Source organism: Mustela putorius, unplaced genomic scaffold (assembly GCF_011764305.1).
Source record: "Mustela putorius furo isolate JIRA1106 unplaced genomic scaffold, ASM1176430v1.1 tig00003836_pilon_pilon_pilon, whole genome shotgun sequence".
Classification (NCBI taxonomy): Eukaryota; Metazoa; Chordata; class Mammalia; order Carnivora; family Mustelidae; genus Mustela; species Mustela putorius.
In genome coordinates this window covers 854,862-988,201 of record NW_025421989.1, presented here as the reverse complement: position 1 = coordinate 988,201, position 133,340 = coordinate 854,862, and the positions used below count along the sequence as shown (strand labels likewise).

The window sequence follows — 133,340 nt, the reverse complement described above, 5'->3', positions numbered from 1 at the left end:
CAAGGTCCACTGTACCTTCAGTCACCTGTAAAACCGGCTCTTTGGTTCTAAAAACGGTGCTTTCGCAAACTTGCTAAAACTGAGCTCAAACAAACGGAAGTCTTCGCAGGACCCAGGACTCTCCTCTTTCACGGGGTTATTTTACAGGGACAACCGTGCTGTGAAGGGCCGCGTTGCCTGTCAGCGGTTCTCAATTAAGCCCGTGTTTCTATCAGTTCCCAATCTGCCAAATGAGGCTCCGTTCTGTAACAGCCCAAAGAGCTCAAACACACAAAAAAGTACGCAAAATATCAGTTCATTGGAAAAAGATTTTATTCCACAAAAAATGCAAACTGGAGTAAACACCGTCTTTCCTAACGCAAACATTACAGCTATTTTTAAGTATTTCTTGAGCTTCACTTGGAGAAGCGAATGATTATAAAATTTAACAAGTTTTTAAGCCTTAAATCTGTTTGAAATGTTCCAAGTAAAAATAATTTAGCAAAACGGCTTCTTAAAAAAACCACACACGCTAACCTCGACTAGAAACCAAAGCCCCGCACCGACCTTCCTTGATGCGTAACGACCAGTTTGCAGCGCGGATGCTTCCGGAGCGAAGGGGCGGGACACCGAGTCGGACCGCGGCTGGAGGCGGCACGGGTGAGCGCCGAGCTCCAGGACTCACCTGGCGCCACGCGGGACCGCACGCGCCAGACCGCCGGCTTCTCCCGCCGTCCGCCAACTGCGCTTCCCAATCACTTAAAATTACAAAAGGAAAAGGAAACAAAAGCGCCAGGGTGCGGCTTTTTCAAATTCTCGGGGCCCTGTGGAACCCCGGCTGTCCGTCCTTGCCAGTCTGACCCCAGACGACGGGCCTGCGCGCACGTGTCCCCGCTGCCGGCCAGGGCGCCTCTCCGGCTGGAGACAGACCGGTGACGTTAAAGCTATCGGATCAACAGTTCTGAGGGAAAACTAAAGGTAGCGACTGCGGACGGCGCGCTCGAAGAGGGCCAGCGGGTGTTGACGAAGGAGACGCGGGACGCGTGGCCCTCCTGCGTGGCTGGCTCCTGGGCGCCGTGCTGCGCGGAGGCCGGGCAGAAGGGGAGCCGGGAAGCGCCACGGTCCGGATCTTGGCCCGGCGGCCGCACGGGACACCACCACGCATTACCTGTTCCAGGTGCTGCGGTGCCGGCTGGGGGACCCTGAGCGCGACCTTTCCCGGTCGCTGCGGCGATGGCGGCTGCGCTTCCGGCCCGAGCCGGCCCTGCGGTCTCGGCTCCTCTCCCGGCGGCTGGAGCGCTCTCTGCTGTGCGACCTGCGGGACCGGCTGTGCGCGGGGCTCGCGCTCCGCCGCGGAGGGCTGTCGTCCTGGCGCGAGCGCTTCTTGTGCTGCCGCCGCTCCTTCCGCGCCTGCCTCGCGTCCTCCCGACTGCCCGCCCGCCGCGGCCGGCTCCGCTCGCGCTTGTGCCGCTCGTCCTCCGCGCGGCCCCCGCTGGCCCGGCCTCGGCTCCCGCTGGGCTCCCGGTTGCACTTGTCTTGCTCGGAACGGATGTCCTTTTTGGGCACGTTCTGGTCCCAGGCGGCGGGCAGGCCCTTGGGCTGCTGGTTGTTGTCGGGAATGCAGGCGAGGACGCCGGGGCACCTCTTGTCCGGGGACGCGTCCCCCGCGGCGGCGAGGCGAGAATCGGGGCCTTCCTTGCACGGGGCCTCCTCGGGGACGCTCCCGGTCCCGTTCCTGGGCGCGCCGTCGCTCTCCGGGCGCGGCGGGGTGTCCTTCGGCGTGTCGGGGGGCGGCTGGCCCCCCAGCGGGTGCAGGGCGGCGGCGCCCACGCAGCCGGCCGACACGGTCTGCAGGATGTCCAGCACGGGCTGCAGCAGCTGCGCGTGGGAGAGCGCGAGCTCGTCGCGCGCGCGCGGGTCGTCCGCCTTCTTGCTCAGCAGGATGCTCAGCAGCCGCTCCCGCAGCTCGCGCTCCTTGCGCTGCAGCCCGAGCGCGCGCTCCTTCTCCTCCTCCACGCGCCGCAGCTCCGCCTCCTGCCGCCGCCGCCGCTCCTCCAGCTGCTGCAGCCGCAGCGACGCATCCTTCCGCTCCTGCTCCTGCAGCTTCGCGGCCTGCGGCACAAAGGGGAAGGCGGCACGTGGACCTCTGGACGCCCCCCGCGCTCCGAGGAGGCGCTGGGTTTGCGGGGGGCCCGAGGCCTGGGGGATGCGGGTGGACGCTCCGGCCGGAGTGCGGCCCGCCCAGTCCCGACAGCGCCCGGGCCGCCGTGCGCCCGAGCGAGAAGGAACCCCGTGGCGAAGCAACGCGGCACAGCCCCCGGGGCGGGCATTTTGGGTGGGGCCCGACCTCTCCGAGGCGCGCATGGGGCCTGCTGGGAGGTCGCACGTGGTCACCAGCTACAGGGAGCTGAGATGAGGCGGACACACGCTGCCGCGGCCTCCGCGGGAGGTGCGGGGCCTGGCCTGGGTGCGCGTCTTCAATATTCACCATGAAACAGGAGCTGAGCTGCCGCGTCTCAGCGCGCCTGCCAGTCTCCTTCCCAGGGACTGATCACAACTGTAATTAGACAACAGGTTAGGGGGTCGCCCCCGCGCCCCACTCTGCGGGGGCACGCGGCCTGCCGGAGCACAAGCAGCGCCGGGCGAGGTCCCCGCGTGGGCCCGGCCCCCGGCTCGCCGGAGTCACCGGCCGGGCCTCCGGAAGGAGCGGAGCGGGCAGGAGGAACGAGGAGATGCTCAGCTCTGAGACCCTCATCCATCGGGCACCCGCCGAGACCTGCGCGGTCCACGGCTGCGGAGGAGGGACGTGGCCCACCCAGGCTCCGTCTGCGCCCTCAGCTCCCCACGGTGCCAACGGGCCCCTCTATCGCCAGGCTCAGCCCACAGCCTCCCGCCGCTCCGGGCCACTGGCTTGCGGGGTCGCAGGAAAACCCGCCCTCCCGCCAGACCCAGGCAGAGCACCTGCAGGGGGAGGAGAGCCACAGGGGCCGGGGGACCCTCGCTGAACTCGGCTGCTCCCTGGGTCCGCGGGGAAACGGGGACCTTACACCCCTGCTCCCCAAGGGCTCTCGGGACCGTGCCACAGACGGGCACACACATCACACGGATTCAAAGCTGTGCGAGCTCTGCCAGACGGGAACATTCTAGAACCTGGACCGAGGCAGGAAGGCCCCCGACACCAGGAGACCGTGTCCCCGACTGTACTGACGCTCATCGTCACCCCGTAGCGGCAGCCGGCGGTGGGAACAGGTCGGTGACGCCAGCCCCCGGTCAGAAACAGCGGACGGCGGCCCGGAGCGAGGCGGCGGCTCCCCGGCTGCCCGACAAGCCCGCCCAGCGCCCCCACCCCACCCCCCGCGCGCCCCGCACCTTGGCCCTGCTGAGCAGCTCGGCGATGAGGCGGATGGACTGCAGGTTGCGCTGGGCCAGCAGCAGCTTGCGCTCCTCCAGCCGGATCTTCTCCTGCAGCTGCTTCTGCTCCTGCGCCTGCAGCTTCTCCAGCTTCTTCTGGCTGCGGCGCAGCTCGCGGTCCCGCTGCTTCTGCTCCCGCCGGCGCAGCTTCTCCTCGCGCTTCCGCTCCCGCTCCAGCTCCTCCAGCTGCTTCTGTTTCCTGCGGGAACACGCCGACCGCTCCCGTGACCGCTCCCGTGAGCAGGGAGCGGCCGCGGCGGTGCGCGGTACCCGGCCACGCGGGGGCTGCACGCCGGGGGATGGCGCGGGTGTCCGAGCGCGAGCACGCGCGCACGTTTTAACCCCGTTCCCACACTCGGGCTCCGCTCAACCCGGGGAACTGGAGAAGCGGACCGGCACGCAGACCACGGGTTTTCAGAACCTTCCGAGGGACGGTCCCGCCGACCAGCCTCAGCCACGGAGGAAACAACGGGAGGGTCGGACACAGAAACTCTGGGTTTGAACGAGGCCCACCAAGAGCTGCAGAGGCCCACGACGGCCTGGGAACCTCCTGCCACAGCGCCAGCGGGGCCGGCCAGGCAGGACTGACCCCTGGGGCCCCCGATACACAGCATTCCTGCCACAAAGGGGAGGCGGCACATGAGCAGACATGGGGGCAAAGCCCATCCCCCGGACAAAGGCAGGGGGTGGACAGGGCCATCAGGAGACACACGGTCCAGCGCCGGCAGCACGCCAGCCCATAGGACAACCCGGCACACGCGCCCCGGACTCCCTGCACATGGTTGTCGGTTCAGACACCACCTTTGGTTCAGGATAGAAGGGCTCAGCATGCACACCGCGCTGGCACATGCTCCCAGGGCACAAACCCATGGCTGGGGCTCCGCAAGCAGGCCATAGGGCGCCGCGGAAACAGCAGGATGCACAAGTGCACAGTCCCAGACAGAGTTCTGGAAGCATTTTACTAAGGGAAAGACTAAACGCAGAAAACCGTGTACCCGGGGATCCCGCCTGTGTGGTATTCCAGGAAAGACAAAGCCACAGTGACAGAAACCGAGGACAGCGTGCCCCGCGGTGTCTCTCCTGGACCGAGGGTCCCTAAAAGCACGCTCTCCGGTACAGAAACGGTCATGTCGCCAAGAGGAACCACGCACACACGGCAGGTTGTTATAAACCAAACCCACGCCCACAGCCACCCGTTAGATCCTTTGTTTCTGGCAGGGGGAGGGGTCCCCAAAAAGAGGATCCAAATGCAACCAGGAGAGCTGCAGAGACCCCAACAGGGCAAGTCTGCAAACCATGGGGTATGTTTCCACGGCAACCTCAGCCGCACTCCGGCCTCAAAACTGGTCAAATAACCGAGACACGGGACAGAGCTGAAAACCGCCCTGAGGAGACAGGACGCACGAGGAGCCCAGGAGGCAGCCAAAACCCTGTAGAGCAGCCCCACAGCCAGGGTGACGCCACACCGCGGAGAACGCGCACCCAACAGGACGGACGGGCAGGCAAACCCTTCGCGGCCCAGCAAGGACGCGGCGGAGCGTGGGGCTGGGCACTCCCACTGGCCAGTGGGGCAAGGGCCGGGGCCTCCGCGGGCACCGAGAGCCGCCCAGTGTCCAGACCCCACCAGTGCCGAGAGCCGCGGGTCCGAGCAGCCTGAGGCGTCCTGCCGGCGGGCACTGCTCTGAGCAGGGGCGGAGCCGGAGGCCCAGGGGCTGGTCGCCTGCCAGAGCGGGACAGCCACCCATCACGCTCCACCCGTCTGAGACTCACAAGGGGCCAAGTGAACATGCGCCAGTGACCGAGGCTGGACGGGCGCCAAGGCTGCGCGAGGCCGGCCCGCACACTCGGGCCGAGAAAGGGCCACAGCCGGCGGTAGCAGCGGGCTCCGCGGGGCGGGCCTGGCCCCCTCCCCTCGCAGCCCTCACCTCTAACGAGCACTCGGTGAGCTCAGCGGAGGCACTGGCTGCGCCCGACAGCCCACCGCCCCCCATCCGGAACCGTCAGTCCTCATCACGCCTCCAGCCCAGACAGACAGAGCAGCCTGTCCTCCGGGACCAAGTCCCCGCCTCTTCTGGGGGTGAAGGTCCAGGACACGGTGCCTCTAGTGAGACCCCGGTGCCTCCTGAGAGGGTGTGGGGAGGAGCTCAGGTGTGGGGGTCAGGCTCCGTGCTGGGGGGAGGGGGACAAGGCCTGGGCGGCCGTGCTTGCAACAGGTCAGAAGTCTGACGGAGCCTCCCGCCTGGCCCTTTCCCGCTCTGCCCCAGGAGCCCAGGGACACAGGGACAGGGGCTCAGGGTAAGACCCCACCACCAGCCCCGGGTGCAGTGTGTGCACGACGAGCCCCAGGTATTGGCCGCACTCTGGGACGGAGTCTCCAGTCCCAGCCATGCCTCACACACGGCCCGCCCGTCCTGCCCGGCCATCAAGGCGCGTCTCCCTGGTAAACGACACGGAGCCAGGGCAGGAGTAACACACGTGGGGTGCACCCGCGGCCCCACAGACGGACTCGGCAGCAAAATCTCAGTCCAGAGTCGACTATGCGTCCAGGTCCGGGTGAAGGCGCCCCCAGCCACAGGGGAAAGGTGGACTGCCCTCTACGCACACGCAATCCCCAAGACCGCTAACGGGGAATGCGGCCCCATCAGACGCACCCTGCCCGGACAACCGGCAGCACACGGAACACAAACCACGGGTGGGAAACACACCAAAACCTGCCAACAACAGGGGTGGCGGAACATAGAGAACACCCCAAACCGAGGGGGCGCCACGGCTGCGCGTCCTTCCACAGCACAAGAACGTGGACGAGCAGCAACAGTGAGCGGGCGCATCCCCCATGCCTGAGCGGCCCGAGAGCCCAGCGACGACAGCCTGGCCACAGAAACCGCTTCCCCTGGAATGCGGCCTAGGTTACCAAGCGTCCAGTCCCTGTCGCGAGTGGAGCTTCGGCCCGAGTGCACGGCGGCCCCAACAAGGGATGCTGTGCAGGGACAGCATGGCCCAGGCCTCCGGTGGCACGTGCATGGACGCACAGCAGGATGCGTACACACCCCGGACATACACGGAGAAGCGCGCACGGAGACACGCACACTCAGATGGCACGGAGACGCGCGCACGGAAACGTACGCACGGAGAAGCACACATGGAAACGCACGCAGAGACACGCTCACTCAGATGGCACGGAGACGCGCACACGAGAACACGCGCAAGGAGACGCGCTCACTCAGATGGCACGGAGACGCGCACACGGAAACGCGCGCACAGACGCGCGCACAGAGACTCAGATGGCACAGAGACGCACACAGAGACGCGCACACGGGAACGCGCGCAAGGAGACGCGCTCAGATGGCACGGAGACGCGCACACGGAAACGCGCGCACAGAGAAGCGCACACGGGAACACGCGCACGGAGACGTGCTCACTCAGACGCATGCACGCGGGGGCCCGCGCGCGCACACCGACCTCTCCTCGGCGCGCTGCCGCTCCTCCGCCTCCTTCTCACGGCGCTTCTGCTCCTCCCTCTGCTGCTCCAGCTCCTGCAGCTTCTGCCTCTCCAGCTGCCGCTTCTTAATGGACGCGTCGCTCAGGTGCTTGGTGGAGTCGAAGGAGACCTTCGGGGGCGAACAGCACAGAGCACAGTGACCCGTGAGCACGCTTCAGACCCGCAGCCAGAGCTGCCCGATAGCACAGGACGCCCGCGTTCCAGAGACCCTGCACTCAACAGCGGGGGCACCCGGGACATGGGGCCTGGACCCCTGGGACGCGTCCGAGCGGTCGCAGCCACTTGGCAGCTCAACACGGAGCTCCCCGGCCGATGGGGGCGTGCGGGGTGGTGTGGAGCGTGCAGGACACAGATGCGACTGCTTGCTCCGATGGTCGGGAAAGAAGGTCCCCATTATCCAAGAGAGCGTGTCCCCTCCCCCAAGGACCTCCCCCGTGGACCGACGCCAGCAGGCCAGCCGCCACGGGGCCTCCGCTGCGTGAACGAGGGCTGCCCACCGGCCCGCGGCCCCCGAACCCGCCACGGGACCTGCCCCAGAGGGTGCCCGGGCCAGGGCAGGCGCTGGGCCGGGCTCACCTTGATGTTGCAGGCCACGGCCTTGCCGTCCTCCCCCTTGTACATGAGCTTCATGCCGCGCAGGGCGCTCATGGCCTGGATGAAGCCCACGTACTCGCGGTACTGCACGTAGGCCTCGAAGTTCAAGTGTCCCCCGAAACTGAAGGTGTGGAAGTTGCGGCCGGTCATCTCCTCCCGGTAGGGGTCCAGCATGGGGATGTCCACGTTGCGGATCTCCCCGAACTTCTCGAACACCTTGACCAGCACCTCCTCGCTGGGCTTCTCGGAGCCTGACTCCTTGAGGGCAAACCACCTGCAGGGCAGGCCCTCCAGGTGGATGGTGTCCGGCCGCTCCCCGGGCAGCGTCTCGTTCATGTCCTTGGCGTCGCGGAAGAAGGAGTCCCAGTCGTGGCGCGTGGGGAAGTCGATCTTGAACTCGGCGGCGCGCACCTTGAGGATGTCGGAGAAGCCGCTGAGCTTGATGGTCTTGCCGTCCAGGCAGGCCAGGAAGGACTTGACCAGGCTCTTGTTCTCCACCTCGCCCTCGAAGCGGATGAAGTCCATGGTGCTCTTGGAGATGCGCAGCGTGGAGAACTGGTGGTTGTGCACCATGCCCTTCAGCCGCTCCATCACCTCCCAGTTGGAGATGGACTTGCCCGGCTGCTTCAGCTGCGGCAGCGCCACGCTGATGGTCATCTTCGTGATGGGCTTCAGGTACAGGCCGTACGGGGGGCACAGCTCCACCGCCTCAGACGTGTCGTGCACGATGGTGGCCGCGGCCATAGCCGGAACCGTGGGCCTGGAACACCAACACGGGCGGTCAGGGCAGCGGGCCTGGGACACCAGGGTGCCTGCCCACCTCTGCCCAGGAGCGGGGCTCGAACGCACGGGACGCCACCATCTCCCAACCCCGTGTTTTGTGCGGCTGGGGTTTTTTTGTTTTTTTTTTTTTTTTTTTGAATCAGAGAAAAAAGAAACCCAGGCTGCAGAAAACTTCCAGGAGGAGCCTTGGGTCACCCAGCGCGGCAGCAGCCCTCCCAAGGCTGCGGAGGGAGCGCAGCCGGCAGCTCCACTCCCCTGCAGGGGGAGAGGCTGCGGACTGGAGGACTCGGGACAGGCAGGAACTCAGCTGCAGACGCCCGGAGGGTCTGCGCAGGCAGAGGCCCGAAGGAAACAGGAAGTTTCTGGCCCCAGTGTCCGCTTCAACAACTCCACTGCGGCTCATGGACCCTTCGCGTCTGCTGTAAAGTAACAAGCAGAGAAGGGCCCGTGCAGCCTGCGCGCTCCCGCTACCGTGCGCACCTGCCCTCCTCCTGGCCTCCTGCCCTCCCCGCCCTCCCCCAGGCAGCACCCTCCTACTGGTCCGACCAGTGCCACTTCCGGAAAGCCCAGCTCCAGCAGGAACCCAAACAACACTGGCAGCTGCCGCCCCAGCTGCCGCCCCCGCCCCCTGCCGGGAGCCTTCCGTCAAGGCCTGAGGCTCAGCCTGGGCCTTCTCCCCCACAGAGGGCTGGTGCAGGGCAGAAGAGGCACCTGGCTGGGTCTAGGGGTAGGGAAGCCCCACACAAAGGGCTGACGCAGGGCAGTAGAGCCCCCCCAGCCCAGTCTAAGGGACTGAGGGACTCTGGGCCGACTTGTGACCCAAGACCTCCCCCAGCGTGGTCCCCATGGCCTCAGCTACCCCTAGTCCAGGCCCCCCCTTCGTCAACCCTGCAGCCTGATGACCTCCAGCCCCTCCAGCTGCCCCTGGGCCCAGGGACTGGCCTCCACTGCTCAGGGCTCTCCACAGCCCCGCCGGCACCCTCAGCTTCCCCCAGCACCAGGGACAACCACAGTCCTCCACCCGTTTACCCTCTATGACCTGCCGCTGCCCCCAGGACCGCCCGGGGTCTCTAGGGCCCTCTGTGCCCTCAGGAGCCCCAGATCCCTCCGCCAGGGAAGGCCTCTGTTTCTGCTCCCAGGATCCCTGCGGTCCCTAGCCCCCCTCAGAAGGTGACCCTTGGACATGCTCCTCCCCTTGCAGCCCACCACCCTCAGGAACCCCAGGCCACAGGAGCCAGCACCCCCCCTCAGCTTCCCAGTGTCCTGACCGGGGGCCACCAGTCCCAGAGACCTCAGGCACCAGCTCCCAGAGCCCCCAGCACCCCCATGCCCCACCCCCTGGTACCCCCACCTCTAGCAGACCCCAGCCCCCCATCCATCCCCCTCCCTCGCAGACCCTTCCTGCTCCTGTGTCCAAGCCCCCATCCCAGACCACTGGTTCCGAAAGACCCCGCAGGTAGCAGGCCCGGCAAGCCCCAGGGATCCCCGGCGTCACAGAACACTGGCCCTCCTGGACCTCCAGCTCCCTGGAGCCCCCGGCCTTCACAGCCCTCGTCCTGGCCGCTGGCCGCAGAGACACGGCAGGCGCCAGCCCCCGCCCCCCGGCCCCCTAGCTGCTGGCATCCCCAGCCCTCACGGCCGCCAGCTCCCCAGAGCTCCCAGTTCTCAGACATCCCCGCCCCGCACAGCCCCTCCCCCCCGCCGGAGGCCCCGGCCCTGACAGACCCGGCCCCTGCAGCCCCCAGAGCCCCCGGTCCTCGCAGACCTGGGCCCCCCCAGAACCTCCTCTTCTTAGACTCCCGCCCCTCACAACCCCCACAGCCCTCAGAACCCCCGACCCTCGAAAACCCCCAGAGCCCCCGATCCTCGCAGACCTAGGCCCCCCCAGAACCTCCTGTCCTCAGACCCCGGCGCCTCGCAGCCCCCCGCAGCCCCCGGGAGCCCGTGACCCTCGCAGACCCCGGTTCCCGCAGCCCCCAGAGCTCCGGGCCCTCGAAGACCCCAGCCCCTCGCAGATCGCGGCGGTGACAGGCCCCTGACTCTCGCAGACCTTGGCCCCCAGAACCTCCTGTCCTCAGACCCCAGCCCCTCACAGCCCCCGCAGCCCCCAGAGCCCGTGACCCTGGCAGACCCCAGCCCCCGAGGCCCCCAGAGTTCCGGGCCCTCGCAGACCCCAGCCCCTCGAAGACCTCGGCCCCCCCAGAACCTCCGGTCCTCAGACCTCGGCGCCTCGCAGGCCCCGCAGCCCCCCGGAGCCCCGACCCTCGCACACCTCGGCCCCCCGCAGCCCCCGGAGCCCCCAGCCCCCCAGAACCTCCGCGGCTCCCGGCCCTCAACCCCCGACCGTTCGCAGCCCCCGGAGCCCCGGGACCCCCGCAGCCCCCGGCCCCCCAACCATCCCCGCGAGCCCCCGGCCCCCGCGCCCCGCAGCCCCCGCGGCCCCCGCAGCCCCCGCGGCCCCCGCAGCCCCCGCGGCCCCCGCGGCCCCGGCCCGGCTCGCGGAAAGGCGTGGTCCCGGGGACTCGCTCACCGGCGCGGGGCTCCGCCTGCGCCCCCGGCCGCCGCCGCCCAGGCCCGAGCTCACTGCCGTCCCCCGACGACCCCGACAGCCGCGGCCTCCCCGCCCGGCGCCGCCACCGTCCGCCGCAGGCGCCCCCGACGCCACCCGCCGCCGCCGCCGCCGCGCCCGCCCCTGTGACGCATTTCCGCTTCCGGCCCTGGACCCGCGGAAGCGGCCGCGCGGCGGCTCCCTGTTTCGTCTGCCGGCTCTGACTCCGCCCCTAGGCGGGACTTCCGGGAGGCCTCCGCGCGGGGAGGGGGTGGGGGGCGGCGGGCGGGCTCGGGCTGTGCACTGCGCGTGCGCGAGTCCGCCCCGCCCCCAGGCACCACCTGCGCGCGGGTTCTAACCGCGGGCCCTACCTGCGGGCGCGCGCGCGCGCTCACCGGCCGGAAGCCCGGCAGGTGCCGAGCCTGCGCGTACGTCGGATCGCTGTCGGGGGCGCGCATCGCAGACAGCACGGCCATAGCGTTGGTCTGTAAGTCACTCAGTTACCACGGGTCCCTTGTACCTCCGACGTACGTGCCTGGTGGACGGTAACTAAACACGCCAAGTGGGGCACAGCCTCCGTCTTTACCTGTGTCTTCTCATCGTTACTTTATCCATTAATCCCAAAATACGTAAAATCTTTACCACTTCCGCCGCTCCTATTCTCAGGTCGTTAATCTCAAATTATGTAACATTTAAGGAGCCACAGGAGATACATTGTATATGAATATGTAACCATAGCTCTTCTTGTTGTTTTGTTTTGTTTTGTTTTGTTTTTTGTTCTTGATTTTTTTTTTTATAAACATATATTTTTATCCCCAGGGGTACAGGTCCGTGAATCGCCAGGTTTACACACTTCACAGCACTCACCAAAGCACATACCCTCCCCAAGGTCCATAATCCCACCCCCTTCTCCCAACCCCCCTCCCCCCAGCAACCCTCAGTTTGTTTTGTGAGATTAAGAGTCACTTATGGTTTGTCTCCCTCCCAATCCCATCTTGTTTCATTGATTCTTCTTCTACCCACTTAAGCCCCCATGTTGCATCACCACTTCCTCATATCAGGGAGATCATGTGATAGTTGTCTTTCTCTGCTTGACTTATTTCGCTAAGCATGATACGCTCTAGTTCCATCCATGTTGTCGCAAATGGCAAGATTTCATTTCTTTTGATGGCTGCGTAGTATTCCATTGTGTATATATACCACATCTTCTTGATCCATTCATCTGTGGATGGACATCTAGGTTCTTTCCATAGTTTGGCTATTGTGGACATTGCTGCTATAAACATTCGGGTGCACGTGCCCCTTTGGATCACTACGTTTGTATCTTTAGGGTAAATACCCAATAGTGCAATTGCTGGGTCATAGGGCAGTTCTATTTTCAACATTTTGAGGAACCTCCATGCTGTTTTCCAGAGTGGTTGCACCAGCTTGCATTCCCAGTAACCATAGCTCTTGACTAGTACTGTGCCTGCGTATAAACCCATAATGACACTCATTACACGCCAGCGACTCGCAATTTATTAAACCCCAAGTTATGGCAGATGCTGCCTAAGGCATGTGTTTCTGATGCCCCAAATAGGTCCTGATTCTGGGGGCGCCTGGGTGGCTCCGTCCATCAAGTCTCAGACTGTGGATTTCCGCTGGGGTCACGATCTCGGGGTCATAGGATCGAGGGGTCCCCCTCCCACAGCCCCCATCAGGCTCCTTCTTTTTAAAGATTTAAAATCTTCTTTTAGTGAAAAAACATTTTTTAATCTTCTTTTAAAGAGTTAAAAATCTTTTTAAAAAAAGAAAAGAAAAGAAGAGAAATATGTCACAAGTCTGCAAAGTGAAAATCCAGGGTAGGAGAACACAAATCTGTGTTGTTCAACACAAGGTGCCTAAACCTTACCTTCAGACAGGGCCGGACTGGGTGAGGGGACCCAGGGGCTCCTGAGCATCTGGGGGTCTGGTATGTGTGAGTCATGGTGTTCTATTAATAAGCCACCCAGGAAAACAAATAGGATCATGATCTCCTGACAAGGCGGCAACAGAGTATCCGGGGTCCCCCGGAAAATGGGACCACTCTTTGAACCTGGGCCACCGTCTTTGCCGTCTTTATTTAACTTCCGCTTTGTGAAACAGAGACTTGTTTGGGGTTCTCGTTAAACCTTGTCCCCAAGGCGGCTTGCAAGGCGATGGCGCTGTTTCCCCGGGGGACGGTTACATTTGGAAACTGTTTTTCCACTCCGCTCTCTGAAGCGTTTGCACAGCAAATTCAGGGATGAGATACTCTTTCAGAACCTGCACACCTCTGAGAGGCGCTCATAACAATTTCAAAAACGTTCAAGGAAAATCCTTTTACGTGTTCGAGCAAGACATTCCTCTTCTGGATACATCTCAGAAACAGAAAAACAACAAACTCCCATATATCTAGAGCCCTAATCTTGTGCCCTCGTATGGCCTGAGCATAGCTGTATAAATCACTCTCATTGAGTGTGAATGAGGCTGGGGAGGGGGGATGGTGGAATTCGCTCCCAGGATTCTGTGGCAAAGGGGAAAGAATTCTGCAGTTAATCAAAGACCCTAATCAGTTCATTTAAGCGAATCAAAAGGAAAATGGATTGTGGGTGGGCCTGGCCTAATCAGGTGTCGAAATCAGCATTAAGAAGGGCACGAGACTTGAGGCAGCAAAGACACAGCCTGGTGGCCTGCAAAAAGAAGCAAACTGCCTTTCGGAGAAGATCCTTTGGCAGGAATTAGTGGTTTTTACTGCTTCAACCTCAGAGAATTGAATTCTGCAAATAACCAGTAAGCTTCTAAGGCACCCCAAGTCTCAGAGGAGACCTGCCTCCCCCTTACTGGTGGCCAACACCTGATTTCAGCCTAGTGAGTCCCTGAGTAGAGACGCGGTTAGCTCATGCCTGGACTCCAGACTTAACAGAAACTGTGGGATGTTTTAAAATGTGTCTACCACGTTTCTATCACATATGGTGTATGTAGGGGGGAGGACTGGAATAACAAAAATGTATCCTTTCTAGTGCTGGACAAAGTCTGGAATCAAGGTGTCAGCAGGCTTAGCTCCTTGCAAAGCTCCACTTTCAGTTCCAAGCCTGTCTCCCAGCTCCTGGTGGTGGCCCGAAATCCTTGCTGTTCCTTGCTTGTGGCCCCATGACCCCAATGTCTGCCATCGCACAAACACCTTCCCTCCGTGTGTGTGTCTGTCTCTATGTCTCCACTTCTCATTAGGACACCCGTCACGTTGGGTTAAAAGCTCACCATAGTCCACCATGACCTCATCTTCATTTAACTGATTAGGGCCGACACACAGCGGGACCCAGCCCCTTGCTAGATGCTGGCATTCGAGGAGGCACCGCAAGAAATGAGACTAGCTAACTGGTTTACATGCGGAACCAATCCAATTCTGGCTTCCCTTGAGATTGCACGCTTCCCTCTAAGCTACACACCTCCTCCTCCATATTGATACCTTGAGATCTTGATATTGATACCTTGAGATCTATAAATGTGTGCGTATATGGATACCTATGAATCTATCTAATATCTATCTATCTATCATCTATCTACCTATCATCTCTCTCCATCCCTCTCCCATCTATCCAACCACCTATGTACTCACCAGTTGATCCACTTATCCATTCTTTTACACATTCCGTACACTCATCCATGCATCCACCCGTCCATCCATCCTTGTGTGCATGCATCCATCCGTCCACCTACCCACTCAATCCCTCCACCCACTACCAATCTACTCATCTATCCATCCATCAACTCATCTACCCACTTCTCCATCCCCCCGTCGAGCAAACTAGACATCCAGCCATCCCTCTCCCCATCTGTCTACCTCATCAATTTGTGCCTTTGAAGCCTTTATTCAAGACAACTCCTTTCCAGCAGGTGGCGCAGCCACCATCCTCCTGAACACTGGCGGGAGCTCTGTCTTACTAGTCCTTGGCTTCAGGCCAGACCAGACCATTCACAGCTAAATCTAGGGTGTCCAGCTCAATTGCAGGGGTCAGGGGTAAGAAGGACAAGAATGACCCTGAGGTCCCCAGCTCTGGCCACTGGGTGAGGTTGATGACTTAAACTCCATGGGAAAATCAATTAGGAGAAATCTCGGTTTGGGGCAGGAAGGAGGCAGATGGGTCCTGGATTGGAGGGTGCTGGTTTGAGATGCCTGCAGCCCTGATGGAGCTGTCCAGTAAGATCCAGAGCTCTGCGTGAGTCCAAGAGGAGGAAGAACCATGACATTGGAGCTGCAACTATGGGACGCAAGGAGAAGAAACTAAAACAATCCATCTGTCCATCCATACATCCATCCACCAACTCCTCCCTCCCTCCATCCATCCAACCTTCCATCTACCAGTTCATCCATCCATCCATTCACCAACGGACCCATCCATCCATCCATCCTTCCATCCACCCATCCATCCACGAACTCATCCATCCATATGTCTGTCCGTCCGTCCGTCCATCCACCCATCCACCCACCCATCCATTTTTGCCAGTGTCCATGTGTGACAAGATGCATGGAATATTGCAAACCAAAGAAGCTCATTGGGCCTTGCTGTCCAGTTTTTATTGATACTTGATGACATAATTTCCTTGTGCCTAACTTTAGTCTCCACCTCCTCCTGGAGGCTCAGGATAATACCTTTAGTCTTCATCCCCTCTCAAAGGTTGCAACTAATCAAGCATGTCCCAAAAGCTTCCCCATAAACCACTAAATGGTCAAGCGAACAAAGCCTCCAGGCAAACAAAGACAGGACAGGTCATGTCATGGTCTGGACATCACCTCCTAGGAGCCAGGGGCAGAAGCCAGACCTCCTTTTATGTCAGGTTGAGACTTCACCACAGGAAAACAAAGCACAAAAGTGCTACAATTTCTGGTAAGCGATTTGAAGGCCGATGTGAAGTGGTGATATAAAGCATGGTCAGATCAAGGGTGGGGTCTCCTCAGGAGATCATGGTGGAAGCCCGAAGGGCGGATGTGCAGGGCTTGTTGAAGGAAGTTGAGGCGATCCTGGCCTCTCGGTGCAGAGTGGTCTCCCCTACATCTAGCCAGGTCCTGGGAGTGGAGAGTGCTTGTGGGACTTTCCACGAGAGAGATCTTACCAACGTCCTGTGGGCTCCCAAGCAGAATGGAACTCTTGTGGGTGTAGGGACAAAGGTGAACCCCACAAGCAGCTGTCATCATCCAGGTGATGTCTGTGGTTGTCTTGCTGAGATAAGATCAATTTTATTTTCTACCTCCCCTCTCCTTCATGGCCTGTCCAGATTGTACCGAGAAACATGGTATTTCCGGGAGCTGAATTGTTGGTTCATAGAGTATCCTCCTCTGTTCATTCTCAGATTGACTATATTTTCTGCGTGGCTTGTTCCTCCTTTAGAGACTTGGGTTTAGTGTCTTAATGCCTTGGGTTTATAAACATGGGTTCAAACATGGGTTTCGTGCCCTCTCTGGGATTTCTCAACAAGAAGAGTAGAAAATCGGATGTTGTAGATATCACATCAAAGGGCAGCTTCAGATAAAGATGCAAAACCGAGATACAGAATTGTCCCACTCTTTGAGGGAAATGACATCCTTGTACTTTTTCCCCAAATGCTGGGCTTCCCTTTTCTTTGTAGGGTAATTGGGGTATGATTCAGAATAGATTATACGATGCCTGGCCAAGGAAAAAGAAAAAAAAAAAGATGTCTGGCCACAAAGAACTGAATCAGGAAGGAGCACAGCCTTCAGAGAAAACTGCAGGGATGGGCCACCTGGATGGAAATGACAAATGACAGTTGAGGGAGGCCCAGGGTAGTTGCCCCATTATGGGACCTCCAACAAGTCAGGCCTGCCAGAGAGACCCACAGGCCGTGTCCAGTCCTGAGACATCACTGAGAATTCCCATGACCAGTTCACTGAACTAGGATCTAATGTTGAGGCACTGGCAACCTCTGTCTTCTCTACCCATTCGTCCATCTGTCCATCCATCCATCCATCATCCACCCATCCATCCATCTACTCATCCACCCAACCAGACAACCATTCTTTGATCCATCCATCCATCCACCCATCCATCCATCTACTCATCTACTCATCCACCCAACCTATCCATCTACCTATCCATCCACCATCCATGCATAAATATATCCATCTTTCCATCCATCCACCCATCTATCTATCCATCCATCCTTCCAGCCCCCACCTATACTTTTCATATTTCTACCCTCTTCACTTTAACGGAAGCATGCTCATCACAAATATTCTCAAACCCTCCTTTGTCACCTATTTCATTTTTCAACGGGAAGTGTTGCCACATTGGACAATTCCTCTTGACCGAATGACCATCAACCTCTCATGATGTGTACTTAATTCACTTCACTGGTCCCATCCTTATCTCAAACAGTAACATTTAGCTCATCGTGGATGTTTGCATCTGTGTTTGTTGTTTTTACGTGGTTCCTGACAGAATTGTCATCACGTTGGTCTCTATGTTTGGGGCACATGTTTACATCGCTGAGAGGCAATCAGCACACACAGAGAAAGTCTCATGTTTATTTGTTTTCCACAGCAGCCAGGTTGCTATCCCATGCTCGTCACTGAGGCTTGCAGGACCCCAGGTGCCCCAACATTCAAGGTGGGGCTTCCATGGGACTTCCGCTCCCCAGCGTGAGGAGGGAAGGCGGGGCTGGTTCATTTCCTGCCTTCTTCCGGTTGCATTTCACCTTATCACTCACCAGGCATTGTGTGGCCACCATGAGAAGACTCCCATGCAGAACTCCGGGGATGTGTAGGGCTGGAGGGGGGGGGTTGGCCACCATGTTCCCCCTCTGCCCTTCTATCCAGAGGGGCTCAGCAAGCCAGCATGGCCACATCTCATTGCCCAAGTCCCTCCATAATATGGCCAGTCTCCTAGTCCTCAGTGCAAGACTCTCCCATCCTAGGCAGCTAGAGAAACAGAAGCTAACCTTGTTGCTTTTTCCCTTGTGCATGGAAGACCAGTGGAGACTTGCCCCATGAGGGTAAGGCTGGCTTGCACAAAGGATGATGGTGGGTCATCTGGTCAACAACACCAGGCACGAGCACAATCTTTCCACTGGAACACTGGTCCACAGAAGCGTGGTGCCCTCTCTGAAGGCTCTGAAGTTCGCTCGGTGCCAAACAGACAACCACAGGTCTTCCTCCTGAAGGCAGCAGAAATAACTCAGCAACCTATCCTATTGTCATGGTGCATTTTATCAATCATGTGCCACCTGTGTGGCCTTGCAGGAACACTTGGCCCGTTCACCATTTTGGGGAACACTTTTGCATATTGGGGAACATGCAAAAGATATATTAGCAGAGCAAACAGGAGCCCTCCTCCCCTGACCCTGGTCCCAAGCTCGGTGGATTAAAAACAGGGATTTTTCTTCATTGAGGTGAAGTTCACATCTCATAAAATTCACCATTTTAAAATGAATGGTTCGGTGACATTCACTGGGTTGTGAAATTCCAGCTCTATATAATTCTAGAACATTCTCATCTCCCTAAAGGAGACCCCATCGCCATATAGCAGTCCCTCCATGTTCCCTTCCCCAGTGTGTGGCAGTCACTAACTCACTGTTTGTCGGTGGATTTGCCCATTCTGGACATTTCACATAAATAGAATCAAATAGAATTTGCCCATATCTGGACTTCATATAGATGGAATCACACAGTGTGCACAGCCCTTCATGCATCTGCTTCTCCTACAAGCATCGTCTGCTCAATGTCCATCCATGTGGTAGCAGGTGTCAGACCTTTGGTCCTTGTTTATGGCTGAGTCATTCCCTTGCAAGTCCCCCCCCCACACCCCCCCCGCTCTGCAAGGAAAGAAACCCTGTTATTTTAGCTTTGAAAGAAAGCAACAGGGCATTCTGCTGACTTTGTAAACTGGGTGTGTTTTCAGCACACGTTCTGGGAGCTGGTGTGAAGCCAATGACATCCACCTGCCAATAGCCAACTAGCATGTACCCAAAAAACCTGTTCAATCTCTCAAAACATAGAAACTGGCGTGTTGTATTAATGATGACGGGGAACAAGTGATAGGACCCAGCTTGGACTATGCTACCATCCTCAGAATCCATGAATGTTCCACTGCCTTCAAGAAAAGAAATGGTTTAGGCATAAACCATCGGTTTTATGGTCCAATGGCTTAGGCGTAGCCATTGGAAGGTGTTGGGGGAGCGACCAGTGTTTGTACTTTGCCTAGCATGGTCGCTTCCTCTCTTGGGTCCTCTGGTGGTCAGCTCCCTGCAGATAGATTTTCTCTGGTCTCCATGAATCATGCAAGCAAAGAGGGGAGCCATCCACTTCTTGGCTCCTGAGGCCATCTGTCTGTGATGGGTAATTTTATGTGTCAGCTTGGCTGGGCCACGGTGCTCAGATATGTGGCCAAATACTCTTCTGGGTATTTCTGTGATGTTAATTTCTGAGTGAGATGCACACTGAAATCAGAGGGTTTTGAGTAGAGGACATTGCCTTCCTTGACATTGGTGGGCCATGTCCAATCAGTTGAAGGAGCTACACAAAAAGAGACTAAGCTCCTCCCCGTACCCCCACCCTGGAGCAAGAAGGAATTCAGCCTGCAGAAGTATTCAGACTCAAACTGTAAGCCTTCACCCGGTCCCTAGGCTGAGGTCCAACCTGCAGATTTTAGACTTGCACCTGCACAAGCGTATGAGCCAATCCCTTAAAATAAATGTCTATATATCTATTGTCTGATTGGCAAAGCTCAAATCCTGTGTCTGAATCCAGTATACACCCTGGTGCCTTCAGCAGCTCTGCCAGAGGTCAAGCTCCAGATGGGGACCAGAGTGGAGGAGGGCGTTTCTTAGAGAAAGGTTATCAGGTGACATTCAGGAGTAGGAAGGATGGCACAAGGAATTCTTAAAAAAAAAAAAAAAATTAAAAGCAAGATTGTATGGTATTTATCTTCCTCTGACTGACTTACTAATCAATGCTGAAGGTGGCCAGGAAAAAATGGGGTCATCTAATATCGAAGCCACCGGGAAAAGGCAAACGCTGGGAGAATATAGGGGTAAAAGGATAAAGAGAGAAAAAATAAAGTGGAAAATCAGGTGAGCGTGTAATATATACAGATGGTATCATTTATATGCATCATTGTCACACAACAGCTGAGCATCCCAAAAAGACTGTTGTCAGGAGGCTTAGCTGGACAAGGACCCGGGAGGGACAGCATAGAGGGACTCCTTTTAGGACACATTTTCTCAGCCTTGGCACTAGTGACATGTGAGATGGGTCATTTTCTGGTGTAGGGCATCCTGGCACCTCCGTAGGGTGTGGAGCAGTGTCCCTGGTCTCCGCCCACTGCTTGCCAGTAAGATGTCCTCCTCAGTGTGACTGCCAGAAATGTCCCCTGGGGGCAGAATTGTCCTTGGCTATAAACCACTGCCATAGATAGATAGATAGATAGATAATCAATAAATGGATAAATAGATTGGTCGATCGAGAAGAGATGGGTAGATAGATTATGGATACGTGGATGGATCGTTCATAGATAGGTAGATATTAGATGAATAGGTAGATGGATGGATGAATGGATAGATGTATAGTTGGATGGATGGATGGATGGATGGATGGAGAGATAGATGGATGGATGGATGGATAGATAGATAGATGGATGGATGCATAGATAGATGATGGATAGATGGGTGGGTACGTTGTTGGATGGATGAAGGGAAGGACAGATAGATAGTTGGAGAACACATAGATGGTGGATAGATTGAATGGTTACATATATAGGAGGATGCGTGGATAGGTAGATAACGGATAGATAGATAGATGATAGGTGGATGGATGGATGGATGGACACATAGATGATGCATAGATTGGATGCTTAGATATATCGATGGATGGGTGGATAAGTAGGTAATGGAGAGATAGATAGGTAGATGGACAGATGATGGATGGATGGATGGATGGATGGGCAGATATGATGGATACATGGATGGTAATTAAGTGATGACTCGTTGGATGGATAGACAGATGCCTATGTATGTAGATACATAGACGAGTGATAAATGATAGATAAATGCATATATGGATAGATTTTGGAAGGATGGATGGATGGATAGATGGATAGACAGATGATAGGGGGTGGATGGATGGATGGACACATAGAAATGATTGACAGGTATAGATGATGGACAAATACAGGTGATGCACACACACATACAAACAAGGAGAGGCAGAGGAGGCTTTTTGCCCGGTCTCTGAGCTCTGGGAAATTGAAAAGTCTGAGAAGCAGGGAAGAAGGGCCCCTCACTCCCAAGAGGTCTATCTTCACTGTGATGACAGGACATCAGACGAGGGGCGGCCTCACACAGACCCCAGAGGAAAACCCCAAACCACATGGAGGTGGGTGCTCTCTGTGGGCGGACCCACAACCACCAGCTGCCTCAGGATCAAGCCCTTCACTGTTGCAAAAGTGAGTGAAAGTCACCACGCCCCCTGCCTTGCAGATGAGCCCCTGGGGGAGCTGAGGGCTTCCTGACCCTCTCAGGGAAGGAGGAGGGCTAGGGGGACAGCCCCTCAGAAGGCCAACTCCCAGCCAGGCCCTCCCACAGTGCCGGGGGCTGCATCGGGGGTCCAGGGAAGACCCCACATTCCATCTTGGAGACTTGTGCTGAGGAGCCTGGCTAATGCAGGGGTGCGCACAGAGGAGAGAGTGTTGTATGCATATCTCCGTTTCCCATAAGGCCCCCGTGTGCCCCAGGACGCCATCCAGGACACCCTGTGACATCAAGGGGCTCCTCTGGGTTGTGACGCTTTCTCAGACTCACGTTCACCTTTTGGCAGTTACGAGGCATGCTGGTGGAGGAGTTTGTAGGATGTGCCTCTTTTGGGGTCTATTCTGGGGTTTAGACTAGGGTTTGGGGTTTGGGGGAGCAAGCGCACAGAGGTGATATGGCTCTGTGGTCACGTCGCGTCAAGGTCGCCTGCTCTCAGCCTGGTTCGTCCCCGTGGATGTCGACCTCAAGCACCTCCCCAAGGTGTGTCTGACAGGTGTCTCCACTGTGAGGTCACGACTTCCTTTCCCTGGGTCCTCTGCTCTTTGGAAGCAGCCTACACTCAGGGGTGGGGATTGAGGTGCGTAGAAGCGATAACCTTACCGCATCCTCACTGGGAGCACGGCCGGGCTCACTGCTCCCAGTTCTGCCTCCGTCCCACCTTCCGCACGGCCTGCCGAAAGTTTGCTCAGAGGCCACATCCGTAGTCCCAGCACGAGGGCTAGTTTGGAGAGAGGGAACAGCCCACATGCCCAGCCGTGTCGTCCCCTTTCCCACACCACCCGGAATGCCACATTAGACATTCATTCCTTTGGTGTTGACGAGGTAGTCCTCAAAGCCTTCACCAACTGGCATATGAACAGGAGACAGTTTAATGAACCCCATGTCCAAGCAAGACAAGAATAGACCCGAGGCAAAGAACCCCCAGATCAAAGATAGAAGAGTGACCTCTGACTTGTTGGATCCAATCTTCGAGAGTCGGTGGGTTCAGCAAGCAGATGACCCCTCCCGACGTTTCTGGCCCAGGGGTGCCCTGCCCTGTCTTCCCCTTCCTGCCGGCCCAGGTGGGCCCCGCGGCGGATGCCAGGGGGCGGGCCCTGTAGAAATCCCATCCGGAAAGGATGTTCCAAGGGTCGACCTCCACGGTCGCCAAGGCGTCCAGGCTCTGCGCAGGCTGTGTCCCTGTCGGCCCGACACCCACCGCGCTGATCCGTAAGTATCTGCCGACGAGAGAATGACGGAAATGTGGTCTATATATTGTGTCACGTTATATATTATATTATGCTACGTTACATTGTATATACCTTATATCATAGAGTGTACATAGATCTATATATTCTGTCACGTTATATATTATATTATATTATATTATGCTATGTTACATTGTATATACATTATATCATATAGTGTACATAGATCTATATATTGTGTCACGTTATATATTATATTATATTATATTATATTATATTATATTATGCTACGTTACATTGTATATACCTTATGTCATACAGTGTACATAGATCTATATATTGTGTCACGTTATATATTATATTATATTATATTATATTATATTATATTATATTATGCTACGTTACATTGTATATACCTTATATCATAGAGTGTACATAGATCTATATATTGTGTCACGTTATATATTATATTATATTATATTATGCTACGTTACATTGTATATACCTTATATCATACAGTGTACATAGATCTATATATTGTGTCACGTTATATATTATATTATGCTATGTTACATTGTATATACATTATATCATATAGTGTACATAGATCTATATATTGTGTCACGTTATATATTATATTATATTATATTATGCTATGTTACATTGTATATACCTTATATCATAGAGTGTACATAGATCTATATATTGTGATCTATATATAATATATATATATTATATTATGCTATGTTACATTGTATATACATTATATCATATAGTGTACATATATCTATATATCATGTTATATATTATATTATACATTGTATATACATTATATCATATAGTGTACATAGATCTATATATTGTGTCACGTTATATATTATATTATATTATATTATGCTATGTTACATTGTATATACCTTATATCATATAGTGTACATAGATCTATATATTGTACATAGATCTATATATAATATATATTATATTATATTATGCTATGTTACATTGTATATACATTATATCATATAGTGTACATAGATCTATATATTGTATCATGTTATATATTATATTATGCTCGTTACATTGTATATACATTATATCATATAGTGTACATAGATCTATATATTGTGTCATGTATTATATTATATTATATTATATTATATTATGCTATGTTACATTGTATATACATTATATCATATAGTGTACATAGATCTATGTATTGTGTCATATATTATATTATATTATATTATGCTACGTTACATTGTATATACATTATATCTATAGTGTACATAGATCATCCTTGATTATATGTAATTTTATATATTCTATGTTACATATAGATTCTTGTATATAGATTAAATCATATACATTATATATAATGTAAGTGATCATATATAATCATATATATGATTATTATGATCATATATGATCATATATAAATAGATTATATTTGATTATATATCATTGTATGTATTATTTCATATAGATTATTATATGGAGATTATATTTGATTATGTAAAATTATATACTTTGTATAGTATATTATATATAATAATTATAATCTGGATATAACTATATACAATATACACTATATAAGTACAAAAGTAAATTCTATTATATTGTTATATATAATGTATTATAATGACTACATATTTTATATTATTATATATTTTGTATCATAAATTATAAATGTAGTTTTGATCTATAAATATAATCCATATATTATAAATTATAGTACATAAATATTAAATATAATATAGTATAATGCTACATATAATATAATATATAGTGTGTATTATACATAATTTTGTATATTTAAATTTTGTATATGTTTTATATTTTTATATAAATTATATATTATATGTTTTATATATTTTTAAATATGATTTTGTACTTTTTAGTGGTTTTTTTCCAGCCTTTTGAAATGTTCCTTTTTTTTAATTTTTATTAACACATAATTATTACTTGTTCCAGGGGTACAGGTCTGTGAGTCATCAGTCTTACACAATGCAGAGCACTCAGCATAGCACATACCACCCCCCCTCCAGGTCCACCCCACCCCCACTCCATTCCCCCCCCCCCCCCCCCCCCCCCGGTTTCGTACTTTTTATTACATCCGTCATGGTCTATCACTGAGCTTTGAGGATCAGGCAGTCCCACCATTTGCAAGAACGTGGTCAGACCCTGTGTCATACATCAGAGAAACCCACGTTCTGCACACTCGCGCTTCTCCGTAGAACCCAAAATGCCCAGACTCACGGACACAGAGACAGACGGCGGTTTCCAGGGGCGGGAGGTCGGGAGACGTGGAGTGGTCCGTCCAAGGCCGCTGACTTTCCGCTAGATGATCAGCGAGCTCTGAGGAGTCACAGGTACTGGCCGGTGGCCGCAGCTCACCACGTGGCAGTAATTTGGGGGAGACTCACACCTCCAGGAATTTAAAGTGGGGATGGTTTCTAAAAAAAAAAAAATTAACAAAAATGAGTAAACCCAGAAATAGATAAATACAGAAATAAGCAAAGAAATAGTAAAACGGGGGCTTTTAAAAAATATAAATTAACGAATTCATAAATATAAGTGAGCAATAACATGGGCGAGCCTTGGAGTCCTTTGTGCGTGGGGAGGTGCTGGGCACCTGGTGGGATCGGTCGGGGTGGCCACCCCGGGGCCGGTCTGGTGCGGGGCTCCGTGCTGGGCTGGGAGGCACAGAGGGAATTTCATTCACAAATTATTCACGTGTTGATTTATTATTTTTTTACAGATTTTTGTTTATTTATTTGACAGAGAGAGAGAGAGCTCAAGCACGGGGAGCAGGAGAGGGAGAAGCAGGCTCTCTGCGGAGCAGGGAGCCCGACGCGGGGCTCGATCCCAGGACCCTGAGATCATGACCTGAGCCGAAGGCAGAGGCTTGAACAACTGAGCCCCCCACGTGCCCCCAATTCACCTGTTTAACACATACAAGCTCTGGGCTGAGAGTACGTTCACAACATTGTACAACGACCACCTCCATTTCCAGAACCTTCCATCCGCAGAGCAGACCCCGTGTCCCTGCGTGGCCACACGCCACCCCCGTCCCCCCCCCCCCCGGTGAGAACCGCCCGTTTGCTTTCCCGATTCCGTGAATTTGCCTTTTCCGCACGACCATGCGTGACGTGTCCCGTGCGTCTGGCCTCCCTGGTGAGCATCGAGTCCTCACGGTCCCTCCCCGGGGCAGCCGGGGTCAGAGCTCCATTCCTGTTCCGGGTCAGTCCTCTTCCGTACACGCAGGGACCCGTGGCTGTTGTCCGTCCATCTGTGGACGCCACTTACGGGCTGTTGGGCACATCCCGTGGTGACTCACAAAGCAGAGAGCACAACACACCCCCTGGGCTGCGGGACACGGGGACGCTGGCTTTTCTTTGTCTCCTGCCCCCAAGAGCCTGGGGGGTGGCTGATTTCAGCCACACCCCGCGGCCTGGCCGTGTGCCATGTCTCCAGGGAAGGGGCCCCGTGTGCTGGGCCTCTTGTGCCTGCGAGCTCGGCTCTCCGATGCCAGCCCTGCAGACAAACGGCCACGGCCAGATGGGACGGCCAGATAGCAAGCCGCCGTGCGAAGGGGGATCTGTGTGGCTTCCCTGCCGTGTCCTTGCTCAACTTTCAATGATGACGGGATCGCCCCCGAGCTGCAGACACGGAGGGAGGTGGCCGGAGTGGACGGCAGGACAGCACCACGTGCGGCTCCTGAAAACCCACGCGGGGGGGCTCGACATGGCGGCCGCCTCTCGGGGTCCGGTTTGCTCGGAAACGTGACGCAGGCTCGGTGTGCAGGGCACGGGGTCCTGGGCTGGCCCGTGGCTCTGGTCTGGGAGACTAGGCATCTCAATTCCCACACACGCGTCCCCCTCCTCGGTGCCGGACGACGCCGTCTGCCTGGAGCAATGAGCAGACCGTGCCCCTGCAGCAAAGCCCCACACGCACAGGACTCGGGGTCTCCGCACCGACAGGGCAGGGCTGCGGGCACATTCGCTCCCGGACATCCCAAAGGGACGCCTGCAACCCCAGGACCATCAGAACGGCACGGAGCCCTGATTTCTCCCCTCCGACCGCCGGACGTTCATGCGTTGCAGGAACTGCGCAGAAAACGGGCTGGTTGGGGTCCTGCCCAATGCACGCTTCTCTGTTTCATGCACACCTTGCAGCAGAAGGACCCGTGCACACAGAAGGTTCTCGGGGTCCCCATTTCCTGGAGACAGACACCTGTACCGCTCTGCCCTCACCTGTGCACAGCACCTGCCTTTGGCAACCCTGCCAGGGAGCTAGAGCTAGTGGTTAAGAGGAGGCAGGGTGCACGCGTGCTCCCCCATGTCCTGTCCTCCGACCCAGGGGCAGCACCTCAGGACGCTTCAGTGCTCACCCTGGGTCTGAACGGACCCTGTGCACGGCCAGGGGTCGGGATTCATGGTAGTGATGTCCTGCAGAGTCATCGGAAACCCTAAATCAGCACATATGGGAGCAGCATCTCCAGAGAGGACCTCACGCTCCTGGAGCCTGTGGCCACCACATTCCCATCCACCCGTCCATTCATAACCCTCTTTTATGCTGCTTCTGCATGAACACTTACTGAATCCAAAAACAAACAGACCCCAAAACATCGTCCTAAGTCAACGGCAGAAAGGACACTTTTTGGCAGCGTGACCCAGAAGGAGAAGACAGGGCAGCCCCTCGGTCAGGGCCCCCCCCACCCCGGGGACGTGCCCTGCGGGGGCTCCCATGGTTTTGGTGCTTTGTGCGTGTTGGCAAAAGACCAAAAATCACCCCGAGTGTGGATTGGAGGGGAGTGGGTTTACAAATATAGGGTCACAAGGGCATGGATTTGCACATTGGGGATGCGCCAACAGAGAGGACGGATTTTAGCCGCCGCGAGCCTGGAACCGAGTCTGCAGGGGGGCGTGGGGGTCGGAGGGGGTCTTGGCAGGCTGGTGACAGGTGCACAGCAGAGTCTCAACAGCGGGTCCGTGATCTCTTGGTGGAAACTGGTGTCCCCAGGCCCTTTGAGCGTGAGGTGACATCAGACCATTCCTGCCCGAGGGCCTAGTCGCCGGCAAGGGGAAGAGACCAACACAACCGGGTCCATCCACACGGGGAATTAGGCTTCGGCCGTGAAAAGGAAGGTGATCCCGCTGCCCGCTGCCCCGTGGACGGATCTGAAAATCCCGTGCCTCGTGCGAGACTCGGACGCACAGGACAAACCCCCACGATGCCATTTCCAGATAATGTGCAGAATCAGCAAACGCACAGACAGACAGCTGAGGCCTGGTGACCAGCGGCTGCAGAGGGGATGCGAAGTGACCGCTCACGGGGAAGGGGTCTCCTTCATGGGGAACGTACGTGTTCCCGAAGCAGACAGAGGCGAAGGTTGCACGACGCGGCTCAGCTCTGGGCTCTCCCTGGGCTGTGACCGGACACTCCGTGACCTGCGTCCTCCCAAGGGATCCATCCTGTCCCAGCTCTGGAGACCAGAAGTCTGAGATCCAGGCGGGGCAGGGACTGCTTCCCGCCCAGAGGCTCCAGGAGAGCGTCCTTCCTGCGTCTTCCAGCTTCTGGGGCTCCAGACATCCCTGGGCTGGTGGCCGCGTCCGTCCCCTCTCTGCCTCTGTCTTCAGGTGGCTTCTCCGCGGTGTCTGTGTCTCCTGTTCTGTCTCTTACGGGGACCCCTGTCCTTGGATTCAGGGCCACCCCGATCCAGGACGAGCTCATCTCAGATCTGCAACGAATCCCACGTACTTCGTACCCACAGGCTCCAGGACCTAACGTTGGCCACACGCCCCCGCATTCAGAGCCATGTGACCTCCTTGGTGAAACTCCACTCCCACGCATAAACCGCGGTCATCATGCCGGACGACAGGGTGCAGCATGGCAGCCGTGGACAGATGACGGGGATGAGTAGGAAGCCCCCGGAAAGCTGTGACCACGGCCGCTGCTGTCACCACGTTTCCTGCTCGCTCTCATCACACCCGAGACGACTCCCAGGGAGGCCGTCGCGTGCGGTGACCGGGGACAAGCAGGCTTCGTGCTGAAGCCAATGCAGACAGGACGGCCGTGCATCCTGGACAGGAAGTAGTTCTGGCCGGACAGACGGTCCTTCCGCCTGATGTCCATCCTTCCGCAGACCCTCTGGGTCCCCGTGACCTCAGCGATGGCCCCCGGGCTCTGACAGAAGCCAGGCCTGATCACAGCTTCCTGCACGCAGCCCCAACCTGCCCTCACAGTCACTCGTGGCTTTCGTCCCCGGCCACTGGACATTGCCACAAAACCCGCTTCTGACCACAGTGATGGAAGATGAAGTCGGCCATGGAGATTCTGACCAAGATGCCGCTTTCCTACCACACGGCTGGACTCAGAGGAGAGAGGGCTGGCACAGCGCTTTTCCTTTCTCCTGCCCTGGATGCAGATGGGATGCCCGGTGCCGTGGCAGCCACTTTGTGCCACGAGGCAAGGATGCCAGCTTGCTAAGAAGGGTGGTGGAGAAGGATAAAAAGAGAGGGTTCTTTTTTTTTTTTTTGAAGATTTTTATTTATTTATTTGACAGAGAGAGATCACAAGCAGGCAGAGGGGCAGGCAGAGAGAGGCAGGGGAAGCAGGCTCCCTGCTGAGCAGAGAGCCCGATGCGGGGCTCGATCCCAGGACCCTGAGATCATGACCTGAGCTGAAGGCAGAGGCTTTAACCCACTGAGCCACCCAGGCGCCCCAAGAGACAGGATCTTGATGACATCATGAAGCTGTCAAACACACCCTGAAGAGCTCATCTCTAGAATTCTTATTAAGTAAAGAAAAAATACTACTAATCTCATGCTTTCGGCCACCAGTTTTCAGGACTTGCTGCTGGAAGCGTTTTTAACGAGTCATTCTTTGTGCAGAGAGGAGGGACATGCTCCTCCAGCCCTCACTGGATGTCACATGTAGGTGCAAAGACCCCTCCCAAGGCCCGAGGAGGTGGGGTCCCCTGCGACCACTTAGGATCTGAGACACAGGACCTGTCTAGAGACACTCTCAGGTTTCAGAAGGCACTGTGAGGTGTGTGATTGCCCTGGAGACGCATGAGTTCCCTGCCCTTTTGTTGACAGGTCCCAAGCATTGAAACATCAGTCCCGTGCAAGACACTTGAGTGCCCTACAAGATGTGGAAGGAGCTTTGTCACCCACACTTTTTTCCCCCTGAGAGAAACTGTCACCCAGAAGGACCAGGTGCTTCCAGGGACTCCATCCCAGGCACAAGAACAGGTAAACATGTCCCCCTCCAAGGGCAGGTTCTGTCTGACCCCTCCTCAGCCACACTTCCCTCCTCCACATCCTTGTCCATGACACCTTCTAGGGGCTGGAAGGCCCAGGGGCTGCTTCTGGGGGCTTGCATACTGGGGACAGGGGGACATGTGTAAGGGAATTACTGGGCTGTCTACAGGTCAGTGGAGCCATATGACTGATGTGATGGCCTCTTTAGCAGGTACAGGTGCCCAGCTGGGGCTCGGGGGTCTTGAGTAGGGCCTATAGTCCCTACAGATCCAGAATTTAATAGATCCTCTTGATAAAGATCCTACTAATCAATATGACCATCCCCCAGTGGCCCGGCAGCCTGGACTGTCAACGGGCAACCGTCAACGGTGTTGTGAGAGAGATGTGCCCACACCTTCTGCAGCATCTCAGAACCACATCCTCTGTGTGGGCCAACCCCTCCACCATGAGTGTGAACTTCCAACCTAGGAGCACCACAGTCTACAGAAGCATGACATGTGTAAGTAGATAGAACGATGGATGGACGGACGGTTGGTTGTTTGGTTGGATGGTTGGATGAATGGATGGACAGTTGGTTGGTTGGATGAATGGATGGTTGGTTGGATAGATGATTGATGATACATAAACAGATATGATGGATGAATGGATGGATAGGTAGATGGATGGATGGATGGACGGATGGGTAAATGCATAGATAGATGATCGAGAAGATAAATATAGATAAACATAATGGGTAATAGATGATTGATAAGTAGATAATACCTAGATACGCAGATGATGGCTGGATAAATATTGACAGATCTCGATAGATGTACAGGTAGATACTAATAGGTATAGCTAGATATTGGTAGATATCAATGGTTACACATTATCAATGCGTACGGATACACAGATGATAGAATTCATACGTCGATTAAGATGACAGGTACACGTCGGTAAGCAGTGGATAGAAAATAGTTGGAGGGTACTTAGATAAAGGATGCGTAGAAATACGTGGGATGGTGGGCAGATAGAGACAGTCTACATATCGTCTATCGATGGCAGATCAATACAGATAAGTGGAAAGTCTATACAACACAGAGAGACGGCTAACCCTGCATTTCCCCGTGGAAGAGTGGCCAGGTGACATCATCCCTGGGTCCCCAGAAGTGACTCACCGTCCACAGGACACGGGTGAGGGAGCTCAGACCTTGGCTCTCCAGCAGCTTCCGCATCTCGCCCGCATTACTCTTGGCCCCCGTTGCCTCGTGAAAATGTCTGCCGCTGTGGATGCCCACGGCCCCCACCCCCGCCACCATGGGACATGCAGGGAGTGAGCCGGGAGCCCCCACCCTCCATCAAGGTCAGGCATCGCCCGTCCCTGCCCCGTGGCCTGGCTGTCGCAATGCACACAGCTTTAGGATGCAAAAGGAAATATGTTCTGCTAGCAATTTTTTCACTTTTTTTAAAATTTAAAAAAACAAAAGAAAAAACAGGAATTAGCCCTGTCTGGGTGGGAGGGGACGCTTGCTTCTCTGCCTGTTAAGTTAGGAGGACGGTCCTAGCCCCCCGCCTGCGTGCACGGGATTGCCTCCTGCAGGCGACCCTGGCCAGGTGGGCAGGGTCTCCTCGCGGCCTCTTGAAAGCAGCCCTGAGGTCGGAGGCTGTGACGCAGGCACCCCACCCCACGCAGGGCTGCAGCGAGCCTCATAGGAGACAGGCGGCCTCACGGGCTTCGCCGTCACGGGAGTGAGCGAGCGAGCAGACGGTTAGTTACACAGGAAATTTCAACACGGGTTTCCTCTCTCCCCACCCTGCCTCCCAACCGTGGCTGCCAGGCTCGGAGGTGGACCCTGGCGTATTTGCATTTCGCAACGGCCGGGCCATGCCCCCATGAGACCTGCCGGAGCAGCCACAGGACAGCCGCCGTGACTCGGGCCGGCCTCCTGTGGACACGGACGGTTCTGAGGCACATCTGACCGCCGGCCGGCTTCCAGAATGAGGACCGCCGCCTTCCGGACGCCAGGCTCCTCGACAGAGCTGCCGGCAGCCCTCTGAGACTCCTGGTGAGCTCTCTGCCCCGTGCTGCATCCGTGCCTTGTTGGGAATCAGGCAGGTCCAACGGGGACAGGGTTTCAGGGGTGCAGATATGGGCAAAAAGGGGAGGCTGTCCGCACAGCCGGGCCAACCCCCAGAGAGACCTTGCAGAGGTGCCTACCGGGGAACCTCTCCTGCAAACGTTCATCCGGTGAAAGGCACCCATGCCGGCTGAGCCGAGCCCCGCACTGGGCGGGCGTATGGGGCCAACACCCGGATGGCCACGGTGGGGGGCACAGAGCCCCCACAGACAAGCTCACGGGTGCCAGATCATGTGCAAACACGGGGACCTGGAGCATGTGCCAAGCCGCCCTCCAGCGGCGTCTGGGCGGCAGGGAGCGTGTGGCCCCAGCTAGAGCATCCGTCTGGATACGGTTGTCGGCAGGGCGGGCGGTCAGCCTCGCTGGTAGTTAGGAGGCGGAACCCTGGGCCACGTGCTTCTGCGGGCAAAGCAAACACGGTTTCTCTGCGTCCCCGTCGTGTCTGTGCAGTGGGACGGTCGGGGGCAGGGCCCCGGCACCGGGTGCTAAGAAACGGCATCGGCCCGGGAAGAAGCCTGTGGCCGTGCGGGACACTGTGCCCACGATGCCGGACACGAGTGTCTGTTGTTTTGCCCTTAGATGTCTGCACGCTGGATGAATGGCGGGTCATCGGGGCCCGGCCGGTGCCAGCCCTGTTGCAGGGAAGGGGGGTGTGTCTCCAGGACGGTGGCCCCCAAATCCTGCTGATTGCGTCTGGGGAGCCCGATGGGACCCGGGTCTCGGGAGGAATCCGGGGGATGGATGTGGCCTCTGGATGGTGCTTGGGGAAGCCTAGGAGGGTCTGTGGGCCGTCGGAAAGACCCCTGCGTAGCCACAGCCCAGGGACGTGCGTGCCGCAGATGGACAGTACGTAAGGCTCTCCCGGGACCCCAGACCCAACCACACCCTGGGTGGTCGTGTTCAGGACAAGGGGACACGGAGGAAGGGTTAGGGTTAGGGCAGATGAGCCCTCCCGTGGTCCCCCAACTGGGGTGCGGCTCTCCTGTCCGGCCCGTCCGTCTGTGCCGCCTCCTCGCTGTCACCACCGACCGGCAAGCCGTCGCAGCTGGGCCCTCCCTTTACATCCCCCTTCACGCCCCTGGAGGCAGCAGGTGGGTGGGCAGGATGCGGGGGGCCCGACGTGCACCTGCCGGCTCGCTCTGCCGCCCTGACTGAGGACAGGGCCCCCGGGAGGAGACCCACACCAGTCAGGGCTCGTCTTGGCCTCTCCCCAGGGCCGGCAACATCATACGGAATCGTGAGCCCGTGACCAGGCTCACAGAGCAGCTGTGGGGACGTCCCCGGGGCCGCACTGGGATCCCCCAGCCGTGTGTGTCTGTACCCTCGTTGGCCACACGGACGGACACGGTGGGGGGGGGGGGTCGTCTCTCCGGAGCAACGGAGAGATCCCACAACTGTGTGGACGCCTTGGAGCCAAGCACGGATCTCAGGGGTGGGAGGTGACTGTGTCCCCAGCGTCTTCCTACTCCACATGGGGAAACGGAGGCGAGAAGGGGCGAAGACGGTCACCCAAGCGCACCAGACCCAGACTTTCCACCTCCAGGGTCCTCTCCTCAACCTGCTGCCCGTCCACTAGCCTGCCATCCCTTCGATCCAGAGGCTGACGAAGTCGTCACAGGCCGGGCTCAGGGCTGTGCTTCCCCGTAGGGGCGGGGGAGAGAACTCAACATAATTGAGATGCTGACCTGAGCTGCAGGTTGCAAGGATTTGGGGGTGGGAAGAAACCCAGGAGGGCTTCTTGGCAGAGGCGGGGCTCACCGGGTCCGTGTAGCACCAACGATGTTGTGCCCGGGCTGTGTGTGTTCTGGGTGACGGCTGGGGATGATCCCAGGAGACAGGTGACACGTTAGCACCCAGCCCAGAAAAGCCAAGGAAGCTTCCGGCATTGCTGGAGATTGTGGAGCTGAGCTTTGCAAAGAGATTGGGTCGGGGCCCTGGTCTGAGCACGGGGATGAGAGCCGGGAGGGCGGTGCCCACGTACAGGGAGTGTGTGGTTCGCTAGCTGGGGTGGAGGGCGGCTGGACCAGAGGACGGGCAGTCCCCTGTGACGCCCTAAGGCTGGCAGGCAACGAGGCATGGACCGACGTAGGACCGTGGGGTCTGTTGAAGATGGTGCCTTTGTGCAGATGCTGGTGTTGACTGGACCCGCAGAGAGCCTCACGGTTTCGGACCTGATGGCAGGGACCCTGGGTGACCTCGATGATGTTTATGGGGGGACCCCTGACAGAGAGCGGGGCTGAAGGAAGACGGGGCAAAGGGAGGGTGTCTTGGGACAGAACCAAGTGTCAGGTGTGCAGGGCGAGCGCACGGTCTCTCTGCTATGGCACGGGCATTGGGCGCAACCTGCAGTCAGCCCCCTCCAGATGCCAGTCCCATTTCTTCCCCCCAAAGTTGGAATGTCCAGAAATGTTCCCCAGGGGGGCGGCGCAGAGTCTTGGCTGCTTGTGATACAGTGTGATAGATAGATGATGGATGGGCAGATAGACAGACAGACAGACAACAGATAGACAGGGTTGGACAGATGATAGATTGGATGGATGGATGGTGGATGAGTAGGTAGAAAGCTAGAAAGACAGATGATAGATTGATAGATTGATAGACTGACAACAGGTAGATATGGATGGACAGATGGATATATAGATGGACAGATAGATCAATGAGAGATAATAGATAGATGATACATAGATACATAGATATGGATGTATAGATGGATGGATGGATGGATGGATGGATGGATAGAAGGAAGAATGGTTAGATGATAGATAGATGATAGATAGATAGATAGATAATAGATATAGATAGATACATAGATAGACAAACAGAGTCTCCCATGTAGACCAAGGTGTGTCTGCCTCAGCACTGCTGACATCTGTGGCTGCATCCCTCCTCTGATGTGGGATACCCTAGGAACTACAGAGTGCTCAGTGTCTCTGGTCTCCACCCACCCGAGATCAGGGGCATCCCCACAAGCTATGATGCCCCAAACTGTCCTCAGACATCCCCAAGTGTCTTCTATGGGGCAGAATCACCCCCAACTCAGAACCGCCAAGGGAGAGGATGAGAAGGAACAAGGGACAACACCGCCAGAGGCCTGGGAGGAACTGCAAGACCATGTCACATTCTCTGGGTCTCCGGGAGAGGACTGGGCTGGGCCAGGGTGCTCGGGGACACTTTCTCCCATTTCTTAATGTTCTGTCTCATGTTTTTGTTTCTGTGATGAAAGTATAGGGGTGATAGGGCACAGAGCTCATTACAGAACAAGCAGACGCAGGCCACATCCAGGGAGAAATGAGCCAAGGTTTACTCTGCTCTGCTCCCACAGGAAGGTCCCTGTGGCGTGTGTGTGCTATCCTATAGCACAAGATAATCTGACGAAAAATAAAATCCTGGCTTGAACAAGTGGCGTTTTTACTAAAAAAGCAGGAACAATAGGAAAACTTTTGTAATATTCTGCCCCACCAAGAGAACAGGTAAAGTATGTGGATTAGGGACTCAGGCTTCTAGCCAGCCTGGTCACTCACTGTCTTGGATGTGTCCCATCCACCAGGAGGTGCTGTCTCCTCCAAGTACTCTGCAGTTGGAGGCCTGGAGTCTCCAGGTATGTGCTGGTGGGGGAAGGGCATGGAGCAAGGCCACCCCTGCACTCAGGACAGGGACAAACCAGCAGGGCACAGATGCGGGATGGGATAGGAGAGAACCTAGTAGTCATGGCCATAGGCAATCCATGCCTACGGTGAGTGCATATGCTGCGGCTTTGTAGACAACCCCAGAAAAAATCGCCGTGAGTTTAGTAATTGGTGGATGGGTTAGTCACAGATGGATGGAAGGATAAAGGCATGGGTCCATGGGTTGGAGGATGGATGATTGACGGATGAATGAAATGGGTGGGTGACTGGATGGATGGATGGATGGATGCGTGGTTGCAGGGTGGGTGAGCAGGTAGATGGGTGGTTGGGTGGGTGGATGGATGGATGGATAGAAAGATGAATGGATGAATAAATGGAAAGATGGACGGATGGATGCATGGATGGATGGATGCGTGGTTGCAGGGTGGGTGAGCAGGTAGATGGATGCATGGTGGGTGGATGGATGGATGGATGGTGGGTGAGCAGGTAGATGGATGGTTGGATGGTTGGATGGATGGATGGATGGATGGTTGGATGGATGGATGGATGGATGGATGGATGTGTGGATTGGATGGAGGGATGGATGGATGGATGGTTGGACGGATGGATGGTTGGATGGATGGATGGATGGTTGGACGGATGGATGGTTGGATGGATGGATGGATGGATGGATGGATGGATGGATGGAAAGAAGGGTTGGTGAGTGGAAGGCTGGATGAATGGGTACCTGGATGGGTTGATGGGTGCATGGATGGACAAATGGAAGGATGGATGGATGGAGGATGAACGGACACAAGGATGAGATGGAGGGGGCTGTACACATGGACCCACAAAACAAGAGAAGAGGCAGGTTGCCCATCCTTCCCTCCAGATCTGTTCCTTAGGACAGCCATAACCAGTGACCACAACCAGTGGCAAGGATGTTGGAGATGCTGTGGAGCTACACAGAGGCGGTGGTCGGCCACCATGGTGAATGCGCCCAAGGCCACTGCAGTGTTCACCTTGAAATGAAGTATGCATCAGTGTAAAGCAGAGAGAGCGGAAACAAAGGGCCGTCCGATGCCCGTGCTCTTACTTCCTCACCCCGGGCTATAAACACTGTCTGCAGGACACGTTGCCAGTGAGCCGGGTGCTACAGATTCTGAGTCACACTTACAGGAAGCTGCGGAAGGGCGTTTCTGAAACCCCACCACAAGATGCCCGTCCCGAGGAAGGGCTGGTTGGTTTCCTTCCCTGAGCACGACTCCCTCCTAAGGAGACACGGCCGTCCCCACTTGCAAACAGGCATGCAAACAGCAGACAAGCTGAGCTGTTGCCTGCGGGGCCGTGCACAGCCTGGAGCGTGCAGCCCCCTGTGTGCAGCCCCCCTGTGTGTGTCCATCTAGCCGAGGCTTTGATTTCCAGCTCACGGTGACCTCCTTCGCCACTGGGCTCCAAGCTGGTTGCTGTGTATGGACGCCAGGCCCTGCGCATACTGTCGTTGGTGAAAACAGATTGTAGGGGAGAGACAACGGGAGAGCAGAGAGATCATTAAGGTACCAGAGAAAATTATAAAGACACATACTTTGGGGGAACAGAGCTTATTGGAGATACATGCCCAAGATCATGGCCTTTGTGATCCACATTCAGGAAACCCACTGAGGTCATAGGGACCAGCTGACCCCACTTTGCCCAAGCATGTTAACGGGCCACATGGGCTCAGGTACAATGACCCCACGCAGAGCATTTGACCTGTACCCCAGCCCAACACAAGAATTACCCCTAGATCCTCTTTCCCATTAAAAGTAGTTTCCATCTTGCTCAGCACATCAGACAACTTCCGTAGTGCCTTATACTTGTCCTCGGACTCTGAGAGGCGGAACATCAGGTGCCTGGGACTTCCCATAGGGCACTTGGGGGGCACAGGCTGGGTGGCTCCTGAGCCCCCGCCCAGTGCTGCCCTCCACGTGATGGGCAACATCTGCGTGTCATGCTCAGAGCTTCTCCTTGGACGCTCCCCACTACCCTGAATGTCCAGCTTCACACCATCCAAGCACGCCCCAGTCCTGGTTTCACACTGCCATGGCTACCTGTCCACCACGTGTGGACTGAACATCTCATCCCACCTTCTCTGCACTGCCCTAGCAGCACAGCAGGATCTCCACACCATCCCCTGGCTCCGTGACCACTTCCGATAATGAGCGTGTGCAGTAGCCCACAACACCCTGGGGTACGACCCACCGGGTAACACCTCCTGCACCTGGATGGCATACTCCACGACAGGTCCCCCGTTAAACACAGTGGTTACACGACACATGCACCTTGAGGACATGATGCTCTGGGAGAGAAGTAGACACACATAGTCACACAGTGTGCAATTCTTTTTATAGGAAATGTGCAGAACATTTCTGTGTACAGCAAACCTGGAAAATCCAGTGACAAAAACCAGATTGTTGGTGCCAGTGGGAGGTGTCTGTAATGGGGACGGGGATGTCTTAGTCCATTGGGGTGGCAACTCTGTGTCTGGGGGAAGCCCACGTCCTGGTCAGCAGAGACCTCCATGGTCCCTGCAGAGGGAGGGAGTGGAGAACTCAGGCATCCACAGAAAGCACCACTTGGTGGCCTAACTTGGCTTGGGTATTAAACAGAATGGTGTAAATGTTATGGGTAGGGTGATTTGCCATGTAGATTTGCTTGGGAAGCTGGGGGTCCTGAGAAGCAGGACTTCAGGAACAAAATGGGAGTAGTCCAGGCAAAAACGGGTATAGTGTGTTGAATGGTGGACCCCTAAAATATATGCCCATGTCTTAATCACCCAGAACCTGTGGAAGTTATGTGGAAATAGGGTCTTTGTAGATGTAATGAAGGGAAGGATCTGAGATGAGCTCATCCTGGATCAGGGTGGCCCTAAGTCCAATGACAGGTGTCCTTGTAAGAGACAGAAGAGGAAACACAGACACAGGGGAGAAGCCACATCATGGTGGAGGTAGAGGTAGGAGGTGTAGATACAGGATAAGATTGGATAGATACTGAGATAATAGCTAGACATAGATGGATGGTTGGATGGATGGATGGATGGATGGATGGATGGTCTTGTAGGTAGATGATAGATAGATAGATATAGGGATAGATGAATGGATGGGTGGATGCATGGTTGGATGGTCATGCAGATGGTAGGTAGATAGATATAAAGATGTATGGATAGGTAGGTAGGTAAGCAGATGATGATAGATAGATGGATAGATAGATAGATAGATAGATAGACAGATAGATAGACAGATGATAGATAGATAGTCTCTCATGTTAGACCAGAACTTCTCAGCCTCAACACTACTGACATCTCAGGCTGGAGGGCTCTGAGGCAGGGCGTCCTGGGCACTGTAGGGTGCTGAGCACCATCTCTAGTCTCCACCAACCACATGCCAGGAACAACCCCCTACTCTAGTGTGACCAACAGAAATAGCCCTGGGCATTGTGGGACATCCCCTGGGGGCCCAGTCACCCCCAGGTAGAAATTCCTTCTCCAATACCGAGCCTGTTGGGCAGGAACATTCCCTACGTCTCATGGACCAACCGCCTACGGGGTTGAGGGACACTAGGCTCTCCTTGGGGTGTCAAGGAGCACCTAATTATATTGACCAGAAAAATCCACATACATGGTATGGAATGCAGTGTATTAGTACCAAGGCCAGCCCCGGGGGTTTCCTCCCCCAAAGCACAGGGTGTCTGCCTGGGGCTCCATCAGGACCAGTCTCTGATTCCATGTGAAGGCCAGGATGTGGCAGGTGTGGACCATGTGCTCCCTGGAGGGTCCCAACGTGCACCAAACACTGTGTGGTCTCACCAAGAGCGTGTAAGATGGGGCCTGATGTGCATTTGTCTCTTCTGCGCATATCTTCAGAAGCCACGAGCTGTGAGTCTGACCGCGGCCATGCTCTGACCTAACGCTTAACCTCTATTTCCTCTTCTGCGACATGACAAAAACACTATTTTCTCTTCCGTCCTCTTGAGGATGCTGGGCTAACACTCAGGCCACAGGGGATATAAGCCTGCTCAGGTACAAGGAGCTGACCCCAGAAATGAGACGCCCTTGAGCGGTAGGAATGCCAACAAGAAGGAATTCGGCTCGGCAGTTTTGGACCATGGGTTTACCCAGCCTCGGCTTAGTGATCTGTATGACGCTATATCATCACTCCATGGGGTTTTGTGAGTTCACTCAGTTCCACATCTGTCACAGGAAAATATGGTTAATTAGAAAGCATGCACTATTAGCTCCATGGTGGTGTTCTCCCATCAAAGCTGGGTGGGGGCCCAGTGTTTTCACACAACGACCCAGTCCATGAGCAGTGGGGGTTGATCCCCTGCAGGACTCAGGACCTGAGTCAATGTAAATTCATCATGGCCTCCAGGACATGCCAAGGGCCCTCTCCTTCTCCCCACCTTCTGGACCCTCCTGGCTCTGGTCAGTGACAGGTGTGCCTGGAAAGAGGACTCCCAGACATTCTTGGTGATGGAACAGAGTTTCAGGACCCACTTGGCTTCTGATTAGAACACTGATGGACCCGCTCCCTTGAACTTTTCCCAAAGCCAAGCTGTCTACCTCCTTAGACTTGCCCAACTCCCTTGGGCCCCAAGTCTCTGATGCTTCTGGCAAAATCGCGTCTCACATTCTCCCCACACCACATCCGTGTTAAGCTGTCCTGGTTCATGGTGGGTGGTTCCAAGTTACCTGATTCTGCCATCCATGGAGAGTCTTGTCATTGAAAATCATAAGGTCTGGTTGGAGGGGAACTTGTCAGTTCAAATGCAAAATAGGTCCTGTCTTTGGAAAGCAGGGGTCTCAGAGGTCAGAGAGAGAAATGCATTCATCTTCTTCTGCCCAGGGAAAAATTAGGATCAGCACCTAGGGTCTTGCTTTTCTGAGGGTTTCTGTATCGATCAAGGTTCTCAACAGAAGCAGACTGTGGTGGTTAGTTTTATGTGTGAATGTGGCTGGACCTCAGGGTGCCCAGATATTTCAGCACATGGATGGATACATCGATGGATGGATGGATGGATGGATGGATGGATGGATGGATGAACGCATACATAAATACATAGATATATAGATGATACATGGGTGTATCTGTGTGAGATGAGCATTGCATCAGTGGACCGAGTAAAGCAGATGACCTCCCCAGTGTGGGTGGTCCGCAGGCAAGCCGGCAATCCTTTCCTGGTCCAAGGAGAACAGACAGTGGGTAAAGGAGAATCAGCTCCCTCTGTCTCACTGTCTCCAAGCCAGGATATATGTCTTCTCCTGGCTTCTGATGGGAATCCATCACAGACTGCTTCCCTGGGCCTCCAGCCTGCAGACAGGAGACTGTGGGATGTTTCATCCTCTACAGTCATGTGAGCCAATTCCTTTAATAATTCTCTTTATATATGTGTGTATGTGCATATATGCTACTGCTTTTGTTTCTCTGCAGAATGCTGACTCTTACAAGAACCAGAAATATGGAAAGATGATAGATGATAGATAGATAGATAATATCAATGGGTAGGTAGGTAGGATGGATGGATGGATGGATACATCGATGGATGGATGGATGGATGGATGGATGGATGGATGGATGAACGCATACATAAATACATAGATATATAGATGATACATGGAAAGATCTATGTCTGCCTATAGGAGAGACAAAAACAGAGAAAGTGAGAAAGAGATTTATTTTAAGGAAATGAGTCTTATAACTGGAGGTCAGCAAGTCTGAAATCTGCAGGGTTGACTAGCAGGCTGAGGCCCAGGGACGCGGTGATGCTGCATTTTGAGTGTGAACACTATCCGGAGACACAGAATTCCCACTTCCTCAGAGGAGGTCAGTCTGTTTCCTCTTAAAGCCTTCAACTGATCCGACGAGGCCCACCTAACCCATTACGGCGGCCACCTGATTTACCTGAAGTCTGTTGATTGAAATGTTAATCCGAAAGAAATACACACAGCAACATGTTGACTCGTGTGTGACCACGGATCCGGATACCACGGTACTGCCAAGTGGACCACGTAACGCTTACTGTCACATGGCAACAATGCAAAGAGGACTCTTTCGAGAGCTCCCAATCGAGGAGCTGAGCTTCTTTCTCCCTTTGTGCAACAGACCTTGTGGCTCATCTTACTGTAAAGAAGGGCACAAGGGTGGTCAGTTTGCTGCATTTTGGTTTTTGCGCTAATGTTTGTGTGGACATATCTTCTCCTCTCTTTCCCCCCGAGTTATATTGAGATATAATTGACATATAGCTTTTCATGAGCTGCAGTGGGACAACATCATAATACAGCATGGGATATATGGATATGGGAGCATTCAAAAGGAAACGAAGAAGCTGTGTTTGAATCCATAAACCCAGTTTTGTGTTATTAAGTTTTAGGAGGGGATAAGGAATAACACCCCAGACGGTTTGCATGGTGAACCAAAGAATTACAACCACTTCACTGGCAAACTTGTCCTCTTGCATTTTCTTGATCTGATAACCCTCAGAGCTTTGTCACTAGAAACCTAAGTGACATCTTTCACTACGTGTGCAAAGACTTATCAGATGTATCAGGACAGGGTAGCTCAAACTTTCAATTCTCTTCCATGGGGTGAACGTTCTGAAATCCAGCAAGTGGGTAGCATGCGTGTCATGGAGACCCCAAAGATGAAGAGAGCCCCACTGTGGGATCCTTGGCCTGATCTTCACAGAAAGATAAAAATCTGTTTCTCATGATCTTCTAAGTTTCACAACCCTCAGCCCAATGGCCTCTACACCACCCAGGAAACCCAGCCCTTCTCCTGCCTCCAGAAGCCCGTGCAGTTCATGGGGCAGGGCATGGGGTTCTGCATCTGTAGGGCCACATGCCTCCCTGACTAGCAGCCGACAGCACAGCAAAAGGTTGCGTGTGCATGGGCAAGCTGTATGTAACTTGTTAAGTTGAGAGCTCACAGAACAACAAGGGACCTGGTTAGAGAGGTCCCAGGGCTATTTGTGACTGCAACAAGGTTTCCCATGGAGATACAGGATTGCATTATTATGGGCTGAATTCCATCCCTGCAAAACTCACCTATTGGAGACCTCACCCCAAGACCTCAGATTATGACTTGAAGTGGAAATAGGATGTTTGCAGACGTAGTTAGGCAAAATGAAGTCACCTTGGAGTAGGGTGGGTCCCTACTCCAATATGACTGTGGTCCTTAAAAAAGGAAGAAATTTGGACACAGACACACACACACTCACAGAAGGACAACCACATCAGGACACAGGAAGAAGACGGGGTCTACGCACCAAGGAGGGGCACCAGCCTCAGCCCTGCCTGGATCTCAGGACTCCCAGCCTCTAGGATTGGGAGACATAAATATCTATCTATTATTCTGTGAGAAAACAAATTTGCAGACTCAGGTACTCTGTTATAGCAACCATAGGAAACCCATACCGTCAACAGTTGGGACAATTTCTTACACAGCATTAGGACTCCAACCATTGTGGTTTTCTTCTCTGCTTCCTGCCCTAACCTGCTATTTCTCAGAAATGGAGAACAATCCCACAGAGGATAGAACAACATCATTGCCTGGTCAAGGGTGGCTTGTCTCTACTGCAACCCTTGCTGGCCTCTGTACTCAAGTGTGGTCTGTGGATGGCTTTCAGGAGGGACTCTTTATATCCATGACCACCTCGAGCTGGAGCTTTGTCTGGAATAGATGGATGGACGTGCACTGCCCCATGGTGGTCTCTCTCCGATCAACTATCTAAGCAGGTACCCTGTGGGTCAGAAGCCATGAGAAAAAATATATGGATGGGCCATGGCTTCAGGCCACTCCAGATTTCTCTGTCTCAACTCTGGACCCCACAGGCATACGGATCATCTCTGCAGAGTCACCAAACAGAACCGGGCCTCACGTGTTTCAGAGGATTGGATGCATTCCTGATGCTACTGTCTGAACTCAAAATAATTGAGCTGGAAATAATAACAAACAGCTGACCAGAGATTCATTCACCGCTGGACCCTTCCAAATAACCCATGGGCCAAAGATGGCGATGAAAACAGGAAAGACTTTGAATGAATAATGTTGAAAAGACAAGCAAACAGATTTTCCCCCAGCGTCGCCACAAGGAGCCAGCTTGGTCACTATTTTGACTTTTAACTGGGAAAACTGATTTGGGGGCTCTGGCCACCTGGGCGGGAAGAAAGCAGATCTCCGTTGTCTAAAGCTTGTCGTGCTTTGTCACAGTAGGACGCTCACGCAAACGATAATTAGGACACAGCGCCTCAAAGTACGTAAGAGGAGACCAAAGTGGTGAAAACAGGCAAATTCATAGCCTTGAATCCACGGATGCAACAAGAAGAAAAACTGCATGTCCACGGCCCAAGAGTCCGTCTTAAGCATCTAGAAAGAGCTAGCTGAAACCAAAGTAAGGTAGAATGAAGGAAACGATGAAGTAAAGAGGTCAGTAGAACAGAGGGGGAAAATGTACTGGGGAGGAAAATGTGCAGAGCTTATCCTTATGCCTGTGGGATCCAGAGTTTAGGTTCCCACCATAGAGTTGTTCTTAGGGTTGAATACGACGCACCAGCTGAAGGCCGGCTGGTTGGAAATGCCCGGTAAACACCCACAATTTACAACCCGACGCTCCCAAGCAAGTGACACCTTGCTTTGTGGAAACACCCTCGGAAAGTAACGTGCGTTTGTCCGTAACAGCATTGCTGTGACATATCTGCCTCCTGTCTGTACCCCCTCTCCACCAGGAAGAGAAAAAACACAAACAACTCTCGAACCATCGGTGAGATCCAAGCCCAACGGTTCATTTTCTTGGTTAGTCAACTGCTTAGTGAATTTGTGTTTTCGCCCTGCTTAGTACGGTAATGACTTCAAGGCACCCAACTTTGTTGTAAATAGGAAAGCTAGTTTTGGGCAGTTGTTGGTGGAACTGCTCCCACCATCTGTGGGGACAGGAGTCAGGAGGTTGGCGGTGGGCACAGTCCCTGTAAGATGCTTCCCCCTCTCCCGGCAGACACTGTTTCTTGCAAGTGAGTGTTGGGTTCTCACAGAGACACTAAAGCTGAGAGCACAGCCTTGTCACCTCCTGTGACCCAGATCCCCTTCTCAGAAAAGCAGAGAGATCCTGCCTCCTCACCAAGCTGTTGAACGTTTCGGCGCCCATTTACCACCACCAACAAATCAAAAGCGCTTTCACTGAGAACTAATTTTGCACACTGCCCCCTCCCCCCAAGTCCCAGGTGACCTCTCCCTCTCCATGCGTGAAGACTGAGAGCAGTAGAGGTCCTTCAAACTGAGATGCCCGATGCACCAGAGACCGCCCGGAGGCAGAGGAGGGTCCCTGCGCACACTTAATTTAAAAAAAATCCACGTGTGACCACGGAGATAAGGTTGTTTCTTTTCCAGTCAACGTTCAACTCAAATGCAAGTTCAAGAAAGTTCTAGAATTCTGGGTGAACAAGAGAAAGCTAGCCCTCCTCCAGGATAGATCCTACTACGACGCATGTCCCCAGTGACCCCAAAGGAGGTGCTCACCTTCTTAATAGTCAACCCCGGGTATCATAATCCTGAAGGGTCCCGTGTCACCCACCTGGTCGCCCCTGTGTCGACGGCCGGGGAGGTGACTCACTCACAAAGCAGGTGCACGGGGCCCATGCAGGGAAACGTCTGAATTCCCCGGAGCAAAGACAATGTTCACATGTCCAGTTTGTCACCCTTCCCTCCTCCACGCCCCAAGGACGCTAGAGCTGCCCGTCGGACCCATGGAGACTTTTCAACATGGCGGGATCACCTCCTACTAGTTTCAAGATTCATGGGCGGGAATCCCACGGATGAAACTGTTGCACCCTCTCCTCCGAATCGGCTACTCTGTGAGTTCGCGAGCCCTCGTTGGAACCGAATCAGAGCCTATCGGCTTGGGGGACACTGAGCCCTCGTCCTGGGGGAGCTTGCAAGATGTGTGTTGAATTCAATGCCTATTGAAAGCGAAAATGAGAGAATACGTGTTTCTTTCGGTGCACGAATGTTCTGTTTTCTTCAACGTGTGGGAAGATCCTGACCACAGTCCACCTCATTCGGGAAGTCGTGTCCCATACATTTTTTTCCCCCACTGTTAGGTGTATCTAGGCGTGAGACAGAGTCATGTTTCTTGCACCGATGTGACCACAATGACTCCGAACAAGCCTTTCGGCGCCGAGGGCCCGACGGACGGGAAGTGAAACACACGTGTGCGTTACAGCGCGCACACCTATTCTGGTGGTCGTGACTTGGACGCGATCGCAGACCGAAGAGTTTCGAGCACGTCCCTGAGACGCTCAGAATCTGCAAAAACGGTGATAACAAAATGGCAGTTTGAGGAGAGAGAGAGAGAAAATCGTGTGACCTTGTCCAATCTTCCAAGAGTCCGTTCATCGGTCGGTGATACCATCCGAGACGCCTTCAGAACGGTCGCCTCGCCGTCGCGTTCTTAAACAGCCACGTTCGCGGTGGGTCGGGAGTGGTTTGCATCTGTTAAAACTGGCGGCGTTGGCTGCTAGCGTCCATATTGCTTTAGGCTGCGCAGACGAAGACACTGGTGGTCATTTCCTGGGGCAGCCACAACCGAGGACTACACACGGGTGACCGAAAACAATAGAAATTCTCCCAAGTCTAAGCCAGAGTCTGAGATCCAGGCGGGGCAGGGATGCTGAGATCCAGACGGGGCAGGGCCCTGCTCCCTCCTGAGGCTCCAGGGGAGGGTCCTTCCTGCCTGTTCCAGCTTCTGGGGCTCCAGGTGTCGCCGGGCTGGTGGCCGCGTCCCTCTCATCTCTACCTCCGTCCTCATGTGGCTTCTCCTCTGTCTGTGTCTCTTGTCCTCCAAATCTTACAAGGACCCCGTCCCTGGATGTAGAAAGACAGCCTCATCCCGGATGAGGTCAGATCCTTCATTTAATCACATCTGCAAAGACCCAGCTCCCCCCAAGAAAGCCCCATGCCCAGGCTCCGGGGATCAGGATGCGGACGTATCCTTTTGGGGTCACGTTTCCTGTCTGCCTCCCCCCGTACCGTGGCAGGCCACAAAGCAGGGTTGGCTGGCTCGGTGGAGGCGGTCAGCGTGGTCTCGTTCCTGTACGGCCAGAGGCGGGGAGGGGAAAAGGGCCGGTTGGGGACAAGAGGCAGGCAGAACAGCAGGCACAGAGCCCTCCGCAGGGCACGCTGCGGGGGAAATGTTGTGCCCGTGAAGGTGAGCGCAAAGAGGAAGCAGCCCCAGGTGGGGCCAGTCCCCGGCCAGTTGTCAGAAACCCCAACGCCGAGTTTGCTGTGGGGGAGGAAGGGCAGCCGAGCTCAGAGCAGCAGAGAACAGGGACACATAAACCCATTCCCTTTGCAGTCTGCCCTTGGGGACACCGTCGCGGCCACCACAACCCTAGACAGGGCTGGACATCCAAACACGGACGGGAAAGCCAAACAGAAACATGGACAAAGGTCTGAGCGTCCCTCCCACGGACGCTGCTGATGTCCTCGGGGCTCCCACATCTCCGCCTCCTGCCGTCGGGTCCCGGGAATCACCGTGCAAACCGCCCCCCCCCCACCGGGCGTGCGAGCAGAGGAGGCCCCCCGGAACTCAGCCGGCTCCAGGACACACACCCTCAGCCATGCCGGAGCCCTGCCCAGCCCCGGGGCCGGTGAAAAGGTCAGGGTTGAAAATCCCCACCTCCCACAGGACAGAACCGAGACTTTGGCCTCAGGGCGGAGGGGGCAGGAAGTCTGGCACCGCGCCCCGGCTGTGCACAGGGATCACTTCCCTCCTGGTGCAAGTGTGTGTGTGCCTGTGGGTCTCCAACATCCCGCTCACGGGGGTGTCCAGCTCCGCGAGCTGCTGCGGGGGACTCTCCCGGGAAGCCCCCGGAGTCCCCACTAACCAGGCCTGTCGGTGGTCACAACCAGGAACCCACGCTGGCCCCTCGGAGGACCAGACTCCGGGGTGTGGAGGTCGGTGGTGACGCTGCTCTTGGAAGCCAGCGCTGGGCGACACCAGCTCACGTCACCGTAGCCTCAGCGGCCCCCTGGCACCTGCTTTGATCTGGGAACTCCAAGGTGCTCCTAACCCTAAAAAAAGAAAAAAAAAGCATGCATACCATTTAGGGTTTTTTCCCTCCTGCATGCAAGGACTGGCCACTGGCGAACCCAGGATCCCCGTCCCCCCGGAGGACATCGCTGAACACAGAAGACCCACACCCGTGCCGGCAGAGTCCTGCTATCTGACCGGCCACGGCAACCCCAAGATGACTCCGCAGTGACCCCGTCCCCTCACCCCCGGGGGAAATAGCTTTGCTATTTTATGGTGCTTTTATCTGAACTTATTTTATATTTTTTTTTCTTTCATTTGTGTGTGTGGGGTAAGAAGGCTTCGTAGGGTACCTGCCTTCTCAGCCGACCTCTACACGCACCGTGACATCCTGCTGTCGATAAGCTCGATGCTGCTCCCTAAATCCTTTTTTTTTTTTAAATGTTTAAAGATTATTTGGTTTTTTGGGAGAGAGAGAGAGAGCTCTAGCAGGGGGAGCTGGAGAGGGAGAAGCAGACTCTCCTCCGAGCAGGGAGCCCGACGCGGTACTCAATCTCAGGACCTGATCCCAAAGCTGATGCTTCAGCGACGGAGCCACCCGGGCGTCCCTCAGGGATGTTTTCATCTTGCAAAGCTGGAAGTCTGTCCCCATGAGACATTCACCCCGGGTCCTCCCCGCCGAGCCCCGGGCACCCACCACCTGTGCGTCTGATGGTTCTGGGGTCCCGGTGTATGTGGAGTGACATAGGATTTTTCCTCCGGCATCTGACTGATGTCACCGAGCTCCGTGTCCTCGAGCTCCGTTCACGTCCGCACGGGTGCCGCCGTCCTGCATTGTCAAGCCTCCGTGTGCGGGAACCTCGTTCTGCTCATCACGTGCCGAGCGATTGCACAGAGCTGTGCTGAGATGCGGCGATTCCCAAAAGGAGCGAGGGCAGGACCTCGAAGGCGTGTGGGCTCCCCCGCGACCACAGCAGCGTTAGGACCCGTCGCCGAGATGGCAACACAAGCCAAGTGATGACTGGGGAGGAGCCCATGCAGGGCTGAGCCATCCCTGGGCTCTTGGCACAGGACCGTGAGCCCCATCTCTGGTCCTACAAAGTCGAGGGAATCTACATTCCCTGGTCCCAAGTCCAGGCCGGGGGGAAGCGGTGGCTGGTTCTCCCCGGCTCGCCTCAAACGCTCCTAAGCTCCGTGTCCTTCCTGCTTCTCCCTATGCCCCAAGACGCTCGCCCCCTACCACAGCTCTGCTTACTTCCTGCTGCTCCCCTGGGTCCTACCTGCCTATTTTCCCCTCATCGTCCTCACGGTGGCCTCTCAAAAGCCTCACCAGACCCAGGAGGTGTCCAGCTTTGGGAGACATGCCTGAGCTCAGCCCTGCACCCTCTCTCTCTGCGGCACACCCCACCCTCCCGTGCACACTCACCACCCGCCATCACGGACGCGTATCCGACCCAGCGGCGGGGGTCCAGAAATGAATTCTGCAAGCCCCCCGCCCCGGGGAAGGCAGACCCCCCGTCCCACCCCCAAAGAGGTCCACGTCCGAATCCTCAGACCCTGGGCGTACGTCCTGTTGGCTTTGCAAACAGGAGGTTGGGGTTTGCCGACGGCGTGAAGGCTGGTCGTCGGCAGAGCGCAATGGAGGTGGGCGGGTGACCCAGGGCTGTCCTGTTGGGGTGGGTCCCACGCAGGAAGGGTCCCTCGGCGTGCAAGACAGCAGCAGGATAGAGGACGTCGGGCAGGAGACTCGAGGGTGCGCAGCAGGCTTTGCAGAGGGGGAGAAAGAGCCCAAGCTAATGGACACGGGGCTCCAGGAGCTGGGTCGGGCCATGGCGTCCCCGTGGGGAACTCACCCCGCATGCACGTCTCTCCCAGCCGGATTTCCCCGTGCATTTTGCGACGGGAACGCCAGACTCAGAAACTAGGAAATGGTAAATAATCGCCGTCCATCCCTGGGGCGGGGGGTCTCCAGGGACTTTGTTCTTAAAACGCTAATAGGGCAAAGCTTCCGGGGAAGCCGTGATCAGGGGTTCAGTCCGCGTGGCATGAAATGCGTCCTGTGGCTTCATGCACGAGGCCTCAGGCCGCCGCTCGCGGGACGTCTGGAGCTGAAGGGCCGTCTTCCTAACCTGTTCCTCTGCAGAATGGCAGCGGACGAAGGCCGCAGGAGGAGGGTTCTGGGGCCGTGGGAAGGGCTGGAAGAGGGGAGGAAAAAGCCTCCGGAGGGAGCAGCACCAGCCATCAGGATGTATCCTCTAGGGGGCTGCAGCCCAGTGGGGGCCCTCCTGGGGGACTCCCCTAACCAAAGCTGCAGAATCCTTTCCCGTGGCTCTGCCTACCCTCCAGCATCACAAGTCAACGTGCAGCCGAGCCACGGAGCCAGAACGCAAGGCCCGACGCCCCGGCAATGGTTTTCAGGGTTCTGCAGGGTGGACGGCCAGATTGCCAGCGCGAGTCCTTCCGTCCGTGCGTCCGTCATGTGCTTCTGAGGTACCTAGAGTGGCCTGCACCCGGCGTGCTTCTATTTAAAACCCGAGTCGGTTCTTCTGTTGTCCCCAACCTGCCTTCTGGGAAGCGAATGTAACCGTGTGCTCAGGGATGGCGCCACGCACACCCCACGCGGGGCAGCGTTAGCTACAGGCATTTATGGATCCCAGAGCTCAAGGCTGGGAGTGTGAGATCCAGGCAGGGCTGAGGCTGAGAGGCTGAGATCCAGGCAGGGCTGAGTCTGTGGGTCTGAGATCCAGGCAGGGCTGAGGCTGAGAGGCTGAGATCCAGGCAGGGCTGAGTCTGTGGGTCTGAGATCCAGGCAGGGCTGAGACTGGGGCTCTGAGATCCAGGCAGGGCTGAGGCTGGGGGTCTGAGATCCAGGCAGGGCTGAGTCTGCGGGTCTGAGATCCAGGCAGGGCTGAGTCTGGGGGTCTGAGATCCAGGCAGGGCTGAGGCTGGGGCTCTGAGATCCAGGCAGGACTGAGTCTGGGGGTCTGAAATCCAGGCAGGGCTGAGGCTGGGGCTCTGAGATCCAGGCAGGGCTGAGTCTGGGGGTCTGAAATCCAGGCAGGCCTGAGGCTGGGAGTGTGAGATCCAGACAGGGCTGAGTCTGGGGGTCTGAGATCCAGGCAGGGCTGAGTCTGGGAGGCTGAGATCCAGGCAGGGCTGAGGCTGGGGTTCTGAGATCCAGGCAGGGCTGAGTCTGGGAAGCTGAGATCCAGGCAGGGCTGAGTCTGGGAGGCTGAGATCCAGGCAGGGCTGAGTCTGGGAAGCTGAGATCCAGGCAGGGCTGAGTCTGGGAGGCTGAGATCCAGGCAGGGCTGAGTCTGGGAAGCTGAGATCCAGGCTTTACCTCCTCAAACACCCCGCGTGCAAATACACTGACATTCTGAGTTCCTGGGGGTCAGGGTTCGAGCGTGTGAGGTTGGGGTTGGGGGCAGGGAAGGGCACACAATTCAGCTCATAATGGGAAAAAACTCAGAAAACGGACCATAGTCCAGCAGCTTCCTTGGCATTAACGAGCGTCGTTCCGATCGGGACTGTGCGTTCGATCATTACCGTGAACGGCTGTTTACAAAGTCAAACCAAACGGTCTAAAATGTATCCAGAGGAAACCACACGGCAACGTGTCCCCCGCCCTCAGCACCAACTCAGCCTCCGCACGTCGGGCCCTGACTACGTTCCAGCAAAGCTTTTTTTTGTTTGTTTTTTAATAAATACCTTTTTTTTTTTTTTTTAATGTAAACTTGAAAAAAAAAATAAATCTGTGAAATCCCCGGCACGGAGGGACGGCGCCCTGCCCCCGCCCGGCCCCGGATTCGCGGCGAAAAAGAGGAACCTTTCACAACCTTTGTGTGTTTAATTAAATCTGCAGATGACGGCTTGCCGTTTCGGGCAGGCGGCTGGGTCCCCTGGGGGGCCGGGGACCGTGTCGACGTTGCTGGGGGGCGGGTGTCGCGGACGGACCGCCACGGGGTCCTTTCTCTGAAGGGACCGCCGCCCGTGCACCAGCGTAAGGGTCCCCACCACAGGCCGCTCAGAGCAGCTCGCCCAGGACCGTCACTGTAAGTCACGGGACCCGAGGAGGGGGGCACGCAAGCCTGGGTCATGCCGAGGGCCCCCCCCCCGTCCCCCAGGGAGGCAGGACAAATCCCGGGTGAGGGAATCAGCCGTCCACCTAAAGATGCTGCTGGGTCGCGGGGCTGGTGGTCAGCTGCCTTGGGGGCGTGGGCTGCGAGAACCTTGGCCGCCCCCGTGTCCTACCCACGATGTATGGGGTGCACGGGGGGAACGCAGAGCCCGCCGCAGGGTCCCAGGCCTCGGGTGGAGGGCCCGCGGGTGTCAGGGCTCCACAGAAACCCCTCGTCCTCGCACGTCTCGGGACACGCAAACCAGACAATGGCTCAGTGTGTCGTGGGTTTTAATGCAACTCCCCTGGCCGGCGCCCGGCGTCCGTCCGCCGGCCGGTGTGGTCTAGCCGGGTTGCCGAGACCGCTCCGGCCCTCCCGACACGCGAGCTCGCGGTCTCATCCCGGCGTCTCTGGGATGAGATGTTGGAGCTGCACACCTGCCTTCGGTGCTTTCTTTTTCTCTTCTTTTTTTGGTTACGGTTTCACAGGGGTGGGAGCCCGTTGTTCTCGGTTGCTCCGCGTTGTCGTTGGCACGGACGGAGGGCGGACGGCCACGCGGGCCCCTGTCACCAGGGTTCCGTGCAGGGACTCGGTGACCTCCGACAAGGCAGGCGCTGTTGCGTCGGGCTACCGTGGAATGACTGTGTGTCGGCCGAGGCAGCAGCCGCGGTGTCCCCGGCTCAAATCTGCCTCCTCTGCCATTCTGTCCCCCAACGGGGTGCACGCCGGCTCCTAATGGGTGAGGAACAGCTCTTGGGGTGGCACACAATAGACACTTGACTCAAGGTGGACATTGTCTAACTGGGTACTTACGGATTTCAGGACAGCTTCAGGCACGGCTGGATCCAGGAGCGTAAATGTTGTCAGCTCCTGCTCTCTCTCGCTCTCTCTTTCCCGTCCCCTGTTTTAGCTCCGCCTTCCTCGGCTCCCCCCACCCCTCAACTGTGGGTTTAGGGTCTCTGGCAGAAGTCTGCTCGCCCTGTGTGCAAGGAAAGACATTCCCTGGTAGGCTGAACCCCGTCTTTGGAAAGCAGAACTCAGAGGGACCAGCCTGTCTGGATGGTTGTGTTGCTCATACCAGGGTCAGATGAGGCTAAGCCTTGGGGAAGTCCCCAGGAGCTCAGTGTTGGGACTCTGGGGCGGGACTCGCGGGGGCCGCATCTCGCGCGTGTGGGGCGCACAGTCCTGTGGACCACAAAGGTCAGAGTGACTGCAGGGGAGGAAAGGGGGCTGGACACCAGGCTCTGCTGCAGCAGGGGGACAGCAGGGCAGGGGCTGGATACGGCAGGGGACAGCACAGGGGAGAAGACAGTGCAGGCTGCACGGTCAGCGGAACGGCAGGCCGCGTCCGAGGAGCCGGGGCAGGAGCCCCAGGGTGCAGGAGGGGCTCTGGGTGGACACGTGCACCGACCCCTCCGTCCTTCCGTTCACGCGTCCACACGTTCACGCCGCCTTCACGGGCCGCGTCCTCCGTCCTCCGTCCCTCCTCTCGCTCATCCGTGCGCCCGTGCGTCCCTCTGTGCGCGGACGGGGACCTCCGTGTGCCGTTCACTCCCTCCGTCTGCGTTGCAGGAGGACGCCCGTGTGTCCGGGTCTAAGCGCAGGACAGAGCTGTGCGTCGCCCAGGCCTGGCCTGGAGGACTGCGGCCCTCGCCGACCCCAGACAGCGGTCTCGGTGCCCTGCCCTGAGATGCGCGCAGGTGCTCTGAGAGGCCTGGGTGCTTGCTGGTCAGCGGGCAAAGACCAGCAAAGTGGGCGCGATCCCGCAGGCCTCCGCCAGTCCGAGGGGCGAGGGGCCGCACTGACAGACACCCAGACGGGTCACGACGGGGACACTCGGGGAGCAGGTGGGCTCGGCCAAGCCATTCTGCTTCTGCGTGAACCGAGGGGCTCCTGGAGGGCTGCCCAGACAGGGGACGCTGCCGACACCCTCTCTCTCTTCTGTCGCTGTGTTCTGGCGTGTGTCCCTGCCTGAGACTCACAGCCCCAAACAGCAGGTGTCACCTCACCTGGGGGATCACGGCCGACGGTCTCCAGTGAGGACAGCTCCGTGCATGAGGGAAAGCCACGGCTGGTCATACGTGGTGCAGGCCACGGTCTCGGGCCAACCCCCTCTGCTCCTCAGCACACAGCGTGGCCCCAGACACGGGGACAACAGACGCTGAGATGGGACAGCTAGACCCAGGGCAGGAGCAGGGCTCACCCAGAAACACCACAGACATGGTCCGAAGGCTCGGGGATGCTCGGCCCAAGCCTTCCCGTCCCCCAAGGGGATGCGAGCCAGAGAGAAACTGTCTGCGGCCTCGGGACAGAAGGAAATGAAAACAGTAGGAGCCTCTGGGAACTCTGAACCCACAAACGCCGGCTTCCCGGGGAAAGTGTCAGGTCATGAGTGAAGGTGGTCGTTGTCACCCCTTCCTCTTTACCCAGGTCCCGCTGCGGGTGTAAAGGGCCGTGGAAACCACAGGCCAGCAGACGTGGGTGGCCGGCTGCGGACACCCCACCAGTGACCCAAAGGGCGGGGACGCCGGAGACAAAGGAGGGAATTCTCAGAAGCTGGGGTGAGCAGTCAGCCAGGAGGACATGAGGGCGTGAGAGCCCAGTAGGACATGGGGAAGCTCAGCAGAAACATCTTCAGGCTTTCTCCCGCCGGGGTCTCTGAGGCCTTCATTTTTATGGACCTATAATTCACATAGCACACAAGCAAGTAAATAATTCAGGGGGCCTTTGGTCCATTCACCATCTCATGTGACCACTGCCTCTACCTGGTTCCAGAAGACTCTCGCTGCCCCACAAGGAGACCCCAGCCCCACAGGGCAGTCCCTTCCCGTGCTTTCTGTGCAGCCCCAAGGGACCAGCAATCGGCTTTCTCTCAGTGGGTTTCCCGTTCTGGACGTCTCCCATAAATAGAGTCACACAGAATGTGGCCTTTGGTGTCGGCGTCTCTCTGGAAGCGTCGTGTTTCAAGATCCGATAACGTGGTGGCAGGTGTTGGAACGTGACTCTTTTTTCATGGTTGAGTAATATTCCGTTGCAGGCATGGACCGTCTTCTGCTTCTGCATCCACCTGTCGATAGAAAGTTGGGTTGTCTCTACCGTTTGGTTGCTTTGAATAGTGCTGTTATCACATGCGTGTCCATGCTTGTGTGTGGACGTGGATCTTCGTTTCTCTTGGGGTTTACCCGGGACAGAATGGCTAAGTGAGAGACAGAGAAATGAACAGATACATAGAGATGATCAGATAAATGGATGGATGAATGGATGGATGGATGGATGGATATGATGGATAATCAGATGATGGATGGATGGATGGTTGGATGGATGGATGGATGGTTGGATGGATGGATGGATGGATATGATGGATAATCAGATGATGGATGGATGGATAGATAGAATGATGAATGATGGGTGGTTGGAGATGGATACAGAGATACACAGACACATAGATTGGGTGGGTGGATGGATGGATGAATGGATGGGTAATGGATTGATGGATAGAGATAGACAGATGATAGATAGATAGATAACAGATATAAATGGGTAGGTGCATGGACAGTCTAGATAGTGAGTGGGAACATCACATGGCATATTTGCCCCTCTATTGCCTCATTTCAATGCACGGCTGACCATCCTACTTGGGGAAGAACTCACGTGTGCATTGTAGCCTCCTTCAGAAGGAACCAGCCTTGCCGACAGCTTCATTCGGGACTCTTGGCCTCCAGAGCTGGGACAGAGAAAGCTTCCATTGTTTTAAGGCCCCAATTTGTGGTCATGTGTTGTCATAGTCATAGGAAAGCAATACTGTCCCATCTCCCATGGTGGAAACTGGGCTCACAGAGGGAAGTCCCTGGATGGGGCCATCCATCTCCCACTAAAGGAGCTGGGACTTGAACTCACGTCTTGCTAACCAACCCCCCACCCCACCACCAAGGCTAGGCTGCTCATCACCAGGCCATCACGCCTCCATGGACACACGGTAGGGCAGGCCATCAATTTCGCACGGAAAAAAAATGTAAATGGGTCCATTTAGGGGATTTCCTCCTGCCCCAAGTCACCAGTTTTCCTTTCATTCATTTCAAGACACTGCTTCTTTGATGAAACAGTAAAGTCAACATCTAACTTCATATCCATTTGAACCGTGGATGGGGCCTTGGAGTAGACGGGTTTCAGTGAACAAGCAAGGTCTTTCTTGAGCAAGATCATGAATTGTGCATTGACACAAGGCAGACAAAGGGAGATCCTTGAGGCAAATGCGCTTCCCCTTCTCATCCATGTCTCTAAACCATCCCTCCACCTATCTGTCTGTATCTCTCATCTACACATCTACCTATCCCCATCATCCATCCATCACCTTTCTAGCCATCTGTCCATCTATCTATCTCATATCTGTCCATCCATCCATCTGCCCATCTGTCTATGTAGATCTACCTATGTACCCATCCATCCGTTCATGGATCCATCTGTCCATCTCTATCTGTTATCTATCTATCCATACTTATGTATCTATCTATCCATCTATCATATGTATCCATCCATCCATCCATCCATCCGTCTGTCTGTATATATCTGTTATCTGTCTATCCATCCATCATCCATCCATCCATCCATCCATCCATCCATTCATCTGTCCATATATATGTATCTATCTATCTGTTATTTATCTATCCATCCATCACTCATCCATTCATCCTACATCTATCTGTTTTCTATCTACCAATCTATCATCTATCAGTCTGTCTATCCATCCATCCATTTATCTATCCACCTACTCACCTGTATTTCCTTATCTGCGTATCCATGATGTATCATCTATCATCCATCACATATCTACCTACCCATATATGTATCTACCATCTATCTGTCTACCAGCCACCAATCTTCTGTCTATGCATCCATCCATCGAACTGTATCTATCATCCATTTACCTATCTGTCTAACCTTATACTCCATCAGCCATCTACGTGTCTCTATTATCTATATATTGATCTGCACACATACAAGCTCCTTTTTTTAAAAGACCCTTCTCTGGACCCCAAGCCCTGCCTGGCATGACCTGGAGATGCACCTCTATCTGTCTTCATCAGCATGTTAGGGGAGTTCTTCCCATCCACAAGAGAGAGGCTTAAACACCATCTGGAAAGCAGGGAAATGTGCATACCCAGGGCATGTCCCACTGAAGGGCTCCTGTCCCTGGGTGTTTCAATCAAGAGAACGAGGGAAAGTGCCCGTCACATTCAAGCAGTTGTGAGACTATCGCGATGCCTTGGCTTCTCCTCAGACGTGCCTTGGACCATTTTCGGTTTGGCAGCTTTGCAGGACATGTTGGTAGAAACTGGATGGGCACCACGAACCCTGTGGTGGCTCAACTATTAAGTGGCATCACAATCTATTGACCTACAGAAGAGATCTGAATCAAGGTCTTTGAGCGGAGGAGAGCTTTAGTTTGTTGCCTGTGGACCCGCTCACCCCCTCTCTGCTTCCACTCCTTCTGCAAACCTCTCCAACGTATTCACGCCGTTCTGGTTCCGTGGTGGTGGAGGGGCCTGAAATTCCTGTTATGCGCCGCCTGCCAACTGCTACTTCCCGGCAGGTCCCCAACCCCCAGGCCGGCTGGGTTTTCTTTCACAGAATGGCTGTTCACGTTAATTAATGCGTGCCTCTGGTCACTTCCTGCCTCACAGACGGAGCCTGCTTTGGCTGTGACGGAACTGCTCAGGAACATGTGCGTAGGGGGTGCAGCTTGAAAAATGGAAAAAAAAAACAAAAAAGAACAAGAACCACCAACGATGTCACGCCAACAGAAAGCAAGGGACTTGTTGCATTTCAGAGATTCTGGTCTCTGGTTGGCGAGGGAGCCCTTTGCGCGTGTCCCACTCTGGGAAAAAGACAGAGGAGGCAAGGAACCGCGAACTCGGCTGCCGTCTCGCAGGAGGCGGCGATTAAAATCGGCACACGCCCCACCGGCGTTTAGACTGACAATGGCATGCAAATCACCCATAATTTACAGCGCACCTGGGTTGTGCAATGCAGAGGGAAATAGAACAGAGAGTGATAAGACCATCACGTGCCCATGTGTGCTTAGCGGGAAGGGTTCTTGCACTGTGATCTGAGCAGACAGACGGCCCCCCGTCTTCCACCGCTAGCTTCGCCCACCAGCTGTCCCCATGACTGCGGCTCAGCCCCTCTCTGAAGTCTGAGAACACACTGTTCGCTCAGAGGCGATGCAGCAGTAACGTGAGACTCGGGTCTGCAGAGATCAGGGACCTTGAAGCGTGGAGGTATTGGCGGTACCCTGTCACCCTTGAAGACGCAGTGACAGGTGCAAAGTGGCCAGGAGGCCCCCAGTGATGCAAACTCCCACTTAGGAAGGCCCCGTGTGGACCGAGAACCATTCCCCAGCCTTACCAGACTTTGCCGTTGGCGGTGTTTTTAGACCCCAGTCATTTCGATACCTGTCTCGTGGCATCTCACTGTGGGGCTAACGTGCATTTTTCTGAGGACACGCCACGGGTGGGACCTCTCAGTAGGCTTTGTGACATCCCTATGTCTTCTTTGGCGAGTTATGGGTTCTGACCTTTAGCCCATGATTCATATGGGGCTGGTTGTTCTCTCGTATAGTTGAGTTTTAACAATTCTTTGTAAATTTTAGATATATAGATGTGTGTGTGTGTTTATACAACTATACATATTTTTTACTTCTGTCTCTGGCAGATACCTCCTCTCACTCTGGCTTGTACTCACGTGGTCTCGACATTGTCTTTTCCAAACCAAAAGTTTTTTTTTTTTTTTAATATAAAATACCTTTAATATACATATATACACACAAATGTATAAGATCACATATGTACATATAAGATGAGATCCATATATAAGATATGTACATATATATAACTTAAATATAAGATATAAAAACTGGGAATTGGCATTGGCTTGCAGGATCATGGAGGCTAGGGGGTCCCACCAACCAAAAGTTTTTAAGTTTGATGAATTCCGACGTATCCATTCTTTTGTTCATGCATCGTGCCTTTGGCGATCTAAGAAGTGATCCCTGGGCCTAAGGTTATCTAGATTCTGTTCTGTGTTAATTTGGAGGCATTTTATAGTTTCACATTTTACACTAAAGTCTGTGACCCACTTTGAGTTCTTTTGAGTCTGTGTCTAGATTCTTAGTTTTTTGGGTTTTGGGGGGGGTTTTGTTGGTTGGTTTGTTTTTGGGGGTTTTGTATATGGATGTCCAGTTGTTCTAGTAGCATCTGTTGAAGAAATTATCTTTGGTCCAGGTTACTGCCCTTGCCTTTTTTGTCAGAGTTCAGTTGACTATTCTTACGGGGCTGTTCCTGGGGTCTCGTGGCATGCCCTGGGTCCGTTTCTCCACCGTTCGGCTAATACCGTGTTGTCTTCATTGCTGTAGCTTTATAGGAAGTCATGAATCCTGCTCGTGTTGGTCAGCCCTCCAACCTCTACCGGGTTGATTATTCTCATCTTTTGTCCCTCTAGGTCAACTCTCAGAGCAGTTGGTCAACATCCCAACATCTCGTCAGGAGGTGTTGGGATTGGAGGAATCTCTCCCCTAGGCCCACACAGGTCATGACCTATTAAGGCAATGGCTTGGAACCCCAGTTGGGGGAGCAGTCAAGCTCCGATGGGTGAGTGAGGTCAGGGATCTCTCGGGTACCATTTCTTTCTGATTTTACGTTGCATTTTCTTAGATCCCATCACTCATACCTTCACTCAGCAGACAGCTGGCCTGGGTTAAGAGCAGGCATGATGACATGAGTGTCCTGACAATTACGAGACAGCTTGGGCAACAGCCTGAGGATGGCAACTGGAAACTAAAGACCTGTGAAAGCCCTCCAAAAAGAGGGGAGAGAATGTTCTGTGGTTACTGCGTGGAGAAGATAGAAGGTCGTGTATACCTAAGGGAGGTGTAAAAATACAGAACGCCTCATGGGAAAGATCTTGTGGCATAAAGAAATAAAATGGTAATGCAACATGGAACACCACCAACAGAATTTCAAGTTGGGTGCGTGGACGGATGGATGAGTCGGTGGCTGGACAGATGGACAGATGGACAGATGGATGGATAAGTAGATGGATGGATGGATGTAGACAGATAGATAGATATGATGGATGGATGCATGGATGGATGATAGATGGTAGATAATAGATGAACAGATAGATAAACTGATAAAGATAAATGGGTGTCTGGATGGATAGATTGATAGATACATAGAGAGATGATAGAAAGATAGATGATATGGATGGATGGATGGACGGATGGATGGATGATAGATAGATAGATGATACATAATGGATGAACAGATAGATAAACTGATACAGATAGGCAGGTGGACAGATAAATGGGTGTATGGATGGATAGATCAATACATACATACATAGATGATAGGTAGATGATATGGATGGATGGATGGATTCATAGATAGATAGATAGATAGATAATATGGATGGATGGGTGGGTGGATGGAGAGAAGAAGGGAGACTGGGACTTTCAGATGGATGGATAGACAGATAGATAGATAGATGACCCTGGGGTGGCATGTCCTATGCACTGCAGGATGTTGAGCAGCACCCCTGGTCTCCATACACCAGACAGCAGTATCATTCCCATCCCCACCCAGTGGTGACCACCAAAACTGTCTCCAGATGTCATCAAATGTCCCCTGGTGGGTCTAGCAAAGTATCCCAGGGGAGAACCCTTACCCCCAGGTGATGTATATTGTCCCTCCCCCGCCCCCGTACCATCTAGACGACCTGTCCTTTTTCTGAATCAATGATCAAAACGTTTCTGTCCTGTTCCATGCAGATCCTGAACCTGCTGGTGGCTCCTCACGTCTCTCTGTTTCCCTTGACTCCTACCCTTTCCATGCCTTATCTTTTCTCGGAGGCTCTTCCCTTTCTTTAATGTACACGGATCACGGTTCCTATCATTTCTTTAGCTTGATGGAGTCTGTCAACGAAACCCCTTCCCTCCTTTTTTGCTTATTAGCTTCCCAGAAATTTTCTGTATCAAATTACCCCAAACTGGGGGCTGAGACAAGATATATGTATTCTCCCTTATCTCTGGGGACCAGAGTCTGAGACCAAGGTGCCAGCAGGACTGGTTCCCTCCAGAGCATCTGGGGAGAGTCTGTTCCATACCTCTTCTGTCTTCAAGTGGTTGCTGGCAGTCCTGGGTGTTCCTTGACTTGTAGGAACATCACCTCTGTCTCTGTCTCTGCCTCCATCTCCATGTGGCCTCCTCCCCGTGTGCCTGCCTGTGTCCAAATGTCTCCTTTCTGTAAGGACGCCAGGTGCACTGGAGTCAGGTCCCATCCTGTTCCAGAAATACCTCTTCTGAATTTAACAACTTGCACAGTCTCTATTTCTAACTGAGGTCACATTCTGAGGTATGGGGAATTGGGACAACATACAAATTTGGGGGAGGCACAACTTAGCCCGTGGCAACCACACACTTTCTTGTGTCTTTGGTGAGCTGCCCACAGTTGACCAGAAAACCCAATGCAGCTTCCTGTCTGGGTCGCTTCACAAACGTTGCTCACGTCCTGCCGCTGTGGGCAAGAAGCGGTCCCTCAGACCAGGCTGGTGATGGGGTACACAGCTCCCTGGAGCTTATGAGTCAATGGCCAGAACTTCTGGGTGTCACGGTCAGATTACAAACCATAGTCTTGCTTCCTCTATGTCTGCAGGTTGGGCATCCTGGGGAGTCCTCTCTCCAAGGAGGTCCCTCGGCACTAGCAGGGGTCTCCCTGTACTCGGGAGCTTTGCCCTGGGATGAGTGAGGGTCGGCAGCTGCTGGCTACAGGGAGGGTCTCAGGGGGGTGGCGCTCCTGCTGATGACATCCCAAGACAAGGCAGTCCCGGTGGATGCTTAATGGGTTCTGTTTGTTCATGGAAGACGGGGGACCCAGGAAATGCTACAAACAGCTCTTACGAATGTTCTCCTCCTGGACACCTCCTGCAGTGGGCTGAATGGGGGTCCCCAAAACATATATCCCCCAGAACCGAGGAATGGGGTTTGCCTGGAAATACGGTCTTTGCAGATAGGATTCATGAAGGAGCCAAGATGCATTCATTCTTGATCAGGGTGGCCCTACATCTAATGACAGCAGGCCTTATAAGATGCAGAAGAGGAGACACAGACACAGAGGAGAAGCCACATGTGGACGGATGCAGGATTGGGAGGCATGCGGCCACCAGCCCAGAGACGCCTGGAGCCCCCAAAGCTGGAAGGGGCAGGAAGGACCCTCTCCTGGCGCCTCTGGAGGGAGCTCGGCTCTGCCCCACCTGCAGTGGTCCTGCGCTGCCTGGATGTCGGACTTCTGGTCTCCAGAGCTGGGGAAGGATGCATCCTTGGGACTTTAACTCCCCCGCTCGTGGTCACTTATCAGGACTGCTCCAGGACACGCATGCAGTAATGGACTAGCTAACCACGTTGACAGAGCACAGCACACCTTACAACGTGTCTTCTCTTCCTTGGGTCACACCACACCACAGCAAGCCTCTGAGGACAGTTGAGGAGGAGACTGGAGGTCCGGGTGGAGACACCACCCTGGGCACTCTCCGTGCTGCGAGGCACCAGTGCTTCCCATGTCTGGTGGCAATTGCGCCAAGCTCAGCTCGACCCAGGATCAGTCTGGTGATCAAGACCCCAAGAGAAGCAGAATCTTGCCCGTGCCATGCTCATGGCAGGGCTGCCTGGAGCTCAGCCCATGCGTGCCCCATGACTAAACGTTCTCCTACGTGACAAAAGACATTTCCCATCTGCATTCTCCAACAGCACCGTGTCTCCAAAGTCATGGCATTTTGTGCGGGGTTGCCGGACTCTCCCGGGGCCGCCATAACAAAGCATCACAAAAGCCCAAGACCCCCAGAAGGGAGACCAGCCCACAGTGCCGGGGCCCGGCTCGTGGCCTCCTGTCCCCACAGGAAGCTCAGCACCTGGAACAGCCCCCAGCAGGCAGGAAACAGGAATTGTGACCCTGAGAGAAGACGCCGGGGACACAGAAGGACCCCCGTGCTCAGCCTTCAAGTGGGGGGCCCGATGCCGGGTGCACAATCCATAGCATTGTTCACAATCGCCAAAAAGCAGAAACAACCCAACTGTCCATCCACGGAGGGACAGAGGAACCCCATGGGGGCCCATCCAAGGGGGGAACAGGCCTCAGCCATGAAAAGGACCAAAGGCCTAACACCTGTCGACCCATGAATGGAACTTGAAGTCACGATGGTCAAGCAGACGCCGAAAGCCACAGACAGCGCGATCCCACGTCCCTGAAATGTTCCCGACAGGCTCGTCCGCAGAGACAGGAACTGGGTGCACGGTGACCCCGGGGTCTCAGATCGGGGAGGCGTGGGGCCAGGTGTGACGGTCCTGCGGTGCGCAGGATTTCCCCTAGGGCCGCTCAGAACGTCGTGGGACGGCTTTACGCCGACGTCTGCACATCTCTGAGTGTCTTCAGAAACCACAGAACTGTCCACTGTAAACGGCTGTACCTTGACAGTATGTAAATCACGCATCAGAAGAGCTGTGAGGAGCCGTCCCGGCGAGGACAGCAGTGGCCCGCCGTGCCCTCGGACCAGCCCGCGCTTCCTGGGAGGCGGAGGAGGGCGCCGGGCTCCCCGGGCCGCGTCCCTCTCATAACAGCTTCGTTCAAACCACAAGCGCGCGTTTCAGAACAGCCCGGGCTGCCAGAGCTGATTTCTTTATTAATCACCCGTGGCGCTCAGCAGACGCCTCCAGGGGGGCCGCCGCCGGGGCTCGTGGAGTGCAGACGGGGCTGAGTGCCCTCCTGGGGTGACTCACGGGGGACGCGGGGGCCGACGGGCCCAGGGGGCTGCACCGTGGAGCGTCTGCTCCCGCCGTCCCCCGTCACACGCGCCTGCTTTCCACCCAGATGCACACCATGCAAATGCGCACGGTAACAAGCGGCCATCTGGACGGGGGACAATGGACGCCCACGTCCCTTGGTCTGTAAGCGGAACAGGAAACAGTTTCCCCCCATGCCGCCCCATGCCGCCCCATGCTGGGAAGACCACGGCACGTGCATGGGACATGTGCTTTCTTGCGTATCCTCGTGGGCACCAGGACGTCCGCTCACGGGCAGTGGACATGTCCCCAAGATGCCCACGTCCCCCAAGCACAGAGCAGCATCCTTGCTCACGCTCTGCACCCGGCATGTTCTGGGTGTCTGCTCTTCCCCACGTGTGTCCCTCCGTGGCACCCCAGGAGATCCCAAGGAGCACGGATCCCTCTGGCTCCTGACACCCCGCGTGGACCCAGGCAGCCCCAGGGTGACTGTGCAATGCACACCTGAGCGTACGTGAGAAGAGCAGAAAGCACCAAGCTCAACGTGGAACCCGGGGCCATTTTTAAAACCGGTTGGAGGAACCTTCCGGATGCCGGTGGCAGATGGCAATACCTCAAGGCAGGAAGAAACACCCGCTTGGGGCCACAGGTTGAGATATGCAAAGGCTTTGAAGATGGCGTGTCGGCCTCTCTGGAACACGGACCCTGCACGTCCTGCCGGTGGACACCCCTAGAACGGCGTCCCCTAGGACGAAACGGCCGACACCCAGACTAGCTGGTGTCCTTGCTGTAAGGCCAGCCAGGGGCCCAAGAGCATCTTTGGGGCTCCCGTCCATAAATGGGAGGCCTGAGCTATGGAGAAGCCACCCTGAGCCCCACACCCTGCTCTCAGGAGCCCCCACATCGTGCAAAAGGGGAGTCCACAGCCTCAGCCCCCTGCAGAACAGCAAGCAGGAATCCACGTCCGGATCACAAGCCAGCGAGGTCAGGGAAAGCGGCCTCGGCCCCAGCAGCCCGAGTCCCAAGCCCTCCTCCTGCGGGGCACTGTCCAGCTTCCAGGAAAAGACCCACTGATTTTTACTTGAGACGGTCTGCACAGCAGCAGCAGGCCCGGGCTCCTGAGGACAGAACCGGTCAGAACCGGAACAGTTTGCTGGCCGTCCAGGCCTGAGGCCATCGGTCAGTATCCTGGTGGAGAGGCTCACGCACTGGGCCCATCCAAACCCCTGCTCTAACGAGTCCCTCTTGCAACCTCTGAGCTCCCATCTGTAAGATGAGACCCTGTTGCCCACCTCACCACCTCTGGGCATGGTAGCAGGGACCACAGAATGGGCGAGGGGCAGTGTGCCGTGGGAGCCGGCCATGCAGAGGAGCTGGTGTGACCCATGGGATCACAAGAGCTCCCGTGCAATCACAGGGTGAGCGGGGCCAGCAGCAACAGCCAGAGGCCATCAGTATAATGGGTGGTGGGGCCAGCAGTAATGACCTGAGGCCATCAGTATAGTGACTGGAGGGGCCAGCAGAAATGGTCTGAAGTCACCAGCATAATGGATGGTGGAGCCAGCAGCAATGGTCTGAGGCCATCAGTATAACGGGTGGTGGGGCCAGCAGTAATGACCTGAGGCCATCAGTATAGTGACTGGAGGGGCCAGCAGAAATGGTCTGAAGTCAACAGTATAATGGATGGTGGAGGCAGCAGCAATGGTCTGAGGCCATCAGTATAACGGGTGGTGGGGCCAGCAGTAATGACCTGAGGCCATCAGTATAGTGACTGGAGGGGCCAGCAGAAATGGTCTGAAGTCACCAGCATAATGGATGGTGGAGGCAGCAGCAATGGTCTGAGGCCATCAGTATAACGGGTGGTGGGGCCAGCAGCAATGGTCTGAGGCCATCAGTATAGTGACTGGAGGGGCCAGCAGAAATGGTCTGAAGTCACCAGCATAATGGATGGTGGAGGCAGCAGCAATGGTCTGAGGCCATCAGTATAACGGGTGGTGGGGCCAGCAGTAATGGTCTGAGGCCATCAGTATAGTGACTGGAGGGGCCAGCAGAAATGGTCTGAAGTCACCAGCATAATGGATGGTGGAGGCAGCAGCAATGGTCTGAGGCCATCAGTATAACGGGTGGTGGGGCCAGCAGTAATGACCTGAGGCCATCAGTATAGTGACTGGAGGGGCCAGCAGAAATGGTCTGAAGTCACCAGCATAATGGATGGTGGAGGCAGCAGCAATGGTCTGAGGCCATCAGTATAACGGGTGGTGGGGCCAGCAGTAATGACCTGAGGCCATCAGTATAGTGACTGGAGGGGCCAGCAGAAATGGTCTGAAGTCACCAGCATAATGGATGGTGGAGGCAGCAGCAATGGTCTGAGGCCATCAGTATAACGGGTGGTGGGGCCAGCAGTAATGACCTGAGGCCATCAGTATAGTCACTGGAGGGGCCAGCAGAAATGGTCTGAAGTCACCAGCATAATGGATGGTGGAGGCAGCAGCAATGGTCTGAGGCCATCAGTATAACGGGTGGTGGGGCCAGCAGCAATGGTCTGAGGCCATCAGTATAGTGACTGGAGGGGCCAGCAGAAATGGTCTGAAGTCACCAGCATAATGGATGGTGGAGGCAGCAGCAATGGTTTGAGGCCATCAGTATAACGGGTGGTGGGGCCAGCAGTAATGACCTGAGGCCATCAGTATAGTGACTGGAGGGGCCAGCAGAAATGGTCTGAAGTCACCAGCATAATGGATGGTGGAGGCAGCAGCAATGGTCTGAGGCCATCAGTATAACGGGTGGTGGGGCCAGCAGCAATGGTCTGAGGCCATCAGTATAGTGACTGGAGGGGCCAGCAGAAATGGTCTGAAGTCAACAGTATAATGGATGGTGGAGGCAGCAGCAATGGTCTGAGGCCATCAGGTTGGAGGGGTCAGCAGCAATGGCCTGGGGCCATCAGCATAACATCTGGAGGGGCCAGCAGCAACAGCTGGGGGCCTTCACTATAATGGCTGGAGGGGCCAGCAACAATGGCCTGGGGCCGTCAGTATAATGGCAGCAATGGCCTGAGGCCATCAGCATAACATCTGGAGAGGCCAGCAGCAACAGCCTGGGGCCATCACTATAATGGCTGGAGGGGCCAGCAGCAATGGACTAAGGCCGTCAGTGTAGCTGGAGCACGGCCAGCAGCTATGGTCTGAGGCCATCAGTATACTGGATGGGTCAGCTCAAGCCACTATCACAGAATCACGCCGACGGGCAGGACGGCTTCACTGACACTCATTTCTCGTAGATGGACGGGTTCTGGGAGACCCTCTCCTCCTGGCCTGCAGACGGCCCCATGTCCCCAAGGAGCCATGGTGTGCCGGCTGCACCGTCAACTCAACGTCACATGTCACCCTCCCTGAAGACACCCTAAAGATGTGTCCTCGAGCCCCCACTAAACATCTTCTGCTGAACCCAAGCCAGGCTGCCCCATGCAGGCACTGTCTCCGAAACCCAGAAAAGGCACACACGGTGCTCTCTCTCTTCCCCCCGACTTTCAACGTTTGACGGCTTTTTTCCAGCACTCGAAAGTGGAGAAGCTAGATACGGTCCAGGCGGACGCAGGGGAGAAGGAAACCGCTAAAGCAATCCCCCCAGACTGTTTAAACCAAAGGAAACACCTCGACTTTCAGGGAGGGGTGCGAGGGACGGGCGGCCAGCAGCCGGGTGTACAGCTTTGCACACTTGTCCGTGGGAGCGGAAGAGCCCGGGCTGGGCGGTCCGCAGGAGAATCGCGAGTTCCGTTCCAGCAGCAGCGGGAGACGGCTCTCACCGGCTGCGGCCAATGTGGTTTCCAGATTCCAGGCGGATTCCTGGAGACCCGCTCGCCCTCGGTCCTTCCACCACGCTTCAAATCAGCTGCAAAGGGGGCAGGGGAGCGGGTTTCCAGGGTCCCCCGCGGGGATTCCAGCCCACGTTCCTGGGTGTCTGCAAGGCCAAGCCGCGTCTCTCTGCACCAGGTCCCGCTGGGCCAGGCCCCGCTTGCACACGTGGACACAGATAACTAAGACGTGGGAAGGGGGTCCTACATTGCACTCACACATCATGAAATTCCTCCAGGGCAGAGAGCAACATCTGCAGAGAACCCCCCCGGGTCCGTCTCCATCCGTGTCTCTACAGACGCTCCAAGGGGCAGGGCTGACCGGAGTAAACCACACAGGGATTTTCGTCAGAGAAAATGTGTGGCCCAGGACAAACAGGGGAGGCCGTCGGGAAAAGCAGCACATGTCTGAGCCTCATGCACATGATGGACAGAGATCGGGCCGCATGGGGCAGGCACCCTGATTGCTGAGGTCCCTGTGGGCTGTGCACCACGCCTGGGGCCAAATGCACCATCAGAGGAGACCCCATCCCCCAGGAGAAGCACCCGTGTCCTGACAAGGAGCAGGCCAGGGGCTGGGCCTCTGCACATTCCTGGGGATGGAGGTCAGAGGCCGGAGCTGGTGCCCCACCACGACACTGCCTGTGAGAGCCTGTGTGAGGGACCTACAGTCTCTTAAGACGAGAATCGGCACAAATGGAAGGAACAGCTAATAGTTACCTCCCGGCCACCATGAAGTCCCTCGGCGACCTGTCCATCATCCTTGTAGGAGCGAGCGTTCTGCAGAGAAACAGGAGACGTATGTCCATCTGTGGCTGCACATCATCTAGATGTTCGTGTATGAACGCAGTAGGGTGTGTGCAGCACAGAACATGTACACGCACATATAAACAATACACATATGTCCGTGCACATGTATGCACGTGTACACCTATTGCATGCATGTATATGACCACATATGCATACAGGTCCATCTGTGCACGTGTGCATGTAAGTGCGCATGTGCACACATCCGTGCTTAACACCTCCATTCATGTGGACATGCACAGGGGACGTCATGTCACAGAACACACGTGTGTGTAGTGTGCGCATCTGTACATGTAGGACGCATACACAGGATACACACGTGTGTGCATATATATACACACATGAGAGGTTACATGTGCGTGAATCCATTCAAGTGTGTGTATATACGCAGGAAGACCTGTACACAATGCACATCCTGCGTGTGTGCATGTATGTATAAACGTGTGTATGCCACAGAGCGCACACGATGCTGTGTGCATGTGTCTACACGCGTACCCATATGTGCAGCAGGACAAGAACTCTAGATGTTGTGTGTGCAAACATATATGTAATAGAAAACACATGCGTGTGCACATGAGATAGAATGCACACAGGATAGCATGTATGTGTGAACACATCCATGCATTTCTATGAAGTAGCATTCATGTGCTATAGAAGGACCATGTACATAGGCAACAGGATAAACATGGTCTGTGTATAGGTACATATACAATACATGCAATGCATTGCATGCACGATTGGACATGGTTGCGTACACATACATGTGCATAAATCTAGTAACGGAACATGTATGTGTATATATTGTATAAACACACATGCATGTATAGATGGAGACACACACACAAATTTACACCAAGGAATTGGGCTCCCAGGAAGGCGGGGCTGGTGAGCCTAGAATCTGCAAGGCAGGGGGGCAGGCTGGAGACTCAGGAGAGACCTGACCCCACAAAAACCTCAGAGTTTCCTTTTTCAGGCCTTCCCCTGATTAGACAAGGCCCACCGCAGGACAGAGCATCATGTCTTTACTTCAAGGCAGCTGCTTGGCTCCAGAGCCGCACCTAGGAAACCCCTTCACAGACACCCTCGCAGGCATACCCCGCTGGATCAGTGGGGACCCATGGCGCAGACAACCTGTACCTCCCGCAGCCAGACCTCCGCCCCCAGCAGCCCTGCCTGATAGGCCCCCGATCACAGACAGGGCACAGACGGGGCCTGACCGGGGTCCCCTGGCCCTGGACCACAATAAATAAATCATATCCCTGTTTTCGAAAAACTTGGATAAGCAAAATGCCCAGAGTTTGCCATGTGCTCCCCTCCTGGTGTGTATTCTGACAGGTACGGACCCCACCCCCACCCCCAGCCCATAGCCAGGGGGGAAAGGCACAGGACCTGAGTTGAGAAATCAAGAGAACAAAGCAGCGGTAAGACCCAGATGGTAAGGTGGACACCAGTCAGGCACTCTGTTTGCCCCAGCTGGACAGGGCTGCCCCCTTGGGCATCTGGCTTCCTGGACCTGAGAAGGCGCTGGGGTTTTGAAAGCACACCGGAGGCGTCTGTGTCTGGTCTGGTCGCGGGGACAGGTGCATACGTGCTGTATCTTGAAACAAGCGCGTGGGTGTTGTTACCTTGAAGCGGAGATGTGAAACAGCTGTGTGGCAGATGGGCACGCGATTCCCTCCACCCGTGGCCATGCCCTTCGTTGGATGGGGAGCGGGGGCTGCGGGGCCTTTGGTGAGGGAGCAGGGGATTTCCTGCTTGGTCTGCGTGGAGCCCGCCCAGAGCCCTCATCAGAGCCTCCAAAGTTTCATCCTCTCTGCAATGGACACCCCAAGATTAGGGCCTCAGATGCAGGTGAGCGGACCCGGGGTGTCCAAGCGCGAAACAGAAGAAAGCAGGAGGCCAGGAACAGGTGACCTGGGCGGAGATGCTGGGACGTTCGTGGTTGCCGACACAGCGCCCTCGTGAGGCGAGGTAGAGCACCAGCGAGAGTCAGGAGGGCCTGGGGTCGCCTCCTCCACCTTCCAGGGGTCCCGGAGAAACTTGCGCGGCTGGAAGCCCCCGGCTTGCGCCTCCGTAAGTCTGTAACCCCCCAACCGTGTGGCGCGCCTCCTCTTGCGTCCTCCTGGCCCCAACGATAAAGCCGCTGCGCCGTAGCTTGCAGCACGCTCCCTGCGCGTCCCAGTAGCAGGACGGGAGGGACTGTCCGAGTCCTGCGCCTTTGCAGGGTGTAGCGCGCATCCGCTCAGCTCCGTGACCCAGGGGGACCACAGCCGGTGCGCACAAGGGTGCGGGACTGCTGGGGAGGCCAGAGAGGGAGGCGCGCAGGGAGTCCCGCCCTGCTCCCCTCCTCACCTGAGCGCCCCTTGCCTTCCAGACCCGCGCGAGCGCGGGAGCAGCCGCGCCAGGATGGATATGAACATGACCCGGCCGGACAACGCCACCATCGTGATGCTGCGCGACCCGACCATCGCGGTGGTCCTGCCCGTCGTGTACTCGCTGGTGGCGCTGGTCAGCATCCCGGGCAACCTCTTCTCCCTGTGGGTCCTGTGCTGCCACATCGGGCCCAAGTCCCCGTCGGTCATCTTCATGATCAACCTGAGCGTCACGGACCTGATGCTGGCCTGCGTGCTCCCTTTCCAGATCTACTACCACTGCAACGGGAACCACTGGGTGTTCGGGGAGCTGCTGTGCAACGTGGTCACCGTGGCCTTCTACGCCAACATGTACTCGTCCATCCTCACCATGACGTGCATCAGCGTGGAGCGCTTTCTGGGCGTGGTGTACCCGCTGGCCTCCGCGCGCTGGCGCCGGCGCCGCTACGCCGTGGCCGCCTGCGTCTGCGTCTGGCTGCTGCTGCTGGCCGCGCTGTCCCCGCTGGCGCGCACCGACCTCACCTACACTGTGGAGGCGCTGGGCATCGTCACCTGCTTCGACGTGCTCAAGTCCACCATGCTGCCCAGCGTGGCCATGTGGGCCATCTTCCTCTTCACGCTGTTCATCGTGCTGTTCTTCATCCCCTTCGTGGTCACCGTGGCCTGCTACACGGCCACCATCCTGACGCTGCTGCGCGCCTCTGACCCGCACGGCCGCGGCCAGCGGCGCCGCGCGGTGAGCCTGGCCGTCGTGGTGCTGCTGGCCTTCGTCACCTGCTTTGCGCCCAACAACTTCGTGCTGCTGGTGCACATGGTCAGCCGCCTGTTCCTGGGCGGCAGCTACTACCACGTGTACAAGCTCACGCTCTGCCTCAGCTGCGTGAACAACTGCCTGGACCCCTTCGTGTACTACTTTGCGTCCCGCGAGTTCCAGCTGCGGCTGCGGCGCTATCTGGGCTACGGGCGGCTGCAGGCCTGCGGCCAGGACGCGCGCAGGGATGCCCTCTTCTCTGCCCGGACGCTGTCGGCGCGCTCCATGTCCAGCGGCCACGGCGAGGGGCTGGACGGCCCCAGCCGGCCCTGCCTCCAGAGGCAGGAGAGCGTGTTCTGAGCCCCCCACCGCCAGAGTGGGGGTGGGGGAACGGCTGGGGACGGAAGGGTCGGCCCTTCCCCGCCGGCCTACCTGCTGCTCCTACTGCCATGTCCGCCGCGGTGCACACGGAGAGGGTCCCCAGATGGGCCTGCTGCTCCTAGGACGCATCCGCCGGTGCGCACAGAGAGGGTCTCCAAGTGGGCTTGAGTCTGGTGTCCCAACACAGCCGCAGAGCAACAAGAGGGAACACCCCGTGGTGTAACAGGACCGGACACAGCGGGCCAGGCCGACTGGTCCTGCTCCCTGAGGATGACGACCCAACCTGACCGAACATCCAGCCAGCCCAGCTGAGACCCCATCGACCCCCTACACCCGCCTGCCTTGTTCTCTGTGCCTCCTGCTCGGGGACGCTGGGGACACATGCTGCTCCCCAGCCTAGCAGCGCCTAGACTTGCTGTTCCTACCAGCCTCGGTCACTGTCTGTGCTGGGATGTACCCCGGCCAGAGCAGACGGGCCTCTCTGGCCTCTGTTTTCCCAGACCTCACAGGCTCCCCTGCACCCCATGTCACCCGGTCCCCACAGGAGCAACCGTTGCAAGGCTTCCAAAGCGTTTGGTCACTCTGGTTCCTCCAGCTGCACAATCTACAAAAATGTCATGAGTCACAAGGTCCAGACGGGAAGGACATCCGTCCCGAAGGTGTAGGTCAGGCCCCCCACGCGGGTGGAGGGTCTCCAGGCCCATGAGACGCTGCTGAGGCTGAGCACTGTGAAAGACAATGGCCATCCGCACCTTCTGCCGGGCTCCTGGACATGGTTCCGGGTCCAGCTGGCCCCGAGGTGCCCTCTGGCTCGTTCTTGGCCTCCTGCTCCCAGCCGAGAGCCCCTGAGTCACAAGCAAGGCCTCTCGGCATGTGAGGTGGGCTTGCGCACCTATCCTGACCCATGGGACCCTCTGGGATCTGGACACCCCGCAAGACCATGGACCACAGAAGCCTGGGGAAGGATCAGCGCCTGGGACCCCTTTGTGCCTGTCGGCTGCCTCTTTATATGGGCAGGGGCATCCTTGTGTCTTCCTGAGCCCAGGGCACATCTGGACCAGCCCTGACTCGTGTGCTGCTTCGGGAAGACAAGGAACCCCATCCCCGGGGGGTCTGGGGTGCCAAAACAGTGGGTTTCCAGGAGCCCAGGATTTGCCGGAAACAGCAAAGTTGGGTACTTTATTCAGCAAAAATGGCATGCACGGCCCGGACTCTGGGACCTCTGGGGAGGAGCGGCTGCATAGCAGACAGCGTCCCCACGGCAGGTTCCAAGTACAGGTGGAGAGTGATAGCTGCTGCCCATGGACCCCTGAGGGGAGGGGGAGCCTGGTCCTGGTGTCATTGCTTAGGAAGGAAAACAGACACAGCTGTCTTCGAGCGAACAGTGACCCCAAGCCCGTGTCCACCCAGGACCTCAGAACGTGACTTGCTGGGTCAGGGTGACCCTCAATCCAACGACAGGTGTCCTTGTAAGAGACAGAAGAGGAGACAGATGCAGAGGAGAAGGCACGTGAGGACGGAGGCAGAGATGGGAGGGATGTGGTCACCAGCCCAGGGACGCCGGGAGCCCCAGAAGCTGGAAGAAGCAAGAAGAACCCTGCCCCGGAGCCTCAGGAGGGAGCCCAGCCCTGCCCCGCCTGGATCTCAGCAGCCCTGCCCCGCCTGGATCTCGGACTGGTCTCCAGAGCTGGGAGGGAATGAATCCTGGTGGGTTTAAGTCTCCAGTTTGCAATGGCCTCCCCAGCACGCTGCATCTGGGCCACTCTGAAATTGCAACTTGGGTCATGGGACCCAATCTCTTAGCATGCAGGGCTCTCGGGACCCCTGCAGGGTCTGCCCTCGTGAGGCCACGGAGCTGCCCCGAGAGTCCCCAACACACGGCCCCAGAGATTTCCAACACCGCCAATGCCTTTCTGCACACCGTCTCCAGATTTTTAGTTCCGGAACGGGCCTCCCAGGCGGACGGGTGCTGCCATGTCCGGGGCCCCAAAGCTAGAGGCTCCCCAAGGCGACTTGCAGAGAGAAGGCCTGAGTCCCAGCGGGCACTCCCCACCCACAGGCTCCTCAGTCCTCCAGACCACGTGGCCGAGAGGTGACTTCTCTCCTCTTCCACGTACATAGTGACGTCCACGCGTGGAATCTGAAAACAACGCTGAGGGCCACACTTCACAGGGACGCCTGCCCCCGGAGTAACTACTCGGTTCCAGCTGCCCATTATGTGCCGTGCACCCCAGAGGTTAGTGTATACCCTGGGGACCTCAACACCAGCCTCTGGAGGCTCCAGTCCCCCTCCCTGGGCGTGGTCTTAGAATGAAACCCAATTTTGTAGGTTTGCCTCGTGCCCGTGCTTGTCTGGGGCGTGCAGAGGCACGTGCAGGGGGAAAGCAGGTGAGTGCATGCTACGCTCGCCCTTGGGAACGGAGAGTCAGCCTTCGGGGTCCCCTCGACACTCTGGGATTACACATAGTCACTGTCCACCGCCTTGCAGCAGGAACGTCCCCACAGGGGACAGCACCTGAGCACATGAGTGCTGAATGCCCAGGTGCGTGCATGGAACTCAAAGTCACCACAGGAACCTTCCGAGACACCGCTTGAGACTCACCTGGAGAAGGATTTACCTGAGGGCACACAGGTGGCTCCAAAAAGGCTGGCCCGAGGGACCCGAACTCCGCAGGGCAAGAGCCCGGACCTGCCGCTCTTCTCGACTCTCCCAAACCCAAACCCTAGAAAGCAACGTCGAGGCAGCAGCCGCGTGCCGAGTTGGAAATCCTGAGCCAGCAAGACGCCCTCAGCCACGCTCTGGGCGTGGGCCTTGGTGCATCTGGTGCACAAAAGCTGTGAAAAACCTCAAACCAGCCGCACAGAACACGCCGGCGGCCCGTGAGAAGCCGCACACCCCGATTCTGGAGGAAGTCTGTCTACGTGATCTCCTCCTCCGCGGGATGTCAGGCCTCTGGAACCCTCGGGGGACCGAGGGGACTGTCAGCGGGGTCAGTGCCCAGCCAGCGGGCAGATCTCAGCGTGGGGTGTTAGCGGGAAGGTGGGGGTTGCGATCACACCGGGTCCTTCTTGTTGCTGCGAATCCCAGTGCACGGGTCCCTGCTTCACGCCTCCGTGTCTGTCCTATCGTCTGAAATCCCAGGGCTGGCCTGGCTTCTAGTTCCACACGCAAATAAGGTGTGCTCTGTGCATGTGTGTGCGTGTGCATGTGCGTGTGGGTTCCCCAGAAACCCGACCTGTTCTCCTGTTAAGCAGCCAATAAAAGTAGACACGTGCACGGGTGCATCCAGGTGTGAACTTTTTAAAGAGCCGTGGCACCGGGATTCAGCCGCTGATTGCATGCGGCGAGCCAGAGGCAGCCTGAGACATAGGACCCTGGACGCCAACCCTGAGTTTTCCCCCACGCAGAAGGGGAACGGCACGTCTCGTTCTGGCCTCCGAGACCCCGGCTTTCCAAAGACACGTACCATCTCCCTTTGAAGCTCACGCTGAAGCCGGGCGCTGGGGTCTGCAACGGCCAGACTCCCCACGGAGCGTGGATTCGGGTTCCTGGGAGGCACACGGCACGCATCGGGGCAGCGCGCCACGGACGGGGCGTGCGGTGGAATCAGGGATTTGTTGCCCGAGATGATGGAGCTTTTGAAAAGAAATGCTTTTTTTGTAAGACGTACGCGTGTACAGACTCGTGTGTCCGACGGTATGGTGTCTGATGCTTTGCTTAAAATGCTGGAACAAACAGAGGTACACCCACGTTTGCATGCATCATATATATCCATACGCACGCAGGTTTGTGTGCATCTATTCGTGTGTGCACACACGCATGCAAAAGTGCACACAACGTACCCATATGCACACATGTAGGCATCTGTCCGTCCGTGCACACATGCACACACCCGTCCATGCACACGATGTATCCACAGGCACACATGAATACATATGGGCGTCCATGCGTATACACACACACGTACACATGTACACATGTGGGCATGCGTACATGGGGGAGAAAACGGGAGAAGGCTGACCCCTGGTCATGCCTGAAGCTGGGGGAAGGGGCCGGGACTTCCGTTCTATAACGCTCTGTCCTTCAAGCCTACGTGACCACACCTGTACTTTAACAAAACGAGGCATCTCGGGAAACGTCCCACAGGGACATCGACTTCTGCCCAGTGGCTCCTCTCCAAACTGCGGAACGTACAAGGAGCAAACGTTCCCAACCTCGCTGTTCTGTTTTTTGGGTTTTTTTGTTTGTTTGTTTGTTTGTTTCTTTTCCTCCCAATTATATTGCGGTAAAACACATACGCACAAAACTCACCATTTTATCCACGTTTAAGTGTGCAGGTCGGGGTGTCCGACACCTTCACGGAGCTGTGCCACCGTCCCCAACGTCCATGTCCGGAATCCTTCATCGAGGACAACGGGAGCTCTGACCCCACTAAACAAGGAACCCCATCCCCCACCACCTGCTCCCTGTCCCTATAAAGGTGATGCCACCAGGGGCCTCTTATACGTGGGATCACAAAGCATTTGTCCGTTGGTGTCTGGCTTACGTCACTGACCATCACGTCCTCCAGCTGCGCCCACGTCACCGCCGAATCCAGGTACGATTTGCCCCCCACACGGTTCGCGCGGTACGTTTGTAGAGGCCTCCCCGAGACACCCCAGTGCAGCTATGGGACATTTCCATCGCCCCCAAAAGATGCCCGATGCCCGTTTTCTCCCCATCCCTACGGCCAGCCCCAAACGAGGGCCCACGACTGTTTCTGCTTCTCTGGACGTGTCCTTCCTGTCTCTGTGACATCAGTGGGATCAAAGGGCACATGGGGGTGCTGCCATCCTGTCTATTTCTCAACAGGGCATTTCGGGGTTCATCCTGTGTGGTAACATTTACGCTATTCTTCTCTCCTTGCTCCGTGGCCTGGGGGAGCGCCTCGTGTCCATCATGCCGGACAGAATCCAAACAGGCCCTCTTAGGCAGATTTTGACCCCAATCTCCAGCAAAGGGTCCAATCGAAATACCCAGAACAACAGGGCTGAAGTAGCCAGGACATCGGGAACTCTGCCTCCGTCACGAATTGCTGGGAACCTACTTCGACCCCGCCTTTTTTGCTCTTTCTGGAAAAGACCACCGAGAAAACTCCAAGACAAGCTCCCGTTGTCCATCCCACAGTTAGGGTTAGGTCCATTTTGCAGAGGAGCAAACCATCAAAACACCAGCCAGCCTGTTCCCCCTACTCAGTCTTCAGCAGTCCCAGCAAAGAAGGGTCTGGGTCCATGCCCACCACCCCGGCCCCCAGCTCCACTGGGGATTCTGGGTCCTTGTGTCTGTATCACGACACGCACTATGGACATCTAAACCTCCTTTGAACCCCATCCCATGCCTCACGGGAGATCAGCCAGCACAGAACACGAAGGGGGAGACATGAGAAGGAACAATGCCGTCCAAATACATCATAGGCTGTCACGTGGAAGTATGTGTGTGCCACATATACACAGACACACCACCTCCATACATGTATAGGTGTGCAATATGGGTTTATATGCCTGTGTACATACTCTTCTGGGGACACTTATGGTGGTCACAACGAGGGGGGGGGGAGGAGGTGTGTGACTGGCATGTGGGACATAGAGACAGGGACACCTACAGCGTAGCACCTGCAGGGCCCAGGCAGCCCCATATCAGAGAGTCATGCAGTCCAAGATGTCAACAGTGCCCAGGCTGAGAAGCCTGGACCATGCATAAGGACTATCTATCCATCTACCTACCTATCCATCCAACCATCTATCCATCTATCCATCCATCCATATATCCATCCATCCAGCCATCATCCATCCAACCATCAACCATCCATCCATCCAGCCATCTATCAACCATGTATCCATCCATCATCTATCGATCCATCCATCCATCTATCTAACCATACATCCAACCATCTATCATCCATCCATCCATCCATCCAACCAACCATCCATCCATCCATCCATCCAACCATCCAACCATCCATCCATCCATCCATCCATGTATCCATCCATCCAACCATCATCCATCATATCTATCTATCCATCCATCCATCCATCCATCTATACAACCACGTATCCATCCATCATTTATCAGTCCATCCATCCATTCTTCTATCCATCTACACAACCATCTATCATCTATCTATCCATCCATCCGTCTATCTAACCATACATCCAACCATCTATCAATCCATCGATCCATCTCATGTATCTATCCATACCCACCTATCATCTTTCTACCTGTCCGTCCCTCCGTCCATCCATCCATCCATCCATCCGTATCTATCCATCCATATCTATCCATCCTATCTATCTATCACCTATCTATCATCTATCTACCTATCTACCTATCATGTCTATGGTCAGGGTTGTCAACTAAGGGCTATTCTGTCCGCAGGGGACCCCGCGGCAATGTCTGGAGAGACCTGGGGTGGTCACAACTCGAAAGGAAACCACTGCCATCTAGCGGCGCAAACTGGGCTTGCCGCTGGACGCCGTGGTGTGCGCAGGTCGCCCCGACCTGCCCCCCAAATGTCAGTAGTGCGGAGGCTGAGAAGCCCCCCACAGTTCGCAGGACAGTCTCCCTCTCCCTGTCCCTATCCACTACCTGTTTACCTGTGTATCCATCTGTATGCGGCGGGGCTGTCCACCGAGGGCCAGTCTGCAACGCCCCCCGCCCCGGGAACCCCCATCTCTGCCCACTGCCTCTCGGGGCACACCTGTCTCTCAGGGACCCTCCCCTCCACGCCCCACTGTGCCCTCGGGGACTCCATCTCCCCCCTCCGCCGTGCCCCGGGGACCCCATCTGCGCACCCCCTCCACCGGCTGCAGGAGACGCCCCCATCCCTGCGCCCGCCCCCCACTGCTCCCCAAGGGGTGCCGGGACATCGGGTTCTCGGAGATCGTCCGCAACGACCTCCCCCCCAGCCCCTCGGCGGCGCAGCTGGCTTTGGGGCGCGGGGCGGTGGGGACGCGCAGCCTGGGGTCCGGACTCGGAAGGCAGGGGCGGGGCTCCGGCGGATGGGGCGGGGCGGGGCCTGGGCGGGGCGTCGAGCGGACCGCGGCCGCGTTGGGGGCGGGGCATCACTCGGCCGACGTGTGCGGCGCAGGGCGGGGCTCCGGCGGGCGGGGCGCTTTGGGGGCGGGGCCTCACTCTGCAGACGAGCGCGGCGCGGGGCGGGGCTCCGCGGGCGGGGCATGGGCGGGGCGTCGCGCCGGCCGGGGCCTCGTTGGGGGCGGGGCCGCACTGGGTCCGGAGCGCGCGGCGCGGGCGCGGGCGTCGGGCTGCGGGTCCGGCTGCGGGCCGGGTGCGCGGCGCGGGGGTCGGGTCGCCATGGTGCTGAGCCCGGTCATCGGGAAGCTGCTGCAGAAGCGCGTGGTGCTGGCCAGCGCCTCCCCGCGCCGCCGGGAGATCCTCAGCCACGCGGTGAGCGAGCGGCCTGCGCCGGGCCTGGGGCGGGGGGTCTGCGGCGGGGCCGGGGCCCGGGAGTCTGCTGCCTCCGGGTCTGCGGACCCGGGGGATTGGAGCCGTGCGGAGGAGAGTGGGGGCTCCTGGGGCCAGGCGCCTACCGACCTGGGCACCTGGGGGGCCTGGAGCCTGAGGGCCTGGCGCGCTGGGGCACCTGGGGCCTGCGCCCGGAGGTCCGGTGACCTGGGGCTCTGCGTACTGGGGACCCGGTCATCTGGGGGGGTCTGGAGCTGGGGATTTGGTGATCCCGGGACCTGGTGTTCTGGGGGGGCCTGGAGCTGGAGATCTGGTGATCCGGGGACCCAGCGATCCGGGGACCTGTGGATCCGGGGGTCTGGAGCTGGGATCTGGTGATCTGGGGCTCTAATCACTGGGGAACTGGGCCCCGGGACTCTGGTGATCTCGGGGAGTGGGGCACCTGGTGATTGGAGCTCTGGTGACTGGGGATTTTGGTTCTGCTGTGGAGGCGTGGGAGAGGGGTTGGGAAGCCAGAGACCCATTGTCCTGCGGCCCCGGGGCTTGGGGCAGGGGTCTGGAGACCTGGGAGGTGGGGAGGTCAGGGGGTAACTGTGGGGGGAGGTATGGAAGGGGGAGGTCTTGGTGACTGGGGGATCTAGTGATTGGGAGCCTGGTGCCTGTTCCCAGGGGCTTGGGGACCTAGTGAAAGGAAGGGACTGGTGCCTGGTGGTCGGGTGTCCAGGTTCATGGTGACCAGAGACCTGGTGACCCACGCAGGTGGTCTGGTCACTGGTCCCTGGAGCCAAGGGCCCTGCTCACCCAGGAGGGCCCGGTGCTGGGGGCTTACTGACCAGACCAGCTAGGCGAGTGCCAGGAGCCCTAGTGACCCTGGGACCCATTGACTGGAGTCTAGCGACCTGTGGCTCAGGCTGGGGAAAGTGGGACTCTGTGTGATGGGGGAACAGGGCTCTGCAGACAGGGGTCTTTGTTGGAGCTGTGGATAGTGATTGAGGGTCCCAGGGACTGACGGTAGTAGCAGTCTGCATGGTCTGGGAACAGAGTCTTCAGGCCAGGCCAAGTGGCCGAGGACCTATTGGCCGGGGCGGGGGGTGCGGGGGTTTTCCCGGGCCAAGGCCATGTCTGTGCCTGACCTGTGTCCATCCTGGAGGTGGTAGTGGGGGACGGACAGAGCCCGAGTGGAGCGGACGTGGTCTCCGTGGGGACGCCCCGTCTGGGGGTAGGGTACTGGAGATAGGAGGAGGGGTTGGGGTGGGTACAGACCAGAAGACGGCTCACAAGGCGATCCAGGGAAAACGGGGTATAGGAGGCCAAGGACCAAGGGGGGGGCCCTCAGAGAGGTATGGGAGGGATGGTCAGAGCCTCACTCAGGGGAGCTCTCTCGGGGGGAGGGGCACTGCCCAGAGGTGGGCGGAGTTTGACCCTTTGCGATCAAGGCCCACATTCCTGCCCACACATGTTTGGGGACTGCGGTCAGTCCTCTGTGGCATTTTGTGCAGGTGGATGTTTTTAGCTATTTGTACACCGTGGGGATGAAATGCCGGCCTCAGGGACACTCCGGGAGCCCTTTGACCCCACAGAGCCTCACAACCCAGTGCCCTAGCCAAACTTTCCTGCTGGCTTCTGTGTACCGATATCTTCCCGGCAGGTGCGCTGGGCCCCCACCAGCCCCCGCGCCTCCCCAGCCGGCTGGGAGCTGGCCCTGGTCAGCGTTTGGCATCTTCCCAGCACGTGGCAAAGGCCACCTTTACTGTAAGTCGGGCGCCCTGCTGCTCTGCGTCCTTGGGTTCTTCCTGCCAACCCTCAAGACCCCGATCTCCCCTTTTCCAGGGTCTCCGGTTCGAGGTGGTTCCTTCCAGGTTCAAAGAGAAGCTTGATAAAGCATCCTTCCCCACGCCTTATGCCTATGCCATCGAAACAGCCAAGCAGAAGGCCCTGGAGGTCGCCAGAAGGATGCACCAGGCAAGGGGGCTCTGCTCCTGCGTCTTCACAGAATTCTCTTGCTTGGGAGGGCGGTTTCGGGGTCTCCGTGGACATGCCGTTGATAAAAGCCGTTTTCTGTATTGTATGCAATTATGGTAGCTCATCTACCAATGAGTGTTACAGTGTAACCTGCTTTTATAATTAATATAACAGTATCTTTGATATAACATGGTTCATATCCATCTGTTACTCTGTAACATGCTATTGGGATTAACAGAGTGGTATCATTTACCATAAAAAAAAAATGAACATAGCTTGGGGTGCCTGGGTGGCTCAGTGGGTTAAGCCACTGCCTTCAGCTCAGGTCATGGTCTCAGGGTCCGGAGATTGAGCCCCGCATCTGGCTTTCTGCTCAGTAGGGAGCCTGCTTCCTCCTCTCTCTCTGCCTGCCTCTCTGCCTGCTTGTGATCCCTGTCTGTCAAATAAATAAATAAAATCTTAAAAAAAAATTAATGTAGCTCATCTATTACTATGTGCTACTATGTAAAATACTATTACAATTAACATAATTGTATCATTTATAATAAGGAATGAATATAGATGATCTACTACTGTGTATTACTATACAAGGAATCTTGTGGGTAACATAACAGCATCCCTCAAAATAAATGAACAGACCTGAACTATTCTTATACGTTACTGTGTAATACACTGTTGCGATGAGTATAAGAGCATCACTCATGGTACAGAATTAACAGACCTAAAATATTACTATATAAAACTATATATACTATATAAAACTATGTTACTATATAGTAATAAAAAATATTACTATATAAAACTATATATAGTAGCAGTGACTGTTATGTCATTATTTATGATACAAAATTAACAGACCTGAACTATGACCGTTACTATATAATATACTGTTACAATGATGACAACAGTATCACTTACGACATGGAATGGACGTACCTTAACTCTTACTATATGTTATTATGTGATGTGCTGTTAGTGACAATAACCGCATCATTTATGATTCAGAATTAATGTAGATTGTTATTGCTAAGTGTTACGATAATATCCTGTTGCAATTAACGGAGCATAACAAATGCACGGTACTGAATGCTAGAAGAAGTATTGATAGAAATAAGCAAGTGTTGATCAATTGATTTTCGACAGTGGAAAAGTGAATATTTACGGACAAGCTAAGTTCAAGGTTCCGTACAGATCCCCGATGACCATGTTCAGCTCCAAGCCTGAATTTTCTACTTGGATTTATTTTATTGTCCAGTGTATTGACCAAGTTTCAACTTAATGTTGAGCGGGCCAGAAAACACCGGCTTTGTCCTTAATTCAGGATAGCTTGGGGAGGATTTGGAGTCACGTTCGTGTCCTTGTTGGGGACATTGAGGACACCCACGTCTTAGTTTCTGAAGTGAGAGTGGCCTCGTGCCCACCCGTCACCCCACCGGGGTATTTGCGGAAGACGCACGGGGACGTGGTTTCTAAAGCTGGGTTTGGATTTCTTGCAGAAGGACCTCCGGGCCCCCGACGTTGTCATCGGAGCCGATACCATTGTGGTGAGTGCCCCCCACCTCGGGGCCCCCGTTCTGGCCTCCAGTTTGGTTTGTGTGTGCTTGGTGACCGAAGTCAAGGTGCGGACAGGGAGAGCCAGCTGAGTGAGAGTGAATCCCTCCCTGGTTCTCTCGCAGACCATCGGGGGTTTGATTCTGGAGAAGCCGGTGGACAAGCAGGACGCATACAGGATGCTTTCCAGGTGGGTGCAGACGGTCGTCCCCCTGGGAACAGCACTGGGGCAGGACTGGGGCAGGGCCCGTACATGGGGTACGTCAGGGCCTGGGACGGGGTTGGGGCTTAGGATGGAATGGATAATGTCTGGGTGGCATCAGGTCCTCAGGTTAGGGTCCCAGGCAGGGAGAGCACCTAGGGTGGGGACAATGTCCACAGTGGGGTCAGGTCCCCAGGTTAGGGCCCTGGGCAGGGACTGCCTCTGGGGCAGACTTCAGGTCCAGTGAGTTCTGTGCCTGGGGAGGGGTCTGTGCACAGCCTACCTGGCCACCCTCCTGGCTGTCCCTGTGTCCATGAGCTCTTACTCCTGGTCTCCTGTCCTACTTCTGAGTGGTGATCTCCCCATGTGCACCTCCATGTGCTCGGCTCTCCCCACGAGCTCTGCTCGGGCAACAGGTAGACGGGCAGTCTCCCTCCGGGCCGGACGAGCTCAGCCTCTACCTCAGCGCGTCTCAGCCCCGGGGCCGTGCCATGTTCCATGCACCCACGTTTCACTCTGCTGCAGGACAGCAGGTGGACGGCTGAGAGCAGGGTGGCGGGAATGTGCCGCAGAGCACGGCTCTGGCCAGGGGGACACGGTCGTGCCGATTGCATCTTGCAGGTTGAACGGGAAAGAGCACAGCGTCTTCACGGGCGTCGCCATTGTCCACTGTTGCACCACAGGTACAGCACCGCCGGCCTCCTCCCCAGGCCCGGGGCCACCGCGGGCGGAGCCGGTGACCCTGCAGACCTGCGCCCTCCCTCCTGCCTCGGCAAGTCGGGGCTGCACAGAGGCCTCGGAGCACCTGACAGAGCTGGGCTCGCCCGCCCAGTGTGACCCACGCAGGTGCTTCCCTCCAGACCTTCCGTCCGGAAGACAGAGAGGGCTGGCTCACGCCGGCCAGCCGGAAATCACAGCAGGACAATGAAGGTTTTTTTAAAAAGGACCGAAACCCCAAGGATTGTCTGCAAAAGCTGCTTTGCATAATGTGCCCCGCGGGCCGAGCAGGGGCTTTCCAGCCCCAGAGCCAAGGTCTCTGGGCCAGCCCGGAAGTTCTGTTTCTTTTCTTTTTTTAAGATTGTATTTATTTGACAGAGAGATGCGTTGAGGGAGGGAACAGAAGCAGGGGGAGTGGGAGAGGGAGAAGCAGATTTCCTCTGACTGAGCAGGGAGCCCAATGCCAGGCTCGATCCCCTGGGATCCGCTGAGCCGAAGGCTGACTGATAATGACTGAGCCACCCAGGCGATGCCCCCCCGCCCCCACCCCGAGGTTCTGTTTCTGGGGGGAAAACCCAAGGCCCCATGCTTGTCTGGGTGCTGGGCGCTTGCAACATTGTTCATTCCCCAAAGCCCAGGTCTGGGTCTGCAGGTTGCAACTTTTGTATCCCCCAAACTTCCTTACCCACCCTCCCCCCCACTGTTCTGGGTCTTGGATTGCAACTTTTTATTCCCCAAACCCCACCCCCTGCAGGTTGCAACTTTTTATTCCTCCATGGTTTTGCATGCTTGAGTTTGCAATTTAATTTTTCCTGCCTGAAGCCTCCTCCTGCCCCTAATTAAGAACTGAGAACCCGGACCGATGTCCCCCAGGTGCACAGAGCCCAGCGGTGGGGCCCTGAGGCTGCGCACCCTGACCGGCCGCCCTGTGTTGCAGACGCGCAGCTCGACTTGGAGGTGTCCGAGTTCCACGAGGAGACCACGGTGAAGTTCTCTGAGCTGTCGGAGGAGCTCCTGTGGGAATACATCGACAGCGGGGAGCCCATGTGAGTCCCTCAGATGAGGACACTCATTCCTTCGCGTGGGTGGGCCACCCTCAGGACAGGATCCCCTCCAAACGTCCCACCTCCCAACACCATCCCCTTGGAGGTTGGGTCTCAGTATATGAATTTGGGGGTGCGGGGGACACAGACATCTGGTTCATGGTCATCGTGTTACTGTCCTGATTACACCGGGGGCCGGGCTCAGTTAGGCAGTGCAGGGACCCGGGTGATGGGCTTGCTGGAGGAACAGCGGGGGTCAGGGGCTGCTGGCAGGGCCCGTGTCAGGACCTGAGCTGCCCTGGCCTGGGACAGTGAGTGCGAATCACCCCAAGTGTGAGACGCGGTCTTGGGCTGCGGTCCGGTGAGCAGGTGAGTACACGGCCGAGCTCACCTGCTCCCGGTTCTGTTCCCCACGTGGAACGGGGCCAGGTGGGGGACAGGTGCTTGAGTACAGATGCCAGGGGACGGTCCCAGTGCTGAGGATGCCCCGAACCGACGACTCCTGCCATTTTAAGGACTGGGGTCAAAGGGAAGCAGACGACGGAGGGTCAGGTAGAACGTGCTAGGTGCTCAAGTCAGGGTCCAGGAAAGGACCTTTGAAGTGCCCTCTTCTGTGCCTAAGGAGGTCTCGGCAGAAGCTGCAGGACCAGAGATGCAGGCGGGCACAAAAGCATGGCCTGGGTGGGCCGTCCTCACGGCACTGCCCCTGAGATTGCTGCCCCAGGCCTGGTGTGGGGGGCAGTGTCCCCGAGGGGCCGTCTGGGACACCACGTCATCGCCCAGGATGGGACTAGACTCGTCACTGAAGCAGCCCGGGGGGATCGCTGGGCTCCCGCCCGCCATCCCGTCTGATCACGTGGAGTGAAGCCATCCAGCAGGCACCCGTCTTTTGACCCTTCAGACTTTGATTTCTCCTGTAACCGTCTTCCTCCCCGCGCAGGGACAAGGCCGGCGGCTACGGGATCCAGGCACTGGGCGGCATGCTGGTGGAGCACGTGCGCGGAGACTTCCTCAACGTCGTGGGCTTCCCCCTGAACCACTTCTGCAAGAAGCTGGTGGAGCTGTACTCCCTGCCCCGTCGCGAGGACCTGCGGCGGGTCAAGCACGACTCCATCCCCCCCGTCGACACGTTCGAGAACCTGAGCGACGTGGAAGGGAGCGGCTCCGACCCCGCTCAGGGCGATGACGGTGGCGGCCACGGAAGGGCAGAGGCGGACGGGGACCGGACACAGGCTCCTGCTGGCCCGCAGGGAACAGACTCTCACGGGACAGGAGAAAGCCCGCCCCCCTTCCCAGCGGGCCTTCTGGAACTCATAGACGGCTTTAAAGCATCAAAGGTACCTGTCTGAGTGTCCCGGGGCAGCCGTAACAGATGACCGCAGACTGCGGGCTGGAAACCCCACAGTTTCATCCTTTCTCAACTCTGGAGACAGGATCTAAGATCCAGGTGGGGCAGGACCACTGAGATCCAGGCGGGGCAGGGCTGTGCATCTTCCTGAACCTCTTGGAGAGGGTCCTTCCTGCCTCTTCCAGCTTCTGAGGCTCCGGGTGTCCCCGGGCTGGTGGCCGCGTCCCTCTCATCTCTGCCTCTGTCCTCACATGGTTTATCTGTGTCTCATCTTCTGTCTCTTACAAGGACACCCGTCCTTGGATTCAGGACCACCCCGATCCAGGATGAGCTCATCCAGAATCCTTCCCTTCATCCTATCTGCAAAGACCCTATTTCCAAATAAGATCTCCCTTTGCAGGTTCTAGGGGCCAAGACTTTGGCCTATCTTTTGGGGGCCGGTGTTCAGCCCATACAGGTGTCCCCAGCTGATTTCCTGCCTTCGTGAAGTGGCTTGGCAGAGAGAGAGTGACTTTGGGGGTCACAGAGGCTGTGACCTGATTTGCTGGGGCTCAGACTGTGGCGTGTGAGACTCGTGCTCAGGGCTGTGGTGGCCGAGTCCGGTGCCCAGCTGGGGCGAGCTGTCTGTGATTACTTGAAGGTGAGCAGCGGTCTCATGACCTCAGCACAGGGCACACAGGGCATCGCTGACCGGCCTCTCCCCAGCCCAGGATGACGAGGCCAGAATGCTGACCGTGCAGCAGCCTCGGGGAACCCAGCATGCCCCTGGCCAGGTGGGCTCTAGCACTAGGTCACTAGCTGCCTGGAGGGATCTGTGACCTCCTCGTACTGTGGCTTTGGGATCCCAGACACCTGTTCCAGCCAGAGGGTGTCGCAGGTGGTGAGGGAACCTGCAGGCCACTGGGTGCTCTCTGGAGCCAGCTGGTGCCTGTGGCTGTGGCCGCCCCAGTCCTTCCTGCGAGGTCATAGACACTTCCCAGAAACACCCGGGTACCCACGCCACACCGGACAGCCTCTGAGGCAGAAGCCCACCTGGTCGTCTTCCGCCACCTCCGTCAGGGACAGGGCTGGTGCGGCCATCCATGCCGCCACACGGCCATTACATCTCTCCAACCTTCTTCTGTCCCACTCGGCCGACCTTCCACCCGTCTGAGCAGCTTTGGGCTTCAGAGAGAGAGCTGGAATGCGGCCCTCCCCGTGCCTGGGCTCCGCAGGGACCACGTCAGTGGCTCTGGGGTGCTGGGTGGGGGGACTGGAGATTGCCCCTTCCCACACTGCAGCCCTGGCCACTTCCCTGGCCTTGTCTGGGGCAGAAGCTCTCGTGATTAGGAGAAGTGGTTGTTCTGTGTTATGCCTCAAAATATTCAAATTTCTCTGCAAAGTGATAGTTAAAAGATAGTGCATTGGACCATCACCTGATGGACGTATACGCTGTCCCTCTCTTCCTGTCGATCTACCTGCTTATCTACCTGTCCTCAAACTATCAGCTAGGATCTATCTACCTATGTACCTGTGATCAAAGATCAATTATCTGCCTATCTCCCGTCTGCCTATCTGATCTATTATCTGTCCGCCTAGCTACCTGTGTGTCTGTCTGCCCGCTTACTACATCGCTGTGTTGAACAAAGGTCTCCCAGCGGTCAGGTGAGCTGACCAAGCTGAGGGGCAGGAAGGAGCCTGGGAGCGTGTCTCCTCACCAGGGCCGTCACGGTTCGTTCTGGAAGCAGCTCTGCATCGGGCCCTTGAGAACGTGCATCAGTTGTCACAGATGGTTTTGGCATCACGAGGTGAGGGCAGTGTGAGCAGCAAGGTAATCGCTGTCACCAGAGGGCATCTCTTCTGAGCTTTGTAGAGACTCTGCACTTGAGGACAGCCATTTGCCTCCAAATACAGTCACGTCCTGAGGTCCTGGGAGTTAGGGCTTCAGCCTACAGATCTTGGGTGGAAACACCATTCAGCCTAAAGCCGCAGCACACTGTTTTTTCCTTCCCCCCATGGCACCGTTTTTCTGCTTGGTATTCACTGATGTGCTTTTGCCTTGTGCAAACCTGGTATCAGCTGGTGCCTAAATCTACTGTCTCTGGAGGAGTTTCCGTTGACAAGTTAAATATGTTTCACAGCTTTGACCTCCATGTTTTGGGTCCACAGGAGTCAAAAGTCCTTGATAAGTCACGGAGTAAGTCTAACTGTAGTTGTTTCTAATGGATAGGCCCTGTTCGTGGCTTGCAAGCTGAATGTGTTTGATGTACTAAAAGTTGACGGCCCACTGAAGGCCGTGGATATCGCAGGCAAAATCGATGCCTCTGTGTGTGGAACTGAACGGCTCCTGGATGTCTGTGTGGCCCTGGGATTGCTGGAGAAGACAGACAGAGGTAAGAGGACATCTGAGGTGTCTTGCTGAGAATCCTTGTAGGTGGAAGTAAGTCACCAAGTGAAGGTGGTTTCTGAGCCAAGGCGGGGAGGACGAGACCATCAGAACGTGGCTTTTCCCCAAGGGGAGAAGCAGAGGATGGAAGAAAGGAGACATAGGTGTGCGTTGGCGGGGGGTGGGGGTGTATTAGGAGAGTGACTTCTCTATGGGCTCTGCTCTCAAACGACCTATATCAGCGTTCACCAGAGAAACAAAACCAGTGGAATATATGTGTGTGCAGAACATAGATACGTGTTTGTTTTTGCTTATTTAGACAGATGAGATGAATGGGTGGGGACACCTAGACAGATAATAGCTTGGTAATAGAGATGAAAAATATGTAGGTAAGTAACAGGAGATTTTGATGGATAGACGGATGGATGGATGGATGGATGGATGGATGTGTGGATGGACAGATGGATGGATGGATGGATGGATGGATGGATGGATGGGTAGGTAGGTAGATGGATGGACAGTTGGACGGGTGGATGGATAGGTAGGTAAGTAGGTAAATGGATGAGTGGAAGGAGGGATAGATGGGTAGGTAGGAAGATGGATGGGTGGACAGATGAACCGTGTGGGTGACACTGTTTGCTGAAATGAACCAGACTGTTGAGCCTGGCCTCAGAGCAGACGATCCTCCGGATGGTCTCTGTGGAAACCTTGGGAGTGATGGTGGGGGGGAGGTGGGATCGAGGGCCCCGGGCAGGAGAAGCAGCTTCCCTTCTGTGATGAGGAGGAAAGCGGGGTGCTGGCAAAAGCCCCAGAACCTGCCCTTTGTACAAAAGTCATACAGACATGTGATTGCGATCTGGAGCCTAGAAAGCAGAACTTTCTCCTCACCCAGATCATTGTAACGATGATCTCTTCTGTCCAAAATAATGACTGAACCTCGAGAAAGTTTCAGGTGTCCAGATTTCTCATCCCCGGGGACCTTCTTCCCACACGTTTTCACTGATGCCTTGCAGGGTTCTGCAGGCAAACCCCGTGAACCGTTCCCTCACATGCACAGGGGGCACTGCTGCTCTTCCAAAGGCCTCAGAAGGACACTGAGGTGTTAAAAGGGATTCGGTGCTGTTCTTTATTTCTCATAATTCTTCATTTCTCAGCCTGTGCAACCTTCCATGGAGCGATAGGGTCTTCCCCACCATCACCTGTACCCCCAGTCTCCCATTCTCCAGATGCAGGTGTCCCAGAGGGGCTCCCATGGGCCAGGTCTTACAGACAGCCCAGCTGGGCACGAAGAGGGTGGAGACAGGAAGAGACTCACCACCAGTCCAGGCTCTCCAGAGAAACAGAACCCGTGGTCTGTAGACCTGCAGGTGTATAGCAAGGAAATGGCTCATCCCGCTATGCTAGTGGGGTGGTTGAAAATCAGTACACAGTGACCCTGAAGTCTTGAGACACAATGTCTTCTAGCTCAGCAAAATGTCATCCCTGCTCTTGGCACCTTCGCCTGATTAGATGTGATCCACCCACATTGCCCAAGGTCGCCTGTAGTTCTATATGTCAAAACACTCCACAGCAACGTCCCTCCTGGCATTGTACCTAAGATCCAGGCACCATGTCCCAGCCAAGTGACTGTCCTAGGGGGTTTGGGGGCATCTCCCCTGGGAATGTCCACCTGCTTGGTTAACACAGGAGTCCACCTGCATGCTGGGTCTGGGCTGTCTCTCCATGGAGCCGCCCCTGAGCGGATGCCCTGTGCCCCAGTCAGGCAGGTGAGGTTTGTGCCCCCATGTCAAGACCCACGCCGTGGGCTCTGCTGCGGCGTCCCTGCTAGGAGCCCCCACGATGCCTTGTCACGTCAGGTTACCGCAACACGGAGCTGGCAGACGTGCACCTGGCGTCGGACGGCGAGTATTCCCTGCACAGCTTGGCCATGCACAGCAACGACCACTTTTGGAGCCTCTTCACGGACCTGGAGCTCGCCGTGCGGGAGGGAGCCAGCGCGGCTTTTGGGAGGAAGGCGGAAGAGCCCGTTCAGGTACCGAGACTCGGAACGTTTGTTGCCACGTCGTGGGCGTATCTTCCAAAAGGACCGACGGGTGCAGAACCCTTGCCCTGCCAGTGGGTTAACAGGGACCTGTTAGAAAACCACAAGAGTTGGCTCCTGTGACCTCAGGAGCCGTGCAGGGAGGCCCGTGGGCAGGGGCAGGGCAGGGAGATGGGGGCCAGGTGGTCCCGTGACCACCAGGGCCAGGTGGTGCCCGAGAAGAGACAGTGCTTGTCGGACCGGACTTGGGCCTGCACAGAATTAACGCACCGTGTTTCCTTCTTGTGGTTAAATCGGAGGGACCCTGTCCTTCGAGCTCACGGTCCGCAGAGCCCTTCCTACCGTGTCTCTCCCTCGTTCCCCTTCCCCTTCCAGAATGCTTTGGGGGTTTGGGGTGCAGCATTGGCCGAGGGCAGAGACCTGTGGCACTGACCCAGGCTGTCCGCGGGATCCAGAACTGACCGTGAGAGCACGGGGCTTGTACCCAGCCTAGGCAACAGGGACAGAGACAGACGGTCACAGGAGGGTGCAGGCCAGGGGGCTTACGGACAACAGACATTTCCTTCTGAGGGTTCTGGGGGTAGCATCCAAGGTCAAGACGCCTGCAGACTCAGGGTCTCTTGGCTCGAACTCGACTGTGTTCTCTCTAGTCCTCACCGGGTGACGGAGGCAGGTATCTCTGCACCCTCATGACCCCGTCCCCTGCTAGACGCCCACCTCTGACCGCCATCCCCGTGGGGCTTAGGTTTTGACCTGGGAAGGGGAGGGGAGTCGGACGCAGCAGAGAGACCCCCAGTCGGGTGGAGACAGAGAAGAGAAGCCACAGACGGGGCTCCCTGGGCACAGAGTGGGGCGGTGTAGGGCCAGGAGGAAGGGAGGGACCCCTGTGAGGTGGGCTGGCTCAGGTGGGCTGCCTGCGGCCCCGTCTGTCCCTGTGGGAGTCCGGGACACGTCCAGCATCTCCTCACCATGCTGTACCCTGCAGCGCTGGGGGCCCCAGGAGGCACCCTGCCCAACGGGGGACCCCATCCTACATGCTGCCCTGCGGAGGTCCCGACCACACGGGGACCCCACAGGGGAGCTGGGCGAGGGGCTCCGGTCTGACTTTTGCTGAGATAGTCAGCAGCACGGAGCCAGCTGTAGGGGCCCCTGGGGGACCCCACCCTGGACCCCTCCTCCTTGTCCACAGAGACCCTTTGTGGGGGGTCTGGAGCCTCCAGGGTGACCATCCTCGACGACTGACTTCAGATTCTTAGACGTGGCATCTGTTAGGATGGGAAAGGGGGGGTTCCAGTGCCGCTGGACCCCCAACCCACACCCGCAGCACTGGGCTGGACAAGGTCCTGCCCCCTCGGACCCCCCAAGTCTGCTTCCTGCCCGACCCTACCCCAACCTGCCCCTAACCCTGCTCTGCCCTTCCCCTGCCGGCTCTGCACCACCCACCTCCTCCCGACCCAGGCCTCACTGTGTCTCCCCAACCCCCTCCCGACCCAGCTCTGCCCTACAGGTCCCCTTTCCCGACCCGCTTCCCCACCAGACCCCTTCCCCGGTGCAGCTGTGCCCTGACGCTCCCCTCCCCGTGAGCCCCGCTGAGTTCCCACCTGCAGAAACGCCCGGTGGCCCCCAGCCAGAGTGCAGGAGCTCCCCGGGCCTCGGTGGGGGCTCTCCTCACGCCCCATTCTCTTTCAGAGCAAGCACAAGACGCTGCAGTTCATGAGGGCGATGCACGGCTTCGCCATGCTGACGGCACGCCAGGTGGCCACCGCCTTCGACCTGTCCCAGTTCACCTCCGCCTGTGACCTAGGAGGTGCGTAGCGCCCCCCGCCCGCTCCCGCCAGGAATCGGGAGCAAAGGGCTCTGTGCATTTCTTATGTGAAGTCATGCTCACCTCATGTGCTCTTAAGATGTCCAGGATGCATCTCCCTCTTGAGGAAGCATCTGAGGCCTGAATTTGGCCATGGTGGGAGCCGGGGCTTGGGCAGAAATCCCCAAGTGCTAGGAGGTTCTAGCGACGGGCAAGGACCCCCACAAAGGTTATAGGGCCCTTTCTGGTGGATGCTGAGTGGTGGGAAGAGGATCGCGACCCCATCTGCCCCCATCCCATCAGCTCTAATTGTGCCTCATACACTTTCCTGCCCATCCCAACCCACTCCCTAGCCCAGGGACAGCACGCGGGGCAAGCAGATGCCTGCCTAAGAGGTCCAGTGGGATTGGGGTCCCAGAGGACCAGGTGTTATTTCCCTGTCAGCCGCATACCTTTCTTGCTGGTGGCCCACAGTGGCTGCTGGTGCACCAGCCATCACACCAACCATCTTGCACCAGAAAGGAGATAAGGTGCAGCCTCCCCTTCCCCACCACACAGCTGGGCTCTGTTCGCCCTCCATGACTCTGTGCCCACCCCTGCTCAGTGCTGGACCAGCACTGGCTCTGGCACCAGCAAGTGAGGTCCTGACCTCAAGAGGCCGCGAGGCCTGCATGAGACCACACAGATCTATGCCACGGCTGGCTTTCTTTCCCGGTGTTGACCTCAGTCTCTGTGCTCAGGCATCATTTTGGTTTTACCATGGTTGAATTTGGGAGACGGGTGAGGGTTTCATCAGTGCCGGCAGGTCGGGTCACGAAGTGTGTGTTGGCATTTCCCGCAGGCTGCACAGGTGCCCTGGCTCGAGCGCTCACCCAGGAGTACCCGCGTCTGAAGGTGACTGTGTTTGACCTCCCGGAGGTCATCGAGCACGTCACGTGTTTTCAGCCCGAAGGACGGCGGACGGACCGGATCAGCTTCATGCCAGGTAGACGCGTCTCGGTCTTTGCTGTGAGCCAGTGTTCGGCCGGCCTTGTTTGTTTGTACAGAGGCAGGTGCACGTCTTTGTGTGTGACTGTGTCTGTGTGTGTATATGTGTGTTTGCATATGTGCATATCTGTGTGTGCTGCCTGTGTCTCTGTGTGTGTGCACAGATGTGTGTGTTGTCTCTGCATGTGTGTGTTGTCTCTGCATGTGTGTGCACGTGTACATCATCTGTGGGTGCATATGTGTGTCTCCATGTACATGCCTATTGTCTGTATGCCTGCAAATGTGCGCCTGTGTATATGTCTCTGTGTTTGTGTGCCTGGGTGTGCACAGACTCGCATGTGTGTTGTATGTGCGTGCATATGAAACAAGAAACAAGTGCTGCGTGTGCACTTATTTCTGCATGTGGGTATATGCGCACGAGTGTTGTTTGTGCGTGTGCATGCTTGTGTGGTTTTGCCTGTGTGCTGTGTGTGCACATGTGTTTCTGCATGTGTGTGCATGGTGCGTTTGTTCTCTGTGCACATGCACGCATGGGCGTGTGGTCTGTGTATTCGTGTCTATGTATATGTGTGTGCCTGTGCATATATGCGTGTGTTGTCTGCGTGTCCGTGCAGATACGTATATGTCCCTGCGCAGATCTGCGTTTTGTCTGTGTGCGTGCATGTGGGTCTCTGTGTGTATGTGCACACCCGTACGCATCTCCAAATCCTGCGAATAGGAGTGCGAGTGGCAGTGGGATTGGAAGCCGTCACGGTGGGAGGGCAGGTGGGACGTGGAATGGCCGACGTGAGCATCTCCAGGTGTCTACAGCCCACCCAAACGCCAAAAGCAAGTTCCGCAAAAGCTAGAGCAGGAAGGCCTTGAGTTCGATGTGAGGGAGAACTTCCAGGAGGGGCAGCCGTCAGTGTGGGGGCAGCTGGACGTGAAACCGCTCCCGCCCCGAATCTTGGGAACACCCAGCCCCAGGGCCGACGAGGTGGCGGGCCCGGGGTTCCCCGCTGCAGGTTGTGGGGTGCAGGACACCGTTCTCCCCCCACAGGCAGTCTCTGCCTTCTGCTCCAGCAGCTCTGGGGAGCGGCACACCCCCGGTGTCCAGCAGGGGCAGGACCCGGTCCGGCGTCCCTGACGGACTCCTGACATCGTGTTGTCACACCAGGTGACTTTTTCAAGGATGACCTCCCGGAGGCAGACCTGTACATCCTTTCCAGAATCCTGCACGAGTGGCCGGACGACAAAGTCTGCGAGTTGCTGAGCCGCGTCTCGAGCCGCTGCAAGCCGGGTGAGTCCGGGCCGCGACCGGGTCCTTCTTGCAAACGGAAACGCCGTTTCCACTTACAAAGAAACAAAGATGTGTACAGAGAGCCGTGCCCCCGGCGCTGTTTACCGCGTCCCGCTGACGATGTGCTCGCGCCACAAGGGGGTGGAGGAAGGTTTGGGGACGTCTCCCTGGATCCCCTCATCCAGTCCCGATAAAGCCAGTGACGGCATCTTTGCTCTCAGGCCCCAGAGTCTCCAGGATGCTTCTCCGATTGCTGTCCTGGCCGACCCTTGTCCCCGCCACCATGTCCAACCACTCAGGGCCATCATGGCCCATCAGGCCACAAAGAGGGGCACGCCCAGTTCCTGGGATCCCTTACCAGGCCCTCGAGGTCCCCAGTCCCACAAAGCACAGCCCTCACTCCCATGTCCTGTGCCTGGTCCACTTAGGGAAGAAACACACTATAGCAATTCGCGGGTCCTTCCGCTCCACGGCGGCCGGGAAACGCCCCGCGCGTTTGAGCTCCTCTTTCGCACACAGAGAACGCAAAGCTGAAGTGCAACAGGGTGTGTGTGGATAGTGTTAGAGAAAGAGAGAGAGACCGGTCTGTTCCGAGGAGTCAGTTCATGTGATTGTGTAGCCTGGGATGTCGAACGTCTGCTGGTGGACCGGGCAGCCGGAGACCCGGGGACAGGCTCCTGCTGAGGCTCAAGTCTGCACACAAGCCGGAGGCAGAATTCCCTCTTCCTGCAGGAGGCCAGTCTCTTTGCTCTCGAGACCTTCAACTGATGAGACGAGGCCCACCCACACCGGGGCGCACCACCTGCTTCTGCCAACTGAACCGTGAATCTCATCCTCAAGGAACCATCCTAGAAACCCCCGGAGAGATCCTCCGCCACGAATTGGGGCACCGCGGTCCAGCTGAGATGACCCGTACAATTAAACATCACCCCCGGCAGCCCCCTGGCAGGGCCATGTTATCTGTGGCCCCCAGCTCAGACACAGGGCCCCGTAGAGGGCACACAGGGACATATTATTCGGCATGAGGTTCAGCTAGCATTTTCGATGCCTCCCATCCGCCTGCTCCTCCACGTGCTGGCCGCTCGGGGTACCCCCCACGCCCACCCTCCAGAGCAGAGTCTGGGAGAAACATGGAGAGTCTCCTAGCTCCACACGGTGCCCCCGCTCTGCGCAGGCAAACAGGCATCCAGAACTGAAAGGTATGCTTGGGGACCGTGGGACAAACAGGCTCGCAGAAGGCAGAGGGCAGAGTCCGTCCCCCGCTCCGTGCACAGAGCGTGGCGGCAGGAGCAAACAGCAGGAAAGTTCTAACCAGTAAAACGGGGGAAAAGGCAGAGACGGAGCGGACCGACAGCCGTGCCAGGAAAGTGAGACGATTTAGGGTTCTAGCTGGGAGCCCTCATGCCGGACCCCGGGACCCGGAATCCGGGAAGCATCCCGCGTTGGGCACAAAGCCGACGTTTCGGGATCCCGGGGATCCAGACGTGAGCCTGCGTGGAGACGGAGTCCCGCACCAGGAATGGGCATGAGAAACACACGGGGTCCCTCAAAAGGAGAGTGAGGACAGCAAGGCCATGGTGGATCTTCAGCGGGGAGGGGCGTCTGGGGGGCACTGAGCGTCCGACCCTTGATTTCGGCTCAGGTCACGATCTCAGGGTCCTGGGATTGAGCCCCGCATCGGGCTCTCTGTTCGGCAGGAAGCCTGCTTCCCTCTCTCTCTGCCTGGCTCTCTGCCTACTTGTGATCTCTCTCTCTCTGTCAAATAAATAATAAAATGTTTAAAAAAAAAATGCAACTGAGACAGCGAATTACCAGTTCACAGCTGTAGACAGAAAGCCCCACAGGCGTTTGTGGACTCAAAGCGCTGAGCACTGCTCCCCCCGCCGCCGCCGCCATTCCGAGGAGGCTCCTGGAGACGTTCTGGAGTGAAGTACACCCAGATGCTGCCCAGGAACCAGACACAACGGTGCTCCCACCACGGGACAGCACTGAGGGTCCTCAGGTGATGGTTCAGGTGCGGACGGTGCGTGGAGAGTCCCGTGGGCTGGACTAGCAGAGACTCGGACACAGGTGCGGGACGTCACACGTCGGAGCTTTTGGAAACAGTATCGCCACACGTGGACCCATCTCCTGGGGCATCTGGGGACGTGAGCGTTTGGGGACACGTTAACAAGCGCCGCAGAGAAAATTGAGCAACTGCTTTTCAGTGAGCCAAGTTCCGTGCCAAGAAAGGCGGTGGCGTCCGGGCATCCTTGTTGGTCTGTGCGGCTGGATGGCTTGTGCAACTTGCCCGCCTCCCGAACCCCCACCGCCGCTCCGAAGTCATGTCCACTGGGAACGTGTGAACCGGACCTTGTTGGGAAATAGGGTGTTTGCAGAGGTGGTGAGGGGAAGGCTGAGAGATGAGCTCACCCTGGGTCAGGGTGGTCCTGAATGCAAAGACAGGGGTCCTCGTAAGACACAGAAGAGGAGACGCAGACGCAGAGGAGAAGCCACCTGAAGATGGAGGCAGAGACGGGCGGGATGTGACCACCAGCCCAGGGACACCTGGAGCCCCAGAAGCTGGAAGAGGCAGGAAGGACCCTCCCCTGGAGCCTCTGGGCGGGAGGCAGTCCCTGCCCCGCCTGGATCTCCGCGGCCCTGCCCCGCCTGGGCCTGAGACTCTGGCCTCCAGAGCTGAAAGAGAATAAATAACCAGTCTGTGGTCACTTGTTGCCACAGCCCCAGGACACGCACGCTGTCGGGGAGAGGCAGGCGTTCACGCGGCCATCCCCGTGTCACGTGGGCACACGGGCTGCTCCGCGCAGAGAACGTGGTCCTGGGAAGACGGGTTTCTGCCTGTTTCTTCCTTGCAGCGTGCCTAAGCCCTGGAACGGAGCCCAGCCCAGAGCGGATGTCCACAAAGCTGCGAGTGAAACGATCGTGAAAGCGCCCCCACCCGCTGGAAGGCTGCCATCCTGCCCGTGCGTGCCGAGTTGTTAGCTTGAACTTGGCCTCGAGACAGACGACCTGACAACACAGGCCGTGGCAGCCGCTAGGAACCGGGGCTTCCCGTCCGCCCCCAGAGCTGGGAGTTGGGTGGTTAGCCGCACCCAGGGCAGAGTGGAGGGTCCTGGGGGTCCACAGGACAGAGCCGAAAGTGCCCGGTTTAACCTGAGTCTTCTGGAGCCTGTGGTGTTAGCCCCTCGTGTGCATTTGTTTGAAAAACGCCAAGATGGATGATACGCTAGAGAAATGCTCCGATCCCGGTTCGGTTACCCCGCGTTCCCTTGCATGCCTGGAACCAGCAAGAGAAGACGCCCCAGAATTGTCCCAGCAACGGCCACCACTGGGCCCTTGCCTGTGGATCTCAGGGGAAGGACAACCACCCCAGAACGCAGACATGAACTACGTCCTGCCGGGCTCCGAAGCGTCCCGAGGGAGCTGAGTTCCCACCGCTTGGTTTCTCCGTCCTTTGTGAAGGGCTTTGCATGGAGAGACGCGGACAGACGCATACGGGGCACGTACACACACACATGCACACACACACACGCACACACTTTGTTCTTGAAGCTCTCACGCTTTGTGCACCCGTCACGTAAGGGTTCCTGGGTCTGGCGTGCCTGGTCCTGGCCGTGTCCCGAAGCAGGTGCCGACCCGGGTGTGCTCCTGGGGTTTCCAGGGTGAATGCGTGCTCCTTGCTGGGACCACGGGACCCTGCACCCAGCGTTTCTGGCTGGTGTCCCCACACGGGGAACCCTCAGGGGAGCCCTGGGCTGCGTCTGTGTGACTGAGCCCCCGTCCAGGCTGGCCCGTGAGACCCCTCACTATCTCTGTGTTCTCTCTCCATGTCTGTCTCTGTCTGTCCCCCTGCGGTTCTGGCTCCCCAGGCTGGCGGGCAGTGTCCTCAGCCTCCCCGCAAGTCGGCCCCAGCTCCCGTGCCGCTCGAAACCGGCCACCCCCGCGAGGCTCCCTGCCGAAATCTTGTCTGTGACTCTAGCTAACTGTGTTCTTCACAGGCGGCGGCATCTTGGTGGCTGAGAAGATCCTGGAGGACAAGCCAGCGGCACGGGGCAGCCTGCCGGCGTCCTTGAACCTGCTGGTGCGGACCCAGGGGAGAGAGCGCGGCCTTCCCGAGTACCGGGGGCTGCTGGAGCGCCACGGCTTCCGGGACGTGCGGCTCGCACACGCGGGGGACAGGCTGGACGTGATGCTGGGCACCAGAGCCTCGCCACCCTGAGGCCCCCGGCATGAGACGCTGCTCTCCCAGGAGGCCGACGGGCGGCCCCGTCCCCAGGGTCAACCCCTAGGTACCACCAGGACTGACAGCATCTCACCAACCGTGGAACCACACAGAATAAAGCAGCAAAATGCACCTGCTCCAAGCTCGTTTGTGGGTCCCGAGATGGAGCAGGCTGTGCCCGGAGGTGGGCAACACCAGCCAGGTGCGCACCCCAGGACCTACCTACATGGCTGGCTCTCCAGCAGGAGTCAACCTGCGGCCGCCGCCTCCTTCACACCTGTTCTAGACCTGTGTGTCCGTGTGACTCCCGGCCGCTCGGTCCCGCGGGACACCTGCCGTGTGCCGGGTTCCTGGGGCTCCCCGTCTCCTACCCTTTCCGCCTGGATGCTGGGAGCAGGGCCGCGGCCTCCCCCCGCGACCTTGGACAGCTCACGTCTTTAAGAAGCTGGTTAGCTCCCGCGGCGTCCAACCCGCGTCCCCAGCCGACCGGTTTCTCGCTCACGTCTCTCGTGTATGTTCCCTGACTTACCTCGTTGTCTGAAAGAAGGCAGGTGTGTCCCTGTTCTCTCGTGGGGGGCAGCAGCAAATGCTTATGACCCACGAGCCGTCTGTCCTTGACGTCACGGGATGATTGGAGAAACGGCCCGGCCGGTCCCACAGGGGCCACGTTCGGCGAGGCCAGCCTGGCGGCGTTCTCTGCCCGTGCTCGCGGCTCACAGCTACCTTCCGGGGCGCCTGGCGGGCTCGGTCGGCCGAGCCCTCCGCTCTTGGCTTCGACTCAGCTCGCGATCTCAGGGTGGTGGGATGGAGCCTCGGGTCTGGCTCTGTCCTCGAAGGGGAGGCTGCTGAGATCCTCTCCTCCTCATGCCTCACCCCTACCACATGCACCTGCTCTCTCTTTCTCTGTCTCTCCCAAATAAATCTCTTTAAAAAGTAATAATAACAGCAGCACCCAGAGGGGCTCTGTCGGTGAAGCGTCTGCCTCCAGCTCCGGTCATGATCCTGGGGTCCTGGGATCGGGTCCCGCGTCGGGCTCTCCGCCCAGCGGACCGTCTGCTGCTCCCTCTGCCTCCCTCAGTCCTGTACAGGCGCTTTCCGCCTCTCTCTGTGTCAAATAAGTGAATCAAGTCTTTTGAAAAAAATTAATATTGAAAACCAATAAGAGTGAAAATAAAACACTGTACGTTTCTTAAACATAGACAAATCTATGCAGATTAACGCTTCCTGTGTATGAAGCTATTTTGTAAAACCATGCAGTATGTAGCTTTTATGTGCAATTCTAGAGGTATATACTTATAATGCAAATTCTATATATTGTGTATTATCGGTATCTGTTCTACGCAGACATAAATGCATACTTTTTGGTTGAAGTCCGAATTTTTTTCTTTCTTTCTTTCTTTTGAATCACAAGGTGTGTCTCCGTAGGAGGCTGGAGTGGGAGAAGGGAATGAGACGCTGATCTAAGGGGCCGTGCTGTCCTCCGGGGCGCCCATGACTGCCCTGTGCTGAGAACAAAGCTCAAGGACTCAAGGCTCCTCTGTCCCCTGTTCCCGGCCCCGGGCAGGCGCCAGGGAAGATGCTCCTCCCTCCCTGGGGCCCGTCCTCCACCCCATCCAGTCCCCACACCCACTGGCCAGGGCTCACATCCGCCGTGAACTGGCCCCAGCTGGGGGAAGCTGGGGGACACTGACACGGTCCCCTTGGGCCACTCCGGTCATGTCCTTCCCCACCTGGGAGAACAGGGCGTTTCCTGCAGGACCTTTTGTATAGGTGGAAAGCTGTGGCCTCGGCAGTGGGTGTTCCCCGTACACCTGTTGTCCGGCCCCTGGGCTGGCCCGTGAGCTGTCTCAAGGACATGGGTTTTGTTAGAACCCACCGTGCGTCTCACCACTGCTGGTGCCTGCTGCCGTGACTTGGAACACCCAAGCCCCCGTGGGTCCCGGCTGCACAGAGGGACCCGGCCCCACGACCCCCGGAGGGGCTGACCCTGAGTTTTGCACACCCACAGCTGTGTCCTGAAACCCCGGATCCACCCGAGGGAGACCCGGGGTGGAGATCAGCCGCCAGATCTCACTGGAGAGTCCCACAAAGGTTCTGTGGGTTCCTTATCCTGACCCGTTTCTGTCCGCAGGAACTTTTCGTAGCCAAACCTCGGAAAAATGAGAAGAGAAAATGGAATTTCTATACTCTAAAGACTTGACCTTTCACGTATTAGGAACGCTGCTCAAGCTGTCTTTAGGGGAGTCTGGGAAAGAACGGAGAGGGTGTGCGTGCACACACAGGTATATGTCTTTGAAGGGTTTTTACTCGGGCCGCCTGGGTGGCTCAGTCGTTACCTGTTGCTGGTCACGATTGGGTTCGAGGCCCACATTGGGCTCCCTGCTCGCTGGGGAGCCTGCTGCTCCCTCTGCTTCTCCCCCTGCTTGTGCTCTCAAATAAATATGTAAAATATTTTTTAAAAAATATATAGGGTCTTTACTCTTGAGGAACCAAGAGGGCTTCGCAGGTTGCAATTCCGTGCCTGAGCAAAGCCCCCCGCCTACTCCGGGGGACGGTCGTTCCCCGGTGCACGCATGCTCTCCTACCGCAGGTGTCTGCCCTGTCTGACCGCATCGCCGGATGAACTCTGTCCTCCAGACATTCGAGGGTGGGGGTTGGACGGGAAGCCGTCAAGAGAACACCCAAGAAGACATCGCCAGGCTCCCTCCCGAGGTTCCCTCCCAAGGTCGCGTGTGGGAGTATCTGGCGCCACTCCTGGCCAGCCTCCTCAGCACTCACCAGACCGGGTTACTCAAAGGCAGAGCCTCCGTGAAGGCCACCACCCCCACCCCAGGGACGGACTCACCCACCCGCCGGCTCACAGCAGGCAACCCTACCCCGTGGTCCAGCCCCCTCACTGCACGGCCCTGTTGTCAGCCATTAGCTAAAATGCACAAGGTTTTACCACGGATTCTTACGACAACCTCTATTAGTTCACACCCCCATTTCTCAGAAATTTGGGGGATGCGTATTTAAGCACCTGCTGGCCAGGTCGCCGCTGACCTCTAGCGGCACCCAAGTTGCGGTCTTGGGTCTTAGGAACGTGGGATCCTTCTCATGGTCCCCGTGCCCCCTTTCCGGTCTCGGGGTGGGGGTCCTCTGCCTGGGCCATCCTTTCCGAGGTACACGAGGTTCTCGGTGTCTGGGTTGGAGAGACCCCGCTGCCCTCTTGGTTAACCTCTATGGAGCACAGGGGCCATGTCCCCCACCCCCCTCAACACACACACACACACACACACACACACACACACCCCAAGGACGAACAGGTGAGCGCCTCAGTCTAACCTCCATGGCAAAATGTGTTCTTAACACGAGTTACTTCATTCCTACCTCCCTTCCTTCCTTTCTTTCAGAATCATTCTCCAGGGCCCCTGGGGGTGCCAGGCTGACCGCTGGGTGGCCACTGGGAATCTGGAGCACAGGAAGGGGTGCAGACCTCTCCCAGGTTAACCGTCCCCACCTCCAGAAGGGGTCACTCTGCGGAAGCCCCTCATTTCCAGTCCTAGGCCTGGAGTCCCAGTCTGAGCAGACCCCAACCAGCTTCATCCTGGGCGAGCAGCTGGTTGGGCCCTGAGGTTCCGCCCCACCCACCCACCCCAACCCCAGGGCGGTGATCATCATTTCGAGGGCCCCTTCCAGCCCAGACAGGCTAATCCAGTTCTCACCTGGGAGTGCCCAGACGTGGGCCTCCGAGCGAGCTCCTCATCCCCACCCAGCACCCAGAGCGGCCCTCTGTCCTCTCCTGCAGAGCCCATGGCTGCTCCGGCCAGAGTGCGACTGGACCCTCCAGGGACCTTCTCCACTTCCTGTCCCAGTGAAGCTCAGGAATGTGCCAGAACCTCCACGGCCCTCCCCACAGCCCTCCTTGTAAGCCCAGACCCTCTAAGCATTTAAGTGACTTCTGAATGCCTCCCCCCACCTTCTCCCCTACAGCTCGATCAGCCTCTGTGCCCTGCCAAGAGCCTTTCCTGCCTCTCCTGGAAGGTCAGGACAGGATGCAGGCAGGCATTTGCAAGGACACCGGGGACCGGCGAAATCATAGCCTCGGGGTGCCCTGGGCTCTCCTGGATGCTTTGCCGGCACCCATTCAGCACTAGGGTTTTCTACCTGCTACTGTGGACACAGGAAACCACACGGAAGTGCGGCAGGCGCAGAGGAAAAAAGGAAGGAATAGGAGAAGAGACAGGGAGGGAGAAACCCCAAGAAGCCGGGGCTGAGGATTGCTCTTAAAGATGGAGTTCTGAGCTCGCTGTTTACACCGCTGTAAAATGCAGCTCATGATACACTTACCGCTCCTGCAATTTGGTTACAACTCAGTAAAAGGCTCAGGAGGCGAACCTCCAGGCTTGGGGAGTTTCACGAGCTCTGGGGGTGCATGGAGTGGGTGTGCACGTGTGTGTGCAAGTACTTGCGTGTAAGGAGTGGGTGTGCACATGTGTACACATGCATGCGTGGAAGGAGTGGGTATGCACGTGTGTGCAAGTGCACCTGTGTGAGGAGTGGGTTTTCACCTGTACGTGCAAGTGCACGTGTGTAAGTGTGCACACGTGAGCAGTTGGGTGAACACAGGGCCTGTGCGCTGAGGGCCACCATGGATCACCAACCCATATGGGTTTTGGGACCCCCATGTCGGGGTGGGGTCCTCCACCGGGGCCCAGGGCGACCAGGCCTGGGATGGTCTGAGTCTCTGGGGCAGGAGGCGTGTCTCGAGATGTGTCAGTTTGGGGGGGGGGGGACCTATCCTCGAGAGTCAGCAGGGAAAGCCAGAGGGTGGCGGCTGGGGACGGCAGGGGGGTGGGGGTGATCTGGGCGAGCTAGGGAGTCACGGTAGGGCGCTGGTCACCGCGATGCGCCAGGGATTGGGGTTTGGGGGGTCTTCGGGGCGAGGCCGACGTGAACTCAGGGTTGAGCAGGGGCAGCCGAGGGGTCACGGGACGGGTGGAGGGGTCTTCGGGGCGAGCCGAGGGGTCAGCAGGGAGAGTTAAGTGGTCGTGGTCGGGAATGGGGGAGAAGGTGGAGGGTGGAGTTCGGGGCAAGTCCAGAGGTCGCGGTCGGGCGTCGGTCAGGCAGGAAGTTCAGGGGCTGGGGTCGGGGGTCTCCCGGGCGAGCCCGGGGGTCGCGGTCGGGCGTCGGTCAGGCAGAAGGGCCAGGGGCTGGGGTCGGAGGTCTCCAGAGCGAGCCCGGGAATCGCGATCGGGCGTCGGTCAGGCAGGAAGTTCAGGGGCTGGGGTCGGGGGTCTCCCGGGCGAGCCCGGAGGTCGCGGTCGGGCGTCGGTCAGGCAGGAAGTTCAGGGGCTGGGGTCGGGGGTCTCCGGGGCGAGCCCGGGGGTCGCGATCGGGCATCGGTCAGGCAGGAAGTTCAGGGGCTGGGGTCGGGGGTCTCCCGGGCGAGCCCGCGGGTCGCGGTCGGGCGTCGGTCCGGCAGAAAGTTCAGGGGCTGGGGTCGGGGGTCTCCGGGGCGAGCCCGGGGATCGCGATCGGGGGTCGGTCAGGCAGGAAGTTCAGGGGCTGGGGTCGGGGGTCTCCGGGGCGAGCCCGGGGGTCGCGGTTGGGCGTCGGTCCGGCAGAAAGTTCAGGGGCTGGGGTCGGGGGTCTCCGGGGCGAGCCCGGAGGTCGCGATCGGGCGTCGGTCAGGCAGGAAGTTCAGGGGCTGGGGTCGGGGGTCTCCGGGGCGAGCCCGGAGGTCGCGATCGGGCGTCGGTCAGGCAGGAAGTTCAGGGGCTGGGGTCGGGGGTCTCCGGGGCGAGCCCGGAGGTCGCGATCGGGGGTCGGTCAGGCAGGAAGTTCAGGGGCTGGAGTCGGGGGTCTCCGGGGCGAGCCCGGAGGCCGCGATCGGGCGTCGGTCAGGCAGGAAGTTCAGGGGCTGGAGTCGGGGGTCTCCGGGGCGAGCCCGGAGGTCGCGATCGGGCGTCGGTCAGGCAGGAAGTTCAGGGGCTGGGGTCGGGGGTCTCCGGGGCGAGCCCGGAGGTCGCGATCGGGGGTCGGTCAGGCAGGAAGTTCAGGGGCTGGGGTCGGGGGTCTCCGGGGCGAGCCCGGAGGTCGCGATCGGTCGTCGGTTAGGCAGGAAGTTCAGGGGCTGGGGTCGGGGGTCTGCGGGGCGGGCCCGGCCGTGACTGCCAGGCCTCGGAGGGCAGCGGGGTGAGCCCTTCCCGCGGTCTGGAAGGAGCCGGGCGCAGGGACCCGACGACGCGCGGCCTTGCCGGTCGGCAGCGAGCGCCCGGGCCCCACGGTGACCTTGACAAGGTCACGGCGGCCGCCGAGACCCACCCCCACCCCCCGCGGCCCGCACGGCGCAGGGGCGGGGCCTCGCTCCCGCCATGCCCTGGGGTGCGGCCCGCGGGAAGGGGCGGGGCCACGGCGGGGACGCGGCCAATGGGCGCGGCGCTGGCGGGCGCGGGGCGGGGCGCGGCGCGGCTCCCGGCAGCCCGCGGGGGCGCGGCGCAGCCAATGGGCGCGGCGGGCGGGGGCGCGGGGCGGGGCGTGGGGCCCTTAGCGGCTGCGCGCTGGCCGCCCTGTCCTTTCGGTCCCGGCGGCGGCAGCGCTGAGCCCTCGGCGCCCACCCTCCGGCTCCCCGCGCCCGCACCGCGCCGTCCGCCCGCCGCGCCGCCACCATGACGGAGCAGGCCATCTCCTTCGCCAAGGACTTCCTGGCCGGGGGCATCGCCGCCGCCATCTCCAAGACGGCCGTGGCCCCGATCGAGCGGGTCAAGCTGCTGCTGCAGGTGCGGGGCGGGCCGCGCGCGCTTGTGGACGGGGAGGGGGCGCCGGGGCCGCCGAGGGGGGCTGCAGGGGCGCCGGGGGCAGAGCGGGCCGCGCCGGCCGCGTGCACCGGAAGCGCGGGGCCGCGCCGCTTTGTCCGCGCGCCGCCGGGATCCGGGTCGGCGGCGCGTCACGTGGGAGGGGCCGCAGGCGCGCATGCGCCGTCCGCGCTGGCAGGGAGCCTGGGTCGGAAGCCCCCAAACTCCCTCCCGGGATGGGGGACAGCGAGCGGACCGCGGGTTCTCCCCTGGCCGCGGCCGGTCTTGTCTCCGCTCCGTGCGGCTGCAGATCGGACGGCGCCGCGGTCCGCCGGGAGGTGCTTGCAGGCCCCTTGCGGCGGCGGCAACAATGTTGCAACCTTTAGTGGCAACATTGTTGCAGCCGCGTTCCAGTTCGCGAGCTCCCGAAACCGCGTTCCCGACTCTCGCGTTGAGCCCGCGCGCTTAGAGGCGCCAGGGAGCTCCCAAGGGACGCGCCTGGGCTCCGCGAGGCTGCCGGAGCGGGGGGAGCCCGTCTTGCGAGCCTGTCCGTCCGTCCGTCCGTCGTGCAGGTGCAGCACGCCAGCAAGCAGATCGCTGCGGACAAGCAGTACAAGGGCATCGTGGACTGCATCGTGCGGATCCCCAAGGAGCAGGGTGTGCTGTCCTTCTGGAGGGGCAACCTGGCCAACGTCATCCGCTACTTCCCCACGCAAGCGCTCAACTTCGCCTTCAAGGATAAGTACAAGCAGATCTTCCTGGGCGGCGTGGACAAGCACACGCAGTTCTGGAGGTACTTCGCCGGGAACCTGGCCTCGGGCGGCGCTGCCGGAGCCACCTCGCTCTGCTTCGTCTACCCGCTGGATTTCGCCAGAACCCGTCTGGCTGCCGATGTGGGCAAGTCGGGCACCGAGCGGGAGTTCAAGGGCCTGGGAGACTGTCTGGTGAAGATCACCAAGTCCGACGGCATCCGGGGCCTCTACCAGGGCTTCAACGTGTCGGTGCAGGGCATCATCATCTACCGCGCCGCCTACTTCGGCGTTTACGACACCGCCAAGGGTGAGTGTGTCCTTGCGCTGGGGCTGCCGAGTGAGTGAGGGGCTGCGCACGGGTGGGGGTTCAGTCACGGACCTCTAGCGGTCCACGTTCTGGGGGGGATGTCGGGGGTGCGAGATCCAGCTGTGCACAGGGTTGCTGCAGTTCCTGAGGTGTCCTTGGACCGTGGCCAGCCGTTTTCTCTCTGCAATTTCATGTGGCTGTCTTCCGTGTGTCTGAGTCTCTTTTTTCAGCTTCCTTTTTATTCATTTGACGGATTGAGATCTTAAATAGGCAGAGAGACAGGCGGAGGCGGGGTGAGGGAGCACCTTCCCGCTGAGCGAAGAGCCCGATGTGGGGCTCAATCCCAGGACCCTGGGATCATGACCCCAGTAGAAGGCAGAGCCTTTAACAGACTGAGCCACGCAGCCATCCTGGGTCTTTATTTTTTAAAGGGTACTGTTGGTGTTGGCTTAGGTGGGACTCTGATGAGCTCATTTTAAGCTGTTCTTTTTAAAAAAGAGTCTTTCGATTAGCTGTTGGAGGTTGGGGCTCTTGTGTGAGCTTTAGGTTGCACTGTTCACGCTCTGGAAGCAAGCTTAGGCCTGCTAGCGGCGGGGCTGGGATGTCTGCAGCAGAACGTGCTCGCGTGTGGTGTGCCCACTTCCCGGGGCTGGTCTGACCCCTGCTGTAGGGAGAGGCCATTCCCGGGCACAGAGTCGGGTCCTCTGGCCAGCAGGTGGTCTGTCTGCCCGCCCACCGGTACTGGGCGTGGGGAGCTCCACGTGGAGCCAGGGTGGGCAGGACTGTTCAGTACCGCGGTGTGTGCAGCGCTAGGTCCTAACGCTGGCCGGTGGTCCCGCAGGCATGCTCCCGGACCCCAAGAACACCCACATCGTGGTGAGCTGGATGATCGCGCAGACCGTGACTGCTGTGGCAGGCGTGGTCTCCTACCCCTTTGACACCGTGCGGCGGCGGATGATGATGCAGTCCGGGCGCAAAGGAGGTATGGTGTCTCTGTGCTGGTGACAGTGGCTCCTTCTAGATCTCCCTGAGGGGGTGGTTCTCTGGCCTCAGCCTCGGGAGTTGTGAGCCAGCAGATGACACACTTAACAGCGAGTTTGGGGGCAAGGCTTTGTGGGCTGACTTCACAGGGTGGGGGACTCCCAGGTCAACGACTGTGTTCTTTTCGAGGCTGCTCTAGACCCCCACAGCTTGGCCAGGTACCTGCCCAAGCCCTTGGTCCTGCCCTTTTCTTGGCTCTTGTCTTTCTAGCGTGGCCAGGGGCCTTGCCTTGATCCCAGGGGTAGAGGTGGTGCTCCTCGGTGACTGGAGGGGGTGGTGGGAGTTTCTGGATGTATGGTCCCTAACCGCCCACCCCCCACCCACATCAGTGGGCTGGGCAAGGGCCATGAGCCAGGGCTCTTGGTGTGCCTGTGGTCAGAAGCACAGCTCCCCCGCAGAGTACCGTCCAGTTTCAATGTGCTGTGTTTTTCGGGGTTCCCTTTGTGCCCCTGCCCAGGAAAAGCTCCCAGTCAGCTCTCCTGTCTCTCTTGCAGCGGACATCATGTACAAGGGCACCGTCGATTGCTGGCGGAAGATCTTCAAAGACGAAGGGGGCAAGGCCTTCTTCAAGGGCGCGTGGTCCAACGTCCTGAGGGGCATGGGGGGCGCGTTCGTGCTGGTCCTCTATGACGAGCTGAAGAAGGTCATCTAGACGTTCCTCCAGACGCGGGGACCAAGGGAATCCTGTAGAATACTTTTAACTGTTATGGACCATTGATCTTCGAGAAATTCCAGTGTCCTTGTCCCGGCCAGATCACGCGTAGAGGCTTGGGGAAGGTTCCAAAGGGGGCTCATTGTGATCTACCATTGGCACCAGATTCCATGTACTGATTATGGGGGGGGAGGGAATCACGAGGTTTCGTGGGTCCACAGGCCAGCAGCTCCCTGGCACAGACCTTAGAGTCCAGGTGCTTGTGGGACCCAAGGTGTGTTTAAGTATTTATTTAAAAAAAAATCATGTCTACATTTGTACTTAAGCACTATTCTCTTTTGCACAGCTGAATATTTGCAATTATGTTTCATGTCGGGCATTCTGCTGCAAACATAAAAAAACGGGACACAGACTGGTGGTTTGTTTTCAGCTGAGCGGCGTTGTGGGTTTGGGGCTGGTGGGAGGCAGGGTGGGAGACACGGGGGGTCAGGGAGGCTACAGGGCGTGTCCTGAGGCCCTGTAGGGTAGGGAGGCAAGTTCAGACCAGCCCGCTGGCTGCTCATTTGCCGCTTGGGGAGACCCCCCCCTTGGGTAGGAAAGAACCCAACCTGAGTGCGCCTTGGGGCGTCCGAGTGTCCCTGCTCTGGGCGGGGGGTCTTTCAGGAGACCTTCCTTAAACTGCTGTGAGCTTCTGGGACCCCCCCCCCCCAATCTGAGCAGTACAGCGTAGCTAGTTTTCCTGCTGGAGAAAGACCACTCAGCCACATCCTGTGACCAGCATCAACCCTGGTCTCCTACACAAGAATCCACAGGAGCAGGCCCCGGGACAGGTCCACATCCTCTGCACAAACGGCAGCACTGCCAGAGAGACTCGGGGCTGAATGTTGGGGCCTGGCTCTGGGTGACCTGGGCTAGGAAGGCCAAGTGGGGGTTTTAGAACCTTCTGGGGCTGGAACATCCTGCACATGGACAGCAGGTTTCCTATTAAAGACTGGGCAGGTGTAAACATACATTTCTGTCCTTACGCGGGGTCCACTTAGAGCTTGGAGTCTGGGCTCTGCCCAGGGCTCCCTGGCAGGTTAGAAGGGGAAGGGATGGAAGCATGTGTCCTCGTAGGGTTTGTGACTATAGTGTTTTTTGCACTGACGCTGGGGTGGTTTTCAGCAGGGCCGGTTCAGCGATGTGGGGTGCTGGCTTGCTACGGTGCATGGAACGTTCTAAACGGCTAGAGGTCCCTTTGTGAGTGGGTGGTCAGAGCCCGGTGTTTCCTGAGAGCCCTAACCCCTGGGAGGCCCTGGCTCCTGGGCAGCAGGCTGTCTGGATCTGCGTCCTTGTCCTGGGGCTCCATGTCGGAAATCCACGCTGTGGACAGCCCCACTTACGCTGCCCTGTGAGGGATGGTGGTGGGGAACCAGCAGGGGCCCTGGGGTTTCCCAAATGCTGCCTCCCCATCTCGGGGTGCCTAATGGCCTGTGTGTGAACTAACGCATCTACAACTCCCAAGAACCTGGTGTGGCTGCCGCAGGGGTCAACCCGTCTGGTCAACGCGTTAGCAGCATCCTGGGTGGGGCCTGATTTGGGAGGCCAGAGGGGGGCCCCCGGGGTCCAGTGTGATGGGCTGTAGGCATTCCCCACTCCTCACCCCCCCTTCCCCCCCCCTCAGCGTACAAGCACTGGTGGAAACAGCGTTGATTTATTGAATGAGCCCAACACAGCCCTGCTTCCTTGCTGGTGGCTTCTCCATGGAGCACGCTCCGAGGGGTCCCTACCCCCACCCCATCCGGTCGTCCCTCGGCCCAACCGCAACCAGGCTGTATGGGCATCTGGGCCGGTCGAGAAGGTTTCAGGTCCGTTGTCATGTCTCCCCCAAAACCTGCACCTCTGCCACTGGGCAGTCTTCCCGGCTTGCTCTGCTGCCCTCCCAGGCCACCTGCAGGCGACAAGGGGGTCAGGCTGAGCCGCAGAGCTGCTGACTTGCGGGAGAGTGCAAGGGTGTGGCTAGTCTTGGGCCCCTGGGTCTCCGGGGCTCCAGGCCTTGCACACCTGCAGGAGCGCTTGGGGGTGACCCTGCAGCTCCTGGCGTGACCGTCGCCCCGCAGCTTCCCCTGCCTCCCGCCCGGATCCACACACGAGCATCCTGCTCCCCCGGCGGGGCCGGTGTCTGCCCTGTCCCAGCCCCACCCCCCAGCAAGAGCCCAGATGTACCAACTTGCTGTTCTGAAGGTTGTCAGTGATGGGGTCTTTCATGTGCGGGATGGGAGGGAAGATTTTCTGCAACACTGAGTACCTCGGAGGACAGAGACACAGGCCCTGGATCCAGAACTCGGGGACGCGGGAATGGAGTTCGAGCTCAGCTCAGTCCCCGGGTGGGGGTGGGGAGCCGGTCTCCATGGCTGGCCCCCGGCGCCCAGCCCTACAGACCCCAGCAATCCTGGCAAGCAGGATTCTGCTGCTGGGGCCCGTGCACCCCACCTGGGCTCCTGCCACAGGCCCCGGCCAGACTGGAGGCGGCCCCCAGGCTCCTGGCACCCACCGCGGACCCTGCTGCTCCCCACGGCTTACAGTGTCCCCTACCTGAGCCAAAGGCCCATCCATGCCCAAGGCCGAGCCCCTGGGCAGGGCGGCTCAGCCTGAAGGCGCTGGGAGGGGCGTGGGTGCAGCCAGAGAGAGGCCTGAGCCCCCAGGGACAGACCCCAAGGCCCCTCCGGGCAGGACCTTGCGGGGCTCTGCACTGAGGCATTTGGGAGACACCCCAAGGGCAGGACTTGCTATCAGATGGGCAAGGTCAGCATGACCCTGTCGCTGGCCGGTTGCTGGCTGGAGAGAGGGAGGAGTCCCGAGAGGGGAAGGGGTGGGGAGGCTGGAAAGGGGGAGGGGGAGGGGAAAGAGGAGGGGGAGGGCGACTCCCAGTCACCCCCGCCCAGGGCTGTCTGGAAATGGGGAATCTGCACGAGGGGTGAGTGGCTGAACAGCAGGGACACATGGGGACACGCAGGCGAGCCTGGCTGCACCCCGGGGCTCGAGCTAAGAGGGAGGGACCTTCTGGATTTTCCCGGCGGCAGACACGTGAGGCAGCCGCCCGCTCCCCGGGGGTGTCCCGCAGGCAGTGGCGGGAGGGTGGGGACAGGGAGGAGCTCGCAGCTGGGAGGAGGCCGGCGGGCGCGAGGGGGTGGCACTCACCTTCCACACAGCGCGATCACGAGCCCCAGGACCAGCAGTGTGGCCAGCAAGACCAGCGCCGCCAGCAGCCAGTCGGGCCGCGGCGAGTCCTCCCCGAGGTCGCACTCTGCGGAAGAGGGCGGGCAGGGCACAGCAGCAGGTCCCGGGGTGGCAGTGGCACCCAGCACCGAGCGCTGCCCCAGGGGACCCCGGAGAGGCAGCGGGCACTCGGGCGCGTCCCGGAGGGGGCAGTGGCGGCTGCCCAAAGATGGAGGCCCCCACGGCACGCCCAACACCTGGAGCCCATGGGGGGGGTCCTAGGCGGCGGGCATTCCCCTGCAGCCGGCCGGTAGGGGGAGCACCGGGCATGCTGCTCTGCAAACACCTCCGCCTGCCCTCGGGACAGCGGGGCCCTGTGGGGAGTGTGGGTTTGCTGGGGCTGCCACAACCCAGTCCCACAGACTGGGTGGCTGAAACCGCAGATACTGTGGCTTCACGGTCCTAGAGGCTGGAAGTCCGAGATCCATATGGGGCTGAGGCCGGTTCCGCAGGAGGCCCCTCCCCTGGGCATGCAGACGCTGTGTTCTCCGCGGGTCCCCACACGTTCATCCTTCTGTGCCTGTCCGTGCCCTCACCCCCTCTTCTCATGGGGTCAAGACCGCCGTAATGACCTCACTTCACCTGAATCCCCTCTTTAACGACCTCATCTCCAAATATAGTCCCGTTCTGAGGTCCTGGGGGTGAGGACTTCAATATGTGAATCTGGGGTGGGGGGACACATTTGAGCCCACAGCAGAGGGTCTTTGCCGAACTAATTAGGTAAACGTGAGGTCCCAGTGGAATAGGATGGCTCCTAACCCTATGACTAGTGTCTTTGTACAGAGAAGATATTTGGACACAGAGACACAGCAGAAGCCACATGAAGATGGAGGCCGACATGAGAGAGACATGGCCAGAAGCCCAGGGACGCCGGGAGCCCCAGAAGTTGAAGACGCAAGAAGGACCCTCCCCTGCAGCCCCAGGACGGAGCCCAGCCCCGCCTGGATCCCAGCGGTCCTGCCCCGCCTGGATCTCAGACTCTGGTCTTCAGAGCTGGGACAGGATGGATTTGGGTGGGTTTAAGCCCCCTACCCCGCCACGTGTGGTCATTTATTGCAGCAGCCCCAGGACCCTCGTGACCAAGGCTTCCTACGTGCCACCTCTGAAATGGGACATTCTAGGAGAGCCTGCGAGGAGGGTCTGGTTTCCGAACAGGTCAGGGAGAAACAGCGGGTCTTATTTTGGGCAAATCCTTCTAATCAGGCCCAGCAGCCACGCCAGGGACCACGTCGGAGGAAAGGAACCCGTGTGCCTGCGCACAGCGTGGTTACTGACAAGCCATGGGGGCTGGAGCTGGGGCTCTTGTTTCTCTTCTTCTCTGCGCCCCCATGGGGTGAGCACAAGGTGCAGGGTCAGATGTGGTCTTCAGAGCCCTCTCTGGATCCCTGGATCCCTGCTCCTTCCGTGGCAGAGCACCCAAGAGCAGGGGTGAAGAGCCCGTCTGAGCGCGAGGGGTCCGCGCTTCCCCGAGCAGGGGTGCTGCCCGTCGCGTGCAGCACCTACAGAGGACAGATCAAAGGGCGCCTCACTCACCGAAGCTTTGCGGGGCACTCCACTCGCTCCAGCTTTTGCGGTAGAAACCTTTGGCCCTTAGTCTCACCACGTAGTTTTTGGGATTGTGCAGCTCAAAGAACTTTTCCTGGAGCTGTGGTCGACAAGGAAAGAAGGAAAGGCTGTTCCCAGTTGGCGGGGAGACGGTGCGGCCCCGTCGCGGGTGGAGTGGGCCCTCCCCCAAACGCGTGTGTGAGCGTCCTCGCCCCGCGGCGCCTCGGAAGCGGACCTCCTCTGGAAACAAGGTTGGAGCAGATGCAGTCAGGGAAGAAGAGGGCAGCTTGGGTTAGGGTCTGTGATCCATTACCAGCGGTGGGCTTACGAAAAGGGGGAGTTTGGGAACACACACAGTTGGGGAAGACCATGTGCATGACGGAGGGAGACAGCCACACGCCAAGGAGCCCCAGAAGGTGGGACAGATGTTCCCTGGAGCCTCCAAAGGGAATGAGGTCCTCCCCCATCTCTATCTTGGACATCTGGTCTCCAGGACCCCAAGAGAACAGAGCTGTGTTTTAAAGCCCTCAACCTGGGACACTCGGTATCTATAAGCCCCCCCAAGAATGTGAACCCAACCAGCCTCCATCAGGGAAGAGGCCTGTTCAGAGGGGCCCGGATCCTGGAGCCCCCTACCCTTCTCAGCCCAGGCTCTTGGTGTCCAAGACAATAAGCCCTGGGAGGAAAAGAAGCCACGGCCGCCCCCAAAGAGGACAAGCCCATGGTGGCGTGTGTGGGTGTTGTGCACGGCATGGGGTGCTACAGACTCTTGAATGTGACCTCCCTCTGCTCCCCAAGAATGATATATCATCCCCCACCCCCCTGGGGTCTGTGGTTTAGACCTTCTTTGAAAGTACGGTCTTTGCCGATGGGCTTACTTGAAGGATCTCAGGATGAACTCATCCTGGATCGGGGTAGCCCTACGTCCAGTGACAGGGGCCTAATAAGGGACAGGAGAGGAGACGCACACACAGAGGAGAAGCCTCAGGAGGACAGAGCGTCCTCTCCGAGCTGTTTCCCCTCAGCACGGACTCCTGGAGATGGCCAGGTGGGTGAGCGGGACCCACGAGCAGCGTCAGGCACCGCAGAGCGGCTGGACAGTAAGGAAACAGGTTTGTGGTGCCCCGTTCAGGGGGGGTGGGGGGACGCTCACCTTCTCCGTGTAGGCGGGATCACTGCCCTACAAAACAAGAGGGGAAAGCGGTGGGTATCTGCTGCTGTCCCACGACAGACGCCCTTATTCAAACCCTTTTAGGTTTGTAAGAGAAAGTGAGGAGAAGATAAGCAGTGGTTGAGCCTAAATGACCCATATCATATATAAATAAACTGTGTATGTAGGAGGTATTAACTCAAAACACCTGATTTTTTTGGGGGGGGGAATAGAATTAATAACCTTTATCTCAGCTCAAAACACTTTGCCATTTTCTTTTAATTCATAGACTTACATTTGTGTGTGTGTTTTTTTTTTTAAGTCTATTTGTTTAGTCTGTGCCCAGCACGGGGCTTGAACTCCCAGCCCTGAGATTAAGAGTGGCACGCTCTGACCGAGCCCACCAGGCACCCCGCACGTGTTCATTTTCTAAGGATTCAGGCGTCATTTGCTTGAGCAAACCACACCTCGAAAGCACAGCCCTTGTGCCTCTCCGCCACGCTTTGCTCCCCGCCCACACTCAGGGCCCACGCGGGTCACCACTAGGGATCGTTCTGCATGCTCTACGCTTCTGTGCATAAATGGGGTCCAAGCCAGACCTTGAGTCTGGCTGACCTTCCCCGGGGGGCCCGATTCCGCAGCGTGGATATGTTCTGTTGGGGCCTTCTCTGGGGCCGTCCCCAAACTCAGCTGCTATGAACACGCGGGTCCCCACCTTGGTGGGACTTAGGTTTCCATCATTCTCGGAGCCAGAAGAGCACGGGCCTGGCTGCCTCCACGAGATACTACCAAAGCCGGCTCCAAAGTGCCTGTGCCATGTGTTTCCTTAAAAAGATCCGATTTTACCCTGGGTCTTAACCATCGGGAGAAGGTTCATCCACAAGGGACATCGGGGAGAAGGAGCCACGGGTATCATTGTAAACGGCCCCCAGTGGAGTCGCAAGCAACGGTTGCAATCCGCTGGGTGGCAGCCTCCCCTCCCCTCCCCCCGGTTTGGCCCGACTGTCACGTTAGCCCATGTCAGGGGTGCAGAGTGGCCTCTCCCTCTGGTTTGCATTTTGGTGGCACTTTTCCATGCGCTTACGGGGCCCGAGTACGTCTTCCTTGAGCAAATGCCTGTTTCAACTTCTTGCCCTTTGTTTTTTTTCATACAGTTATTGGTCTTCTTGTTATTGACGTGCAAACCTTTCTCATCCAGCCCAAATACGAGTCCTTTGACAGACAAATGGGCACCTGGCTTCTTCGGTCGGTGGCCTGCCTTTTCAATTGGACCTCTTCTCTTTCGAACAGCCAACACTGTTACTGTGGTTAAGGCTAAATATTTTTTTTAGGGTTTGTAGATTTTCTCTGGACAATTTTCACACACGAAAGGTTAAATGATCATGCATTTTTTTTTCAGTATTTTGTGTGTGTTAACATTCTTCATTTTTATGTAGAGTTTAGTTCATGTTTTTATTTTAAAATTTACTTTAGTATTTTTTTTACTTTATTGATGTTTATTTTTAAAAGAGTAAAAAAAAAAATTTTTTTTGATTCATGTTTGTGTGTGTGTGTGTGTGTGTTTTATCTGCGTCCAAAGCCTTGGGGGTACAGATTCTCCAGAATTTGGCATTGCCAGCAAGGACAAGCATTTACCTTTTGTAGCTGAAGTTCATACTCAAATCTGTTATTAAAGTGGCTGCACGCTTCCCACTCCATCATCAAATAGGATTTATTACACGTTGCAGTGATATTGGGTGGATTTAATATCTCTAGGACAGGAAAAAAAAAAAAAACTTTTATGGGTAAAACCAATCAACACCCCCGCTCCCCAGAATATACTTTAAAAAAAAAAACAGGCTTCATGGAGATGTAACGTGGTAAGGAGCAGAGGAACGTGTCAGTCCAAGGTGAGAGACTGGGCAACGCATCCATACACATGAATGACAAGATCTATTGTGATGTCTGTCGGTTTGGAGTAGCCATCGGTCTAGCTACGCAGACACCAGCCGGTGACAGACCCCCGCCCACCCCGGGGCCCTAATTCCACCGTCCTCCAGCAGAGGGAGGAAAGCGTCCTGCGCCCGTGGACTCCCTCCTTCCCACAGGCCAGTCTCGGTGCCCGGCAGCCCGGCCCGCTCCCCGCCCCCCGCACAGGGTCCGTCCCCAGCGCCCGTGCTCTGGGCAGGCCAGCTGCACGCCCGGAAACATCTGCCCCTGCCTCCTCGCCTCCCCCAGACCCTGCCTGCTGCAGCCAGCTCCTCCCCGGACGTCCTGTCCTCCCTCTGGGTGCTGGGACCCTCCTGGCTGTGCTCTGCCCTCTGCCCTCGCTCTGGGCATTCAGCTTCCCCTGGCCCCGTGGCTTCTCCAGCTTTGCGTGTGACCACGTCTGAACAGACACGCAGGTCGGACCTCCGCCGGGAACCCAGCCCTGGGTCCTCACCTGTCTGCCCCTGTGTTCCACCGGGACCCCTGGCTGGCAGTGCCCCGCTCTGTCCGGGTCAGCTCTCCTCCAAGTCCTTCCGGTCCCCTCCGTCCTGTTCCCCTGCTCCTTCCTGCTCCCCGTCCCCCCTCAGGGACGTCACCCTGCCCCCAGGCTCCCTCTCTGCCTGCCTGGACCTCCACATACAATTCCATCCTGAGAAATACCCTCAAAACTAGCCCACTGCCTCCTCTGCAGCCACCCAGACCCTGCCCACCTGTTGCCACGGGACCCGCACCCCACAAATGGCCTTCTCCCCTCAGGGGCAGGAGACAGGGCAAGAAGCCTGCTTGAGAGGATGCGTCCATGGACAGGGCTGGACAGGGAGGCCAGGAAGGCAGGGGCATCCCGAGGGGCAAGCGGGTCAGTCCTGCTGGGCAACAACCCTGGAGACAGCCCAGAACCTGCCTGCTAGGAGCCACCTGGCCCAGGTAAGGACACAGGGTTACCACCAGCCCCTCCAGCTTGGGGCAGAGCCTGTGTCCTGCCTGCCTATGGGAAAGGTTCCGTCACAGTGTAACACCCACCGGCAGGCTCCCCTTGGAGACGCTCCTCCTGGGAAGAAGGGCCGGGGTCTAAAGAGCTCCACAGTGACGGGAATGATCACCCCCAAATGGTCCCTCCCTGTCAAATCTCTAAAACAAGGAATCTCGTTGAAATGTAGGGTCTTTAGGGGCGCCTGGGTGGCTCAGTCCTTAAGCGTCTGCCTTTGGCTCAGGTCATGATCCCAGGGTTCTGGGATGGAGCCCCACGTCTGCAGGAAGCCTGCTTCTCCCTCTCCCGTTCCCCCTGCTTGTGTTCCCTCTCCCGGCTGTGTCTCTGTCTGCCAAATAAATAAATAAAATCTCTTTTATAAAAATACGGGATTCGCAGGTATCATACGTAAAGGATCCTGAGAGGATGTCCTCCGACTGCAGGGGGGCCCTAAATCCAATGACAGGTGTCCTTGTAAGAGAAGACAAGCCACGCGAAAATGCAGCAGACATAGGAAGGACTCGGCCATAAGCCCAGGGGCGCTTGGAGCCCCAGAAGCGGGAAGAGTCAGGAAGGACCCTCCCCTGGAGGCTCGGGAAGGACCATGACTCTGCCCCGCCTGGATCTCAGCATCCCTGCCCCATCTGGATCCCTGGTCCTGCCCCGCCTGGATCTCAGACTGCTCTCCAGGGCTGGACGATGAATTCCTGTGCTCCAAGCCTCACGGTTTAGGATCACTTATTAAGACGGCAATTGGGAACTAACAAACACCCCGACTCTCTTGGTGCCATGGGGCACATCAGTGACGCTCTCCAGCAGCCACCCCTGCACGCCTCAACCCGGCCCGTCCCAGCGCCGAGCTGTGTGGGACGGATGTTCTTGCACAGGGCCCCAGGCTCGGGTCCTGCTCTGCCGGCGCCATGCTGAAATGGCCAGTCATGCCGTCGAATTCATTTCCCACTCCGGGAAGACCCTGTTTCCACACAAGGTGGCCTTCACAGGTGCAAGACGCGGACAGATCTTTGGGGGCACAGCAGGCGTTTTTGAATTCGGGTTCCTGACGGGATCATGAAGCATGCACTGGGAGCACAGAGCCCCCGGTTCCCATGTGACCCCTCCATGCATCCCCACTGGGCTCTCTGACACCCACCTCCCCACTGTCCTGACCGCTGTGTCCTCCTACCCCTGGTGGGACAGGGGCTGAGGACGCAGGGGTCCAGGGGGCCGTGTGCACGGAGCTGCAGGCGGCCTTAGACACGACCTGGATGTACCAGTGAGGGCCCCGTGTCTGAGAGAGCAGCGGCCAACCAGTGCCCATAAAACACAGCATGTCAGCTCAGGAGGGGGAAGCCCCAAGGGAAGAGACCCCGCACTTTTCAAGCAAGAGGTCTTGCATTTTTCCCCTCTGCGCCACATCTCAATAAACATCACCGGCCCCGTGCTTCCTTATCCCACGTGGACCCGCCGGGGCAGGCCCAGGCTTCCGGAGGGGAGGGGTCCAGTCGAAGGGAACAGAGCGTTGCTACGATGGGCTCTGTGTTCCAGAAACCCGTTAGCGTAAGAACACGTGGCCTTGACGGGGGCTGCGGGCACGACTCTCAGCCCCTCCCCGAGACTCGTGAGGGAGCCATGGGCCCCGTGTGTTGCCGGAATGCTCCGGAAGCAAGCGGGTGACTTCATTACCTGCCGTGAACTTGGAGCTCAACGCATGTCGTCCCCAAACGCACACACCCTGACCCCCAGTGGGATGGCGTTCGGGGGTGCGAGGTCATGACGTGGGGCCCCATGATGGGATTCGGACAGCACCAGAGGAGAATGGAGTGCCCGTTCTCTCCCACGCCTCCCGGGTGAGGTCACAGCGAGAAGTCTGCCATGTGCAAGCCAGGAAGAGGAACCCTCACCAGGAACCCGATCTGCCCGCCCCTTGAGGTCGGGCTTCCAGCCTCCAGAACCAGGAGAAATCAGTGCGTCATTTCAGCCAACCGCTTGGGCCTATTTTCTTACGGTCCCCTGCGCTCCGACACCAGCATCCCAGAGCCCAGGGTGCAGCCCGAGAGCCGTGTCCTCGACCTGTACTCACCAATTTCTGATAATTCGACAGTGCGGTCGGAGCAGGGGATCCAGGCACTTTGGCTTGTGCCCCTCACCAGGATCTGGAGGTGTTTCGGCAATCTGGAGACATCGTTGAAATGACACCGCACGAGTTTCCCCCGAGGATCCATTTCGTAATTTGGGCACTCGTACTCCCTGCGGGTCCTGCGGCATGGAGGGGGCACCCAGCAATGACCCAGCGGGCCCAGGTTCCTGGGGAGAGCCCGGCGGTGCCCGCAGCCACGCCTACCTCAGCTCCTGCCAGTACAGGTGATACTGGATGTCCCGGGGGGCTTCTCTGCCCACATCCCAGCTGCACGTCAGGACGTCCACGTCGTGCACCCGGCAGTCCAGACCCCGTGCGGCCGCCTCAGGGTTTCCTTCTGCGTTTGCAAAGGAGACGAGAAGAAAAACAAGTCACCTTTAAGAGGGACACAAGGGTTTCCAGATCCTTGTGGGTTCACACATAGTTACAGATGTCAACAGCCATAATGTCAGGATACAGGGCGGTCTCATCCCCCAAGAACCCTCCAGATGTTCCTTTTCTCTCCTCACCCCTGCCAAGCACTAATCTGTTCTGCATTTGCAGACGTCATCAACTCAAGAAAGTCTTACGAATGACATCCTCCTCCATATGGGATGTCCTACGGTCCTATGCTTTTTTTTTCCCCCCCTACTCCCTGCAGGTCTACCCAAGCTAAAAGTCATGGTTTTTGTATCCCTACGACCAGCCAGCGACTGAGAGCAAACCAAACCCAAGGAGGAACACGTTCCCATCACCGTGCAGAGGATACTGAATCCCCATCAAGAACGGCGGGCCTTTGGTCAAGGAGATGCTGAAGTTTTTCACTTCACACGAGGGAAGGACATGGAACTGGCAGTAACGGTTGTGGTTGACGGCCTGAGAGGGAAAGAACCATTTAGTCACGGTCGAGAGAACACACGTGGTGTTCTGGTGATGATACCCAGACTGAATAACAACGATAACCATAACAACTGCAAAAAAACCGTAAGTCTCTGTAGAGTCCGTGCAATCTTCAACAAAACCCCAACAACGTATGTTGTGGCAATCGACAGGCCAGAGATGGTGTATGAATTACTGGTTGGTGGAGCGGGAGGGAGAGGGGAACAGATGAAACACAGCATTTTTTTTTTTTTTAGGGCAGGGACTGTGTCCTTGTACTCCATTTACCATTCTCCATTTGTCGAAAGTCACCAAATACACACACCGAGAGTGACCTGTCTGGTCATCTGTGCACTCTGGGTGAGGATGACGTGTTCAAACACATTCATCCGTGGTATGGCTTATGCCGTCTGGTCGGGAGGCTCCTAGTGGGAAGGCCGTGCGTGTGCAGGGGCAGGGGACTGCGGGCCATACAGGAAAACCCTACACCTTCCTCTCAATTTTGCTGTGAACCCCACACTGCGCTGGGAAAAAAGTGAAATTTATTCCTTTTTAGAAACCGTGCAAGAATTTACATAAAATAATTCCATGTATGAATAAATAAATAATCAGCTTATAAATCCACTAATAGTCCATTTATGATCTCCGTGAGGGATAAATCAATCCTTTTCTGAGGATCGAGGGATAAAAGAAATTGGGACCGGAAAGTTAGGTAAATGGGGAAATAAAAATGTAAAGTCACAAAGGAAAGGAAAAGTCACAAAGTCACAAAGGAAAGGAAGATATTTATCAAGCTCATGATGAATTTTGCCTTTTTTACCTGCATTATATAATAAGTTAACAATGTGGAGCCCCAAATGGTTTAATAAGGAGAAGACTGTTTTGTTTTGTTTTGTTTTAAGGTTTTAAGTCATCTCCACGCCCAACATGGAGCTCAAAGTCATACACCCTGATGTCAAGACTTTCTCACTCTGCACCACTGAGCCAGCCAGCATCCCCAACTGGTGGAAATTGTAATTAATAAAAGAAGAAGACATGTGTCTCATGAATCATGTCTATAACAGATTCAACCAGACTCGTTGTTAAATACATGTTAACACAACAAATCTCAAGGATCTGGGAAAATGTGCATCTTTAGGCATTTTTTTGGACGCTGATCTAAAGCTTCCTTGAGTGATTCAGCTGAGTCTTGTAAACTTGGTCACTGTCTCTCATTTGAGGAACTCGAGTTCCATAAATGCCTCTCAAAGAAAGTTCTAAAAGAACAACAGAATGTGGGGTTGATGGGTGTTTTCCCAAACCCGCCATTGCTGTGCTGAGTGCTGCCTCTGAACACCACAGGAAGCCCAAGGTTGGGGGTCCTCTCTTGGCGGACCATGGAAACAAGGAGAGAGAGAGACTCACCCACTGAGAAGGAGAACCCGTCTCCGCTGAGGACAAACACACCAAACCGAATGGCCCAACCCAATATTTACCCATTTGGCCAAGAGCATAATGTTGAAGTAGCATAGATACGTGGGAAAACGGGACACACACACAAAGACCATGAACAAAATGGAAATGAATTCAATTTAGGGAAAACCAACAGTGGATGAGGGAATGACAACAGGATCCAATATCTTGAACTAGACCTTCTAGCAATTCCTTCTACATCTTCAGGATCCAGAAAAATCTCTAGATTGCTCCTAATTGCAATTTATGGGCATGGACGTTGGGAAGTAGGAATCCAACTTAACTTCAGTGCATTTTGGAAATTGTGCTGACTCCATGCGTACAACCACCGTTCTTCACCGATTTGAAATAGCACCTTAGTGGTGTAGAAAACCCACCCTACCCAACGTGCCACCAAGGCACGCTTCTGCTTCTGGATTGCTCCATTTCTTTAATCTATCCATGCATTCCATCGACCCAACCCTGGATAATCATAGCTTCTTGGTACATTTGGAGACATCATGGAAAGGCAAATTCCTGATCACTAGTGTTCTTTATCAACGTTTCTTGGTTGTTTTTTAGCCTGCCATGTTCCAGATAGAGTTTAGAGTCAACTGGACAAGTCCCAGTGAAATCCCACGTAGGCTTGTCATGAACTGGATTGTGTCCCCCCAAATTCGTATGGTGAAACCTTCACCCCCAGAACTGCAGAAAATGGTTGTATTTGGGCATTGGGTCTTTCAAGAGGGGATTAAGGTAAAATGAGGTTCGTAGGGTGGATCCTGATCCCATAGGACTGGGGTCCTTAGAAAAGGAGGACATCAGGACACAGACACACATCAAGGGATGAACACATGAAGACAGAGAAAGAACATAGTGTCCACACGTCCAAGAGACAGGGCTCAGGAGAAGCAGCCACAGCCCCGCCTGGATCTCAGACTCCCAGCCTCCAGGACTGGGAGGAATATTTGTAATGGGGGCCCAGGTTGTGACCTGTACTGTATTAAATCGAGAATAATCTTAAAACACCAAATTTATTGTCAAGGAAGTTGACAGGTGCCTCTTCCTCATGAGACACTCTGAGCTGAGAACATGTTATATTCTCATCAAGGCCCACCCATGGGATCTGTCACAGTTCTCAAGACCTCTCAAGCTCGGAAGATGACACAGTATAGGATTTGGGTGAGGGGCGGGCGATGGTGGGAAAGCAAGCGCTCATTTTCAGCTGGGCTTGGCTCTTCACCCAGATCCCTGAGGACATGTTCTCACCAAGGTTCTCCAGGGGCACCATCTTGGACATCGTGCAGAAGGTGAACCCTGAGCTGTGGTGTCTGCAGTAGTCTTTAACTCCACCTTCCACAGCCAACCCCAGAGTAGAATTCCCGCTTCTGTGATGCCAGAACTCGTCTTGGCCTTTGGGCTCTGCTGGCTCTTAAGTCCCCGAATGTCAGGAAAACCTTGACTATGCCAAGTCCAGAGAAGATGGCTTACCTTCGTGATAAATTTTGAATTTATGAAGCACATAATTTCAGAAACATTTCCATGGAGGTCCCAGGTCAATCTCCTTTCCACAGGCTCTATCCTTAGGTTCTTAATCGGTGAATAGTGATCTGAAATGGGTAGAGGTCAGAGTTAAAAGTACTGCAGAAGCTTGAACCTTATCACCATGGGGACTTCTTCTTCCCACCGAGTTCACCGACGACCTCGGGAAGCAGAATTGTACACGCGTGAGGAATTGCCGAGAGCTGGAAGAAACCTTCCGTCAACAGCGCCCTGTTCCTCTCCTTAGCCTGCCGTCCCCTTGATGGAGAAGCTGAGAACAGATCTGGCTTGCATACGACTCTCAAGGTCTGGGTTTCTGGGAATGGTTGTCAATGGGCCATCAAACTTGCTTTTTTTTTTTTTTTTTTTGCTTTATTTTGAAAATACAAGAAAATACAAGGCATGGTCATTAGAATAATATGCATGGCCTTTCACGGCTCATAGGCTGTTGGAGCAGGTCTGACATTACTGGAAGAAGCTCCCTGAGTACATCAGGTTCTGTTTTGAGACGGAATCAAAGCTCACGCATTCCCGCTACAAGTTGCTGGGTAAGGGGGTCTCCAGCGGCAGACCACAGGGCTCAGCATATCTCATCCAAGACTTGCCCAGGTACAAGGTGCTACCGAGTCACGTTTTCCAATAACACCCGTCTGTAAAGCTACAACGGACACTTGGTGAGATTTTATCTGTGACCCTTTTCAAGGACTTACAGGATGTGACTTTAATAAACGTTCACCGAGTTGATAAGCTGTCAGAATCGTGATTACTTATCAAGGTCAACAGCCTTAGTTTCATAAGCAAGACCAAACCGTATCAGCACCTTGGTTTCTGCCATTATTTTCTTCTACCATATAAGGACAATGTATTCCTTTACGGTAATAACAACAACAAAAAAATTCATTGAGGCGAATTTCTTATACATTGAACATGTAATTCTTAATCGATTTTTTAAATTTAAATTCAATTAACCAACATGTAGTACATCATTGCTTTTAGATGTACTGTTCAATAATTTACGGACATCCTCTTAATAAATTCTTTTTTTAAAGATTATATTCATTTATTTGCCGGAGAGAGAGCGAGAGCTCAAGCAGGGGGAGCAGCAGAGACAGAGGGAGAAGCAGGCTCCGCACTGAGCAGGGAGCCCGATGTGGGACTCGATCCCAGCACCTGAGCTGAAGGCAGATGCTTAACTGACTGAGCCACCCAGACGTCCCTCTCTTAACAGATTCTTAGGCCTCAAAATCTACACTCAGTTCTGCCAACCCAACATTAAATATCACGAAAGCAGATATGAAAGATGAACTAGGAAATACTAATGTTAACATATTTTATCATATCTTATTTTTTATAACTAATAATATATATAAATGATCCGATATTGAAGGAAGAAATAGTATCATGGGCACAAAAGTTCAAAAAAGAATGCGGGGCGTAGGGGCGACAGGAAATATTTCCTGATTCCCTTTAGGAGGCCAGCGTTATCCCAATATCAAAATCAAACATATTAAAAGTAAACTCGAGGCCAACATCCCTTATAAACACAGACACAAAATCCCTGCAGGAAATATTAGTTAACAAAATCCAGGAATACACATAAACCTGGTAATATCTCATGACCCAAGAGGTTTACTCTGGGAATGCAAGTTTTCTTTAACCGTCGATGTAACTCACCCCCATTAACAAGAAACTAATGATCTCCACAGAAACTGACCAACTTGCACCCATTTGGAATTTTTAAAAAATCTGAATAAACCAAGAAAGGAAGAGATTTTTCTTACCCCGATAAACCTATGAAAATCGTTGCACTAATTCAGACTCAATGGTGAAAGACTAACCACTTCTCCTTGAGACCAGAACAAGACAAGGCGTCTGGTTTCAACACTTCTATTCCACCGGGTGCTGCACCAACGGCCCCTCTTAATGGAGTGTGGCCAACGCTGGAGTCTTAGGGGGCGTGTCCCCTACGAGGGAAGATGTGAACATTTCGGATTGCGTCAGCTGCCTCCTTCTAGGAGACTTCTGTTCCTAGAAAGCCGCTCACTTCCAACCTGTGCTCAGCCATCCTAGAGCACCCTCAGGCCTGAAGTGACCACAAAGGCGGCGGCAGCCTTTGTCCCCGGCCGAGACGGGCAAACCAAAGGCGGAGAGTGGGAGAAGAGCCCAGATCGTGCTCAGACCTGGGGGTGGCAGGCTGAAGTGGACGAGGCACCTTCCCTTTCCTGACATCCCGCCATCGCCCAGTCCCCTGGACGGGGGTGTGTGTGGCCACATGACTGGGTCCTAGTCCATGGAATTCAACACGGTGCGTGGCGGTACTTCCATTTCTCACCCATAAATGCTCCTAGGGGAGCCGAAGGACCCTGGATCTCGGGATCAATATTTGGGGGTAGACCCACCTGTCATGAACCCCACAGTGTCCCATCAAAATTCATGCTGGAGTCCCAACGCCCAGGACCTCACAATGGGACCTGGAAATGAGGTCACGGCAGATGTTAATTGAGATGGGGTCACCCTTGAATGGTGTGGACCCGAACCACACACAATGGCTGGTGTCTTTATTAGGAGAGGACATTTGGACACGAATAGACACAGAAAAGGCTACAGGTGAGGACAGAGGCAGAGATGGAAGGGACGTAGCCATGAGCCCAGGGACGCCTGGAGCCCAGAAGTTGGAGGAGGCAGGAAGGACCTTCTCCTGGAGCCTCAGGAGGGAGCACGGCCCTGCCCCGCCTGGATCTCAGCGGTCCTGCCCCACCTGGATCTCAGAGGTCCTGCCCCGCCTGGATCTCAGAGGTCCTGCCCCGCCTGGATCTCAGCATTCCTGCCCCGCCTGGATCTCAGCGGTCCTGCCCCTCGTGGAACAGCATCCTTGTCCCCCCGGATCTCAGAGGTCTGGTCTCCAGAGCTGGGAGAGATAGACTGAGCCCCCCAGGTGACGGTATTTGACGGTATTTTGTTCTGTCTGTCCACGCAGACTCAAACAGCAGCCTTCCGGAGACCAAAACCTCCTTCTCCCTCCCCCACAAAAACATCTGAATCCCGCCCCTCTTTGAGGAAGGAATCAACATCTAGCGGGTTGTGAAATCCCGTGGGTGTCACCGCAGCTGACATCGGACTGATGCAACCCCAGGTGGGTAGGCTCCGGCGCTCCCACGGGACCCGTCATGCCTGGTCTTCGCCCCACGACCCTGTGCCATGGGACCCCGACGTGGAAAACACGCAGAGGGCCCTCTTGGGGGTCCGCGGACGCCTCGGAAAATTCCTGACGGCGAGTGGCTTCCGTGCAGACGCGCCGGCAGAGACATTACCAGCCCCGTCTTCCTCGTGGCACTCGGGGCCGCACCCGGGCTCCGTTAACGCGCCGTGCCCCGTACCAGAGTCCAAGGCATGGGCATCTCTAGCAGGCGACGGGTTCCCCAGGACACTCCCTGCGGCACGCCCATCGGCCGCCCCTGTCCCCTGAGGCTGACCGGACGGTGACAGAAGCGGACACAGAAGGCTCGGGGATCGTCATCAGCCTCTTCTCCTCTCATTGATTCTGGTTCCTACGGGATCTCATTCCCCACCGTTGTGACGCAAAATCGTATGAGCCACACGGAGGGCAAAGAGACCACACTCGCCGCTCGTGGCCTTCCCCGTGGGCTCACATCCGTGGCCACACGTCCCCTCCCTAGAAGGACGCCAGTGCTGCTGCGTTAGGAGCCAACCCGGATGGGTTCATCTCAGCAAACTCTGTCTCCAAACACAGTCTTATTTATAGGGTCTGGGTGCGAGGGCTTCCAGAGAGGAGTTTAGTGAGGACCCAAGTCAGCCCATAACCATCACCTTGCCCACGACCCTACCCAGGAAAGGGACGTACAGGTCAACGCAGTTTCTCCCTGGAGAAATGACTCAGAACCCAAGTAGGTGATGGGTCCTTACATTCAGCACCCCGGCCCTCCCCGACCCCGCGTCCTAGCCGTGAGGTTGCGCCGTGACCAGGTTCCCAAAGGATCCCGTGGGCAGCATCGGGCTGGGGGACACAGGGGCGGTCTCCGGATCCCCGCTCCCCGCTGCTGCTGGGTCCGTAACGATCTGGACGTCGAGTGTCACGGGAACAGCAGAACGCCGGACGCAGCCTCAGAACGCAACAGGGGTTCGGTCCTACCTTCCTGCGACTGCGGCAGGCCGGATGCAGACGTCAGAAGCACGGCGAGCCACAGCAAGGCCATAGCGAGGCAGCTCCCACGTCGGGCCGCGCGCTAGGAAAGAAGGGACGCTTAGCGTGGGGGACGGAGGAGGGTTAGGGTCTGGGTGTGCGCAAGCGCGTGCGTTCGTGCACACGTCGGTGCTTCTGCACGCACGTGTGTGAGAGCGCAGGTTCCCCGCGGCACACAGGTGTGAGTGTGCGCGTGCACGTCTGCGTGTCCATGGGTGTCCTATGCATGTCCCGCGTCTGTGTGCGTGTGTGGGCGTCCCCGTGTGTCCTCGGGTCGGAGCGTGCCCTGGGCTCCAGCCGGAGGCAGAAGTCAGGAAAGCACACGCCACGCACGGTGCCGGGAAACGCTGCCATGAGCAAGCGTGGGAAGGAAGTATAATTAAAACGACGAAGCCGAGACACATCGAATTTCCTGAACGGGCAGAGTTACGGTAACTGAGCCCTGCATGGTCCCAGCGCCCCAGCCAGGACCTTCTCAGGGTCTCCGGGAAGCCCCGTCTCAGGCTGGTTCTCCAGGACCCTCGCCGGCATGGCCAGCCTCCTTCCCCCACCGGGACCGTCAGCAACTCGGTGTCCTAACGGGCCCTCCTCCTCCCCTCCGTGTCACCACTGACAAACACCATTCGTGGTCTGCAGCCAGCACTCTGTGCCCCTCAGAACTGTCCACAAAACGTGTCCCCTTCGCACCATCCCGTTTGGGAAATCTCAGCCGGGACTGAGGAGTGGGACCTCAGATTTCCCCCGTCTTGTCCTGGGCATTCACAGCCCCCAGCACGGAGCCCCCACAATGAGGACCCCACCGGGGGTCTCTCCTGCTCCCCTGCTTAAGCCTTAGGGCTCCAAGCGGATTTCCCGTCTGGACAACAGGGCCAAGAGCGATTTCCAGCCAATGTGCACTTTTGCACAATCGGACAGTGAACGTGGCTCTTGCCAGCATCGGGGAACACGCCCGAGAGACAGACGCCTTCCTCAGGACAAGGGGATGCAAAGATCCAGGACAGGACCCGGGGACAGGTGTCTCCTCGTCCTAATGCAGGACGCCGGGGAGGACAGGGATGCGGGAGGCTCAAGCTTTGCTGGGGGCCCCCCCAACCCGTATTCACCATACACCGTGCACCCCAGAGGTCAGAGTGGGAAATCCATGGTGGGAAAAGGATCCGCGTGTTAAACAGAGCGGACTGGGGCTCGCCGCTAGTTCCTGAGGACAGGAGATAATGGGACTGCAGGGGTCGGACGCGGTAGGCGCCAACGTGGACGCCAATGTCCGGGGGTCTGGAGGCCCCTGCGGCTGGAGCCCACAGCTGGCCCAGAGGAGGAGGCGAGGCGTGCGTCCTGCCGGGCGGCATCCCCTCTAAGACCTTGGTCCCGGCAGGACCTGCCCAGACGGGGTCCTGGGGAGACGCTCAGGCATCTGCATTATTTTATTTTATCTTTTATAAACATATAATGTATCGGTTCCTTAATTCTGTGTGGAGACGAAATGCACGTTCCATCAAAGTCACTCCATGCTCAGCGGGGAACCTGCTTCTCCCTCTGCTCTAGCCCCCCTTGTGCTCTGTCTCTCTCTGAGAATTTAAGTAATAAAATCTTTAAAAAAATTAATTCTTAAAACCATAACTGAGGGGCACCTGGGTGGCTCAGTCGGTTGGGCGTCTGCTTTTGATTCAGGTCACGATCCCGGGGTCCTGGGATCGAGCCCCGCATTGGGCTCCCGGCTCCGCCGAGAGCCTGCTTCTCCCGCTCCCCCCGGCCCTGATCGAACTCGCTCTGTGCCTCTCTCAGATAAAGAAATAGAATCTTAAAATAAAATAAAACGTAACTCAGGGACCATCTAGGACATTCTCCACCGCTCTCTGGCTCCAGAACGTTCCATCCAGCGAAAGGAAACCCGATCAGCATGAGCTCTCACTCCCCGACCCCTCCCCGCCACCGGGCAGCCCCGAACCCACGCTCCGTCCATGCATTTCCCCGCTGTGCCCATTTTTTTCCCGGAAATAGGATCACGCACGATGAGCCCTCGTGTGTCTGCTTCTGTCCCCGCGCATCGTGTCCCTCGAGCTCCTTTACGGGGCTGAGTCCTATTCCCCTGCGTGCCCGGACCACGTGTTGTGCACATCCTGCCCGTGGGCATCAGGCACCTCCAGGGGGTTGGTGCTTCATGGTCCGTCCGAGCCCCCAGCAGCTCCCCGCCAGGCCTCGCCGGACGTGAGGAACCAGCCGCTGTGCTCACCTCGGACCCGAGCTTCTCGGCAAGACTCGGCACGGCAGCCTCATGTGGGCGCTTACAGTTTTCCAAAACAAAACAAAACAAAACAAAACAAACAAACAAAAAAAAAGTGGGGACAGCATGATAGAAGGTCACTCTCATATTCTGTCGTCTGCCGCTCAGCCCGTCCAGCCCGTCGGCGTGCGAGCCCGGCCTCACAGTCCCTGTGGGCTCCTGGAGCCGTCCCCAGCATCCTTCACATGCCCTAAACCCTCCGGGTTCAGGTGCCGTGCCCAAGGCAGATGCACCGCGCCAGGAACGAGCCCCACTCCAATGCCCCTTGTCCCTCCCGGGGGCCGGGGGTCTTACCTGGGTGTCGATGAAGGTCCCACCTGGGAGAGGCACCTAGCTCTTGGAGGGATCCGGACCCCAGAGTCCTCTCTCCGAGTCCTGTTCCCAGCTGTGCTCCGGGAAGTGTCCCCAAAGAGAAACCAAAGCTGCCGCTCCCTTCTCAGGATTTTTATGGGCACGGCCAGGGGCTCCGCCCCTACGACCCAGACCAATGAGGCTGGGGGGGGGGGCGGGAGGGAGAGGTCAGCGACCCAGGCGAGAACCCCGTCCCCCGTATCTGCCTGCGCGTCTTCCCTGGAATCCGGGGTCAGCCACCCTGTACTTTCCCTGGAACAACTCCCTTTTCTTTTAAAATTGCTCTTTTCCCGTTGTCATTTCTCGCGTGTTCCTCTTTGTTAGAGCCCTGATTGCGGCTCCTCGTCCAGGGCGGGCTTGGGCAACTTCCTGGCACCGTTGCTGATACGCCGTGTGGGCCGGGTGGAGGGCGTCTCCGCCGCCTTCATCCCAGGCCCCAGGGACACGCTCTCCTCTGTGCCCTCGGGGCACAGACCCTGGTGAGGACTGTGGGTCCCCACGGAGGATGCTGCCCAGGGTCAAACGCAGCCCTCCGGGGGGGCGGGCAAGGGGCCTCCTGCTTCGTCTCCCGCTGCCGCGGACCTGGGCTCAGCCCCTGCTGGAAGGACCCCACTCAGACACAGGGACTGACCCCTTGGCGTCACCCCATTCACACCTGTGACAACCCAGCTCCCTCGCGGCGCAGGATTCCTTGATAAGGGAGCTGGGGCGGGCGCGACCCCACTCTGATCCCTGACGTCGACTTGACGTGGGTAGAGGGTCTCTGTAGGTCTCAGGAAATGAAGGATGTGACAGCAGCTCATCCTGGATCGGGGGGGGGGGGACCTAAATGCAATGACCGGTGTGCTGACAGGACGCAGAAGAGACGCAGAGGAGAGGACGGCCACCGTCAGCCCGCGGAGCCCCAGGGTGGACCCCTTTCCAAGGCCGCGTGCACCCGGATGTCCTGGGCATGGAGCTAAGATGCACCGGTCTGCAGCGGCACCTGCGAGGCTCGGTCCAGTAAGCATCTGCCTTCGGCTCAGGTCATGATCACAAGGTCCTGGGATCGAGTCCCCCATCAGGCTCTTTACTCCACGAGGAACCTGCTTTGCTTTTCCCTCTGCCTGCTGCTCCCCCTGCTTGTGCTCTCTCTGTTTCTCTCTCTCTCGTCAAATAAAAAAATCATATAGATGTATATTTTAAAAAATGCAGAGGCCTGGGCAGGGGCATCTCAAGCTAGCTCCCAAGGATGCCCCCCACGGCATGTGCTGGGCAGATGTCTAGGGCACGGAGAGGAGGGGCAGAGAGGCCCAGGGCCAGCGGCGGAGAGCGGCCAGAGAAACACAGGGCTGGGATGGGGGAACGTCCTCGTCCGTGGGGACCTGAGAGTGTTGTGGGAAGAAGCGTTCTCCGTGGGCAGGAGTGGGACGCTGCCCAGGGTTATTAAAGAGGCAAAGCCGACATCAGGAGTTGCACCCTGGGTCACAAGGCCCTGACCTCCTTGTGGACCAGGACTCTGATCGGTGTGCTGTGGCCACAACCAGGGATGGACTCAGATCCCTCCGCAGGGACCAGATGTCACCTCCCACCACCGGAGCAGGGCTTTGGGTCCATTTCTCGGTATGTTTCTCCCTCCCTCCTGCCCTCCCCAAGGCCGGCGGCCAGGCTAACCTGGAACCGGCCGCCCTAACCTGGAACAACACTGCACATTTAGGGTCCCCTGGACCGGGGATCCTGGCGGGGTTGAGGACGGTGGTCCCTTCCAGAAACCAGCCGGGAAGGCATCTGTCCACGTGAATGCAAGACCTCTTTCCTCCGGCTTCTGCACCACCTGCTTGCTCTAAGCATCCCAAACCCCTCGCCTGTCCCCCTCTGGGCGGGCATATGGCCAGACAACAAAAAACTTCCAGATTTCAAGAAGTCGAAAAGCAGGACCAAAGCAAGCATTGGGGGTGCGGGGTGGGGTTCGGGAGAGCTTCCATCGTGAGCACAGACGGCACCCCTCCAAGGGCAGGGTCTGCACCTGGGGGAAGAGAGGAACAGAAGACGGGAAGCGGGAAGGGAAACTGGGTGAGGCGGGAGGTACCGACGCCTGCTGAGGCAGACCCAGAATAGACCTTCTCCACCCAGCGAGAGGCACCCAGGAGCCCGGAGTAGAGCCTCTGCCCCAGCACGACGCACCTGTGCACGGAGCCCCTGCACGCGGGAGCTCAGAGTCGTCCCTCTACCCAGCACGACGCACAGGTCCTTACGGAGGGGCCGATGGGGGCCTCTGGGGGGCCCATGCAGGTGGCAGGTGCGCCGATATTATGTTACATTATGTTGCATTGCATGGCATTACAGTGTATTATTCTATATGATCAATGTATTACATTGTATATCATTAGGTGGTATTGTTACATTATATATTATTGCATTATGTTAAACTGTATTCTCGCTCACGTCAACCCTGTATGACATGTAGTACATTATTACCATATGATATGGACACATTAATGTGGAGATGGATCGATGTCTACTCATTCATCGATAAACGTTAGCATTTTATTTTAATTTCTTAAGAATGTTACGAATTCACACGCATGGACTGGTGTATTCACGCCCGTGAGTATTGCCGACGCGCTTATTGAGGCGGAGAGGCTCTTTGTCTTCCCGTCCGGGCGGTGCTGGGGGCCCGGCCCGTGCTCCCAGTGCGGCGGGGGAGCTGGAAGGAGTAGGATCGTGGGAGTGTCCCCCGTAGTGCAGGTGCATGGCCTGTTGTGAGTTCACTTGCTCCGTCCGGGGGGCGGGAGGTGAGCCCTTCTCAGGCAACCCCAGCCCCTGTTCACACGGACGCGGTTACAGACACAGCAGCCGCCCCTGGTGCTCAGAAGCGTTTCCGGAGCCTCATTCTTGGAGGGAGCAGGAGAATTTTACCCCGTCTTCCCTGCCATGAGGGGAAGACAATGCCTCCTTCGTCTGCACCGCCTACCTCCGAACTAAGAACTCCCGTTATGTGGGAGGTCGGCTGTCTGGTCTGGGCAGGGCCATTGTGAAGCCCGATTCCGGATGTAAGGGGGCACCGTGAGGGCTTCTTAGGGAGGGGGGCCTCGGCCTGGGGGAGGGGGAGGTCGTGGACTCCTGGCTGCCCCACCCCCGCGAAGCACCCTTCCATGTGCTCACGTGGGTCACGGTCGGCCGCTCAGAGAGAAGCAGGTGGTCCTGGTGCCTCGGAGCTGCAGCAGGACCCGGGACCCAGCATGGAGGCGCCCGGTGCTGGGGTCTGGGGAAGAACCCCCAGTCCCGCTGCTCCAAGAGCCCAGGGCGGGAGCAGCGGCAAAACGTTCACCGGAGACACCTTGTCAGCTGTGAGTCACGCAGACACCCCGCCGCGAGGACCCCTGGGCGTCCGTGGGGAGCTTCAGGGCCACTTTCTGCTTTGACGTTGGCCTTGCCCTGGGACCCGGTGGGTCCGGCTGCAGG

At 56.9% G+C, this 133,340-nt stretch overlaps 5 protein-coding genes and 1 long non-coding RNA gene across 15 annotated transcripts; 3 read left to right on the top strand and 3 right to left on the bottom strand.

Moving 5' to 3' along the window:
• Positions 1-1,002: 1,002 nt before the first annotated feature.
• On the bottom strand, positions 1,003-10,929 carry AKAP17A (A-kinase anchoring protein 17A). Its single transcript, XM_045089250.1, has 5 exons — positions 10,797-10,929; positions 7,466-8,243; positions 6,850-6,998; positions 3,349-3,589; positions 1,003-2,091 (listed from the first exon to the last, which is right to left on the bottom strand). The coding sequence occupies exons 2-5, from the start codon at positions 8,225-8,227 to the stop codon at positions 1,144-1,146; spliced, it is 2,100 nt and encodes a 699-aa protein (XP_044945185.1). The 5' UTR covers positions 8,228-8,243; positions 10,797-10,929; the 3' UTR covers positions 1,003-1,143.
• An 11,270-nt stretch (positions 10,930-22,199) lies between these two features.
• LOC101670084 lies at positions 22,200-25,617 on the bottom strand. Its single transcript, XR_001182067.2, has 3 exons — positions 25,482-25,617; positions 24,797-24,993; positions 22,200-22,570 (listed from the first exon to the last, which is right to left on the bottom strand). It is a non-coding gene; the product is annotated as an uncharacterized LOC101670084 (long non-coding RNA).
• A 5,736-nt stretch (positions 25,618-31,353) lies between these two features.
• On the top strand, positions 31,354-75,362 carry P2RY8 (P2Y receptor family member 8). Of its 2 annotated transcripts, none has more exons than XM_004768320.3 (2): positions 31,354-31,850; positions 70,567-75,362. In XM_004768320.3, exon 2 carries the CDS (start codon positions 70,599-70,601, stop codon positions 71,673-71,675), a length of 1,077 nt encoding a protein of 358 aa, XP_004768377.2. In that variant the 5' UTR covers positions 31,354-31,850; positions 70,567-70,598; the 3' UTR covers positions 71,676-75,362. The 2 variants fall into 2 exon arrangements, with proteins under 2 accessions (XP_004768377.2, XP_004768378.2); XM_004768321.3 differs by lacking the exon at positions 31,354-31,850 and adding an exon at positions 36,191-51,642.
• A 665-nt stretch (positions 75,363-76,027) lies between these two features.
• On the top strand, positions 76,028-100,049 carry ASMTL (acetylserotonin O-methyltransferase like). 3 transcript variants are annotated; one of them, XM_004768318.3, is made up of 13 exons: positions 76,028-76,294; positions 80,989-81,120; positions 82,617-82,664; positions 82,797-82,861; positions 83,495-83,556; positions 84,528-84,636; positions 85,574-85,970; positions 88,191-88,353; positions 90,203-90,378; positions 92,077-92,194; positions 93,033-93,176; positions 94,335-94,457; positions 98,456-100,049. In XM_004768318.3, exons 1-13 carry the CDS (start codon positions 76,181-76,183, stop codon positions 98,674-98,676), a joined length of 1,872 nt encoding a protein of 623 aa, XP_004768375.2. In that variant the 5' UTR covers positions 76,028-76,180; the 3' UTR covers positions 98,677-100,049. The 3 variants fall into 3 exon arrangements, with proteins under 3 accessions (XP_004768375.2, XP_004768376.2, XP_012919892.2); XM_004768319.2 differs by lacking the exon at positions 76,028-76,294 and adding an exon at positions 78,957-79,140; XM_013064438.2 differs by lacking the exons at positions 76,028-76,294; positions 80,989-81,120; positions 82,617-82,664; positions 82,797-82,861; positions 83,495-83,556 and adding an exon at positions 83,811-83,905.
• Positions 100,050-105,213: 5,164 nt separating this feature from the next.
• On the top strand, positions 105,214-108,619 carry SLC25A6 (solute carrier family 25 member 6). Its single transcript, XM_045089248.1, has 4 exons — positions 105,214-105,440; positions 106,028-106,514; positions 107,356-107,496; positions 108,050-108,619. Exons 1-4 carry the CDS (start codon positions 105,330-105,332, stop codon positions 108,205-108,207), a joined length of 897 nt encoding a protein of 298 aa, XP_044945183.1. The 5' UTR covers positions 105,214-105,329; the 3' UTR covers positions 108,208-108,619.
• Positions 108,620-109,851: 1,232 nt separating this feature from the next.
• IL3RA (interleukin 3 receptor subunit alpha) lies at positions 109,852-130,002 on the bottom strand. 7 transcript variants are annotated; one of them, XM_013064448.2, is made up of 13 exons: positions 129,840-130,002; positions 129,495-129,545; positions 127,214-127,307; positions 123,013-123,131; positions 119,967-120,087; positions 119,437-119,569; positions 119,176-119,351; positions 115,796-115,911; positions 114,164-114,190; positions 112,999-113,110; positions 111,388-111,493; positions 110,417-110,494; positions 109,852-110,137 (listed from the first exon to the last, which is right to left on the bottom strand). In XM_013064448.2, exons 3-13 carry the CDS (start codon positions 127,275-127,277, stop codon positions 109,867-109,869), a joined length of 1,323 nt encoding a protein of 440 aa, XP_012919902.1. In that variant the 5' UTR covers positions 127,278-127,307; positions 129,495-129,545; positions 129,840-130,002; the 3' UTR covers positions 109,852-109,866. The 7 variants fall into 7 exon arrangements, with proteins under 7 accessions (XP_012919902.1, XP_012919901.1, XP_004768379.2 ...); XM_013064447.2 differs by lacking the exon at positions 129,495-129,545 and having other exon boundaries at positions 129,840-130,001; XM_004768322.3 differs by lacking the exon at positions 129,495-129,545 and having other exon boundaries at positions 109,882-110,137; positions 110,413-110,494; positions 129,840-129,999.
• Between the last annotated feature and the right edge of the window lie 3,338 nt (positions 130,003-133,340).

Coding starts and splice junctions, on each gene's coding strand:
- SLC25A6 (XM_045089248.1), top strand. CDS start 105,330: ATGACGGAGCAGGCCATCTCCTTCGCCAAGGACTTCCTGGCCGGGGGC. Junction 105,441..106,027: donor GGGTCAAGCTGCTGCTGCAG/GTGCGGGGCGGG, acceptor TCCGTCGTGCAG/GTGCAGCACGCCAGCAAGCA. Junction 106,515..107,355: donor CGTTTACGACACCGCCAAGG/GTGAGTGTGTCC, acceptor GTGGTCCCGCAG/GCATGCTCCCGGACCCCAAG.
- P2RY8 (XM_004768320.3), top strand. CDS start 70,599: ATGGATATGAACATGACCCGGCCGGACAACGCCACCATCGTGATGCTG.
- IL3RA (XM_013064448.2), bottom strand. CDS start 127,277: ATGGCCTTGCTGTGGCTCGCCGTGCTTCTGACGTCTGCATCCGGCCTG. Junction 123,132..127,213: donor CCTGCCGCAGTCGCAGGAAG/GTAGGACCGAAC, acceptor TACCCATTTCAG/ATCACTATTCACCGATTAAG. Junction 113,111..114,163: donor ATCCCGCCTACACGGAGAAG/GTGAGCGTCCCC, acceptor TGTCGACCACAG/CTCCAGGAAAAGTTCTTTGA.
- AKAP17A (XM_045089250.1), bottom strand. CDS start 8,227: ATGGCCGCGGCCACCATCGTGCACGACACGTCTGAGGCGGTGGAGCTG. Junction 6,999..7,465: donor CCGTGGCCTGCAACATCAAG/GTGAGCCCGGCC, acceptor TCGCCCCCGAAG/GTCTCCTTCGACTCCACCAA. Junction 3,590..6,849: donor CGGCAGCGCGCCGAGGAGAG/GTCGGTGTGCGC, acceptor GTGTTCCCGCAG/GAAACAGAAGCAGCTGGAGG.
- ASMTL (XM_004768318.3), top strand. CDS start 76,181: ATGCCACCAGGGGCCTCTTATACGTGGGATCACAAAGCATTTGTCCGT. Junction 81,121..82,616: donor TCGCCAGAAGGATGCACCAG/GCAAGGGGGCTC, acceptor GATTTCTTGCAG/AAGGACCTCCGGGCCCCCGA. Junction 92,195..93,032: donor CTCCGCCTGTGACCTAGGAG/GTGCGTAGCGCC, acceptor CATTTCCCGCAG/GCTGCACAGGTGCCCTGGCT.